At 42.9% G+C, this 144,179-nt stretch overlaps 6 protein-coding genes across 12 annotated transcripts in view; 5 read left to right on the top strand and 1 right to left on the bottom strand.

Annotated features, from left to right (window-relative positions):
* The first annotated feature begins 767 nt into the window (after window positions 1–767).
* LOC109869483 (nuclear receptor subfamily 1 group D member 1) lies at window positions 768–17,150 on the top strand. The gene is made up of 8 exons (XM_020459667.2): window positions 768–1,374; window positions 11,357–11,671; window positions 11,900–11,988; window positions 12,172–12,316; window positions 14,452–15,047; window positions 15,175–15,360; window positions 15,567–15,777; window positions 16,021–17,150. Exons 1-8 carry the CDS (start codon window positions 1,359–1,361, stop codon window positions 16,218–16,220), a joined length of 1,758 nt encoding a protein of 585 aa, XP_020315256.1. The 5' UTR covers window positions 768–1,358; the 3' UTR covers window positions 16,221–17,150.
* Window positions 17,151–24,053: 6,903 nt separating this feature from the next.
* On the top strand, window positions 24,054–29,911 carry LOC109869384 (molybdate-anion transporter). Of its 3 annotated transcripts, XM_031803617.1 has the most exons (4): window positions 24,054–24,616; window positions 25,096–25,345; window positions 27,273–27,667; window positions 27,818–29,911. In XM_031803617.1, exons 3-4 carry the CDS (start codon window positions 27,356–27,358, stop codon window positions 28,949–28,951), a joined length of 1,446 nt encoding a protein of 481 aa, XP_031659477.1. In that variant the 5' UTR covers window positions 24,054–24,616; window positions 25,096–25,345; window positions 27,273–27,355; the 3' UTR covers window positions 28,952–29,911. The 3 variants fall into 3 exon arrangements, with proteins under 3 accessions (XP_031659477.1, XP_020315085.1, XP_020315086.1); XM_020459496.2 differs by lacking the exons at window positions 24,054–24,616; window positions 25,096–25,345 and adding an exon at window positions 26,110–26,300; XM_020459497.2 differs by lacking the exons at window positions 24,054–24,616; window positions 25,096–25,345 and adding an exon at window positions 26,548–26,642.
* A 1,874-nt stretch (window positions 29,912–31,785) lies between these two features.
* Window positions 31,786–39,884, top strand: LOC109869633 (protein lifeguard 2). 4 transcript variants are annotated; one of them, XM_020459898.2, is made up of 12 exons: window positions 31,786–32,115; window positions 33,065–33,185; window positions 33,301–33,410; window positions 33,609–33,673; window positions 34,903–34,956; window positions 35,044–35,094; window positions 35,220–35,259; window positions 35,417–35,454; window positions 35,875–35,962; window positions 36,111–36,206; window positions 36,575–36,628; window positions 36,731–39,884. In XM_020459898.2, exons 1-12 carry the CDS (start codon window positions 32,101–32,103, stop codon window positions 36,881–36,883), a joined length of 885 nt encoding a protein of 294 aa, XP_020315487.1. In that variant the 5' UTR covers window positions 31,786–32,100; the 3' UTR covers window positions 36,884–39,884. The 4 variants fall into 4 exon arrangements, with proteins under 4 accessions (XP_020315487.1, XP_020315490.1, XP_020315489.1 ...); XM_020459901.2 differs by having other exon boundaries at window positions 31,854–32,115; window positions 33,065–33,176; window positions 33,304–33,410; XM_020459900.2 differs by having other exon boundaries at window positions 31,854–32,115; window positions 33,065–33,176.
* Window positions 39,885–40,450: 566 nt separating this feature from the next.
* On the top strand, window positions 40,451–50,013 carry LOC109869001 (sentrin-specific protease 1). Its single transcript, XM_020458807.2, has 17 exons — window positions 40,451–41,034; window positions 41,473–41,528; window positions 42,929–43,155; window positions 43,421–43,505; window positions 43,628–43,823; window positions 44,067–44,205; window positions 44,618–44,736; window positions 44,975–45,255; window positions 45,478–45,541; window positions 45,629–45,667; window positions 45,813–45,897; window positions 46,186–46,320; window positions 46,524–46,655; window positions 46,848–47,051; window positions 47,312–47,476; window positions 47,594–47,689; window positions 49,084–50,013. The coding sequence occupies exons 1-17, from the start codon at window positions 40,895–40,897 to the stop codon at window positions 49,144–49,146; spliced, it is 2,226 nt and encodes a 741-aa protein (XP_020314396.1). The 5' UTR covers window positions 40,451–40,894; the 3' UTR covers window positions 49,147–50,013.
* Window positions 50,014–50,309: 296 nt separating this feature from the next.
* LOC109869000 (RNA-binding motif, single-stranded-interacting protein 2) lies at window positions 50,310–83,545 on the bottom strand. Its single transcript, XM_020458806.2, has 13 exons — window positions 83,434–83,545; window positions 76,319–76,491; window positions 71,011–71,069; window positions 69,957–70,048; window positions 56,969–57,126; window positions 56,477–56,556; window positions 55,882–55,991; window positions 55,420–55,466; window positions 54,925–55,018; window positions 54,458–54,517; window positions 54,106–54,216; window positions 53,623–53,703; window positions 50,310–53,459 (listed from the first exon to the last, which is right to left on the bottom strand). Exons 1-13 carry the CDS (start codon window positions 83,503–83,505, stop codon window positions 53,382–53,384), a joined length of 1,215 nt encoding a protein of 404 aa, XP_020314395.2. The 5' UTR covers window positions 83,506–83,545; the 3' UTR covers window positions 50,310–53,381.
* Window positions 83,546–100,444: 16,899 nt separating this feature from the next.
* LOC109869673 (low-density lipoprotein receptor-related protein 1) overlaps window positions 100,445–144,179 on the top strand; it is a 148,701-nt gene continuing 104,966 nt past the window's right edge. Inside the window, exons 1-2 of one of the 2 annotated variants that reach the window (XM_031803758.1) lie at window positions 100,445–101,155; window positions 132,055–132,177. In XM_031803758.1, coding sequence (XP_031659618.1) covers window positions 100,999–101,155; window positions 132,055–132,177 — 280 coding nt within the window. In that variant the 5' untranslated portion in view covers window positions 100,445–100,998. The remainder of the gene's footprint in view (window positions 101,156–132,054; window positions 132,178–144,179) is intronic. The other variant, XM_031803759.1, reaches the window with a different exon arrangement.

Below are 144,179 nucleotides of genomic sequence, written 5' to 3'. Positions count from 1 at the left end.
GAGGTCAATAAATGTCTAATTTAGTTAACAGCAAAAAATAATTGCTAATTTCCTACGTGAGGCTTATTTGATCAAATAGAAGTTTCATAATGGTTAGGTAGCATTTCGGCAACTTTGAAAAAAACGACATTATATCAGAGCTGTGCCTGTTGGCGCCTATCTGCCCTCTCATTGGCTAGAATGGTCCTACCTAATCTCGCCTCCTCCCGCCTACCTTCCATTTTTGAGGACATGTATTTCCATTGTTAGAGCGGTCCCTCGAGTATCTTGTCAATATAATAGATAATGGTCGCACTCCCCTGCTCAGACATTGCATGCATCAACCAATGGTTGGGTGCCACATAAACGACAGTGTCATCGACTGACCGATTGCTTTAACATATAATATGGTTTGCTGATACTTAAAATACCTATCCAGGCCTTGTAAGATCTGTCATGTGTCAGTAATGCAACGCGCCCAATCTTTGTAACAACTACCATACCAGTCACGGTGAGCCCTGCCCATTGTGCATGTGCCTCATCCTCCCACCTCTCGTTATCGCACGCTCAGTATTATGCATAAAATGTATGTCAGTAGGGCAGCGCTGAGCGCTCGCCCCGGCACATGCAGAGTGCACATGCATCGTGGCTTTAGTAAAAACATAGCAGGTCAGGTTGAATAAGCACATTAAAACTCCCCTCAGCTCTGGGTACCGGCCAATGAGAACACACCCAATAGTAAAAGGAAGGAGGGAGAGAGTGACAGTAGAGTGAATTAACAGGGGACATATAGTGAGATGAGATGCACCCCTTTAACCAAACAGACACAACCGAAGTTGAGAGAGGACACCAGGAGCGAGTCCCATTTATTTCAGTTACCTGAAAACGTTATTGATGTGGGAGTGGTGGATTGGTGTATTATTGGGTGTGTCTAGCCTGGCTAAATTCATTTTCGGAGATGCTGATGGAGCTGTGTATTCTTGGGATTTCAGAAAATCACTTGTTTGTTCTCGGCTTGTGACACTCAAATCCGTTGAACCAAGCAACTCACTAGTCTAGTAGCCTAGAGTTCTTCAGAGCGCAGAACGGATTCAGGTAGCTTCCGAGAAAATCTCTCATGCACACCTGAGACAATTAGACATAACTGTTCTGCATAGCATACAGCTGGACATAACTGTGCTTACAGTATACGACGGAAGTTTCAGTCGTTTGGCAGATCAATACGATTGTCTTCAACCGCGCGCTCGTTCTATGGGTCAGTTATCCACGCATAACTAGTTCTCGACTCCTACCTGTCTCCACTTGAGTATTGATCCTGCAGCTATATATCGAAAAGTCAGCATCATTCACCACAGCAAGCAAAAGACACATCAAGAAACATGGACACTCCAGGTGGTAAGTAATTATGATTGTGATTATATTTGTTGCAATTTTTTTGTAGTTCAATATTGCATTTGGCGTTGGAGTTATACCTGCTTAGTTGAGAATGCTGAAGGTTTTTAAAATTGTTTTTAACATTTTTGTTATTGTGTTGCATTGGTATGGTTTCTCTTTGCAGTCGTGCGTAATTGTGCGCAAATACATTCCCATTATGAGGTTTTGCATTAAGTGTCTCCTCATCAGCATATGTTAGAAAGGCGGTCGAGTTAATACGATTGAAAACAACGTTATTAGGCTAGCAGTGCATGTCCAATTCTATATGTTTATCAAATTGCGAGATGAGAACAATTCATCTTTATAGCAGGACCGTCATGCTTTTTGTGCATTATCCTCCCATGCATGAACCTGGAAAATGAAATCAACCCTGATTTGATATACGTTATGAAAGTTGTAACATCCCAAGAAGTGGGTGTTTTCTTTTAAGCCTGCAAAGGTGCACTCCGAAAATGTTACAAGTTTGACGGTGATGATACGTGACAGTGCTTGAAGTTCACGCAGCTTTGTTGATCCACTTCCTGTTTTTCCTCATAAAAACAAACTCACGTGGAGCGACCTGTCATTGGTTCCAACTCATTCGATGCCTTTTGCAAGCAGTAGGTAGATAATTTTGTTTTCGTGCGTATCTAAATCAAATTAATCTCTATACCAGTGGTTCCCAAACTGTGGGGCGACCCCCTTTTTTTTTATATACACCTCCGTTCAAAAGTTTGGCTTCACTTAGAAATGTCCTTGTTTTTGAAAGAAAAGCAAAAAAAGTGTCCAATCAAATTGATCAGAAATACATTGTAGACATTGTTCATGTTGTAAATGACTGTTGTAGCTGGAAACGGCTGATTTAAAAATAATAATAATTGTTTAATGGAATAGCTACAGAGGCCCATTATCAGCAACCATCCCTCCTTTGTTCTAATGGCACATTGTGTTAGCTAATCCAAGTTTATCATTTTAAAAGACTAATTGATCATTAGAAAACCCTTTTGCAATTATGTTAGCACAGCTGAAAACTGTTGTTCTGATTAAAGAAGCAATAAAACTGGCCTTCTTTAGACTAGTTGAGTATCTGGAGCATCAGCATTTGTGGGTTTGTTTACAGGCTCAAAATGGCTGGAAACAAATAACTTTATTCTGAAAGTCATGTCTATTCTTGTTCTGAGAAATGAAGGCTATTCCATGCAAGAGATTGCCAAGTAACTGACAATCTCATACAACGCTGTGTACTACTCCCTTCACAGAACCACGCAAACTGTCTCTAACCAGAATGGAAAAAGGAGTGGGAGGCCCTGGTGCACAACTAAGCAAGAGGACAAGTACATTAGTGTCTAGTTTGAGAAACAGATGCCTCACAAGTCCTCAACTGGCAACTTCATTAAATAGTACCCGCAAAACACCAGTCTCAACGTCAACAGTGAAGAGGTGACTCCGGCATGCTGTCCTTCTAGGCAGAGTTACAAAGAAAATGCCATAACTCAGTCCAGTGTCTGTGGCCCATCTTAATCTTTTATTTTTATTGGCCAGTCTGAGATATGGCTTTTTCTTTGCAACTCTTTTTAGCCCATAGATTACACTTTTTTTTAAATAGAATTTCTTTATAGAATTGCACAAAAATAAGCTTTAAAACTGCTAAATATTCTTCGCACCACATGACAAAATGTATAGAATTGCAGGAACTAAGCTTTAAACTGGCAAAATGGTCTCCACCAACAAGAGGAGTGTGAACAATTTGTGTCAAGAACAGTGTATGTGCATATAGAAATAGACGTGGCGCGGGTGCACAGGGGGCCATGGGATATTCCCCAATGATGGAAGGGGGGCCTGAGTGAAAAAGTGTGTAAACCCCTGCTCTATACCACCCAGTTGGCATTGAGATAATAAATAGGTAGTAGTGTTGTGATTACTATTGGAGGCGGGAGCAGTGATATTGGTTCATAAGGTAAAGTTTATGGCCATGGGAAGCTCTACAGTTACACATGGAGCATTGGGGGTTGTTTCATTGAGGTTAGCCAAAGTACACCAGGCATCATAATATTTGTTCACCTATTCCACTTCCGGCTGTTGAGTGGTAATTCATTTACTAACTCTGCAGTCACGTTCCAGTACATGGATGGAAACGGCTTTGGGTCAAGGCACCCGTTTCCACAGTCGTTTCCATCACATGGACTGGAACCACTCAACAGCTGGAAGTGGAATAGGTGAACAAATATTGTGATGCACTCTGCAAGTGCATCGACGTGAGGATGAATTGAGAATGCGAGGAGTGCATTCAGTGGGAAGGCTCACGCTCCATGTCAGAACTTGTTCCATGGGTTCCATGTCAGTTATTATCTGTAAAGGGCAATGGGGCGCGTCAGAGCTCTGCATTCTTTACTATCTTAATAATTTATTGCTAAAGAAAATACATTCAATAACGTATTCAGTAACTATTGGCCTTTATATATGTGCCTATATTTGGCTAGGCTAGGGTTAAATTTAGGATTTAGGTTAGCTAAACGGTTAGGTGAAGGGATAGCTAATATGCTAAGTAGTTGCAAAGTAGCTAATTAGCTAAAATGCTAATGTCTGTGATAAGATTCTAACTTCGTTTGCTAGATGTTTGTGTTATGTCTTATGTAACCATACCAAACATAACATACTAAATGGAGTGTTCCTGATTTACATACAGAATAACAAAGTGCTCTGAGACCAGGTTGTGCTATGCGGTGCATGGGTCTCCTTGGAGCGAACTCAGAACATCCTCAGCCAACGCTACATCCTGCTCTATTTATTTTTCCTCTTTAATTATGACAGAGACTATATGCCGCGTGGGGTGCTTAGAAATTCTGACTTCTGATGGGAGCTTCATGCAGCGCGAGTCTTCCCACTGAATGCACTCCTCGCATTCTCAATTCATCCTCACGTTGACGCACTTGCAGTGCCGCGTGCGGCGCGTGATTTTCCCAGGACCTCCTCCCCTGCAGTTCTCTATCTCTCAGCTCTGTCTTCTCTCTCTCGGACACTTCTGTTGTGATGCTGCCTGAGGTGATGGAAGGGGGGGGGGGGGGGGGTTGGTCAGTGGATCAGCCATTTCATGCATTAACCTTATCTGTAGTCACGTTTTCCCACCTCATGCGCGCTTTATTGTATTCTAAGCAAATAAATTAGTCCTGATTCCTATAGCGTATGTCCCTTGCATAAACATCTGTCCCAAACTCATACATTAAATATACATGCAGGCAATCCCATAACATAATATAACTCATTCTATTCACCCCCGTTGAGGCCCTTTGGCCCACTGGGGGCAGGTGAAATTGGACAGGCTGTGAATGCTTCCCTCCTGCTGCAGCAGCATATGTTTCAGCCACAGAGTGCACATCCAAAGACAATTCACCTTTTAACTGAGACCGTGACCTACTTCTCTACTCCTAGCTAGGTTAATGTTATAGACATCGAAACACACTCCTCATGGGTATATGATGTTTACTGTAATGTACAGTATTTACTTAGCTCATCATCCTGTTGCATCCTCGTATTACATAGGATGCATTTGCAACTGTACATTTGGATCCTGGCTTTAATTTTACATCAACAATAATTCACTGACTGTTATAATCTAACATTTATGTGGCGTAAACATCGTATGGAGCCGAATGTGTGCCACCCTCCATGACCGGTCATTGCACAAAACACTAGCAGCCTTACAGCGTTGTGGGTGGCTTCCTGACCCACAGCACAGCAGAGCGCAAACAAGAGGAAGGATAGAATAGGGGGGAGGAAGATGGGCGGAAGGATTGTTGTGCCTGTAAAGTGCTCAATGCTCACATTTCTCTGCCTGCCTGGCTCTACTCACCCACTCAGGCAGATTAGTGGCTGTAGGGGTTACTGACCTCACGATGGGAAGCTGCTCGCCTCACTCTCCAACCTGCTGCCGATTCCACAATTAACACTAGTGTCTGTCTGCACTGACCTCAATTCTAACTGGTTTGCCAGTGAGTGTATGGCTCTTTTGTCTTCTCTGAGTTACATGGGGCATCCTCTGGAGTTTGCTATGGGCTATGTAGTATAATCCTACTGGGTGAACATCAAAGACAATTCACAAATTCCTATGGCCCCCTATATTTTCTCTCCTGTCATGAGGGCCTTACCATGATGTCCTCTGAATTGGAGTTAATTGACAAAAAAGGCCAGGCCCTATACTTGGCAAAGAGCTCTATGTAATGGTATATTATGGGAGCACCGAACAGTATATGGCAGTATAGTCAAGCTTAGCCTTGGAGAGGCCTGTAAAAGCTGATTATTTATTGACTAGGCTACCATTTATGGCATGGTAGTTCAGTCCTAAAGGGCGCTCACAAACGTAAACACAGAAGTAGCTCACATGTGAGTGTTCAAGTGGATATGCAATGTGTTTGGGTGGGTGTGGAGGTTTGGCAAGCCCCGGCTGGGTCTGGAGGCAGTCTGTTTCCAGTCTCAGGTAGTGGCTGGCCAGAACAGGACAGCAGGTCCCTGTCATATGTCTGCTAAGACTTGCTCTAGATCTCTGGCTCTGCAGTGTGTCAATAATAAATCCTGTAGCACGTGCTGGCTGAGGGATTATAAAAACACTCGAGATAAACAAATACCACAGGGAAAAATGGAGAAGTCAATAAGAGGAAAGAAATACAAACCCAGGGCAGATTTACAAATGTAAGACTCCATGACAGGTGCATAGTATTTGGGAATATAAAGTGCCTTCGACAAGTATTCATACCTCTTGACTTTTTTCCACATTTTGTTACATTACAGCCTTATTCTAAAATAGATTTTTTTTAAATTCTCTCAGCAATCTAAACAAAAATACCCCATAATGACAAAGTGAAAACAGGTTTATCAATTTGAGCAAATTTATTACAAATAAAAATCGGATACCTTATTTACATTAGTATTCAGACCATTTGCTATGACACTTGAAATTGAGCTCTCAAGTGCATCCTGTTTCCATTGATCATCCTTGAGATGTTTCTACAACTTGATTGGAGTCCACCTGTGGTAGATTCAATTGATTGGACATGATTTGGAATGGCACACAGCTGTCTATATAAGGTCCCACAGTTGACAGTGCATGTCAGAGCAAAAACCAAGCCTTGAGGTCGAAGGAATTGTCCGCAGAGCTCCGAGACAGGATTGTGTCGAGGCACAGATCTGGGGAAGGGTGCCCAAAAATGTCTGCAGCATTGAAGGTCCCCATGAACACAGTGGCCTCAATCATTGGAAGAAGTTTGGAAGCACCAAGACTCTTCCTAGAGCTCTCCGCCCAGCCAAACAGAGCAATCGAGGGAGAAGGGCCTTGGCCAGGGAGGTGACCAAGAACCCGATGGTCACTCTGACAGAGCTCCAGAGTTCCTCTGTGGAGATGGGAGAACCTTCCAGAAGGACAACCAACTCTGCAGCACTCCACCAATCAGACCTGTATGGTAGAGCCAGACGGAAGCCACTCCTCAGTAAAAGGCACATGACCGGCCGCTTGGAGTTTGCCAAAAGGCACCTAAAAACTCTCAAACCAGGAGAAACAAGATTCTCTGGACTGATGAAACCAAGATTGAACTCTTTGGCCTGAATCCCAAGCATCACGTATTGGTGAAAACCTGGCAACATCTCTACAGTGAAGCATGGTGGTGGCAGCATCATGCTGTGGGGGTGTTTTTTCAGCGGCAAGGAAAGGGAGACTAGTCAGGATAAAGGCAACGATTAAAGGGGCAAAGTACAAAGATCCTTGTTGAAAACCTGCTTCAGAGGGCTCAGAACCTCAGACTGGGGCGAAGGTTCACCTTCCAACAAGACAACGACCCTAAGCACACAGCCAAGACAACTCGGGACACGTCCCTGAATGTCCCAACCAGAGCCCGGACTTGAACCCGATCGATCATATCTGGAGAGACCTGAAAATAGCTGTGCAGTGACACTCCCCATCCAACCTGACAGAGCTTGAGAGGATCTGCAGAGGAATGGGAGAAACTCCCCAAATACAGGTGTGCCAAGCTTGTGTCATCATACACAAGAAGACTCAAGGCTGTAATCACTGCCAAAGGTGCTTCAGCAAGTACTGAGTAAATGGTCTGAATAGTTATGTAAATGTGATATTTCAGTTATGTTTTATAAATTTGCTTTGTCATTATGGGGCCTGTGAGGGTATCGGTCCACCCACTTGGGAGCCACGCCCACCCACTGAGGAGCCAGGCCCAGCCAATCAGAATGAGTTTTTCCCCACAAAAGTGCTTTATTACAGACAGAAAAACTCCTCAGCACCCCCTCAGACGATCCCACAGGTATTTGGTATTTTATTAGAATCCCCATTAGCTGTTGCAAAAGCAGCAGCTACTCTTCCTGGGGTCCACACAAAACATAAAACGGAACATACAGAACATTAATAGACAAGAACAGCTCAAGGACAGAACTACAATTTTTTTTTTAAGTCTACATATCAATGCATACACACAAATTATGTAGATCAAATAGGGGAGAGGCGTTGCTTTATCTGTTTTTTGAAGTAGCCGGATGTGGAGGTCCTGAGCTGGCATGGTTACATGTGGTCTAAGGTTGTGAGGCCAGTTGGATGTACTGACAAATTCTTTAAAATGACATTGGAGGTGGCTTATGGTAGAAAAATGAACATTAAATTCTCTAGCAACAGCTCTGTTGGACATTCTGGCAGTCACCATGCCAATTGCACACTCCCTCAACTTGAGACATCTGTGGCATTGTGTTGTGTGACAGAACTGCACATTTTGGAGTTGCCTTTTATTGTCCCCAGCACAAGGTGCACATGTGTAATGATCATGCTGTTTAATCAGCTTCTTGATATGCCACAACTGTCAGTTGGATGGATTATCTTGGCAAATGAGAAATGCTCACTAACAGGGATGTAAACAAATTTGTGCACAAATGGAACATTTCTGGAATCTTTTATTTCAGCTCATGAAACATGGGTCCAGAACTTTACATGTTAGTTTATATTTTTGTTCAGTGTAGTTTATATTCGAAGTATACATACGATAGGCGAACTATTACCATGACACATTGTGTAGGGCAGTGATAAAAATATAGCAGCCTGTCTCAAACTCAACAAGAAATGTTTTTTATATATTTTTTATTAGGTAGCCCGTTCGAGTGGTTCTCTCTCTATGAGAAAACGGGATTCACTTTCTCCATAGCGTACTGTCGGTGACGAAACGAGTACAGTTCACTACCACAGCATCCCTGGGACTCCCCCAGTATATAACTTTTAATCACGGAACCGGTTTGTGATTGTTGTAAATGTCTACACGATACTGCAAATTTGGTCCAGGCAGTAACCGTGTCAGAAGTCCATGTGAGTCGGCGGTCAGGTATCGTGCTGCTTGCGGACGCTGGGCATGGAGGGAGCGGAAGCACCGCATAGCCCGCACGGTCGTGTCTCGGAGATGCAAAAAGATTTTTAGAGAGGATGCGAAGGCAGACGAACAGAGGATAACTTTAAAAAAAAAATGAAAAACAGAAAAAGAGCAACGTTGATTTATTTACTGTAATTTATATTGACTGCCTATATAAATACTGAAGTTGTTTGCGTGACGCAAAAAAAATGTCTAGCTAGGTTTCCATTCAATTGGCGACAGATTTTCATGTGAATATTCTCAAATCCGCATAAACAGTATGCGCACTTTCCTACCATAAATGTGTTTCCATATAATTTAAATTCCCATGTACTGAATAAAAAATGCTAATTAAATGGGTTTTCATCGCAATTTTACTGATGGTTTTCTCACATTTTTTAAATATTGTTATATAGCACACGTATAGCCTACATCGGGGATCATCAACTAGATTCAGCCAATTTTTTTCTTGAGCGGCTGGGTCGGGGGGCCAGAACATAATAAAAAATACATTTTAGATTGCAAAATGACCGAAAGAAGCCAAAACAGACATAATATTTGACTGAAACAATACTTTCATCCCTTGCTTACATTTGTATACGATCACATACAGTGCAGTCAAAGTATTCACACCCCTTGACTTATTCCACATTGTGTTACAGCCTGAATTAAAAATGGATTAAATGTACGCTTTTCTCATTCATCTACACACAATCATCATGTTGAAGTAGAAACATGTGTTTTTAGACATTTTTGCAAAAATATATAAGTATTTACACCCTGGGGTAATGCTTTGTAAACGCACATTTGGCAGAGATTAGTCTTTCTGGGTAAATGTCTAAGAGCGTTCCACACCTAGATTGTGCAGTATTTGCCCATTATTCTTTTCAAAATTCTTAAAGCTCTGTCAAATTGGTTGTTGAGCAATGATCAATGACCATTTTCAGGTCTTGCCATAGATTTTCAAGCAGATTTAAGTCAACTGTATTGTCAATTCGGCCACTTAGAAACTGCTTTGTCATTTTTTGAAGTATGACTTTAGTGCCTTGATGCAAACATGATGCATGTTTTGGAATATTTGCATTCTGTATAGGCTTCCTTCTTTTCACTCTCTCATTTAGGTTAGTATTGTGGAGTAACTACGCTGTTTTTGGTCCATCCTCAGTTTTTTCCTATCACAGCCATTAAACTCTAACTGTTTTAAAGTCCTCATTGGCCTCATGGTGAAATCCCTGTGCAGTTTCCGTCCTCTCCGGCAACCGAGTTAGGACACCATCTTTGTAGTGACTGGTTGTATTGATACACCATCCAAAGTGTAATTAATAACTTCACCATGCTCAAAGGAAGATTCAATGTCTGCTTTTTTTAAAACTATTTTGACCCATCTACCAATAGATTGTGAGGCATTGGAAAACCTCCCTGGTCTTTGTGGTTGAATCTGTGTTTGAAATTCACTGCTCGACTGAGGAGTACAGAGATGAGGCAGTCATTCAAAAAACATGTTGAACACTATTATCCATTTTAAATTCAGGCTGTAACACTAATTTCTTTGTGTGTTAAAAGTCAAAGGGTTGTGAATACTTTCTACATCTCTTTATTATGCATGGGAAAAGATTTCCAAAACAAAAATCACTTGGAGTGGATTTCCTGGTGTTTTTACAGTCTTATGTACAATGAATAAAAAAATTTAAGCACAATTTTTTTGGGCCCGCGGGTTGCCATTTGGAGAATCTTGGCCTACATGATGAGATTATTGTGGACAAAAGAGCAACATTTTATTTTTATATGACAAATGGTAGCCAAGCATTGATGATTATGTCACCAGAATAAGACCCTTGCTATTTATTGGAAAGGAGCATCAAGCTCATCAGCTTGCACTTTCACCACCCTGTGAAGTACTTCGGAACTTATTTAATCTTTAGCCTCAACCTCTGGTAGCCTAATAAACTTGCATGCTTTCCCAACGAGTCATAGTGGAAGGACCACACAACATGTAATCGTGTGACTCCGAGTTTACTTCCATATTATGGTTATTATATCTAGATTTGCGCATAAATTAATTTCCACCGCTATTTCTCGCGTCATTTATTTTACAGACACAAAAAGATCCCCATGTCAAACAAACAAATCATCTGTTGGCATTTATGAAATTGTACCGACACTTCCTGTTTCCATCACAGCTGTTGTGAAAAACATCACTGCTGTTGTGAAAAACGTTTTTATGACTTTACGCGCATAAAACTGTGGATGGAAACGTGGTTAGTGTGAGTTTGGTTGAGACAGAATCCGCGCTCACTCTGTTACTGTGCTTCCAACCATTTTTGCCACCTTTTCTCTCCCTGGATGCACAATTATACCTATTAGTCCTACAGAGAGCTGTCTTTTGCCACCACCTACCACAAACGGTAGCGGCATAACCTCAACTTTTAAAGGAAGAACCACTGTATGCTTTTGCATGCCTTTAAATGTTGCATTCTGCACCACTTCCTGAACTCTGTGACCTTTTTTTTAATAGAGTAAACTTCTTTTCAGCTATCTGACTAACCCCACTACCTCGGTCTCTGTTTTTCCAACAGGAGGTGTTATTCTGTATGCGCGCTCCTCCGGCAGCCCCAGCCCTGGCAGCCCGTCCAGTGGGTACCAGACCCAGTCCCCCTCCTCCACCCTCTCCCAGCCCTCCTCCCCAGAGGAGATCACCTTCACAGAACTCGGGCCCCTGGGGTCCCTGAAGGGCCAGAGAGGGGGAGGATGCACACCTCCATCATCCTCCAAGCTGGTGTTCCACTTCCCAGAAGTCTACAATGTGGCTACATCAACGTCCACCCACCAGCACTCGTACCAACACCCCATCGCTGGGAAAAGGCCTAGTGGATTCACAGGACCTTTCACCAGTGAGTAGCATTCCTTCCGGACTTCTTTTGTCATCCCTCCTTACTCTTTCTAGCCTAAACCAAAACATCCACCCCTATCTAATACTCATCTCCTCCCACAATCCTTTTCTGTAATGTACACTACACTACGTCTTTTGTTGCTTGTGACATAGGTCGGTAGTCACCTTCACTTATGATCACATTTCTGACTGGCTGTACCTCTGTCTCTATATATATATATCTCTACAGAGACTGGCGGTATGGTGCTCCTGTGTACAGTGTGTGGAGACATTGCATCTGGGTTCCACTACGGAGTACACGCCTGTGAGGGTTGCAAGGTAAGAAGACCATGATGACTAAACGCATACAGTAAGTGCCCCTGAAATGGCTCCCTAGTCGCTATATAGCACACCTCTTTTGACCATTTCAGATGCACTCCTACTGTGTATAATAAGGTGGTGGGTCACATTCACGTTCACCATTTCAAACTAACTGTACATCTGCTTGAATATCCTGTCTAGGGCTTCTTCCGTCGCAGCATTCAGCAAAACATCAACTACAAGATGTGTGTGAAGAACGAGAACTGCCTCATTATGAGAATGAACCGCAACCGTTGCCAACACTGTCGCTTCAAGAAATGCCTCTCCGTGGGCATGTCCAGAGATGGTAAGAGTTAGAGTGAAATCTTACTGAGAGTGCAGGCTCAGACAATCGTTAGAGGCCATAGAATGCGAGTTTCTCAGCACTGCACCAGCCTTATCTTTCAACCTGAGACATTGCACTGACCTACTGTTGAAGGGCACACGTTGGAAAATAACCTATATACACACAGCCTCTTGCACATTCATAAGTTTCAAAGTCAGTCTTTCTTCCTCTTGTTCAGATTCCTCCCCTCTCCATGTTCCTCCCCTCCGTGTTCCCTGAGCTCTCCCTCTATCCCGCTCTTCTCTCCTCTCCGACAGTGATTTATGAGAACGGGAGCCTTGAAGTCCCTGAAGCTCCTGAAGCTATCTGTCATACAGGAAACTGCAGCAAACACAGGAATTATTTTGGGGAATTGGAACAGGGGCAACTTGATTACCTTGTATACTGTTTACCCTTATAACATCTTTAACAATTAATGAGGGAGACGGCAAACAATTAAGCTCGAGATGCAGAACAAAACAGCCCGTCCTTGTCATACAATTAATCAGCCGTATGCAAAGCTAATCTCACCTACTTTACTTTTAGCCTTGATAGCTAAGTATTGATAAATTGCCCCATCATAACGGATTACGAAAATAGTGTGGGATGGTTTCCGTTGACCTAAAAAAGCACAGCAAGCATTTTACCTATAGCATGCTGGTACATGGTGACCTAGTTGGGATAGTTTGCCTGCCTTCAGTGTCTTCTCAGTGTGGCTTCAACCCTCCTGTGTTCTCTCTCGTGCTTAATCCATTGCCTAATCTACAAGAGAACCAAGTGTGATTTCTGCATGCAGTCGACAGTTTGGGCACTCAAAAGGTGGGGTACGAGAAACGAGGCCAGTGAAGATGTTTTGATGGAAGGAAAAACGCTCATATTGACCCTGTTAAAGGCACGATCTCGAAAGTGTCAAGAACCACAACCTAGAAACCTCATTCCTTCGACTGCAGCTGTTGTGAAAACAGAAAAACCTCTCAGTCAACTGCCTGCAGTCCACATGACAGGAGACGTCCTGATTTCTCAGGAGCCTGTGATTGGTGGGTCTTGGGATTACCATATAGACAAGGCAAATATTGAAGTCCCTTTCCCTCCCTGAAACCAGTTCATCTTCTTAAAGACACAGCCAACACTTTCATCCACAACGCAGTGCATTAAAGCCCATTCTCACAACTGTAATGACCAGCTAAAGTCGAGAGACTATCCATGCACGCGTAACAAAGTGGATTGATGCGAATGACTACAGCAGAATTCCATAGATCTTCTGTAACAGAATGTCATTGTTATAGCCCTTTTTTTTTGCATGATCTAGATCCTATGCTCTTTAGGGACAGTGCATTGCACACTGCAGAGAGAGGCCCACGAGATCATGTAATGGTGCCAGAGATGTGTTAACACAGATGTTCACAGTCATACATTTCACTGAAGCAGAACACAAAAAATTCTCCCCCGATGTCATAGCTTAGTGCAGTATCTTGTTTTGATCTCAAACACTTTAAGTTAGTTTGTTTCTATGAATTATAGATCATTTACATCTTGCCTCATGCATTGTGCTGGCTTGGTTGAAGAACTCTCGGCAGCAGGACCGCCATTTGAAGCTTCACTCTTATGTCACACTCCACTTTGTGGTGTTTCACTCACTACGTTCTCTCTGCAAGCTCCTATTTTCAACACTACTCTTCACTCTCACCTTACTTCTCTGCAACCTCTCCTCCCCCCTCTACATCCTCTTTCCTCCCCCTTGCGTGCTAGCCCACCTCTATTTCTCTCCCTCCGTCGCAGTAGCAGTGACATCACGTTCACGATGAGCCACTGCCCTACTTACAAAGTAGAGAGGGAGGGAAGGAGAGGAGAGAGAGAGAGATGGAGGTCTATAAATAGCATTTTCAGCTGATGGATATTGTTGGCGAGGGGGATGGAGAGTACGAGGGATGGGACCCACAAAAGACTGCTTACACGTTCATGCATGAAATACACAAGATGCAATTAATCAATTTTTGTTACGAAGCGGAATGTATGAACATTCTGTTTGTTTCTTTGTAGACTGGACCTTAAGACTTAATATCTATAAGAGAACTATGGCCAGACGTTGACCAGTCCCCTCTGTTTGTCTTCATCAGCTGTGCGTTTTGGCCGTATCCCTAAGAGGGAGAAGCAGAGGCTTCTGGATGAGATGCAAAGCTACATGAACAGCCTGAATGAGTCTGCCACCATGGACATAGAGTCCTCCCCCGTCTCCGAAGCCCCTCCCAGCCCAGCAGGTGTTCCTTCTAAAGAGGCCATCAGAGCCATCTCGCGGGCCTATCAGGACATCTCTTCCAGCAGCCAAGACAGGGCAGCCAAGAGTGAACTCAACATCACCAACTTACCAACAACATCTCTGTTCAAGAGCAACACATCTCAGGAGACCAGCTACACCAATGGCTACTCCCACCTCGGCTCTGACTCCACCCAGGGGTACCAGTCCTGTCCTGCAGGCCTTGCCCCTCACTGCCCAGACACCAATGACAACCACCATACGTTCCCCTCTGTGGACAAAAGTAGCTATAGTTGCCCCGCTACTTTGTCCAATCATGACCACGGAGAGTCTAATGTGGGCACAACTCAACGGGGCAGCTCGGCCAATCACAACAGTTTCTCCATGAAGGAAGAGACCCAAGAGCCGCAAACTCAGACATCCTGTCCGTGGAAATTAGCTGCTGGAACCAAAGTGCTGGTGAGTAAACCAAGAGTCGTTAGAAAGTTGTTATGAAGCTTTACATATGTGACGTTTAAAAAAAAAACACACAAAAAAAAACAGTATAGTATGGATTTGAATCTAACTTTCTCTCTCTATCTCTCAGGCCTGTCCTCTCAATGCGTGTCCTGTATCTGCGGCCAGTCGTTCTGGACAGCAGATATGGGAGTCTTTCTCCCAGTGTTTCACCCCGGCAGTGAGGGAAGTGGTGGAGTTTGCTAAGGGTATCCCTGGCTTCCAGGAGCTCAGCCAGCACGACCAGGTCATGCTGCTCAAATCAGGCACCTTCCAGGTAATAACCTCTTGTTTTTTTTTAAGTAGTCTATTTTTGTCCAGGACTAGGCTTTACCTGTACTCAGGAAACTGGCCCTAAATCCGATTATTTCAGCTGTGAAAATAGAAATACGAAAAGGACAAAACGCCTTAATTCTCTCTCCCAATAAATGTAATCCCGATCCATATCGACTAACCTTCCACTGGGTCTTCTGTCTCGGTCAGGTGTTGATGGTGAGGTTTTGTACAATGTTTAACCCTGAGGAGCGGACGGTGACCTTCCTGAATGGCCAGACGTACCCTCTGTCCACCCTGCGGGCGCTGGGGATGGGGGCGCTGCTCGACGCCATCTTTGACTTCAGTGAGAAGCTGGGAACTCTGAGGCTGGAGCATGATGAGATGGCTCTGTTCATGGCCGTGGTGCTGGTCTCTGCAGGTGAGGGGGGGAAATTGCCATTGAATTCATCACTAAAGCAGTGTCAATATGAACAACATGGCATTAGGAAGTCATAGAAGAGATGTAGATCTTAAATGGTATGATAAGAAAATGTGACCGAGTAAGCATGAAGAGCTTAATATGAGCATAACGATAAACCGACAAAAGTTGTGCAGACATCCATAGATAGATAGCTATTGTGTCTCTCAAACAAGCTCTCACCCTCTCTTCTTGTCTCCTTAGACCTTTCTGGCATCGTTGATATGGGGGCAGTAGAACAGCTCCAGGAGGGGTTAATCCGTGCCCTGCATTCCCTCATCCACTGCCGTCGTCCCGACGAGAGCGCGTCCATCTTCCCCAAGCTGCTCCTGCACTTGCCCGACCTGCGCACCCTCAACAACCTGCACTCCGACAAGCTGCTGGCCTTCCGGATTGACTCATGAACAGCCCTGAACACACACACACATAGCAATTCAGAAACCACCAGTCTCTCAGGGCAAGACTTCCAAGGAGATTGAGGAACACTGACTTGGGCAATCAAACAACAACAAAAATGTTCAAGATGCATGTTTGAAAAAGGACAATAATTAATATATTGATCTCCATCCAGTTTTCATGCACACACACACACACACACACACACACACATACACACACACACACACACACACACACACACACTTGGAGAAAGATAGTATGTTAGAACGTACATCAGTGTTTTAGGCTTACCATTACCCTTTTGGACAGATGTGTATGGCAGTTTACCCGTTGTTTTCCAGTCTTTAAGAGACCAAAAGCCAAAAGTCTAATCCTATTCTCCCGACCATTGCCAAACCACAGTTGAGAGAGAATCAGAGAGGAAGATGTTTGTGGACAATGATAAGTTTAGGGACCATTATTGGTGACTGAATGTGTGGGTGTTTAGTGTTTGTATAAGAGAAAGGGACCCTGTATATAATAATAATAATAATAATAATAATAATACATACAATTTACACTTAAGATCATATGACTGCCATTTCACTTATAAACACATCTGGGGTTTAAATATACAATTAAGACTCAAATATATTCAACAGACAAATTGCATATAGAAATGCAATATTCTGTATATTGGCAAATCAAATTGTTTTTGTCACATTCACATGTTTAGCAGATGTTATTGCAGGTGTAGAGAAATGCTTGTGTTTCTAGCTCCAACAGTGCAGTAATATCTAACAATACACACACAATCTAAAATTAAAATAATGGAATTAAGGAATATATAAATATTAGGATGATCAATGTCAGAGTGGTATAGACTAAATACAGTAGAATAGAATACAGTATATACATATTTAATTTAACCTTTATTTAACTAGGCAAGTCAGTTAAGAACAAATTCTTATTTTCAATGATTGCCTAGGAACAGAGGAGTAACTGCCTGTTCAGGGGCAGAACGACAGATTTTTACCTTGTCAGCTCAGGGATTTGAACTTGCAACCTTTCGGTTACTAGTCCAACACTAACCACTAGGCTACCCTGCCGCCCCATTTGAGATGAGTAAAGCTCAAATATGTACACTACCGTTCAAACGTTTGGGGTCCCATAGAAATGTAAAAAAGAAATGTCCATTACAAATAACATCAAATTGATCAGAAATACAGTGTAGACATTGTTAATGTTGTAAATGACTACTGTAGCTGGAAACAGGCTTATTTTTTAAATGGAATATCTACAGTTGAGGTCCGAAGTTTACATACACTTAGGTTGGAATCACTCCACAAATTTCTTGTTCACAAACTATAGTTGACACAAATAATTTTTCCAACAATTGTTTACAGACAGATTATTTCACTTAATCACAATTCCAGTGTGTCAGAAGTTTACATACACTAAGTTGACTGTGCCTTTTCCAAACAGCTTGGAAAATTCCAGAAAATTATGTAATGGCTTTTGAAGCTTCTGATAGGCTAATTGACGTAATTTGAGTCAATTGGAGGTGTACCTCTGGATGTATTTCAAGGCCTACCTACAAACTCACTGCCTCTTTGCTTGACATCATGGGAAAATCTAAAGAAATCAGCCAAGACCTCAGAAAAAAATGTCCTCTGGTCTGATGAAACAAAAATAGAACTGTTTGGCCATAATGACCATCGTTACATTGGGAGGAAAAAGGGGGATCCTTCAAGCCGAAGAACACCATCCCAACCGGAAGCTCGGGGGTGGCAGCATCATGATGTGGGGGTGCTTTGCTGCAGGATGGACTGGTGCACTTCACAAAATAGTTGGCATCATGAAGGAGGAAAATTGTGTGGATATATTGAAGCAACATCAAGACATCAGTTAAAGTTAAAGCTTGGTCGCAAATGGGTCTTCCAAATGGACAATGACCCCAAGCATACTTCCAAAGTTGTGGCAAAATGGCTTAAGGACAACAAAGTCAAGGTATTGGAGTGGCCATCACAAAGCCCTGACCTCAATCCTATAGAAAATGTGTGGACAGAACTGAAAAAGCATGTGTGAGCAAGGAGTACAACTGTACAAACCTGACTCTGTACACCAGCTCTGTCAGGAGGAATGGGCCAAAATTCACCCAACTTATTGTGGGAAGCTTGTGGACCGCTACCAGAAATGTTTGACCCAAATTAAACAATTTAAAGGCAATGCTACCAAATACGAATTCAGTGTATGTAAAGTTCTGACCCACTGGGAATGTAATGAAAGAATTAAAAGCTGAATTAAATAATTCCCTCTACTATTATTCTGACATTTCACATTCTTAAAATAAAATGGTGATCCTAACTGACCGAAGACAGGGAATTTTTACTAGGATTAAATGTTAGGAATTGTGAAAAACTGAGTTGAAATGTGTTTGGCTAAGGTGTATGTAAACTTCCGACTTCAACTGTACATAGACGTACAGTGGCCCAATATCAGCAACCATCACTCCTGTGTTCCAATGGCACGTTGTGTTCGCTAATCCAAGTTTATCATTTAAAAGGCTAATTGATCATTAGAAAAAACCCTTTTGCAATAATGTTAGCACCGCTGAAAACTGTTGTGCTGATTTTAAAGAAGCAATAAAACTGGCCTTCTTTAGACTAGTTGAGTATCTGGAGCATCAGCATTTGTGGGTTCGATTACAAAATGGCCAGAAACAAATAACTTTCTTCTGAAAGTCATGAGTCTATTCTTGTTCTGAGAAATGAAGGCTATTCCATGCGAGAAATTGCCAAGAAACTGAAGATCTCGTACAGCACGGTGTACTACTCCCTTCACAGAACAGGGCAAACTGGCGCTAACCAGAATGGAAAGAGGAGTGGGAGGCCCCGGTGCACAACTGAGCAAGAGGACAAGTACATTAGAGTGTTTGGTTTGAGAAACAGATGCCTCACAAGTCCTCAACTGGCAGCTTCAATAAATAGTACCCGCAAAACACCAGACTTAACGTCAACAGTGAAGAGGTGACTCCGGGATGCTGGCCTTCTAGGCAGAGTTGTAAAGAAAAAGCCATAACTCAGACTGGCCAATAAAAATAAAAGATTAAGAACACAGACACTGGACAGAGGAAGATTGGAAAAAAGTGTTATAAATAGTTCGGATCACAAAGAACATTCGGGAGACGCAAGACAAATGAAAAGATGCTGGAGGTGTGCTTGACACCATCTGTCAAGTATGGTGGAGGCAATGTGATGATCTGGGGGTGCTTTGGTGACGGTAAAGGGGGAGATATGTACAAGGTAAAATGGATCTTGAAGAAGGAAGGCTATCACTCCATTTTGCAACGCACTGTGGACGGCGCTTAATTGGAGCCAATTTCCTCCTACAACAGGACAATGACCCAAAGCACAGCTCCAAACTTTGCAAGAACTATTTAGGGAAGAAGCAGTCAGCTGGTATTCTGTCTATAATAGAGTGGCCAGCACAGTCACTGGATCTCAACCCTATTGAACTGTTGTGGGAGCAGCTTGACCGTATGGTACGTAAGAAGTGCCCATCAAGCCAATCCAACTTGTGGGAGGGGCTTCAGGACACATGGGGTGAAATCTCTTCAGATTACCTCAACAAATTGACAACTAGAACGTGAAAGGTCTGCAAGGCTGTAATTGCTGCAAATGGAGGATTCTTTGACAAAAGCCAAGTTTGAAGGACACAATTATTTAAATAAAAAATCATTATTTACAACCTTGTCCACGTCTTCTATATTTCCTATTCATTTTGCAACTAATTTCATGTATGTTTTCATGGAAAACAAGGACATTTCTAAGTGATCCCAAACCTTTGAACGGTAGTGTAAACATTTAAAGTGGCCAGCGATTTCAAGTCTATGTACAGTGGGGAGAACAAGTATTTGATAACCTGCAAAATCGGCAGTGTTTCCTACTTACAAAGCATGTAGAGGTCTGTAATTTTTAAAATCATAGGTACACTTCAACTGTGAGAGATGGAATCTAAAACAAAAATCCAGAAAATCACATTGTATGATTTAAGTAATTCATTTGCATTTTATTGCATGACATAAGTATTTGATACATCAGAAATGCAGAACTTAATATTTGGTACAGAAACATTTGTTTACAATTACAGAGCTCATACGTTTCCTGTAGTTCTTGACCAGGTTTGCACACACTGCAGCAAGGATTTTGGCCCACTCCTCCATACAGACCTTCTCCAGATCCTTCAGGTTTCGGGGCTGTCGCTGGGCAATATGGACTTTGAGCTCCCTCCAAAGATTTTATATTGGGTTCAGGTCTGGAGACTGGCTAGGCCACTCCAGGACCTTGAGATGCTTCTTACGGAGCCACTCCTTAGTTGCCCTGGCTGTTTGTTTTGGGTCGTTGTCATGCTGGAAGACCCAGCCACGACCCATCTTCAATGCTCTTACTGAGGGAAGGAGGTTGTTGGCCAAGATCTTGCGATGCATGGCCCCATCCATCCTCCCTTCAGTATGGTGCAGTCGTCCTGTCCCCTTTGCAGAAAAGCATCCCCAAAGAATGATGTTTCCACCTCCATGCTTCACGGTTGGGATGGTGTTCTTGGGGTTGTACTCATCCTTCTTCTTCCTCCAAACACGGCAAGTGGAGTTTAGACCAAAAAGGTCTCAGACCACATGACCTTCTCCCATTCCTCCTCTGGATCATCCAGATGGTCATTGGCAAACTTCAGACGGGCCTGGACATGCGCTGGCTTGAGCAGGGGGACCTTGCGTGCGCTGCAGGATTTTAATCCATGACGGCGTAGTGTGTTACTAATGGTCTTCTTTGAGACTGTGGTCCCAGCTCTCTTCAGGTCATTGACCAGGTCCTGCCGTGTAGTTCTGGGCTGATCCCTCACCTTCCTCATGATCATTGATGCCCCACGAGGTGAGATCTTGCATGGAGTCCGAGACCGTGGGTGATTGACCGTCATCTTGAACTTCTTCCATTTTCTACTAATTGTGCCAATAGTTGTTGCCTTCTCACCAAGCTGCTTGCCTATTGTCCTGTAGCCCATCCCAGCCTTGTGCAGGTCTACAATTTTATCCCTGATGTCCTTACACAGCTCCCTGGTCTTGGCCATTGTGGAGAGGTTTGAGTCTGTTTGATTGAGTGTGTGGACAGGTGTCTTTTATACAGGTAACGAGTTAAAACAGGTGCAGTTAATACAGGTAATGAGTGGAGAACAGGAGGGCTTCTTAAAGAAAAACTAACAGGTCTGTGAGAGATGGAATTCTTACTGATTGGTAGGTGATCAAATACTTATGTCATGCAATAAAATGTAAAATAATTACTTAAAAATCATACAAATGTGATTTTCTGGATTTTTGTTTTAGATTCAGTCTCTCACAGTTGAAGTGTACCTATGATAAAAATGATAGACCTCTACATGCTTTGTAAGTAGGAAAACCTGCAAAATCGGCAGTGTATCAAATACTTGTTCTCCCCACTGTATATGGGGCAGCAGCCTCTAAGGTGCAGGGTTACGTAAAGCGGGTGGAAGCCGCCTAGTGATGGCTTTTTAACAGTCTGATGGCCTTGAGATAGATAAAAGGTTGTGAGGGTTTTAGGTGCCAAACCAAATTTCTTCAGCCTCCTGAGGTTGAAGAGGCACTGTTGCGCTTTCTTCACAACACGGTCTGTGTGGGTATATTAAGTCTACATCAGGAATCACATCAGGTGTAATGGAGACAGAACCAGAACTTTGTCTCCAAGCAGGTTAGGTTTGTTTTGATTCTTTTGTTGTTGTAAATAATATTGTGTTATTCAAATGTCTCTGTATTAATAACAATGTATGGCAGATCTGCTGGGCAAGATCAGAGTGTATAAGATAAGCCTATGGATCAGAGATTATAGGAACATAATGGAGCATCTGTAAAGGGTGGGGTTTGGCAATGAAGAAGTGGGTTATGCACAGGAGGAAATCATGTTGGGGAGGGCTCTGTATTGTATTGGTAAGAGGGACTGTGCCAGTAACACTCACCATGGTGTCAGATCAGAACGGATGAGGTACCAAACCAGCGGAATACCTGCATTCACCAGCACTCCTCACTCCACAACCCACAAAATGCACCTTCTCCCCTATCCCCATCCCCATGGTTTGTCATACAAACTGAAAAAAATATACTTTCAAGGTGGAGGATCTCATTTGATTGCTACAGATCTGATCCACTCACTGCTAGTTGAGATTATGGTTGATTGAGCACATCTTCTACATTTTGTAAATTGGTATTTCTTCCATTATAATAAGATATAAAGATGAAATTATGTACCTATTGAATTCTGCCTCTTGCGTTGCTTCTTTGGTGTTCATTCTGTCCTATGAACAGAATAAAATAAAATAAAAATCAGCATGTAAACATTACAGGAGGTTTGGCAAACAATCCATGAGATACATATTTACTTTTTTATTGTGTAGACAGTTTTAAATGTAAAATCTTTAAACACAAAACAACAACCAACATATTAAACAAAACAACACAAATACAAAACCACATAGGGAGATCTTTCCTGATAAATTCTATGCTATTTCATGTCATAGTATTATTTTTTGTGCCCTTAGTAAGGAAACACAAGAATCATTCCCATATATTTTTGCAGTGTGTATTACTTTTCTCCAGCCTCTTTGCTAAGATGAGTTAATATGATATTGTTTTGATCAGCATACTCATCCACTCCATGAACATTGGCTTACTAGAGCTTTTCCAATGTTTCAGGACCAGCCTTAACACAGACACAATACTTAAACATACTATTTTAACCTCTGTCTGGTTAATCCCTCTTATTTAAGCCTTGTCACTCAACAGTCTTGGTGGAATCCAGCCATGGAATCCAAGGCCATCTCCCATGCACTGTGAGGCTTTTCCCCCATAGGGGGTGCACAACCGGGCATCTCCACAGCGCATGTAGGAGGGTTCCTTTTGCCCCTTCACATCGCCAACACACATCATCCTTTGACAAATCCATCCTATGTATCCTTGGGGGAGTGAAATAAAATTGATGAAAAACTTTTAATTGGATACCTTTTCCCTTAGCTTCTCTGACATTTTGCCCAATATTAGAAATAATGTACAACCGTTCTAAATCCCTTTGCCACACAATTCTCACGTTTTCACAGGTGTCATTACTAACCTTTAACAGCATTTTGTAACACAAAGAGGCTGATTGTACAGAGGTTGGTAGTGAAAATAAATATTCTACAACATTGTTGCCTTTGGACATAATCAGATCAAATTATATTTGTCACATTCGCTGAATACAACAGGTGTAACTTACCGTGAGATGCTTACTTATGAGCCCTTAACCAACAATGCAGTTCAAGAAAGAGTTACGAAAATATTTTATAAATAAACTAAAGTAAAAAACAACAATAACAAGGCTATATACAGGGGGTACCAGTACCGAGTCAATGTGCGGGGGTACAGGCTAGTCAAGGTCATTTGTACATATCCGCTACTGTTCAAAAGTTTGGGGTCACTTAGAAATGTCCTTGTTTTTGAAAGAAAATCAAAAGATTTTGTCCATTAAAATAACATCAAATTGATCAGAAATACAGTGTAGATATTGTTAATGTTGTAAATTACTATTGTAGCTGGAAACGGCAGGTTTTTAATTAAATATCTACATAGACTTACAGAAGCCCAATATCAGCAACCATCACTCCTGTGTTCCAATGGCACGTTGTGTTAGCTAACCCAAGTGTATCATTTAAAAGGCTAATTAATTATTAGAAAACCCTTTTGCAATTATGTTAGCACAGCTGAAAACTGTTGTTCTGATTAAAGAAGCAATAAAACTGGCCTTCTTTAGACTAGTTGAGTATCTGGAGCGTCAGCATTTGTGGGTTCGATTACAGGCTCAAAATGGCCAGAAACAAAGCACTTTCTTTTGAAACTCATCAGTCTATTCTTGTTCTATAGAAATGAAGGCTATTCCATGTGAGAAATTGTTAAGAAACTGAACAGTGCAAATTGGCTCTAACCAGAATAGAAAGAGGAGTGGGAGGCCCCGGTGCACAACTGAGCAGTAGGACCATTACATTAGAGTGTCTAAGAATAATGGAGGCCACTGTGTTTTTGGGGACCTGCAGAAACATTTTGGTACCTTTCCCCAGATCTGTGCCTCTACAATCCTGTCTCTGAGCTCTATGGACAATTCCTTCAACCTCATGGCTTGGTTTTGCTCTGACATGCACTGTCAACTGTGGGACACTAAATAGACAGGTGTGTGCCTTTCCAAATCATGTCAAATCAATTGAATTTACTACAGGTGGGCTCCAATCAAGTTGTAGAAACATCTCAAGGATGATCAATGGAAACAGGATGCACCTGAGATCAATTTCAAGTCTCATGGCAAAAGGTCTTAATACTTGTGTAAATAAGGTATTTATATTTTTTATAAATTTGCTAAAATGTCTAAAAACCTGTTTTTGCTTTGTCATTATTCATATTGTGTGTAGATTGACGAGGAAAATGTGAATTTAATCCATTGTAAAATAAGGCTGTAACGTAACAAAATGTGGAAAAACTCAAGGGGTCTGAATACTTTCCGAAGGCACTGTAAATAAAACTATGCCTTAAAGAATTTCAAACTAGTAATGACAAACGTATTCACAGTAGTACAATGGCCAATATACCACGGCTAAGGGCTGTTCTCAGGCACGATGCTAAGCGGAAACCCCAGAGGTGCCTTATTGGTATTCTAAACTGGTTACCAATATAAGTAGAATAAACATATTTTTGCATCAAACCCGTGGTATATTGTCTGATATAGACACGGCTGAAATGCTGTTTCAGCCAAAGGGTCGGCGAAAGTGTCTCAAAGTGGAATCGTGTTGATTTTTTGCATTTCTTCCGTACAGAGGGCACGTGTGCTCCCCATCACACAACTGGAGACAAGAACTGTGACTTGCTTTCCACTCCGGAGCAGGGCGCCATTGAAAGGAGTGATATATCTGGAGTTGAAGATACCCAGTGTCTGTGACTCCCGCCATTTGGTGCAGCGCAGACCCGGTGGAGAGTGTGGTGAAACAGAGAAGATACTGTCTGTACTACTGGACTTTGATGCAGTCTTTACCAGATAAAGTGAAGTTGGGATGTGTCAGTTATCCTGTAAGAGCTTTTGTCCCAAATCCATTATGGTGTTTTAGGCGTAAAGTTCATGGTCATGTGGCAGCAATGTGTAGGAAGGAGATTCCTAGATGTGAGAAGTGTGCAGGAGGACATGAGACAAAGGAATGTGTAGTATCGGTGGGATAGGTTGTGTGTGTAAACTGTAGGCCTACCCATGGTGCTAGAGATCAGAGGTGTCCGGTGAGAGAAAGGCAGGTTCAGCTAACCAGGATCAGAGTAGTGCAGAAGGTGTTGAGTCAAGTGAAGAGAGTAGTAGAGGAAGATGGGTCCAGGGTGAGGCATCCTAAGAGGATCTGTGAGTAGGCCGAGGATAATAGTGATAGGAATAGCATTTTCGAGGTTGTTTAATGGGCCGTCATGGCCATGGTTGTCAATAGTACCGCAGGAATGGAACGGAAATCACAGAGGATATATGTTGGCCGTGACAGCTGCAGAGAAGCACTTGAGTGTACAAGATTTTACTGCAGAATAGTTCAAATATGTTTGGAACGATAGTGTCCCATCCTCCCAGGCTGCTGGCCTGGAGTAGGATCAGGTAAGGCCAAAGTAGTGGAATAGGGATGAGGGTTTTAATGGGTGCAGAGTTAGTCGGTATGGCAATTCTTTCACAAAATGTAATGAATTCATACTACAGCATTGTGGGCTGATACACAGCCAATATAATAGGTGGCGGCGTGCACCTATAACATTTGTTTGCGGACCGCCATAATACCAAAGAAGAAGTCTGACCGCACCATCAGTATAGAGAAAGGCTGCCGCTCAGTGGTCAAGTTGAAAAGAGAACTGCAGCAAAACCCGGAAGTTGAAGGAGGATGTTGTTGTAGAGCGCGGTTTATCGTACTTCGAAGCTAGCTATCTAGCTAATTCTGTTCTTATTGATTTTAACACGACTTTGAGTATGTAAAGTGGTATGATGCGAGTATCAAACAAGATGGTAAGCAAATCAGTCAGCTTGTTTGTAGCCGATTAGGTGGCGGTCCCATGGCAAAATGGCTAACTATGCTATCTGCCTAGCTCTGGCCCAGTGCAGTTCACTAGTTGCCACAAAGTCAAAAATGGGCTATATCGTAAAAATGCATTTAGTCTTAAGATACGGGTTAGTCATAGGGGTAGCAGTTTGGTTTAGGTTAGGTTCATAATCAGATTTTTAAGAAATTGTAGAAAAAGGCGGGGTTTAGCCATAATTGTGACTGTGGTAACTACTGACGGCCGTTACGCGAGGGTTGAACTTTCAATCAAATCAACTCCCTGAATCTTTTTCATTCATGCCTCCATAGTATGTTTTTCACGCTTTAGTTTAATGATTGGTTTCAACATATTTTTGTTACTCACCAAAGTATAAATGTTGGTGAGGAACTTGTATCTCAATGTCGCCAAAGTAGACTGTTTAGCTGTTGTCCTTGCGCACACCACAGCTAGACTGGCGGTAAACAAATTGTTCAAATGTTTAGGTCGTATTTTAGAAAAACGATTGTTTGCACATACATAGAAAACTTCGTTGTCACTACGAAAATTATACTATAATGGAGGGATAAATAGAAATGCGCACGGCGTTAAAGAAGGCTTTGGCTGCATATAACTAAGCTAAGCTAACGTTACTAACTAACTGCCTAGGCTAGCTGCTTTTAACTTGTGAAATATCTGATTGTCGTCAGCAAACATACCATTTACGTTGGTGGTCAGTGAGGTTGCCACCGTACTGATCTTTGGTTCAGTTTTCAGCCTCGAACATTTTGAACACAGTATAGACTAGGTTACATTCTATGTTACCATGAAGGATGATGACACTAAGCAAACAACTTATCTGTCAAGTGTGGATGCCACGTTGACATGGCCTACCTTATTTGTGTTACCAGATATTCAATATTTCTGTCTTTAAGTAAAGGTTATGTCTCTTTCTCCACAGCCTTTGATTAATCCTCCTAGGGCTACAAGACTGGAGTGAATAGACCTCCCTCATCCCAACAGTCTCACTTGGACAAACTCACCATGTTGGTGACAGCCTACCTGGCCATCGTGGTCCTACTGGCGCTATGTGTCGGTCTGGAGCTCACGGCACGTCGCCTCACCCCGCCTCAACCCACTCACTCTGCTGTGGGCACCAACCCTGCTTTCCGCCGCTTCCAGACCCTGTTCCTAAGAGGCTACCTCCTAGCCCTGTGGGCTGACTGGCTGCAGGGGCCATACCTCTACAAGCTGTACCGTCACTACAGCTTCCTGGAGTCCCAGATAGCCATCCTGTATGTCGTTGGCCTGGCCTCCTGTGTGCTGTTTGCCCCCGTGGCCGGCTGGCTCCCTCAGGTAACAATAACGAAGACCACGAAGTAAATACATGGTTAGACTTAAAAAAATGTGTATCCTCAATAATTGTTTTATGTATGTATTGTTGTATGGCTAAGGCAACTATGTGTTTTAAAAATACATGTATTTTTAAAAAATGCATTAATTCAGGTCCTGGGGCGCAGACAGACCTGCCTGCTCTTCTGCATAGCCTACTCAGCCTGTTGCCTCACCAAGCTATCCCGGGACTACTTTGTCCTTATCGCGGGTCGCATGCTAGGGGGCCTGTCCACCTCTCTGCTCTCCACAGCCTTCGAGGCCTGGTACGTACATCGACATGTGAACGCCCACGACTTCCCTAAAGAATGGATCCCCAGCACCTTCACCAAGGCTGCTAGCTGGAACCACGGGCTGGCAGTGGGGGCTGGGCTGGTGGCTAACATGCTGGCTGAGTGGCTCCACCTGGGGCCTGTGGCTCCCTTCCTCCTGGCTGTGCCCTGCCTGGGGGCCTGTGGCTGGGTGGTGCTGACTGACTGGGGCACGGAGGAGAAGGGAGGCCTGGAGAGGGACAAGACGTCCTTGCTTGGTCCTGCTGCTTCAGTGCCCCTGGCCCGGGCATCAGCACGTGCCCGGTTCTGGCGCAGCTGTCAGGAATGTCTCCGCTGTCTGTTATCAGACAGACGGGTGATGCTGCTAGGAGGTGTCCAAGCTCTGTTTGAGAGTGTACTTTATATATTTGTCTTCCTGTGGACCCCGGTCCTGGACCCCCATGGCCCTCCGCTGGGCATTGTCTTCTCCTGCCTGATGGCAGCCAGTATGGCTGGGTCCCTGCTCTACCGCCTGGCCACATCCACCCGCTACCGCCTCCAGCCTGGTCACCTCCTCTGCTTCTCCATGCTGCTTGCATTTTTCTCCTTCTTCATGCTTATCTTCTCCACTGCCCCGGGCCAGCCCAGACCCCGTGAGTCCCTGCTGGCCTTCCTGCTGCTGGAGCTGGCCAGTGGCCTCTACTTCCCCGCTGTCAGCTTCCTCCAGGGGAGGGTGATCCCGGAGGAGAAGAGGGCCGGGGTGCTGGCCTGGTTCAGGCTGCCTCTGCACCTTCTGGCCTGCCTGGGGCTCCTAGCGCTCCATGGAGAGGTGTCTGGGACTGGAGGGGGTGAGAGTGGTAGTGGAACTAGAAACATGTTTGGGGGCTGTGCTGTTATGATGCTAGCTGCACTCTTGGCTGTGGTTAGTCTCTTTACTCTGGGAAGGAATGATGTGGATCTCAGACTAGAGGGGCCCAAAGGAGAGGGAGAGATATGACATTCAGAGGTCTTTATTGTCCCAACAATGGACAATGACTAGGAATACAGTTACTGCTTTGTTGACAGATGAAGACTCGTTTGGGAAAGTAAAATGAACTTTTGAGGGACTGAAACCTGACATTTAATCAACCTAGGATTTACCAATATTAGACAATGATTTTAAATCATCTGGTGTCGTAAGGTATACATTTTTGGTTACAAGATTTCCTGATATTTGTTTTCATTTTGTTAACTGGGACTAGCAATTGTTTCGCTATATTGTTGGGTATATGAAGAAAAATATGTTCGGAAGTTATTATGCTGCAGTCTGCGTCATCTCCCTTCTTTTGAAGCACACTTGCATACGCACTGACGCACATGCTGGTGTAATAATGTTGTGCCAGTAGGTGGTGCCAGTCTTGCTCCAGGATGTTCTTCATATTCTAGCCTGTACATGCTGTAGTGTTTATCAACTGCGTTGTTCAGGGTGTACCACTCAGCCACGGCAGAACGGGGCTTACATCACTAGCCCAGCTGCTCGCTTCGGCAGAAATATCACCCACTCTCATATCATTTAAAACAAGTACAAATATATCAATTCAGTCTTACTGCTTATGATGAAAGCAACTGTGAAGTCAATCAGTGGGCATGTGTAGCTACACTTGAGTTCTTGACATTGTCAGTGTCCAAAAGGGGGAAAAAAATATTATAAATAGCTTGTGTGGATGAATATCAGGGCCATTCCATTATCAATGCCTGTTTTGGTATACAAACAGTTGCTATTTTGACTTATGGGGCTTGCTAGGTACATTGTAGTAATTAAACACCAATGTTAAGGGTGTTTAGAGTCTGAATGGGTACTTAATGTGTCTTGGAGAGGCGTGTATATTTGCCTTGTTCTTTTTCGCTTTCTATTCTCCAGAACCTTCAGTAAAATAGGACATATTGTAAATATGGAATAAATGTGATTTTTAATACCGTCTTTGTCATTGTGTGATCCTTTTGAATTGCAGTGATAATGTTAAGACAGATTCAGGTTGTGATACTACACATGCACTTGCTGTCCAGTTTATTAGGTAGACCACCCCGTTCTCAAAAATGGATCGCTCCAACAGACAGTGAGATACTTGGCTGTGGCTTGTTATATAAAGGGGTGATGGGTTCGCACTCAAAAAGCTTACTTCGTTATTCTATGTGTTTTATTATTTTCACTGCATCAGGGATAGCGTGCGCAGGCGTTTTGGCTTTACAGCCGCCTTCACTATGTGTGGGTACAATTTTCTTTTAATTTGACTATCAGGAATGTGGCTTTTTTTGGGTCTACCTGTGTACAAATTAGTCACAAAGAAATAGAATTATGAGATTGGGCACGATGGGCAACTCACAAATCAATCGCCCCAGGTGTCCGCTCACCAAAATGCATCATATCAATTCAAGGACATCAGGCAAAGCCATTCATAAATATGTGGGGTCAACTCATAAACGACATGCAAAATTTGATATGGACTGTAATTCTTTGAATAATTTGTAGACAGGTAGACGTGAAAAGCTTCATCCCTGGCAACCCTGATTAGAAGCACTTAGTGCTCATCTGTGGATCTTTACAAATGCTGTTGTGAATTAAAGAAAATTGTACCTCACACACGCTGAAGAAGGCTGTAAAGCCGAAACGTCTGTACGCTATCCCTGATGCAGTGAAAATAATTAAACAGAATAATGAAGTAAGCTTTGTGACAACTTTGAGTGTGAACCCATTTGTTTATCTGAATTCGCAGGTTTTACGCACCAGCCAAGCTTCTGGAAGAGCCCTATGGTTCTCTTTTGATTATAAAAATCTAGAAGACAGGCATTGAGGTATTCAGTTACTGAGGTTGCTGCAGCACCTCCTGATAAATTGAAATGAAAACATTTATAATAACTTTGACATCACCCCAAACATCTCCCGGCATCTCAAAACACAACTTGTTGGTCCTTGTCACGAATGGGCTATTGCGGCAGACTACCACACCGGGCTCCATTCCTATCAGCTAAAAACAAGTAGCGGCTCCAGTGGGCACATGATCACCAAAACTGGGCAACTGAGATGTGGAAAAACATTGCCTGGAACATGACGGCAAATTCAGTTTACTTGAGTTGCCCGGTCAGTCTCCAGACCTCAACCCAATAGAGCATCTTTGGGATGAGATGGAACAGGCTTTTCACGGCATGAATGTACCACCATTCAATCTGCAGCAACTGCGCGATGCCATCGCATCAGCATGGACCAACATCCCTGTGGAAGGTTTCCGACACCCTGTAGAATGCCCTGAATAATTCAGGCTGTTCTGGAGGCAAAGGGGGGTCTGACCCGGTACTAGATGGGTGTACCTAATAAACTGTCTGGTGTATGTAGATAAAATGCAGGCCTCTTCTACAGTGTTACATGAATGTTTTATTAGTAGGAGCTTCCAGTATTTTCGTGAATGTTAGTAGCCTTTCATGAATGAATGCCGAACGCTGCATCAGTGCATTACCTAAACATAGAACATTTTAAACCAGTGATGCATTTTCTGACTTTTTAGTTCATGGAGAAAATATGTGATTTCAAAACGAGAGGGGGAAAAAAGGTTTTATTTCTAGCTTAAGTGCTACAGACATAGAAGTAGAGGGCAAATATGTAACTTTCAGATCATGTATTCCCTTCTACGTCACCTTCTCTCCTTTTTTTTTTCTTTTTTTACTGCAGACCAAATATTCCAGTTCTCTCTGGCCCTATCCTCACATACCGATACAGCATCTGCCCACCCCTTTTTGCTGAGCAGTTTGGTACTGTCCAAGCTTCCCACAGCACTGCTGCTTCACCTGGATGTTGCTAGAATGTTCCTTTTTTGGGGGTGGGGGGTCTGTGAGAATCCTAACTGCGTGGGCTGTTGGATTAAGCCACTGCTGCAGCATCAGAAGGGGTTTAATCTACGAGAAGCAGCAGCAGAGAGAGACATTATTTCCCAGGCTCTATTTTACCCCGTTGTCAGTTCTTTTACTTGACTGTACAAGAACTGCTGGGCATCAAGGACACATACAAGAGAGGATAGAATATCAAAGGAAGGAGGAAAACAGAGCTTGTTTGACTGGAGCAGAGAGATAAATAAAGCCTCATAGTGCCTGCTGCAGACACCAGACACAGCCATTATGACCCAGGGCAAGGTAAGGGCTTTACAGATACATTCTATAGATCTCACTGTATCCTCATTCATTCCCATGCTCATTCTGCAGTAAACCCACAGCAACAAAAAAAAAGAAGGTTCTTGGCTTATATTTTTTCATTTCAGTGCGTGTGGTCCACAATGTTACGTAATCATTGTGGCAGCATGTACGTAGGCTGTACCTGTCGCTCCATCCTCTCACCTGCCTCTGTTGAGGAGCTAATAGTAACGACGCAACGTCTCTTCGGCAGCAGAGAATAGTATTGTCATCAGAGAATGGCAGAGTTAACGAAATGACAGCTATAAAACTTGATTGTATGGAGATGGAGAGAGGGTAATGTTCAGCCTGCGTCACTATCCTTCAGTCCAGAGACACGGATGAACCCCCCCCATTATATATAACCTTAAGTGTTGCTGTTATGCATTGACTCAAAGCTGAGGAAGTTAAAGAAATTGTATTAGTCTACCCGTACTAATGACTGTAAATGAGATCACAACAGATTTCTATTTTTTATGTAGGAAATATGGAGAGAGAGGAGAGGGATATTCATTGGCACATTCATTAGCCATCTGGACAGTGTTGTGTAATGATGACTCATTCACTGATCCTGGATCGTCTACACCCACAGTGTGGAGCTATGCTACAGCAGAGGGTTTGTCTAAGGACCGATCTCAGTCCAAATCGTACAGTCAGCAATCAGAGCATCAGATCAGATTTCAAATTAGTCCTAAATTGTGAATATGAATTCATCGTATTTGCTTTTAAAATGTGGATTTCAAAATATATATATTGTTGTTAAAAAAGGAATTTGGATTTAAAAGTTTCAGCTCAAGTTTCTCAGTTGATTAGTGGCTCATAATTATCCTCTGTTGTTTTATTAAAAAGGTATTTTTTTATTTCCAAACAGCTATTTAGTCCTGATTCGTTATCTTATGTTATGTACCCTCAGCTTACAGTCGCAAACAAGGCTGCTGAAGCAGGAGAGAAGCAGTATGGCACTTCTAGTGGAGAAGCAGGAGGGCCACCGGCCCCTCCCACCTATGAGGAGGCCACTGGCGCAGGTGAGAAAGGTATGTCAGTGTCGCAGAAAGAACCGTCATTTCTTCACTCCCCTCTATTTATAAACAAAAGTGTGAAAAAACAACTGACCATTTACTGTGTGTGTGTTTGTGTTGAACTTGTCAGCAGGCATCAGCGGCAGCCCCTGTTACAGTGGGGCTTATCCTAGTGATGGGGAGATGCTCACAGAATTCAGCTGGAGTGATAAAAACATCCGACGGATCTTTATCCGCAAGGTAGGCTATGACTATAGCTATTAGTACCTTATTACCACCTTATTACATTGCATTACCTATATAAGCCAATTACTACTATAACACTACCCAATTACTACATTATTACTACCGTATGTTAAGGCCATACAGATACTGTATGCTATTTTTAAGCTGTGTTTTTCATTACCTCCTTTTAGTTGTTTTTTTCCCCCCGTTTAGGTTTACGCCATCTTGATGATTCAACTACTTGTCACTCTTTCCATTGTGGCTCTCTTCACATTTTGGTACGTGTTCTATAACCTCTAAATACGGATGCCACTCTCCATCCTTCTATAGTTTTTTACATTTATTTTATTTTATTTCACCTTTGGTATATGGTTATGTATTGGTCACATTGCAATACGAAAATTAATTTTTATTGATTTATTTCACCTTTATTTAACCAGGTAGGCAAGTTGAGAACAAGTTCTCATTTACAATTGCGACCTGGCCAAGATAAAGCAAAGCAGTTCGACACACAACGACACAGTTACACATGGAGTAAAACAAACATACAGTCAATAATACAGTAGAAACAAGACTAAATACGATGTGAGCAAATGAGGTGAGATAAGGGAGGTAAAGGCAAAAAAAGGCCATGGTGGCAAAGTAAATACAATATAGCAAGTAAAACACTGGAATGGTAGATTTGCAATGGAAGAATGTGCAAAGTAGAAATAAAAATAATGGGGTACAAAGGAGCAAAATAAATAAATAAATAAAATACGGTAGGGAAAGAGGTAGTTGTTTGGGCTAAATTATAGGTGGGCTATGTACAGGTGCAGTAATCTGTGAGCTGCTCTGACAGTTGGTGCTTAAAGCTAGTGAGGAAGATAAGTGTTTCCAGTTTCAGAGATTTTTGTAGTTCGTTCCAGTCATTGGCAGCAGAGAACTGGAAGGAGAGGCGGCCAAAGAAAGAATTGGTTTTGGGGGTGACTAGAGAGATATACCTGCTGGAGCGTGTGCTACAGGTGGGAGATGCTATGGTGACCAGCGAGCTGAGATAAGGGGGGACTTTACCTAGCAGGGTCTTGTAGATGACATGGAGACAGTGGGTTTGGCGACGAGTATGAAGCGAGGGCCAGCCAACGAGAGCGTACAGGTCGCAATGGTGGGTAGTATATGGGGCTTTGGTGACAAAACGGATTGCACTGTGATAGACTGCATCCAATTTGTTGAGTAGGGTATTGGAGGCTATTTTGTAAATGACATCGCCAAAGTCGAGGATTGATTGATTTACCTGGTCAGGCAATAGATGGTCATGACAATCGCAGGAAGTCCTACACTTTGATACAGTAATGTTACATCACTGTGCACCCAGACATAAACATGTCACAGGTGCTAGATAGGAAGCAGCAGTTTACCATAACAGGCCTGTTACCATAACAGGCAGGAAAACACACACAGGAACAAGTACTTTGATGAAAATGGGCAAACGTTGCATATTTACAATAATTTTTGGTCCCTTCATCAGTGAACCAGTGAAGAACTACATTCAGTCCAACCCTGGATGGTACTGGGCTTCCTAGTAAGTCACAGCTTTGATCTTGCATACATCATTACTATGTTGATTTCATTCTGAAAGTACTAAAATATGTGTTATTTCTTCACACAGTGCTGTGTTCTTTGTCACATATATTACACTCGTCTGCTGTCCTGGACCAAGGTGAGTTTACAGTGTTAATGTGTGTGGTGAACACAACTTCAGTTATTATGATACTAGAGAATGTATCATTTTAGCGACAGTACTTAACTACAGTACTTATTATGTTTGATTTGTATTTCCTACAGGAGACAGTTTCCATGGAATCTGATCCTGCTCGCCATCTTTGTACGTATCATAGAGTGTTGGAAACAATCCATATCTTTACAACATTTATACACATTGTCCAAAGACTTTGAAGTACTACACATAATTCAGAATCACAGATTCTGTGACCCCTCTTTCTCGGTAATGTCTGTTCACTTTGTAATCTCTCCTGTTGCAGACCCTCTCTCTCTCCTATATGACAGGGATGCTATCCAGGTACGGTCTCCCATAGCTGTGTCTACAGTTTGTTTTGTCTCCGTTGTCCACCATGCTTGCATGCCTGCTTCTTCAGACTTTCAGTATGGCTAGCACGATGGTTAATTGCAGCCAGTTAAACAGCTAACGTGTTACACTAAATTCAGCTAAGGTCTTGGTGAACAGCTAATAAGTAGAATCAGGTGGGTTAAATTAGTTTTGGATTGAAAACACGTATGGGTTGGTAAATCTCCAGGAAGAAGTTTGGTGCAGCCCTGCTTTAACCAGTGTCAGTGACATTTTAGGCTTGCTTAGTTACTGCGTATTCACCAAAATAAGTCATTAATATGTTATTCCTGTATAAAAATAAAATTGTGTAATTTCTTAGTAAATAAATACTTGGCAAATAATTTCTGTACCATATCTTCCCCCCTCTAATAGTTATTACAACACCAAGTCAGTGGTGATGTGTTTGGGTATTACTGCTATGGTCTGTCTTACTGTCACTCTCGTCAGCTTCCAAACTAAGGTCAGTCTGCCTGTGAAAAAGGGAATTCTATAATTTAATAGGATCTCTGTGCTTCTATGATTCACAATTGGTTATAGGTTGTTATTATTCCTCAATGGCCAAGTTACCTTCTCTTGCTGCCCTATCTTCCCTTTTTTTCCCTATTCAGTTTGATGTGACATCATGCCAAGGTGTATTGTTTACCTTCTGCATGGTCATGATGGTGTCTGGACTGGTCCTGGCCATTGCATTGCCCTACGGATATGTAAGTTATAATAATACACTTTATTTGTAGAGCACATTGTCATACATGAAAGCCTGCAAAGTAAAGTGCTATACATAGCAGGAAGTAAAACTAACCTAATCAGAAACTATATAATGAATGAGGTGAATAAGTAAATGCAGATGGAGACTAACATGAGGAATTGGCAGTGTTTAGACAGGCTGCCAATTCTGCCCCCCCCCACTAACTAGTCTTTTGACAAATCAGATCAGATCTTTCTCAGAGCTCATCCGATTGGTCAGAAGACCAATTAGTGAGAAGAAAAAAAACATCAAGCATACAGCTGCGTCAGATCTAATTGAACGTTCACGTTTTTGAGAGATATAATATCAGCTTGTTTTGTGCTCCAGGTGCCCTGGGTGCATGGTGTCTATGGTGCCTTGGGAGCGTTACTTTTTACCATGGTAAGTGTAAAACCTATATAGTCTGTTTTTACTTGACAGTCCACCAATGACAAAGAGAGATGTACAACTACTGTAATACTTCAACTCTTTTCTCCGTTTCAGTTTTTGGCATTTGACACCCAGCTACTGATGGGGAACAAGCGCTACACAATAAGTCCAGAGGAATACGTCTTTGCCACTCTCAACATCTACCTCGACATTATCTACATCTTCTCCTTCTTCCTGTCCCTGTTCGGAACAGAGAGGACAAACTGAATCCACCTCCAGGCCAGCATCTCAGCTTTTCCATCCAAACACGGCCCGTATTCATAGTCTCAGAGTGGTAGTGCTGATCTAGGATCGGCTTTGGCATTTAGATCACGGTGAAAAGTGTCATACACACAGGGGGGGGGATATGATCCTAGGTCGACACTACTCGGAGACACGGTATGAATACAGGCTCTGATCTCACCAGATGTACTGTACACAACCCATTGATCCACCACTTCTTCCCACAGTCTCAGCTTAGTGTGATTTTCCTTCCCCCTCTAGCATGATATGGACCTATACTACTTTATTGTCTGCTTAGCTGTCAATCTCCAGAATGTACAGTACTTTTCACCTATAGGGTCGGCGATCTATAGAATTACATTGCTAACGGTAGATAGGTGTGAAAAACACATGCAAAACACTGAGTCTGTCTAAAAGCTAGAACTGTAGGTGTTTTTGTTTTATGCAGATGTGATGTCCTTACTTTCTCCCGTCTTTTAACAACAGTCATGAATGACACTGCTCTACAGGAGCTTATCACCTCTTATGAAGAGGAACGTAAAAGTATCTGCCCTGAAAGACATGAATATCTTTCAGTGTAGCAACGTAGATATCATTGTGCTTAGTTCATCAGTAGTGCACTAGGCTATATCCAATTCCATCAGTGCATAACACATTGTGGTGACCCTCAGCTTTAGAGTAAAGCGAGAGAGAGTAAAGTAGTTCCTTTTTTTGATCCAAACTTGGGAAATTGTTTTATCACACAATAAATCCAAAAAGGACAAGACACGTATCCATGACAAAATAAATTAAACACATATTAAGACATGTAAATCAATGGCATCTGTGCACAGCAAGTCTGTGGTTTGTTGTTTCTCCTCCAGTCTGTCAACTCTTAGCCTACTGGTTGAAATCTCAAAGGAGCATAAGATCCGGAGCATGCAGGCAATTCAATCCAATTCTGATTTCATTTGAACGTAGGCAAATTGCTTGGCTTTCCTTAGCTGCTTTAGACTAAACATGAGTTAATCTAGTTGCACTAAAACTGGAGATGTAATGCAATCCTGTCAATATGATGAGCCATAGTCCAATGATGTCAGTAGGGGTTTACTCACCACCCTTCTCTTTCTTTGTAACATTCGGTTCTGTATTATTCCCTCCATGTTACAATTTTCCAGTTTTTATTTATTTACAGATAGGGAAATAACAACGGGAGTCATCCCACTGGGCACAGATGTCAATCCAATGTCTATTCCACATTGGTTCAACGTCAATTTGTTGAAATGACGTGGAAACAACGTTGATTCAACCAGTGTGCCCAGTGGAATGTATTTAGAATCTAAATATATGGCTCTGGGACTGGGTTAAACCAATGATTCGATACATATGCTTTGCTAAGCATGTTTTGGGGGCCAATTTTGAAAATCTTTACAATGTGGGGATGTGGAAAATATATGTATTTGCTCCAGTAGTTAGTTATACAGTGCCCTCCATAATTATTGGGACAGTGACACATTGTTGTTGTTTTGGCTCTGTACTGTAGCGCTTAGGATTTTAAATTACACAATGACCATGAGGTTAACATGCAGACCGTCAGCTTGAATTTGTGGGTATTTTCAATCATATCGGGTGAACCATTTAGAAATTACAGCACATTTTGCATATAGTCACCCCATTTTAGGGGACCAAAATTATTGGGACAAATTCCCTTTATATGTGTATTAAAGTAGTCAAGTTTAGTATTTGGTCGCATATTCCTAGCACGCAATGATTAAATCAAGCTTGTGACTCTACACACTTGTTGGATGCATTTGCTGTTTATTTTGGTTGTGTTTCCGATTATTTTGTGCCCAATAGACATTCATGGTAAATAATGTATTGTGTCATTTTAGAATCACTTTTGTTGTAAGTAGGAAAATAATATGTCTCTAAACACTTCTACATTCATGTGGATGCTACCATGATTACGGATAGTCCTGAATGAACCGTGAATAACGATGAGTGAGAAAGTTAGACGCACAAATATCATACCCCCAAGACATGCTAACCTCTCACCATTACAATATCAGGGGAGGTAATCATAGTAGCATCCACATTAATGTAGAAGTGTTTAGAAACATTCTATTCTTATTTACAGTAAAAGTGACTCCGAAATGACACAATACATGATTTGCCATTAATTTCTATTGGGCACAAAATAATCTGAAACACGACCAAAACAAACAGCAAATGCATCCAACAAGTTTGTAGTCAAAAGTTAAATGTAATTGTTGCGTGTTGGGAATATGGAACAAAATACTACACTTTTGACTACTTTAATCAAATCAAATTTTATTGGTCACATACACATGGTTAGCAGATGTTATTAAGCGAAATTCTTGTACATATAAGTGAATTTATCCCAACACGTTGGGTCCACTAAAATGGGGGGGACCATGTACAAAAAGTGCTGTAATTTCTAAACGGTTCACCCGCTATGCATGAAAATGCACTCAAATTAAAGCTGACAGTCTTCACTTCTCACCTCAAAGTCGTTGTATAATTTCAAATCCAAAGTGCTGGAGTACAGAGCAACAACCAAATCACTGCCCCAATAATTACAGAGGGCAACTGTAAATTGATGGCTTAACCTCGTGGCATAATGTTTTTATAGACACTGAAAGAGTTGATATTTTTTTGTAAAAGCAAAGAGTTTTGATTATTGTGACAAGAAAGAGTTAACTTTAAACATGCGTGCAAACTTTCTTGATGTGTACATGGCAAGAAAATAATACTACATTGTATTTGGCCTGAAAAAAGCGTACATATATTTTCTTAATAAAACCCTGAATGGTTCATCTGTGTATGAAATATGTGGCCTTGGAATAGTCTTATCTGAACAAACTGTACTTAATTTGCTGTTGTAAAAAAAATGTTTATCTTGGTTAAGTGCGTTGAGTGTTATTCCATAGTGTGTTTAAATAATTTCTGTTTACAATTCTTGCTGTAAATAAAATAAAAAAATGTACTCACCAATCTTCTAGTTTTTTTTTGTATCTCCGACACTAAATTAGATACGAGCAACGATTATATTGACAAGATAGTCGAGGGACCGCTCTAACAAATGGACAGTTTCCACATTCGACACTCATTTTATCCTCCATAGAAAAATTCCTCACTTTGTGGTCTCATTTTGGCGGACAGATTTCGGATGAAGTAAACCCTCTCGTTCCGCCTCTACTTTTTGATACGAGTTGAACTGACGTTGACTTCGTCAAAGAAGCGCCATAAAAAAAAGCATTCCAACCAGCCAATCGCGTTTCATAATAATTGTATCTATTCAATTTGCTCATCCAATGAAAACGTGTCATGGTAGAACGCCAAGGTCGGCCATGTTGTGTGGTTTCCATTAGTTACCACAGCCACAAAGTAAAACGTGGCTATTTCCTACAAATGTATTTGTAAGACATTTGCTTTTTGGTCCTAATTTAAGTTTAGTGTTATACATATGGTTGGCAGTGTGGTTAAGGTTAGGTTTAAAATCACATTTTAAAAATATACATTTTAGAAATAGGGATGGTTTTTTTTTACTTAGTGGCTGTGGTAACTAGTGACGACCATGTTGTGGTTTTGAATGAGGAAGAAGCGGGAGAGGTTAGAGGTTATCGTTTAATGAGTTATTTTTTATTTGAAGTACTACATTGAGTTACTTTGGACTTCTTTGCTATTTAAGAAATATACATGGCATTGTCGAATGTGATAGTAGTGATTGAAATCCTAGTCGCTACAGCCACATAACCAGGATTGTTAGCTAGCTAGTTTAGCTAACCACAAGCTAGCTAATTTCAAGGGACGGAGAACGGTAACTTGATAGCTAGCTGGTTAGCAGTGTTGTTTAGCTAACTAGCAACGATTTACTTTCCCCGGTCGAATGACGTTGGGTGGCTTTATGTGCTTTTTCCTGCGCTGGCAGGCGGGTTGGAAGCAACCATAGCGATACACATTTTCGCGGGCGGGAGGTTTTAAACTTCTCTAAACATGTTCAATAAATTTTATGAATTAATTGGAACGGGTTTCGCTAATCTCCGCAATGGAGTACCAGCTCCCGACCAACAAGATAATGATACACACGGGGTACAACAAGGTGGTCGGATAAGGACAAAAAGACCCATCGACTGGTAAGTTAAGGTTATTCTAATGTTAGCTAGCTAACTTAGCTGTCATCTATTTGTTGTGTAGTAATCTAACTTGTCTTATTAGTTAGTAAACTAACGTTAGTAATCTAATAAACTAACGTTACCTAGCTAATTTAGCTTAGTGTACCTGCTCGTGGTGGCACTGGATGACCTAACTAGATGCTATGTTTAGCTAATTGTCAACTATGTGTGAGTTGTAGCTAAACTTGCGGACCTGTCTATTTGAGATGGTGGTGAGATTTCGACCAGCCAGTTAGCTACTACTACTAGCTAGCTAACGTTACAGAAGTATGGCACACTGTCTGACACAGTTGGGTTGAGCAACCAAAGTGCGTACTCAGCAAGACCCCCCGCCCGCCCTGTCAGTGATTCTCTGGCACATGTTCATGTTGGATATGGTTTCCCCCCCTGTTTTTATAGTTTGGAGGATGGTGACCAAGATGACCAGGCACTGGCAGTGAAGAGATTTCGGATGGGTAAGCTAACAGTAATCTTGGCTGTGCATTTTTGCAAAAGTATTTGGACACCCTTTCAAATGAGTGGATTAGGCTATTTCAGCCACACCCATTGCTGACAGGTGTATAAAATAGAGCACACTGACATGCACTCTCCATAGACAAACATTTACAGTAGAATGGTCTTACTGAAAAGCTCAGTGACTTTCAGCATGGCACCATCTTTTTTATTTATACCTTTATTTAACTAGGCAAGCCAGTTAAGAACAAATTCATATTTTCAATGACGGCCTAGGAACAGTGGGTTAACTGCCTGTTCAGGGGCAGAACGACAGATTTGTACCATGTCAGCTCGGGGATATGAACTTGCAACCTTTCGGTTAATAGTCCAATGCGCTAACCGCTAGGCTACCCTGCTGCCCCATCTTAGCATGTCACCTTTCCAACAAGTCCGTTTGTCAAATTTCTGCCCTGCTAGAGCTGTCCCGGGAAACTGTAAGTGCCGTTATTGTGAAGTGGAAATGTCTAGGAGCAACAACGGCTTAGCCGTGAAGTGCTAGGCCACACAAGCTCACAGATCGGGAGTGCTGAAGCGCGTGGCGCATAAAAATTGTATGTACTCGGTTGCAACACAAGTTATCAAGTTCCAAACTGCCTCTGGGAGCAATGTCCGCACAAGATCTGTTCGCCGGGAGCTTCATGAAATTGGTTTCCATAGCAGAGCAGCTGTACACAAGCCTAAGATCACCATGCACAATGCCAAGTGTCGCTGGCGTGGTGTAAAGCTTGCCGCTATTGGACTATGGAGCGGTGGAAACACGTTCTCTGGAGTGATGAATCATGCTTCACCATCTGGCATTCCGACGGACGAATCTGGGTTTGGTGGCTGCCAGGAGGGCGCTACCTGTCCCAATGCATAGGGCCAACTGTAAAGTTTGGTGGAGGAGGAATAATGGTCTTGGGTTGTTTTTCATGGTTCGAGTTAGACCCCTTAGTTTCAGTGAAGGGAAATCGTAACACTACAGCATAGACGATTCTGTTCTCACATCTTTGTGGCAACAGTTTGGGATGCCCTTTCCTCGTGCACAAAGCGAACTTGAACTTGACTGGTCTGCACAGAGCCATGACCTCAGCCCCATTGAACACCTTTGGGATGAATTGGAACACCGACTGCGAGCCAGGCCAACTCGCCCAACATTCCCGGTGTCACAAATGCTCTTGTGGTTGGATGGAAGCAAGTCCCTCTAACATCTAGTGGAAAGCCTTCCCAGAAGAGTGGAAGCTGTTATAGCAGTAGAGGGGGGGACCAACTCTATATTAATGCCCATGATTTTGGAATGGGATACTTTTGGTCATGTAGTGTATACAGTCCATGGTTCCCTATCTGAACTGATATGATGTGTTTGTGCATATGACGACAGGGGTCTTCATTGACACAGTGAAGACTGCAGCTGAAGGGGTGAAGAGCCATAGCTCCAACGTGGCATCCTGGGTACGGAATAGTGTGACTCCTACCTTGAGGAACATACTGCCCACTTCCCCAGACCCCCCTCCAGAAGAACACTTTCATGAAGAGCCAGCAAAAGAGCTTCAACCTGAACCCTCAACTTCTGCACCTCGTCCCTCATCTGTCTGGGAAGAGACTGAGGTATTGGATCTCTTTATGATGTTTCAGGGCTCTTAATTCACAAAGTATTAGTGCTAATCTTGGATAAGTTTTTTTAGTTTTAAATCATAATGAATAGGGGGGGGGGCTTGATTATAGATCAGCACTTTTGAGACCGTTTTTGAATATGAGCCCAGATCTAGTAGTAGATTCATACGTATTCATTACTCCACTTTATTACAGGCCAGCGCTCTGTTACATTCATATTGAACAATGATGCCATTTGTTTTTATGGTATTGTTTTCAGGTCCTTGAGGTGAGGTACTCTGATCCCCTGGATGGGATGTGTGTCGCTCCCTTGACAACTCTGGAATGGAGAAACTCTAAATCAGGCAAGACTCTTTTCTAAGAATGTCTATGAAACCATTCCTGCTGCCGGCTGGAAATGTCAGTAATGTTGAAATGGAACAGTTGTTTAATAGACACACTTTCTCTCCTCCTCCGTTCACGGCAGAGTCCTTTAGAATTGAGAAGACGATGATAGGATCGAAGGTTTGCAGACGGCAAGTGTGCATGGCTCTCACGCATCGTGATGCGCCCAAAACGAATGGGCACTCTATCAGTCTGCCTCATTCCTCCAGCAGTACCCCTAAGCCATGTCCCTCTACCCGTCTGGGCAGGAGCCACCTCAGAACACCTGCATCAACAAGGTATGTTCATATTGTCAATAGATCTAGGCCTGCCTTTCTCACTGGGTAAAAAATGCATTCTGCTATTAATCAAGCATTGAAAACCTTGAAAAGGCTTGATTTTTGAACAGGGCCCTTTGCAGGGTTGTTAAAGAGCTTGAATTTCAAAGTGCTTGAAAGTGTTTTATTTCCTGTGCTTGATATGGTTCTATTCACAATAATATGAGTAACATGTTCGGTGCAGTAATTGAATTCTCTCTGTAGCCAGTTGACCTCAGCAGGATGCAGCTCTTTCACCAGCATGTATGAGAAGTCCTTCCCCATCCGCGTTGTGCAGAGTCCTTCACACGGCAGCCCTTCCAACCGCCTCCTCAGAGCCAGGGCTCGCTGCACCGCGCAAGAGGTGAGATACCAGCGACCAGAATATTTATGGCTCCCACTTGCTGAACTTTTGCTATTGGTGCTGTTTTCAAATAACGCTGTTATGTTAGAGTTATTTGAAAACAGCCCAACAGCTAAAAGGATCCAGGCATTCTCCAGGTATATTCAGGACTACGTGATAGAAGCATGGTGTAACTGAACTTCCCTCCGGGGAAAAATACTTATTCTATTGTGTCTATCCGTGTGTGTGTTTGTCTCGACTAACATAAGTCCATATAGATACAGTAGAATAAGTATTTTTTCCCCTGGGGGAAGTTCAGTTACGACCTGCTCATATCACGTAGTCCTGAATATACCTGGAGAATGTTGCCTCTACCTCATATCCAAGCTTTATTTATAATATAGAGTGATGGGTCCTCTCTGTGTTGCTCCAGTCTGTCTGTGAGGAGGAGAAGATTGTGTACAGACAGCTGCTGGCTATGGTCTCAGGTGGCCAGTCCTTGTCGTTCCACAACGGCAGCCCCCTTGGCTTTCCGCGCTCACACAGAGACTTGTGAGTACAACAAGCACACCGCTAATGCTACAGTCCTCTCGCTCTCCTCAAGTCCCCGAGGATGACTGACAGTTCAGTCGTGCTCAAGGACCTGTACTCTCACGTTGATGCAACCACACACGTTTTCATCAGGAAATCTACCCTTTTCTACTTCTCCACGGGGTTTAATTGTCCTACGTCTTGGCCATTTGGTGTGCTGGTGCTCCTTTCTTATAATCTCTCTCGCTCTCTCTCTCAGCACCAGCTTTCTGAGCACCAGCAGGCATCTGCTCCAGTGTTCGTCCCCTACGGGGGCAGGAGATGCCTCCGAGGGCCCCAGTGAACCCCCAAGCCCCCGTCCAGAGTTCAGCCAGGGCTACAGCAACGTCCCCAGCCCAGGGAAGGGCTCCTCCAGTGGGGCAGGGAACCACACCTGGGCCCCCGACTCAGACCTCAGCCCCAGGGGACCAGAGACACTACAGTCTGCCCCCTCTCCAGCTACCCTACAAGACACCTCTTCTCAGGACACACAATCATCAGGTGAAACGTCTTAGCCCGTTTCCACTTCATCAGAGTTGATGTAGTAGTTTATTGACCCCAAGGAGGGACATTGATTTATCGCCACCAGCAGTATACAGCTGTATACAGAGACCGGACATGATATGATAACGCCGCAGTGCCATCTTTAGTTTTATGTGTTGTGTTTCTATAAAAGCCTGTTTTTCTCTCTTGTACTAATTTGGACCATGGCTTGTTCTGCAGCGCATGATGGGGACTCCGTAATCATTGTGAGAGAGCAGAAGGGCAAAAAGCCATGCAGTTCAAGGTATGTGTTTTGAATCGTTTATGTTGGTGTGCGTTATTTACTTTGTGTTTCCCATCTAGCCTGGTTACTCTCTGTCTGTCTCTCCAGTGTGCCATGCTTCCAAGCTGAACTCTGGATCAAGGAATTGTAAGTCCCCTAATTTGTCACCATTCCTTGATAAATTCATACGGCGTATCTTGCTGTGCGCCTGTGCATACTGAATACAATTGAAATCCTCCTCTAGCTCATTCTAGAAGTCCTCAAGTCGGATGTGTGTGTCTGTGTTTTCCAGGACTAGCATGTATGACTCTCGTGCCCGGGAGAGACGGAGGCAGATCGAGGAGCAGGAGGCCCTAGCTGCTCAGCTGCTGAGACAGGTAGTTAGCATCCCCTTCTCTGCCCTCAATGGTATTGATGTCAGCCCTCATGTCTATACCGAGTCCCACATTTACCACCGATGAGGCCAATGGGAAAATATAGGAAGTTTCCCCCTTTATGCTTCGTTCAACCTGTAGGTTATTAACTATATGAAATGAGGATGCTCTTTTACATGGGGAGGACCGCACTGAAATCAGCATTCAACTCAACTTGTCCTGCTAAGCCTGTACTCAATAGAAAATGATTTGGTGGTCTGTCTAACCCTCCTGTCCTGTGGTCTGGTCCAGCGTCTGTCAGATGACAGCCAGCTGGGCAACAGGTCCGTGGAGCTGCATGTCAGAGTCCCTCTGGAGAAGGAGGTTCCTCTGGCTCCTCTCATCGAGGGACCCAAACCCGCCGAGGAGTTCCCTGAGCTCACCGAGGTACCATTCATCGTTTGTTTTTACCTCTGTATGTTGTGCCTATTTCTGCACTTTGCCAGCTCATTACCAATAAAAATGCATTGTGATAATTGTACTAAGTGTGTTTTTAAATAAGTGAAATGGATTTGCTCACTGTGTGCGTCAGGAATGTACATAGCGTGCAGCCTTTAGCTGAGCCGGCATGTTTGCGTGTCTGTGGCCAGGATATGGAGGGGGAGGTGTGCCGGGCGCTGAGGGGAGGCAGCCAGGACGAGATGCTGAGTGAAGGATTCAGACTCACCATCACACGCAAAGACCTCCAGACACTCAGCCACCTCAACTGGCTCAACGACGAGGTGAGAGCACGTCACACGCTGCTTCTGTTTGTATCGTCGTCTCATACCACTGTTTTTGGAGACGGCTGGTAATTTCTTCTCTCTGTGTGTCTGTGCCTACACAGAAAAGAGAATAACTAATACAGAAGGGGTTTATCTGTGGCTCTATGCTGTTTTCTCTGCTTGACCCCCCCCCCGCTTCCTCTTTCCAAGGTGATCAACTTCTACATGAACCTGCTAGTGGAGCGCGGGAAGGATCCCGGCCTGCCGACGGTCCACACCTTCAACACCTTCTTCTTCCCCAAGCTCCGCGGCGCAGGCTACTCTGCCGTACGCCGCTGGACCAAAAAGATGGACATCTTCTCAGTGGACGTCATACTGGTGCCCGTCCACCTCGGGGTGCACTGGTGCCTCTCTGTGAGTTAACATACAATATATTGTACTTTGCTGCTGCCCGTCTACCTGGGGGGGGGGGTAGTACAGTGGCCTGGCCTGGTTATGCATCCACCATAGTTGCTGGGAAAGGACTATGTGAAAATGGAAAAAAAATCGGGGCCACCACAGTACGGTTTAGATTGATTCCCACATTAGAACCACACTAGACAGAATTTGTCGTGTGATGTTTATATTGACTGTTTTTTTAATATTAAAAAAAATATATATAATAATTCTCTCAGGTGGTGGATCTCCGTAAGAAGACTGTCACGTACTTTGATTCAATGGGAGGGAACAACGACGAAGCCTGCAGGATATTGCTGCAATACCTGCAGCAGGAAAGCAAGGACAAGAAGGGCAAAGACCTGGATACGTCAGAATGGACTCTGCAAAGCAAGAAACGCAATGTACGTGTTCCACTATATCTAAGCCGAGACCTCTCTCAACTCAACATGCTTTGACACTTCACTGATAGATTGTTGCCGTCTTTTGAAAAATGGATCTCAAGCCATTTCTCCCAACAGGAGATTCCTCAGCAGATGAACGGAAGTGACTGTGGAATGTTCACCTGCAAATATGCTGAGTACATCACCAAAGACAAGCCAATCACATTTACACAAGTAAGTACTTCAAGCTGCCACTGTGTCTGTTGGGGGGAAAGGCCAGTGTTTAATACCATCTTGAGGTGTTTTGAAAAAGTTTGATTTGATAAAATGTTGAATTTGGCCTTTACTACTGTAGCCCATAACGCAGTGAATAACACATTCATAAATGGCAAAAAGGACAGTCAAAGAAATGTATGCGGTGTCAGTGTCTGTCCTCTGTCCTTTTTTTTGACACACATTTAACGCCTTATTTTTGTAGGCACAAAACTACCTCCATACTTCCGTTCATTTGTTTGGGTTAGCTTCAGACGAGTCCCGTGACACCTGTGGGGGTCATAGAGCAAAACGGAGAACACCATCGTGTTCGTGAGAGTCAACTTTCAATGGATGGTTCATATTCGTTTTGTAGGCCTAACCGTTCGGACGTTAAGGATTTTTTTTTGTGAGAAGACTGATTTTCCGGGATGTTTCATGGTCTGACAAACACCGATGCGATGGATTGAGATGCAGCCCATGCAGATAAAGGGATATCTTTAGATTAAACTGTTGGATTTGGATGGATTTTATTATTATATTACTTGGATTGACATATGGGTGTGTCAATAGACTCTAAAACAGCCCTGTTCTATATTTGGAACACTGGCTGCATTTAGAATGCGCTCCATATGTTGCCCAAGCAATTGAATTGATCAGTATTTCTCCCTGGTTATACGGACAGACTTGCGTTTTGAAATGCAGGGATCAATCATGTAGCGCGAGGTAGAGCGATGCTGGGAAATTTCACCAGAGCAGACTGGCCTAAACCTTTTTTGACCTGGCACTTGTAAGAGACCGCTGTTTATTTGCTCAAATGTGATGCCCGGTCACTATAAGAGATTGGCACATGTTTGGCGACTCTGCTTTTAATGGAAGTGTAATGGTAAGCATGAGCATTCCTGCCCCCCCCCCCCCCCCCCCTCCCATTTCTCGCTGTAGTATGAGAACTACAAAATAACAATGTGCCTGTTGCATTACCCATCCTCTGGCTGTAGTCCAATGTGGAGTAGTACTGAAGCACGACATTGCATAACAGCAGTTTGCTAGCTACATTACTTCAACTGCATTGCTTGACCAATATTTTCAATCTCTAACGTTACCACAATGAAGAACAATGGCAAGTCTGACTTCTATGTTTTTTTTTATGAAGGGAAGGCAAGCTTACGATTTTTTTTGTTTTTACATTTGCAGAAACGTGAAATGCTTTAGCTAGATTCTTTTAAATCTGCTTGTTTGCTCAGGAGTCCCTAAAACACGAATTACAATTCATACAAATGTCAAACGCCCATATATCGGGGGGGTGCATTGGGATTGAGCCTATGAGTAACTAACTCAGTATTTAACTCTGTATTTCCCTTCCCTCCAATTGACAGAAACACATGCCCTACTTCAGGAGACGCATGGTCTGGGAGATATTGAATCGGAAACTATTGTGATGAAATTGGGAAGAGATTTCTGAACAGGTCAAGAGCGAGGAAGTGTCTGAAATGACGACGGTGCCCATGACGCTGTGGCTGTTCCATTGCAGGAGGATACAGTTCTTGCAACCACAACCTCCTGTGTATTAGCAAGCAAAGGTCTCTCTTTCAATTGGGGGGTTGTTCTCATTTTACAAATGATACTCTGAAATGTTCCCGTCAGAGCATCCCGTCTAGTGAAGTTGGGCCAACCAGTGCAACTGCTTGTATTTTTGTCACTGTCGATATTTTTGTAAACTACTCAGAAGTATAGTTCGACGAGAGCTTGGTGATTGTGATGACTGTTAACACCTTTTATTTTTCTAGTCTATGGTCAACACCCCTTACCTGGTTCAATAAACTGGTTAAATGAGAGAACAGAGTTCGAGATGAAGTGACATTCTTTGCTTTGTATCCTTTTAGCTAAATGGAAAATATATGCAACTGACCTCCGAGTATAATTTGTAAAAGGGTGGCCTAGATATGGCAGTGGTGTGTTTCCATACATTGCTATTGTGTGGTACTTGAGGTGACACAAGTATCCTCATTGGTTAATTTGGACCCCATCAACAGATAAGCAGCCGTGATGCTTCCTTGACCAAGAGACCTGTTATTCCAAGACTAAATTGTGTAACCTGAAATGTAAAGTCTATTTTGTTTTAATAAGCAACGCAACAAACAAACAACTTTAGTGCATTTTTCTCTGGATATTTTCAACGTGTGTGTATATACTGACGAGTATACAGTTTCTTGGATAATGTATTTAATATACATTTTGTACCTTTTTATTATATGTTTTGTATCTAGAACAAAGTCTTTTTAGAAATAAATTCCTCAAGTATTGTGTGTGTGCATCTGTTTGGAGAGGTGTACTCTACATGACATACACACTTGGTAATAATAAAAGGCACATGGACAAAGTGTCAAAAAAAAAATGGATTCCTTTTAATTAAAAAAAATGACCTAGTTCAAAAATAACATCAACCCCCCCCCCCCCCCCCCCCCCCCAAAAAAAATGTATTTTGAAAAGCTGTTAGTCTAGAAAGGGGGATTTTTATTTATTTAAAGGCTGTGTTTAAAACACTGCCATAGACCTGCTAGTGTGGCACATCGGGGCAAATGAATGATTGACAAAAGTGAAAAAGATTGGACATGATTGCTTTATAATGGACTTGATAAAGCCAGGGGATAGTAGATGTTAAGGCTGTGAGCCAATGACTATGGAATGTGTTCCTTTTTAACCTGACATGACGTTGGTGACTTATTGCTGGACGGAGCTTCAGCTAATATTTCCTCCCTCTAGTTGGCATTGTACAATGAAAGACAAAGCAGTAGAGCCCACTCCTACGCAACCTTTAAAATCCTAAATTAGCAGCAAGATGTTTCAAGTGGACTTCATGTAAATGATTGTCTGAACTACAGCAAAGGGCATTCCGACATCTCAAACTAATGCTGAATATTTTTGATTTAAACTCACATCTGGAATGATTATGTCCTCAAAATTAAATGAGTGTAACAAACATTAAATTGTGGTTTCCTAAGACTGATACTACGTGGGTGTAAATATTACAAGGAAATAATTCCTGTTTTATCAAACACTTTGCAGACAGTGCATAAATGTTTCCAGATAGCAATTTAGTGTGTAGCACCCTTTTTAAATCCTCTCGATGAAATCTACAAGGCATTTCTGATAATATTCTTCCTACCACAAATTAATTCATGAGACAATTCATAAAGCTTATTACTAGTGTCAACAAACCTTTTCATGTACAGTCACAAATCAAGGAAAAAGAAAGAACTACAGATGTATTCTAAACCAAGCATTGATCACTTAGAAATGTCTACCGGCTGATGTCTTTGGTAACAAACAAAAAAATCAACAACCAATATTTTGGTTGACCAACAATAAGGACTGCGTATCTGGATGGACAAGGTAGTCAAGTATCCCATTTTTAGGAGATGGTGTGAGGCCTTTAGCAAGATAGCTGAGTGATTTTTCTCCAACCTCGTGAGCCATGCTGGACATGGTAACACTTTATTTGGATAGGTCACCTGTCGATGCTCTTTCTACAGATGGTCATAGTATGCTATCACCGATTTTAAGGTTAGGGTTAGTAGATAGCCTGTAGAGCATATACAGAAATTCCCTTTCTATGCAGCGATCTCACTGTCATTTCGATGAACAGCGAGGCGTGTAATCTTACAACTAAACGTTTTGGATGAACTCAAATGAAAGCCACCAATAGCAGAATGCTATGTTTCAAAAGTCACTATTGACAGACAAACAGCCCATTGTCACCTGAAAAAGTTCTGAAATTCATCTATAGCGTAAGTATTGCATTATTGTGGATGTGTGTGTGTGTGTTTTTTTAATTGCATAGATCACTGGCCTTTTTAAGAAACAAAACAGTCTGATTGGATGTTTGACCTGGGATTTAGGCCTGGTTTGTGAACGTTTGACGGAAGAGTGAAGCTATGGAGACAGTACCCGCTGTGACTGTGCGGGGCAGCCTGGAGAACCATAGAAGTTAAGAGTTTAGAAAACGTCTCCGAATCTTGCACACGAACACTCAGCTGACTTTACATTGCTCTTGTTGGGTAGGAGGTATTGTTACTTTTCACACCGCATTCCCTAACCACTGATTTAGTGACTACTCTACCACAGGACACATTTCTGAAATCATTTCTAAGAGGCATTACACTTAGAGCTCGATTCAGTCAGCGAAGCTGAAATAGTTACGGATTGCGCAATAGACATGTAATGGTCATTTCCAATTGAGCCAACATATGCAGCGTTTACCGTGAATGCGGTCACATTGCCTTTAAATTTCAATTGGGATTGAATCGAGCTCATAATTATCTTCGAGTGATGAGTAGTTGAGCACACCTCTTTAAAACGGTGAACGTGCCAAAACTGATGACACAGACTGATGACACAGACTGATTTGAAATCTCTCAAACATTTAGAGCATTTTTCCATGTGATTGAAAATTAAAACAGAGATTGAGAACAAGAAAAATCAAAAAGGACTAATGACAGACATTATTCCAAAATCTTTCAAAAACAAATCTACTGGTCCATAGAAACATGTAACCACTCACTGCACACTACCAAAAAATTAAATGTATCAATCTGAAAAGTATTACATCGAATAAAAAAGATCACAAACTTTCTTTAAATAAAAAAAAAACAGTCACTCGGAATCAAAACAAAACCGAATAAACAAAAACAGAGGCATCTATAAACAGACAGAGAGAAAGTAGCGTTGGATCTCGAATTTACTTGTTTAAACTACGAGCGCAACACTCAATAATGTGAACTCCTAACAACAACTTTGGGTCTGTTTTAAAGGGTAGCAGCTTAACCCACTAAAACCAAATGTAAAGACTTATTTATGTTGTTGGTTGGCATTGGAGAAATATAAGATTAAATTCCCCAAATATAACCAGCAACTAAATGTATTTCATGTCAAATTTAATCATGCATATATATTGGCCAGAATCAGGAAATAATCAATTCAATGTTTGATTGTCTTAAGCTTTATTTCTAAATATATATTTAGATTCTGAGAATTATTGTGAGAATTTCAACTAGGGACCCAAGTGCTAAAAACGGTATCTGAGTTGATAGTACCAGATATGACACCGTCTATGATCTAAGTAACTTAAGCAGTTGGTTCAGCCTTCTCTCGTCAAAAAATTTACCAGTAAAAACACTGTGAAGTGAACAAAAACAACAATGGCATTGTGAAATGAACAAAAAAAATCTTTGATTAGTGACTTTTTGAATCTATACCAAAACAATACAGGTAAAAAGCTTACAAATAACAGATGATGAAATGAAAAACGAAATCAGCATATTTTACACAAAAAAAGTACAGCTGATCGACAACACATGTTGTTGTAACTTTTATGATCCTGATTTCATTCTGACTCCCCAGAATATTTAGGAAAATAATTTGTTAATATGTGCACAAAAAAAAATCCTGTGTGTGGTTTCTCTTTCTTCGACTGTAGAGTTCATGTTCTGTTCGTTTTCACAGTATCCATATCGTCTGTATTCAAGAGTTTACCATAACCTCTGATTTTGAAATATCCTTTTGTCCATAGTGTGACTGTCTGGTGCTTCTGTCCAGAGTCACTATGCGCTGAGCTGTACAGGACCGCAGGTGGCCCAGGAAATATACTCTAGTATATCCCACCTGTCCCTCCTCTTCACTTTCTAAGCTGATAGGAGTAACCTGTGTGTTCTGTGGGAGTCTCCAGGGAAACCTGTTGCTGGATGGCACTTTCCTGTTAACATATTGAAGAAGAATTCATCAATCAATCGACCAATCGTCAGTAAAGAGACCAGTTGTTTCATACCACATTATAGTTTTAAATGTGTAAATGCAACACATTTTCCCCACGGGAACAATAAAGTCAGTAAAGTAAATTGTAGTAGGACGTTTCTTACCTCGACTGAAACAGTGGTCTGAGGCACTTGGGTGTACTGGGGGATGTAGGTCCCTTGCATAGGTGTGTTTGCAGGCATATACTAAAATAGAGAGGAGGAAACTATTAGAACGTAATCATCAGGGGCACAACTTTCACTGGGTACGGGGGGGGGGGACATGTCTATGTGATACAAAATGAGGCAATGTTGTGCTTTAGGACCATGTGGACGCCTCCAAGCGGCCGGGTAGGCTGTTTGGAGTGTTTAAAAAACGGGATAAAAAAATATATAGAGAAAAAATTGATTATGCCCCCCCCCACTTCTTAAACCAAAGTTGCGCCCCTGGTAATCATTCTAGAATTTTATTCACATTCGTCTCTTTTCTGAGTAAAACTGTTTTCATTGAGGGATAGAAAGTGGCGTTATGGATGGCACTGACAACACAATGTCTTTGTCCAAAGTATCTACTGTAGGTCTAGACAGTAGTGTTCCGTTGGGACTGACCGTTCCACTGCTGCCCATAGAGAGGTGGCTGAGCTGCTGTGTGAGAGGCCCCATCATAGGGGTTGGCTGGATGGACATGGTATGGTCCATGCCTGGCGTCAGGACTTGGCCCTACGGACACACACACACACAGAGTTAACATTCACATACACAAACAAAAATGCACGTATGCACATACACACACAATTGTTTGTCACGCAGCTCAAACATCGAGTGCAAACATCACACAGAGCGTCGGTATGTTTATGTCTAACAGGTGTTTCTCTCAGACACACAAAGTGAGAGACAGGCAGATCACACTGATTCACTAATAGGCAGTAACAGACCCACAGTAGCAGTGGGTAAAACTCACTGAGGGCTGCATGAGGTACGACTGATGATGATGATGCATCCAGGACTGTGGACTGTGGATCTGCAGCGGAGAAGAGAGACAGACACACAACATAAGATGTGTTTTCAGCAAATGTTCAGAATGAAGCAATAAGGGCCGAAGGCCTGTGGTATATGGCCAATATACCACGGCTAAGGGCTGTTCTTAAGCTCAACGCGGAGTGCCTGGACACAGCCATTAGCCGTGGCATTATTGGCCATGCACCACAAACCCCCGAAGGGCCTTATTGCTGTTAGAAACTGGTTACCAATGTAATTAGGGTTAGGGTTAGGGTTAGGGTTAGGGTTAAAAACAAGCATTTTGTCATACCCGTGGCATACAGTCGGTGGTCAGCCAATCAGCATTCAGGGCTCGAACCCGCCCAGTTTATAACAATAAATAAATCCTCTGTACACAGTAATATATCCACAGAAATACAACAGACGGACCTGGTAGCTATTAACAGGAGAGTGCATGTAGGGGACGAGGGATGTCTGAGCGATCATTCTGTTAGGGGCCATACTGTAGGGAGAGGAGTAGAACCTGCAGGCACACAGAGAGAGAGAGAGAAGAAGAAGAAACCCATCAGTATCCAACACACACAGTCATCCCTGCTGTACATATGTCCAGGATCATCTCATTGAGGTTTTAACACCTTTGATCAAACCGACAGCGTCGCGGGGCAAAATGGTACGCGGCATCATCTGGCTCTGTGCGCGACAAAAGTTCGACATTCGCCTTCTGCTACCATTTCCGTCAAGCCGCCTACCCCTACAGTTTGACGCGTATGCTGGATTAAATCCAACGTACGGTCACCACACGGCACGCACCGCCACTGTCTCCGCAACGCTGCATGGCAAAGCGCAGCGTTCCGTTGGAACGGTGTACCAAAATGCAATGACTGCCGTCGGTGTGGTGGAGGCGTTGGTGGAGTATTCGCTCACCCGTTCTGTAAGGCTGTGGTGGGGTCATAGGTCAGTGTCATTCCTCCCTGTGGTCAAACACATTCAGATACAATGCAGTAAGCACACATACAGTAATACATGCGTTTGAATGAGAAATATCTAACCAGAAAGAAATTGGGACAAAGAAATCCCGCTTGAGCTTTAAAGTAACTGTCTCACTTTGAAAAGTTCATGTTCTGTTACCTCATACCCAAATTATGTTGTTGATTCATCCGATACTCGTATTTGTGGCCAAAGCATAAATTGGGGAGAGAACTTGTATCTCAAACCGACCATTTAAAAAATGCTTGCTATTTCCTTGTAGAAGATGAAGCAACACAGTTACTTTAATGTCACTGTACTTAAAAACAGTTGAAAGTACCTGAATAGCCTTGGTGAAATGGCAACAAGAAAGACTACAGGGAAGACGGCAGACTGTTTACTGTCTGAATGAGAACTCACCGTTTCCCCATCTGTTGTCCAGGGACGGCCATTCTGCGGGTACTTTCCCTGGCTCTGTCTCTTCTTCTGTCCTCCGTCTGCAAACTTACACAACAGGGGTTCCAAGGGCACTGGGAGGAGAGGAGAAGAAGAGGGTTGAGTGACTGTGGAGCACTGAAGGGGTATAATCTGTGCGTTTATACTGTATATTATACATTATGAACTGGGTGGTTCGAGCCCTGAACGCTGATTGGCTGGCAGCTGTGGTATATCAGACCGTATACCACAGGTATGACAAAACAGTTATTTTTACTGCTCTAATTACGTTGGTAAACAATTTATAATAGCAGTAAGGCTCCTCTGGAGTTTGTGATATATGGCCAATATACCACGGCTAAGGTCTGTGTCCAGGCACTCGGCATCGCGTCGTGCTTAAGAACAGCCCTTAGCCGTGGTATATTGGCCATTATTGCTTAATTAAAATATGACAGTGAACCAAGATACTGTGGAAGATCTAGCCTTTCTGTTGCTCCTGACCCTTTCAACCAAGGCATCATACAGAATAAACTTTGTTCTCAAAAGAAATTGAAAACATGATGAGATAAAGATGACTCACCGGGTACTCCAGGTGGAGTCTTGATATATTTGCCATTGAAATGTTGAATGATAGTCTCACATTTCTCTGTTGACTCCATCCTGCAAATAAAACTTGATTTACAGGATGCTGTACTATCCCCAGTAACCAGCAGAGGGCTCAGCAAACAGGTGAGTTTACCAGGGGCACGTCTAGCAGGACACAATGTTTTGGAACGCTCAGAGAGAAATAGGCTATGTAGAACAAACATGCCTCTCTAACATACAGAATCACATCACCTCTATTCATGGCATTTCTATCTGCAATGTTCAACAACATTTGGCAACTGAATGTGACCCTGGCAAGCTAGCCATGCCTTGACAAAGCCAAGATATATATGATCATAACATTGCATTTGTCAATAAATGTTTAAGTGTGGAGGTATACATGATACAGTACGCAGGAATCTATTTTTGCATCTCCTACATAGCTGTGACCTAAGACTTTATTTTCAGAGGTGTCAAAGTTGGTTACCTGGCAAAGCCCACTCCTCTGCTGGTGCCGTTGGCGTCTCTGAGGATGCGTGTAGAGATGACCTGACTGAAGGGCTTCAGTATATTCTCCAGCTCCTGCTCATCCATGGACACAGGCAGGTTGGAGATGTACAGGTTAGTGGGGTCCTGCTCCTGTTGCTGTAGAGGGAGGGAGGGAGGGAGTGAGGGAGTGAGGGAGGGAGTGGAGGGAGGGAGGGAGGGAGGGAGGGAGGGAGGGAGGGAGGGAGGGAGGGAGGGAGGGAGGGGAGGGAGGGAGGGAGAAAAATACAGGGTTACATTTGCTCGTCCATAGACACAGGCAGGTTGGAGAAGTACAGGTTAGTGGGGTCCTGCTCCCGTTGCTGGATCACAGACAGGGAGAAGAGAGAGAGGGGCCTTTAACAACATACACACTTGCCTTTCTAAGCCTGACGACGTTTTGAGGAGGCTGTGGAGTGGAAAGAAGGGCACTGGAGATGTAGAGGAAAACTATTCTAGGGAGAATGTTCTTGTAATGTTACCTGTAACATTGCCTTAATGTTTGAGTGTCCGGTTTTCCGTAAGGTAGGGGAACATTTTGTATCTATGTTAGCAAAATCCTTCTGGGAATCTTTTTTTAGCATGGTTTGGTGTTAGAGTTAGGAAAACAGTCTCTTAATGTCAAACAGAACATACACAAATCAAATGTTATTTGTCACATGTGCCGAATATAACAGGTGTCGACTTTAGCGTGAAATGAGCCCTTTCCCAACAATGAAGAGTTAAAAATATATATATTTTATATGGAAATAGTAACACAATAAAATAACAATAACAAGACTATATACAAGGAGTAGTGGTACCGAGTCTATGTGCAGGGGTATGGGGTACTTGAGATAATTGAGGTAATGTGTACATGTAGGTAGGGGTAACTAGGCAATCAGGATAGATAATATACAGAGTAGCAGATATATATATACAGTATGTGAAAGGTGTGAAAGTGTGTCTATGTGTGTGTGGCATCAATATGCATGTGTGTGTGTTTGTTTTGTGTGTGTGAGTGTATGTAGCCTATGTGTGTGTTGGAGTGTCATTGTAGTATGTCTGAGTGTGTGAGTACAGTCCAGTGAGTGTGCATAGAGCCGGTGCAAGAGGGCCAGTTCAGATAAACAGGGGGTCAATGCAAATAGTCAGGGTAGCCATTTGATTAACTGTTCAGTAGTCTTATGGCTTGGCGGTAGAACCTGCTCAGGAGCCTTTTGGTCCCAGACTTGGCGCTCCGGTACCACTTGCCGTGTGGTAGCATAGAGGACAGTCTGTGACCAGGGTGGCTGGAGTGGTTAACACTTTTTAGGGCCTTCTTCTGACACCGCCTGGTATAGAGGTCCTAGATGGCAGGTAGATCGGCCCCAGGGATGTACTGGGCTGTACTCATTACCCTCTGTAGCGCCTTATGGTCGGATGCCAAGCAGTCGCCATACCAAGCGGTGATGCAGCAAGTCAAGAAGCTCTCAATGGTGCAGCTGTAGAACTTTTTGAGGATCTTAGGGCCCATGCAAAATCTTTTCAGCTTCCTGGGGGGAAGAGGTGTTGTTGTGCCCTCTTCACGACTGTGTTGGTGTGATTGGACCATGATAGGTCCTTAGTGATGTGAACACCGAGGAACTGGAAGCTCTCAACCCACTCCACTACAGCTCTGTCGATGTGAATGGGGACGTACTCTGCCTTCCATTTCCTGTAGTCCATGATCAGCTCATTTGTCTTTCTGACATTGAGGTAGAGGTTGTTGTCCTGGCACCACACCGCCAGGTCTCTGACCCACTCCCTATAGGCTGTCTCATCATCGTCAGTGATCGGGCTTACCACCGTCGTGTCATCTGGAAACTTAATGATGGTGTTGGAGTCGTGCAAGCCCATACAGTCATTGGTGAACAGGAGGGGACTAAGCACGCACCCCTGAGGGGCCCCCATGTTGAGGGTCAGCATAGCGAATGTGTTGTTGCCTAAACTCACCACCATGGGGCAGCCCGTCAGGAATTCCAGGATCCAGTTGCAGAGGTAGGTGTTCAGTCCCAGGGTCATTAGCTTAGTGATGATATTGGAGGGCACTATGTTGTTGAACGCTGAGCTGTAGTCAATGAACAGCATTCCAGGCCGGAAAGGGCAGTGTGGAGTGCAATAGCGATTGCATCATTTGTGGATCTGTTGGGGCGGTATGTGAATTGTAGTGGGTCCAGGGTGTCCTGGAGGATGGTGTTGATGTGAGCCATGACCAGCCTTTAAAAGCATTTTATGGCTACAGATGTGAGTGCTACGGGGCGATAATCATTTAGAGAGGTTACCTGGGCGTTCTTTGGCACAGGGACTATGGTGGTCTGCCTGAAACGTTACAGACTGGGTCAGGGAGAGGTTGAAAATGTCAGTGTAGACACTTGCCAGCTGGTCAGCGGATGCTCTGAGTACGCTTCCTGATAATCCATCTGGCCTTGCGGCCTTGTGAATGTTGTTTAAAGGTCTTCCTCTCCCGAGCTTTCACTGGCCTCCAGCACACACACACTTACACACACACACACACTGCAGACTTTGGACTGATCAGAATTATAGGTAGGCTAATTAACTTGTGAAGCTTATTATGTGAGCTTCATCAGAAGCACTTAAATTAACTGGTATACGACTACTATTTATTGATTTTATCTCAGACCTTTGTAGCCTACTGGACTCAGAGAGCTACTCTCTCAAGTTGTCTTGTTGGGGCGAGTGACTCTTTGAATTTACAATGGCCGTTATATCTATTTCTTGTGCTCTATGCTATTTGCCTCATGACTCCTGCGTGCTTTGTTGACTATGAACGTGCTTGTTTACCCAACTGTGGGACAGACTATGTTTGTTCCCACACTAGGGACTCTGACTCTCTATTGGTTCGACAGACTCTCGGCCTCCCATCCTATCCTAACCACCTCTCGCCGGCTTTGTATTCATGTTATCTGATGACATTGCTGTACAATATAATCTTGTTGCCATCTGATGCACATTCAAATGTCATCAAAAATGATCACTGCAGAGCTCGCCCCTCTGCCGTGCCCTGATTTTATTACTGCTGATGATATCTGGAAATGTGCATGTACACCCTGGGCCATCTACTGTTGCTATCCCCAATCTGACTTGTGTTCTGATATCTGTTCCACAGATTTCTGCTCTCGTAAAAGTCTGGGTTTTCTGCACGTTAACACTAGAAACTTATTGCCTAAAATGTATCAATTGAAGGTGTGGGTTCACAGCTCCAATCCAGATGTGTTGGTCATTACTGAGACGTGGTTATGAGTGTTTTGAACACTGATGTTAACCTTTCTGGTTATAACCTTTTTTGGCAAGACAGATCTTCCAAAGGGGGTGGAGTAGCAATCTTTACCAAGGAACACCTTCAGTGCTCGGTTGTCTCCACCAAGTCTGTCCCCAAACAACTTGATCTGCTGGTTTTAAGCATTACACTTTCAAATAGCTTCTTGTTGACTGTTGCTGGGTGTCATTGTCCACCATCAACACCGGCCTGTGCTCTACCTTCCCTAAACTCTCCCCTGGCCCCTTACACTATGTCTGAATTTGTCCTAAACTGGAACCTCCTTAAATCATATGACCAAGCCCTAAAACAATGGGACTCCCTAAATCTTTCCCAGATTATTACCAATCCCACAAGGTATGACTCCAAACACCCAGAAAAGCCTACTCTCCTTGATGTTATCCTCACAAATAGTCCTGATAGGTATCAGTGTTTTCTGTAATGACTTTAGTGATCACTGTTTTACAGCCTGTGTTCGTAATGGCTGCTCACTGAAACGACCTGTCCTGATTTGTCATACACGCTTGCTAAAAAACTTCCTTCATGACCTGGCCCCTGTAAAATGGTATAGAATCAGCATGATCCCCCCTGTCAAACACGCTTAGACCTTATTTTTTGACATTTTCAGTGGTATTGTTGACAAAAAAAGAAAATTTGAATTAAATTTGGTTCAGCCCCTGGTTCGACCGTGATCTGACAGAGATACTCCACCTCAAGAATTCCATTTGGAGAAAGGCTCGGCACACACATACTCAGGCTGACTGGCTGTCGTTCAGGAAAATGAGAAATACGTGCACTCAGACTATCTGGAAGGCCTTAGTTAGTTACTTTAAGGAGCAGTTCTCTCTCAGTGGGTCTAACCCCAAGAAGTTCTGGAAAACGGTTAAAGACCTGGAGAATAAACCCTCCTCCTCGCAGCTGCCCATGTCCCTTAATGTTGATGATGTGGTTGTTACTGACAAGAAGCTCTTTAATCACAACTTCATTAAGTCAGGATTCCTGTTTGACTCAACCATGCCTCATTGCCCGTCCAACATTTCCTCATCTTCCACCCCTTCTAATGCGATTAGCCCCGATTCTCTACAAAGTTTCTCCCTGCAGGAAGTCATTGAGTCTGAGACGTTAAAGGAGCGCCTTAGACTTCCAAAAAACATCTGGCTCAATTGGTTTCGCCACTTTGTTTTTTAAGGTTGCAGCCTCTATCATCGCCAAGCCTATCTCTGACCTTTTTAACCTGTCTCTCCTCTCTAGGGAGGTCCCTTTGCTTGGAAGGCAGCCACGTGTGTCCTTTATTTAGAGAGGGAGATCAAGCTGATCTTAACTGTGTTGAAAAACTAGTAAATAATCAACTGACTCACTTTCTTGATGTCTATAGTATTCTCTCTGGTATGCAATCTGGTTTCCGCTCAGGTTATGGATGTGTCACTGCGACCTTAAAGGTCCTAAATGACGTCACAATTGCCCTTGATTCTAAACAATGTTATGCTGAGTATTGGTGTCTCTGAGGGGTCTTTGGCCTGGTTTGCGAACTACCTCTCTCAAATAGTGCAGTATATAAAGTCAGAACATCTGCTGTCTCAGCCACTGCCTGTCACCAAGGGAGTACCCCAAGGCTCGAACATAGGCCCCACGCTCTTCTCAATTTACATCAACAACATAGCTCAGGCAGTAGGAATCTCTCTCATCCATTTATATGCAGATGATACAGTCTTATACTCAGCTGGCCCCTCCCCGGATTTTGTGTTAAATGCTCTACAACAAAGCTTTCTTAGTGTCCAACAAGCTTTCTCTGCCTTTAACCCTGTTCTGAACACCTCCAAAACAAAGGTCATGTGGTTTGGTAAGAATAAAGCCCTCTCCCCACCGGTGTGATTCCTATCTCTGAGGGTTTAGAGCTTGAGGTAGTCACCTCATACAAGTACTTGGGAGTATGGCTAGACGGTACACTGTCCTCTCAGCACACATCAAAGCTGCAGGATAAGGTTAAATCTAGACTTGGTTTCCTCTATCGTAATCACTCCTTTTTCACCCAGCTGACAAACTACCCTGATTCAGATGACCATCCTACCCATGCTAGATTACGGAGATGTAATTTATAGATCGGCAGGTAAAGGTGCTCTTCAGTAGCTAGATGTTCTTTACCATTCGGCCATCAGATTTGCCACCAATGCTCCTTATAGGACACATCACTGCACTCTATACTTCTCTGTAAACTGGTCTCTGTATACCTGTCGCAAGACCCACCACTGGTTGATGCTTATTTATAAAATCCTCTTATGCTTCACTCCCCCCTATCTGAGATACCTACTGCAGCCCCCATCCTCCACATACAACACCATTCTGCCAGTCACATTCTGTTAAAGGTCCCCCAAAGCACACACATCCCTGAGTCGCTCCTCTTTTCAGTTTGCTGCAACTAGCGACTGGAACGAGCTGCAAAAAACACTCAAACTGGACAGTTTTATCTCCATCTCTTCATTCAAAGACTCAATCATGGACACTCTTAATGACAATTGTGGCTGCTTTGCGAGATGTATTGTTGTCTCTAACTTCTTGCCTTTGTGCTGTTGTCTGTGCCCAATAATGTTTGTCCCATGTTTTGGACTGCTACCATGTTGTGCTGCTGCCATGTTGTGTTGCTACCATGCTATGTTGCTGCCACGTTATGATGTTGTCTTAGGTCTCTCTTTATGTAGTATTGCGGTGTCTCTCTTGTCGTGATGTGTGTTTTGTCCTATATATATATTTTTTTATCCTAGCCCCGTCCCTGCAAGAGGCCTTTTGCCTTTTGGTAGGCTGTCATTGTAAATAAGAATTTGTTCTTAACGGACTTGCCTAGTTAAATAAAGATTAAATTAAAACAATTAAAAGACAAATTGGCTATGGAGAGTGTGATCACACAGTAGTCCGGAACAGCTGGTGTTCTCATGCATGGTTCAGTGTTGCTAGCCTCGAAGCAAGCATAGAAGGAATTTAGTTCATCTGGTAGGCTTGCGTCACTGGGCAGCTTGCAGCTGGATTTCCCTTTGTAATCCGTGTTCGAATTATATTTTCCATGTCCTTGTTCAGCCATGACTCTGAGATTCATAGGATATTACAGTTGCTCATCACAGGAACATTCCTATGAAAATGTTAGTTAATGACCTAATGAGACTCTTAAGGACACGTTCTCTCAAGTTGTGGGAACGTTTGTTGTTAGCTGGGAGTCTGGCTGGACTTCTCTCTCTACTCCTCTCTTTGCCTTCCTTTCTCTCTGTCTCACTCCCTCTCTCTCTCCCTGCCTCACTCCCTCACTCGCTCTCTCTGTCTCTCAAGTCCGTCTCTCTCAAGTCTCCCCCTTCAACACTTTATTAGACAGCCAGTCACTGAGAGAGAAGAAGACAGGCCCATTGTGTGAGACTAGCTGTGTTAACAGCACTGAGGGTTCATGCGTCAGTGAAGTAATGTGATATCACAGAATAATTGCAATTCAATGAGCTCTGAGTCTCTACGATAATTGGGTGATCTTTGTGGAGAATTATACACTGTGTGAGGGCAGATTTGGACAGAGACTTTTGGAAATCATTCTGATTCATTCCTATGGTTCCACGCACCATCATATTCCCAATGGGGCTCTGACCAGGGCATGACCAAATATGTCAGTCACATGCATAATCCTGACCTTGAATTCATATGCAGGCATCAGTAAAATTATGCAGCTGTGACAAATACGATCTGAAGCTCAAAGTAGTCCTTCCCAAGTAGGAATGCTTGGATGATGTCATATGCTTTTGATTCATTCGATAGATCTTCCACTTCTACTCAGTAAACTACCTGCCTCCCCAAACAAATTTAATTGAAATAACAGCAAAGTAAGATACTTGTATGATAGCGTATCTGAATTAACCATAACTGTTTTGCATATTCATTAGTGTGCAGATGTGATTAAAAAGCTGTAAAATGCATTTGATATTCATCTCAAGCTCATGAATTATGCATAGTGTAATCACTGCGACCTGCAGTGAAGGTGATTTGTCTCTCCCCGAGGAACACACACAAACACACACACACACACACACACAACTCTCATTGCCACATCAACAACAACCAACACCAAATCGACACTTTGCAAGCACACACACACACACTATTCCAACCATCACAGACACGCACACCCAACACCACTGAGAACCCAGCTATTTTAGAGAACGTTCCCTTCGAGGCAATCTGCAGTTCAAACAATAAGAAAACAGTTTGGTAAACAGCTGAGGGACGGGGCTGGAGAAATATAACCCCTCTCAAATTCATAGACAGAGGTATGGATGCAAGGACTGACCATCCATGATATCCAAAATATTATTTTAATCATGTTTTGAGGCTATGGAGTCTTGGTTTACAATTGCATTGTTTACACAACAATTGTGTAAACAAGCTTATATTATTGGTTGTGATGGGGGTACGACCGTCTCAAAAGGTCATTTTAACTGATGTTTTCATAGAAACGTTCCTGTGATGTGCAAGGAATGTTTCCAAGAGACCATTCCCTTAATGTAACATAGAACATACCCAGAAGCTGTTTCCCATGTTCTCAGAACTTAAGATATTCATGTTCTAGACACGTTTCATGGGAACGTTGCGAGAACGTTTGTGTCCCAAGAAAAATTACACATCACGTCTTGTTACAGGGCCAATCAAGGTCCTGATTGGTGAACCACTGATCCGTTCCCCTCTTAGTCAGTTGAAAAAGTTAGGGATACTCACACACACAGTGCTTTTATTATACACTGAGTGTACAAAACATTAGGAACACCTTCCTAATATAGAGTTGCACCCCCTACTTTTTTTCCCACAGAACAGCCTCAATTCTTCGGGGCGAGGACTCTACAAGGTGTGGAAAGCGTTCCCCAGGGATGCTGGCCCATGTTGAATCCAATGCTTCCCACGGTTGTGTCAAGTTGGCTGCATGTCATTCGGGTGGTGGACCATTCTTGATACACGCAGGAAACTGTTGTGCGAGAACACAAACCACAAATCTTGACACACTCAAACCGGTGCGCCTGGCACCTACTACCATACCCTGTTCAAAGGCACTTAAATATTTTGTCTTGCCCATTCACCCTCTGAATGGCACCCACACCATCCATGTCTCAATTGTCTTAAGGCTTAAAAATCTTTCTTTAACATGTCCCCTCCCCTTCATCTACACTGATTGAAGTGGATTCAACTGGTGACATCACCTGGTTAGTCTATGTTATGGAAAAAGCAGGTGTTCCTAATTGTTTGTTCACTCAGTGTACACATTTTTTTACTTACATTATACTGTGCACGTTCATTTATACAGTAATTATTATTAATCATATCCTCACCTGGGATTTGCACTCACAACCTCCTGGTTCATGGTATGCCGATCTTCCTACTACACGACCATGTCCATGGCAGGTACCACTTAATCTGACAGTCCTCATCAGTGACTTTGATTGACTTATTTCAACAATTTAAGGGTTTTCAGTATAGTTGTCTGATGTTGGTGGGGCATATTAACCTGTTTTAATTGTACTCCTGAATCACTATGACCAATACAAGTTTTTCTTGAATGTACTTTTAACAGAGCTTTCCATATCTCCCTCACTAACTTTAAGCACCAGCTGTCAGAGCAGCTCACAGATCACTGCACCTGTACATAGCCCATCTGTAAATAGCCCATCCAACTACCTCATCCCCATACTGTTATTTATGATTTCTTTTTTTGCTCCTTTGCACCCCAGTATCTCTACTTGCACATTCATATTTTGCACATCTATCACTCCAGTGTTTAATGTATGTTTGTTTATTCCATGTGTAACTCTGTGTTGCTGTTTGTGTCGCACTACTTTGCTTTATCTTGGCCAGGTCGCAGTTGTAAATGAGAACTTGTTCTCAACTGGCCTACCTGGTTAAATAAAGGTGAAATAAATAAATAAATAAATACTTCAAAGTGCATTCACCCTACTGCTTACACCTATAGTTACTGTATAAATGAACATGTAATCATGTATGTCGAAGTCTGAGAAATATGTACGTTGAAAACACTGTGTGTTGAAAGCACTGTGTGTGTGTGTGTGTATCCCTAAACTTGCCAACAGACAGAAAGAGCTATGAATGGATCAGTGGTTCACCAATCAGGGCCTTGATGGGCTTGGTATTGATATTTTATTAGGATCCCCATTAGCTGTTGTGAAACATGACATAATAAAGAGAGCATTAATAGACAAGATCAGCTCAAGATCAGAACTACGTACATTTAAAAACGACATTCATAACCTACATATCACACACAAAATATCTAGGTCAAATCGGGGCGAGGTGTTGTGCCGTGAGGTGTTGCTTTATCTGTTTTTTGAAACCAGGTTTGCTGTTTATTTGAGCAATATGAGATGGAAGGGAGTTCCATGTACTCATGGCTCTAGATAATTCTTTGAGCTTTTTGTCAGTGCTGAGTGTAAGTTGACTATGAAAACAATGTGGAATTTTCAACCCATTAATGTTTCTTTCTAAAAAATAAGAAATGATGTAGTCAGTCTTTCCTCAACTCTTAGCCAAGAGAGACTGGTATTATAGTATTTATGTTAGCCCTCTGATTACAATGAAGAGCAAGACATGCTGCTCTGTTCTGGGCCAGCTGCAGCTTAACCTTCGATAAAAGAGTTGAATTTGTCTTTCTGCACCTAATTTCATTTAAAGTACTCAAATGTTTTTGTTCCATCATTCTTGGCTTCATAATACAGTTTCTTCTTCTTTTAGTTGAGTTTAGTCACATCATTTCTCAGTTTGCAGTAAGTCCGCCAGTCAGATGTACAGCCAGACTTATTAGCCACTTATTAGCCACTCCTCTCATCTCTTTCAATCATACAGCTTTTCAACTCCTCATCAATCCATGGAACCTTAACAGTTGTAACATATAGATTCTTAACAGGTGCATGTTTATCAATAATTGGAAGAAGTAACTTCCTAAATTCATCAAGTGCAGCATCTGGATGCTCCTTAATTATCATAAATATTTTTTACATCATCCACATAAGTCTCAGCAAAATCTTTTGTATGATCTCTTAAACACTATTTTAGGCCCAGATGTTTTAATTGTGGCTTTCCTGGATGTAGCCACTATATTGTGATCACTGCATCCAATGGGAACAGATACAGCTTTAGAACAAAGTTCTACAGTACTAATAAAAATGTGATCGATACATGTGGATGATCTTGTTCCTGTAGTGTTTGTAAACACCCTGGTAGGTTGATTAATAACCTGAACCAGATTACAGGCACTGGTTAGAGGGAGAAACTTCCTCTTGAGTGGACAGCTTGATGAACACCAGTCAATATTCAGGTCCCCAAGAAAGTAGACCTCTCTGTTTACATCACATACACTATCAAGCATTTCACACATTATTTAGATACTGACTGTTAGCACTTGGTGGCCTATAGCAACACCCCAAAATAATAGTCTTTAGACGAGGCAAATGAACCTGCTACCTACCACAGCACTTCAATAACAATTGGCATGAGATCTTCTTTAAGCAATACAGGGATACGGCTCTGAATATATACAGCAACACCTCTCCCATAAGCATTTCTGTCTCTTAGATGTTATATGCTTGTATTGCTACTGCTGTATCATCAAAGGAATTATCTAAGTGAGTCTCAGAAATGGCTAATATATGAATGTTATGTGACGTTAGCAAGTTATTCATGTCATGAACCTTATTTCTAAGGCTACATATATTAATATGGGCTATTTTCAGCCCTGGGTAGATTCTCAGAGTTAGACATAATATGGAAATTAACAAACTACATTCAGCAGGCCATTAATCCGTTGGTGTGTGTTAGTGTGCGTGTGTCCTGCGGGGTTGAAGCTACAAACCCATAGGCTTGGAAACAGTAACAAGGCCTGAAAACTGGAAAAGCAGAATGTTCTTTCAATGTTCTCATAAAACCTGTCTAGAACATTCATGTCTTATATTCTGAGAACATGGCAACCATGTTTTGTGTATGTTTGATGTGATGTTGATGGAATATTCTCCCAACCCCCCCGAAAACTGGACACCAGCTTGATCTTGCAATGTTCTCATGAATGGTCTCTAGAACATTCATATCTTATATTTGGAGAACATGGCATCCCTGTCCTGTATATGTTTGATGGGACCTTGATGGAATATTTTTTCGAACCCTCAGACAACTGGACACATGAATGTTGCAGCAATGTCCCATTCAACGTGTCTAGAACATTAATGTGGTATATTCTGAGAACATTATAACCACATTGTAGATAAGTTATTCTTGACATTAGGGGAATGTTCTCCTAACGTTAACACCAAAATATGCTAAAAAGGTTCTTGGAACGTTTTTGCTAACATATATTCATTTTTCTTCAACTTTTCTTTAACTAGGCAAGCCAGTTAAGAACAAATTCTTATTTACAATGACAGCCTACCCCAGCCCTAACCCGGACGATGCTGGGCCAATTGTGCCCCACCCTATGGGACTCCCGATCATGGCCGGTTGTGATACAGCCCAGAATCAAACTAGGGTCTGTAGTGACGCCTCTAGCACTACAACGCAGTGCCTTAGAACGCTGCGCCACTCAGAAGCAATAGATAAAATGTTCCCCTGACTAACGGAGAACTGGACCACTCAAACGTTAGGGGAACATTATGGGTAACATTACAAAAACGTTCTCTCTCCCTAGAATTGTTAGCTGGGAAGCTGATCTCCATTCGTGCTGGATTACTGACATTCACAAGTGTTCTCACATACTGAATAACCCATATTTCAGTCTGTATATATGTCTGGTGTTCATTGGGAGGTTTACAACCTTGGCTGATACCTACCCAGACACATTTCTGACTCATTGTGAGTCATTCTGGTGAAATGTCATCTGCTCTGTTCTGATCCTGTGTGTGTGTGTGTGTGTGTGTGTGTGTGTGTGTGTGTGTGTGTGTGTGTGTGTGTGTGTGTGTGTGTAGTTGCCAAGTGTAAGTTAAGTGTGTGTCAGAAATGGTGTGGGGCAGAGGTTGGAGCAGTTTGTGCGTGCGTGCGTGGTTGCCAAATGTGTTGTGAGTCATTTCTGGTGAAATTCGCATCTGCCTCGTTCTGATCCTGTGGGCTGTGTGTGTGTTTCTGTGCCATGGACGGACTGTATGTGTGTGTGTAGTTGCCAAGTGTACGTTTAGTGTGTGTCAGAGATGGTGCGGGCCTGAGGTTGAAGCAGTCTGTGTGTGAGTGTTTGCGGATGCCAAATGTGTGGTTTGAGAGTTTGCCGAGAGGCCAGCCGGTGTGACAAGGCTCGTGGCTGGGCATTGGGCCCTGGTACTGGGCTGGGGAGGCTGGGGAGAGAGCTGCTCAGACAGTGACTCAGCCTCCTGCCTCCCTCCACCAGGGAGAACAGGCTAGCCCTTTGTACAGGTTGCTGAGGGAGCAGGAGCTGCCTGCCTGGGACACACTCCCTGAGCACCTCTGTAAGACACACACGCAGGCAAGTGCAGGCACACATACACACACCGATGGGCTTAATTGGTCAACACACTACTCTCTCAAGGGTCACCACACAAAGACAAAAGAACAACCACAACAAGGAGAGCTCTGCTCTCAGAAAGGGGGGAGCGTTATAGAAACAGGGAGAGCTAGAGAGAAAGAGAGAGAGAGAGAGTAGACATCTTACCTTAGCCATCTGAGCCTGGACTCCACCAGTTTTCAGTGCTGTCACTGCTTTCTGTGCCGCGGACGGACTGTCAAAGTCAACAAAGCCATAGCCTGCAGGGACAACGACAGACAAATATACTTTGAGTTGTGACACTGAGAAGTACATACTATGGCAACATGCCTAGGGCAGGGAGTTTTCTGACTAGGACTATGTGACCTGACCAGGAAAAAGGTAAAACTATAGACTGTAACTAGGGACCAGGGTTATGCCTTGCCAGGTAACATGATAATGAAAACCACCTGTCCTTAGGCATGAACATAGAGATAGATACCGTATCTACCTATGGCCATGACACCTCAAATCATGCAGGTCCTGTGCAGGTAAGCATTGAATGGGGCTGAAACAGCAGACAGGTTAAGGATAATATGACAGAACAGAATCTCTCCACTACTGCACTGTGGACAGGTTTAGGATAACGCTACAGAACAGAACCTCTGTGGTGGAGGCAGGTTTAGGATAACGCTACAGAACAGAACCTCTGTGGGGGAGGCAGGTTTAGGATAACGCTACAGAACAGAACCTCTGTGGTGGAGGCAGGTTTAGGATAACGCTACAGAACAAAACCTCTGTGGTGGAGGCAGGTTTAGGATAACGCTACAGAACAGAACCTCTGTGGTGGAGGCAGGTTTAGGATAACGCTACAGAACAGAACCTCTGTGGTGGAGGCAGGTTTAGGATAACGCTACAGAACAGAACCTCTGTGGTGGAGGCAGGTTTAGGATAACGCTACAGAACAGAACCTCTGTGGTGGAGGCAGGTTTAGGATAACGCTACAGAACAGAACCTCTGTGGTGGAGGCAGGTTTAGGAGGATATAGTCTATCCTTCTACTGTGGCCAGATGTGGAGTTCCTGCATGTTCCCATGTTCTGGGTCACATCACGAAAACACCCGTTGAGAAGAAACAGACAGAGGCTCTCTGGGATGTCTGCAAGTCATGTTTGAGCTGATTGTGACATACATCTGCGTGTACTGTAGGTGTGAGTGTGTTTGTGTGGGTGTATCTCTCCTCACCTTTGCATTTGTTGGTGGTCTTGTCCAGGATGGCTTTAGTGGACATAATTTTCCCATACCTGGAAAACACAAAGGTGGATGGATGGTCAGGGTTTCTGGGGACCAAGCAACGCTTCTGCTGCGTACAGACCATCACTAACGTCATATCACATTAGTAAATTTGGCAGGGTGGAGGTATTATAAAGGCATGGGGGGAGGGGGGGTAGAATCGGTGGAGGGATTCCCATGAGGATGCCCACATCCTACTCAATCCAACATCACTCCATCATTGTCTATGAGGCTCACCCTAACCGTGTCATCTCAAGGCGGAGCACACTGAAATGGAGTGTTGGTGTACGGTTGTATTTCCTGAGATTGTAGATAAGCAATACTACATTACACACTGTGTAGTACTAAACATAAATATACCAATACGATCTCTGTTTCCCTGGCAGCCGTACATTTCTATCTTACTCATCTGACTTAATTATCTTCTTTCCAGGAGGAGCATATAGGGGCTGTACATGCTGTCTATTATTGCATATTATAGACCTAGCTTATAATAAATGACCCAATGCATGATTGCTAATTATGTTGTTGTAGTTGGAAATAGTGATCTCCAAGAGTATTGGGACAGTGAAACATTTGTGGTTTTGACTCTGTACTCCAGCACTTTGGATTTAAACTGATAAAATGACATTATTTGCCATTCATTTCTATTGGGCACAAAATAATCTGAAACACAACCAAAACAAACAGAAAATGCATCCAACAAGTTTGTAAAATCACAAGCTTGATGTAATCATTGCGTGCTAGGAATATGGGACACTTTGTACTACTTTAATACGCATAAGTGAATTTGTCCCAATACTTTTGGTACCAAAAAACTAGTATGAAGGGTCAGGAGACAGGCGCAAGAATGCTTTTTTAAAATTGTTATTATACCCAAATTACGGCGTGCTGTGTAAAGGCACGGGGACAAAGACCAAACAAACACCACACAAAACACAGGGTTGAAACCCAAACAAAAGAGTGAGGAGTACCTCGAATAAATAACACAAGCGCACAATGATTAGTAATTATCTGCGCAATCCACAATGGCATGAAAGCCAAAACAACACAGCACAGGTACTCACACAAACCAACGGACATTGTAACAATAATCAACCGGACAATGGTAAACCAAGAACACACTTATACAAGTACTAATCAGTGATAATAGGGGACAGGTGTGCGGGATGAAAGTTCCGGAGGGATCCGTGACAGGGACTGTGTAAAAAAAAAGTGCTGTAATTTCTCAACGGTTCACTCGATATGGAAATACCCTCAAATTAAATCTGACAGTCTACACTTTATTAACCTCATAGTCATTGTAATCATTACAAATCCCCGCCCCCAAAAAAAGAAAAATGTTAGAAACATTTTTTCACTGTCCCAATACTTTTGGAGCTCACTGTATATGTAGAAGTCTTGGCTTTATCATCTTTGTTCGAGGAGGAACATATTGGGCTTGTACATTACCTTCTATTAATTATTTGTACTGTAGACCTAGCTTTACAATCTCCCCTGTTTCTGCACCAACACTGCAGAAGCAGGATATCAGCTCCCTGCATCTCTCTAAGGCATGTGTATGTTCTGTAACCTGATCTCACTCTCCTTGCCTTGGCCGTGCTGTTCTGTGCTGTACAAGCAACACACAGCAACGGCTGGCTGGCTGGGATCCACAGCAACACTTTCTCTCTCACTCTGCTAGCTAACACAACGCCCAGAACAGAGCCTCATCTCTGGGTCCCCCCCCCCCAGCTTTACAGCAGAGCACAGGCACACACGAACCAAAGGAGTAAGGGCTGCCCTTGAACTTTTTGTTTTACTACAGCACATGAACATCACACACTTGTTTAAGGAGATGGGTGTTTTTTGAAAATCCTCTCATGGATTCTCAACCTACTAACAGAGACAGACCGGACAGGTGTCCCCTGCTCTTTCTATACACATGTTCCTCCAACTGGCATCTTCCAAAAACAGGCTACTAAAACCTAACAGGAAATGAAGCTATTCTGCATATATTACACTGGTGACTACAATTCCAAACAACTTTAGAGATTTGAATTAGCTAAAGGACATTCTCCGTCATACAGTCAATATGCTCTAAAGCAAACTTGTCCCATATGACCTCTAATGTAACATTAGTGTTTCATGTTACGTTTGCTGATCTATGCAGGATGCCGTCAAATACATTATGCCGTCAAATACATTATGCCATCAAATACATTATGCCATCAAATACATTATGCCATCAACTACATTATGCCATCAAATACATTATGCCATCAAATACATTATGCCGTCAAATACATTATGCCGTCAAATACATTATGCCGTCAAATACATTATGCCGTCAAATACATTATGCCGTCAAATACATTATGCCATCAAATACATTATGCCGTCAAATACATTATGCCGTCAAATACATTATGCCGTCAAATACATTATGCCGTCAAATACATTATGCCGTCAAATACATTATGCCATCAACTACATTATGCCATCAACTACATTATGCCATCAAATACATTATGCCATCAAATACATTATGCCGTCAAATACATTATGCCATCAAATACATTATGCCATCAAATACATTATGCCATCAACTACATTATGCCGTCAAATACATTATGCCGTCAAATACATTATGCCATCAAATACATTATGCCATCAAATACATTATGCCGTCAACTACATTATGCCGTCAAATACATTATGCCGTCAAATACATTATGCCGTCAAATACATTATGCCATCAAATACATTATGCCATCAAATACATTATGCCATCAAATACATTGTGCCATCAACTACATTATGCCATCAAATACATTATGCCATCAAATACATCATGCCATCAAATACATTATGCCATCAAATACATTATGCCATCAACTACATTATGCCATCAACTACATTATGCCATCAACTACATTATGCCAACAAATACGTTGTGCTTTGGCATAACATATCCACTGTTTTCTAGTAACATTATTTATGGATAGTACTGTTCTGTGTGCAAATCAAAAGCAATCGCTAGAATAGGACAACTGCATGGGGGAAACTGGTTGCTACTAGCTCTCTGTTCTGGGCATTATATTGCATTTGCAGGCCTCCTTAGTTGAACTATGGATATCCCCATAGAATACTGCATGAGGGAAAGATTGCTACAAAGCTCTCTCTCTCTCTCTCCTCCTGGGTACTAGTTGTGTACAGTACAGTATTTGCTGGCCTCCTTAATTGTGCAATGGAGAGATGTCCATCTACTAGTGCATTCAGCTGGGAGGTCTAACCCTGTGGCTATATGGTGTGGAGAGAGGGAGGTTGGAGGGGCAGGAGACTCCGTCATGTGTGAGAGAGCAGAGAGCAGAGAGTACAGTGTCTAGCATTGCACCCATAGTCAGCTAGAGCCAGGCCAGAACCAGCCACCCAAAGAGGGTGCGCTGCTGGGGCTAGGAGGCAGAACAACCTCCCTTCCATAACCCCCAGGCCTGGGTTCAAACGGTATTTGTTTTCCTTCAAATAATTTGAGCGTTTGATTAAGCATGTCAGTTGTGAGCCGGATGAGCAAGGTTGGTATTTATGAAACTCATCCATTGATTTCATTGCACCAGGAAAGCCTAATCAAGCACAGAGTAAGTATTTAAAGGATTTAACATACTATTTGAACCCAGGTGTGATACCCCCATCAGTGCTCAAAGCTCCTCGTCTCACATGGAGCAACTGGCAGTTGTCCTCGGGGTGGTGGACCATTCTTGATACACGCAGGAAACTGTTGAGCGTCAACCAGCAGCGTTGTAGTTCTTGACACAAACCGGTGCGCCTGGCACCTGCTACCATACCCTGTTCAAATGCAAATAAATCTTTTGTCTTGCCCATTCACCCTCTGAATGGCACACATACACAATCCATGTCTCAATTGTCTCAAGGCTTATAAGTCCTTCTTTAACCCGTCTCCTTCCCTTCACCTACACTGACTGAAGTGGATTTAACAAGTGACATTAATAAGGGATCATAGCTTTCACCTGGATTCATCTGGTCAGTCTATGTCATGGAAAGAGCAAGTGTTCCTAATGTTTTGTACACTCAGTGGACAGTAGAGTAGACCTTGCATAGCGCCATCCATTCTTATTGCCTATTTTTAACAAACGCATATTTTCATCTCAACAATGGTATACAAAACTGTACGCCTTGTTTAATGCCCTCCTCTACTCACAAGCAAATGCAGTGATTGTATCTACTCTGTAACAGCAGAACTACACACATACCACCTCACACAGAAAACCTTAACTCCCTACATTCCTCCGCCTAATTCCCCCTCTCCCTCCATCCCCCTCTCTCTCCCGCTGTCTCTCTCCATCCCCCTCTTCATGCCACTGGCCTTGTTTGTATTTCCCTTTCCCCTGGGCTCAGGGTTTCCTGTGGGTTTGGGCAGCCTCGTATGAGCCATATCTTCCAGACAGCTGGAAAATAGCAGGCCTCATTCACTCTGCTTCTCTCCTTCCCCCTCCCTCTTGCCTTCTCTCTCGCTTTCTCTCCATCTGATTCCCTTCCTCTCCCTCTCTTACTTCCCACACTCTCTCTCTCTCTCCTTCATTCACTTTCTCCACATTTAATCTCTCCTTCCCTCTCCCTCCCCCTCCTCTTTCTCCTTCCTTCCCTCAGCATCTATCTTGACGTCTCACTCGTTCTACTGTTTCGTTTCTCCTCAGGCTCCAGTATTCAATGATGGGCAGCCAACTCCTTCATCTTCACCCAACGGGCTTTTTCATTTGGTGTTTCATGGAAGATCGAACAGACACAGACCAAGTGGCTCTGGCATGACAGTTCTGGTTATCACTGCCGTGTGTCTAATGCATATTGGAAATGCTGTAATCATATGATTTAATTGAATGCGGAGATACCAACCACTCAGACCACTGGAAGCTGAGTGAGCCCATTCTCTGGTGATGGCAAGACCATCATACAGAGAGGAAGCGCCAGGGAGAGAGACAAAACGTGCTTAGTAAGCTAGCTGTTGGAAAGTCTGCCCTCAGTTGTGCCTGCCTGAAACCTTCCAGTTGATCTGTCCACAGGCCACTGACTGGTGAGACACTTGTGAAAGGTGCACCCGCTTCTTGCCCTTTTCAGCTCAAGCATTATTTCAGGCCCTGTCTATCCCCATTAACACAATTTCCTCTCTCACTATTCTCTTCCACCACAGTTCGTTCATTTTACACAGAGCCATAGATTCACTGAGACGTGTGGTGGCGGAGTGATTTGTTGATGAGTTACTCACGGCTGACACAGTTTGACCAGGTCCTGGTCTGTGGTTCCCGGGTGGAGGCCGCGGATGTAGAGGTTAGTTTTGCTCAGCTGCTCTGCGCTGAGGCTGCCGTTACTGCTGCTGCTGGTGGTGGTGTGGTTGGGGCTGGGTAGAGCCATCTGGTGGCTGGAAGACACATACGTCGGCTGGAGCGAGGCAGAGACAGGATATGACATCAGAAACAGGATATGATTACATTGGGCAGTCGCTGGCTAGCATGTATGCAAGATTTGATTATGGGTGAGATTAGACATTTGGTGAGGATGTAAGGGAGGTGGTTTGGTAAAAACCAATTGGCATGATGAGTAGGCTAACCTTGCTTGAGACTTTATGCCTATAGGCTTTGGCTAAAATGTGCAGGAAACCAAGATTTGAACCCCAATCTGTCACAGTAAAATGCTACACTCCTCGACAGTCCTGAATAGGCACGTCCATTAGATCACATCTGGGCTGTTATCAGTCAACTCTCCAGGCTGTTCATGATCCACCGATTTATATTTAACTAGAGTGTAACCTAATCTACAAAAATCTATTCAGGAAACAATTAGCAGGATAACCTGTTACAGTGGGTGGTTAAGCAAAGGGCAACATGTCAATATAGTACCCTACAAATCCGGGGCCAGGGCTGCGAAATCAATAGCAATTTGGTTATTTCACTACACTGCCTCCTAGATAGGATTTCAGTGTACTTAACTGCCTCCTAGATAGGATTTCAGTGTACTTAACTGTCTGCTAGATAGGCTTTCAGTGTAAGGCTACTATGTTCTGCTAATGGGGGCAGTAATAACATAAAACATTACCATCATGACCTATAAACACCAGACCATGGATACACTTCTAGACAGAGGACTCCTCACACGAATCACATTTCAGTCGAGTCGGCACTCTGCAGGGCTGCTACAGCCACAACTCAATTTATATCAATACTGAGCTGACACCGCTTTGGAGGGGAAATCAGTTACTATTTTAACCTATAACAGTCCCCCTGTGAATCGATCGGTCGAAAATGAGAGCATATTAGGCACAGGAAAAACTGGAAAGCGCCTAGTGTCTCTAAAGTAGCCCGAATGAGTTTGATTCCAGCCCTCAGTAGTCACCTCCCACTCCGCTCCACTCTGCTCCAGTGCTGACCTAATGGTGTCCAACTAGCTGGCCCATTGTTTCCTGCAAGTGTGATTGGTAACCCGCTCTAATGAAACAGTTCCTCTTCTTCTTCTTTCCCCTCCTCCTCCTCCTCCTCCTCCTCCTCCTCCTCTCTCTCTAACAATTTACATCCTTCCCAAACCACTGCTCTACTGCTATACCATTCTGTCTGTTTTTCCACAGTTCTGCATTCATCATGGCCTTCACAACACCCAGCAGCACGCAGCCATGAACCCCTCCATAGGAGTTTTACCACCCTGTCATTAATCACTGTTGTTACTCTCACAGAGCCCATTCATTCACCATACCCATTCTACACCTCTAATCTGCCTCTTTTCAGCATCAGTAGCAGGGCAGCACATTGTTTGTTTTCCCACAACCGCGACCTCTCCCTATGGCTAGCTCTTGCCTTCACTCCCAGCATACCAGCCTGCATGTAAACCCTATCAGGAGGGATGCACCTGCCTGGGTACTGGGATCTGTATGTGGCTGGTGAATGGATGGAGCTGGGTCTGGGTGTGGCTATAGAATCTGTATGGTACAGAATGGAGCTGTATGAAGCCTGGTGGTAGATATAATCTGTATGCTGGATGGGGCCTAGGTCTAGATGAGGCCTGTCTGGATTTGTGTGTTGGATGGATGATGGGGCTGGATAGATGTGGCCTGGGCCTGGCTAAAGGATTGGTGTGCTGCTTGATAGAGGATGGAGCCTGGCACTGGTGCTAAATAGAGCTGTATGCTGTTGGACGAGACCTGTCTGGATCTATGTGATGGATGGATGAATGGGGATGGATGGATGGGGCCTGGGCCATTGAAGCCTATCTAATTGGGGAGATAATTGGGGAGCTTGCTAGCGGAAGGCGCTAATCCCTCTCATGTGCTCTCCAGTCAGAAGGTACTGTCTCATTAAGGCTGCTCTGCTCTGCTCGTTCTGAGACAAGGAAGATGGCAGAGAACCAGAGAATGAGATGGATCCACACCCACCAGGCTCCCATCTGCCTGCCTGTCTGTCTGTTTGCTGTCTGTCTCTGTCTATCTGCCTGTCTGCCTCCCTGTCTATCTGCGGCCTGCCTGCCTGCCTGTCTGCCTGCGGCCTGCTTGCCTGCTGCCTGCCTGTCTGCCTGCGGCATGCCTGCCTGCCTGTCTGCGGTCTGTCTGTCTGCCTGCCTGCCTGTCTGCGGCCTGCCTGTCTGCGGCCTGCCTGCCTGCCTGTCTGCCTGTCTGCGGCCTGCCTGCCAGCTCCAGGTGTTCTGTTCTACCAAACAGTACAGAAGGGCTCCCATGAAAAAGAGATTGATATCTCAATGGGATTCACCTGGTTGGATAAAGAACAAACAAAACACAGTGAATGATTAATAGCATTGGTATGAATAAATGAAGTTGTGGAATTTCCATGATGTATAGGTGCATACACTAGCTGTAACTAGGTACATCCCAAATATACATAGGGGAAGCTAAGGTGCTGCAATGTGTGCAGTCAGTGTGTGTAGTCCATCTTTCATTTGTTTCTGAACATGCTTATGAATCACAAATCTTGTGTCATTACCATTCGGTAGCTACCGGTAGGTTGGTTTTGCAGCATTGTGTGAACAATGTGTGCTCTTATATGCACTCTTGATCACTGCACTGAGTTTGACCCACACTGGCATCTGATGTAAGTTCTTCCTGTCCTGTTCCCCTACTGTAAACACACAGCCTCCTACATGTTTGTTCACACTGCTCCTTACAGACAGCAGCAGCATTAGAATGTGGAGTTAAATTATTTATTTACATTCCCACGCCATAAACAAATGTTTGTGTTAGTTAGTTACCCTCAGAATTGGGGGTAAGACAGAGGGGGTTTCTTTTCTACGGCCAATTTCACGTTCTCCACATTCCTAAAAGCCTCATTAGTACCGGAACACAGACTAAAGAATGTGTCTCTCAAGACAATGAAGGATTAGAGGAAAACTCCACCCGAGAACAATCTTTTGGTATTTGTTTCATTAGTCCATTGTTGATATAGTCCCAAAATGTTTTGCATGTCAGCAATCAACTTTTGAAGATATGCAACTTTCAAAATACAGAAATATGATGCTGCGTTTTGCCTCACGTGATGCAGAATGCATCATACCGGCTGTATTTCTCTATTTTGAAAGTCATATATCTTTAAAACATTACGCACATTTCTTTTGCTCCCGAGTGGCGCAGCGGTCTAAGGCACTGCATCTCAGTGCTAGAGGCATCACTACCGACCCTGGTTCGATTCCAGGCTGTATCACAACCGGCCATGATTAGGAGTCCCATAGGGCGGCACAATTGGCCCAGTGTCGTCCGTGTTAGGGTTTGGCCGGAGTTGGCCATCATTCTAAATAAGAATTTGTTCGTAACTGACTTGCCTAGTTAAATAAAGGTTCAATTAAATTAATACAATTAAAAAATCAACAATGGACTAATGAGACAAATATCAAAATATTGTTTTTGGGTGGAGTTTTCCTTTAAATATGACCGAGTGAGTACTGGGAAACTCCTAGTCTTGCCCCATACTGTTTGTATGTGCTGTAGGCGACACTTCTACCATTGGCAAGCCAAACATCTTAGGCATCGAACATAGAGAGGAGTTGGCTTATAGCACAAGCAGACTGGATACAACACCAGGCTAGGAAAACCATACTTTTAAAATCACACGGTTTACACTTTATTACCTAAATATACAATGCTCTATATATCATTATAAGCACGTAGAGCCTTTAGAATGTATTGTAATATGGTGATATAGATAATATCCCATCTGAGTGCAGTCTTTCCATTCTTTACACAATAGGACATATTTAAGAGACATTTTAAGTGTGGGTGATAGCTCTGAGCTGTTCTTTCCTCTCTCACTGAACTACAGCACTGTAAGTATTAGCCCTGGAGGTTATTGGATGTATGTTTCCACAATGTACAGTATGTTACTGTACACAGCAAGCGACAGAGTTTTGCTCCCACACCTCAGGCCACAGCTGGAGTCTCAAAAATATGTTCCTCGATTCCTCACATCCACCCTCCTTGCCTCCTTCTCAAATCGTCACAGGGAAGCAAGGAAAGCTTTTTGAGGAGAAGATCCAAGGAGAGAAAAAAAAAACTTGATCTCCCACTGAAATGATCCCAGTTCTAGTTATACTCAGTTCTCCATAAACACATTTTCAAATTCTGTCAACAAAAACACATCACACATTGCATGACACTCCATTTCTGCGAAAATAAATACACGTTTTATGTGTCTAAATAAGCAAAGGCCTACCTGCTTGGCACAAGAGATTTTCAAAGGCACGGTAGAAAAGATCATGTTTCTGATAGTATAAGCTTTCTGTGTTTGCTGCCTGGTACTGTATTCTGCCACAGTGTGCAGAAAAGGTTTTGGGGGGAAAACACAACGATGGCACTCTTCTGGTGCTTCTACTTCAACCTGCAACCTCACCAACTCTTCAACAACATAGAGACGGCAGGTGGGTCTTCATTCTTCCCTCTCTGAGTCGATCCAACTCTACACTCAAAAGTACAAAAAAAAAACTAAACCGTTTTTTTGGTTTGTTTCAGATATGCAGAAAAGACATTGAAGAAAGAGAAAATGAAGACAGAGCAATCTGATGAATAAGACAAACACATTGGGTTTGAGAAAAGTGGCTCACTTTACTCTATACAGAGGAAAGGTCTGGTGGCTCCCTTGTCCACGGGAACTGAACCCCTAACAACCAAAGAAATCAAGGTATGTGAGAGGGAAAAAAGAAGAAAATGGGGGAGGGAAGAGAGGAGGGTAAGGGAGGGGTGCGTAATCGAAAGCAGAAGAAAGAAAGAAAGAAAAAAAATCTTAATCCCTCTCTTTCCTCCACCCTTTTTTCCTGGTATAAAAAAGCAGGGTTTTACCACTTGACCTTGGGTTTACATGTTTTCCCTCAGAGTGACGTTTGAGCTCTCACGATGAGCAAAAAAAAAAAAGGCATGAGTTTGCAAAAGCAGAGTAGCAGACACCCCTTCTATCCTGACACGAGCACATTGTTTGAAGGCAGAGTAGTGCACTGTATAGGGAATAGGGTGCCATTTGGGATGCATGCAGAATTCCAGGAATTCCAGGCCATTAATCTGAGCAATCTGAATTCCTGCAAACCATGACGCAGGGAAAGGAATAACACAGCCCTGGGAGGTGGAAACTAGGGTTATGTTTCAGGAAAGTTGAACACTACCAATGCGTATTTCAGCACCAAGATTCACAATGCAGAATAATAGAATATGCTTTTGACAAAAGAAACATGCATTTTTCCCCCATCCATAATGTGAAAGCATCAGGATCAAAACTAGGATCACAAAATGTTTTATTAAAATGTATAATTTTACAATTAGGCTACATTTGGAAAAAATATATGCTTTATCGTTTCTTAATTTCAATTCCCGTAATATCTCACCCAATCCAACACTCCATATTCAACTTCATCATTATATTTTTCCTGTTTTCTGGATGTTCATCTTAAAATAAAAAAATCTTATCAACTTCCCAAAAATATAATGTATCATTACAAACTGTTAGGTTGTTACAAATATGTTAAATAATAATCAGCATATTGAATTGAACAATTTCAATAGGCTACACTATGTACAGCAGTGCATATTCATATTTCCATATCTATAAATCACTGTTTTATATTGACCAATGTTACCAGCCATCGGACAATATAGGGGTTCACAGCCTGGTCTCATAGACTAGACGTAACATAGTAAATGTGAATCCGGGACATGCAAATTAGTATGATGTATTATGTTTGGTATGGTTACGCACATTGGGGTGGACGGATAGGCGTATAAAGCAAACATCTAGGAACCCAAATGTGAGTACGAATCTCAACACAGACAACTTTAGCGTTTGAGCTAATTAGTAACTTTTCAACTACTTTCAACTACTACTAACTACTACTACTTTCAACTACTACTAACTTTTCAACTACTTTCAACTACTACTAACTACTACTACTTTCAACTACTACTAACTTTTTAGCTACTTTGCAACTACTTAGCATGTTAGCTAACCCTAACCCTAAAAATGTTAGCTAACCCTTACCCTACCCCTAACCTTAACCCTTTAACCTAACTCCTAAATTTAAACCTAACGTCTAACCCCTAGTCTAACTAACATTAGCCAGCTAGCTAATGTTCGCCACCTATCCACCTTGCTAACATATCATACGTTTTGCAAATTCATAACATAACATACAAAATTAGTTATGGACAGTCACAAATTAATACATATCATACGAAACATAATATATCATACTAATTCCAGGTGAATACATTCAGTTTCCTTTCCCTTTACCTTTAATTGGCGTATCTCGAATTTACATAAAGAATATTACGAAATACTCTGAGACCAGGTTGGATTTCAAGGGGTGGTGTAAATCTTTACACTAAATAAACTTATTTGGTTAACTTACGTTACGGTCTACTCAAAGAGAGATCTTACTCTCATCACGATGAAAAATGTATTTGACACATCCAACAATTGGTCGTTCAGTTAACAATTAGACATTGGTATAAACCCGAGAACGAGCGCAAAAATGATCTAGGCTATTCGCCGCGCAAGTTTAATCCGTACATTGACTTTCTCTGTGCCAATGACCAGAGCGAGGAAGAGCACTAACGTTCACCCCGACGCATAGCCTACAATAGATTCATGCATTATACCGGTATTCTATTCTATTATCTATTCCCAATCTTGTTTGGGGGATAGACAAGAGTTACAAGCTATTTTAAATCGACAAAATAGCCTATAGTTATTTTGTAGCATAAATGGTCCACTTTCAAGGACACTGCAGTTTAATAGCCAGGCAACCTAACTGCCAGAAACAATCCAGGAGGAATGAGACCGGCATATTGCCTACATATAACATATATAGCACATTATTCAGATGGAGTAAAATACAGCATCGCTTTACCTTTTTACTGGTTCTGTTAGTGTAGCCGTTGTATGGGTTGAATCCTGTCCTCGGCGGCACAGAGAGCAGCATTTTTTTCAGCAGCAGCACTATGTCTGGAGCGAAGAGCACAGCCAAGGCAGGCAGTCAGCTGACGTCAGACAGGGAAATTCAGTTTAGAATCTGACTGGGGTTGTGATTTGACTAGCGCTCTCCCAGCTCCCAGCCACTGGTATTGTGTAGCCTTCTATGTGACTTTGCGTTATAAAAAAAAAGCGCGCGTTTCTGTGTTCCTCTTTCCATGTAGGCTATTTGGTAAACCTGGAAACCACCAGACAATGAACACGTATGACTTTGGACATGTTACTATTTCCTATGAAAGTCTGGACACACATTTCACTTTTATTGGCATTTTACAAAGGCTTTTTGTAGCTTGTATAGTCTTCAATAACATGATCAATTATTAATACACATCATTAAGCATATCTAACATAGGGACTAATAGACTAATGTTATAATCTTGACCATGGCCCAATATTTTGGTAAAGGTACATGGCATTACACCATCAGTAAAAAAAAGTATGGCAGTGGGTCATGGATGATCTCAAAACCTAGTCATTATCCGGACACTGATGTCCTGGGATGATGTCCTGGGCTCCTATTATCATGTAATGGCACAAGTGTTTTTATAATCAACTGCAAGTTGCTTGGCAACACAGTCCCTCAACCCTCTGCCTTGACTCCTTGTGTATCTACCCTGATTAGCCCTCAAGTGTGCACAACGTGTGTATGCAAAAGCATACTCTCAGCCACATAGTAGTATGAATGTGCACAGAATAGAATAGAGTAAAAAAATAGAATACCTTTATTGTTCCCAGGGGTAACTTTGGTTGTGGCATTCATATTAGATAATAAACACATAACAGCATAACTCATGAATTCACATGACAGATACAACTACTAGTGTTCTTTCTGATAGAGAAATACACCGAACAGTCACAAATGACAGTTTAAACCTAGTTTAAATGCCAGCTTAGGCTAGTCAGCACACAGAAACAAGCTCTCATCTCCTTGATATACAGAATATAAGGCAGGTGGGATTTCACCCAGATGTCATCATAGTGTGATCATTTGTTTCCGTCTTGAGCCAGGACCGTGTGACTAAAGTGACTGAAACCAAAAATTATGAAGTGTTATTATTGGCTGGGTGCAAGTGGCCTGCATTTAAATCAACGTTATCCTTTTGAGAGTATATTGTTTCGTTTTCATGGGGACAGGTAGACTGTAACAGTTGTAAGTAGGCTACAATGTATGTAGCCTGCCGCTATTGTTATTACCACAGACAATATAACAATGATCCATATCTATGGCTATTGCAATAAGTTGTACCATATAATTACGATATAGCCAGTTATATCCCTGGAACCTCCTACTGCATTTTTCAAAATGTATGATTAGTAAGGAGGCAATACAAACAACAAGTCAAAATCATTTATTTAATTTTATATTGAATGTTTTTTATTTTAAGCCATCCTGATTGGGAGGGCCAGTGTTCAATCTGGCAGTGCCTATGCCCGGCTCTGCCATGGCTTCGCCTCTGTTGATGTTCAGTCCTGGCAAGAAGGAGTGTGTTTCCCTCTGCTCAAGGACAGTTTGTAGAGTGACTCAGTCAGTATGTGTCAGAGCCAGCATAAAGCCTTTTTCCAACCTCTCTGAATTTCAAACGGCACTCTATTCCCTTTATAGGACCTATATGGCTCTGGTCAAAAGTAGTGTACTATGTAAAGTAGTGTACTATGTAGTGTACTATGAGAGGCAAGCCTGGGATTTCAGCAGTACTCTCCTCATCACAAGTAACGGGAAAGAAGTAGTCAGGAAAGGAGCCGTGCTGCAGTGACTGAGGTCGTCAAATTCCTCAATTGGTGAAAAGCAGACGAAAACTGATTCCCCAGATATGCTTTTCAGTCTTTGGGAAAAACTCTGTTGTGTTGTGCAATGGTGTACTTTTTACATTCATCCGTCGATATACCATTTTCGCTATGACCAAAACACTGATAATTAAATTCCATTCAGCCTTGTACCGACAGGTTTTTTTTCCCTTTCCTTAAAAAAAAGAAGATTACAGGTAATCTAAGAATTCTGTGAAAGCGGTTGGGGTGAACTTTGAGCCTCAAGGGAGAGGGGGTGTGCCGTCAAGGAGGGGTTGAGGGAGGAAGCGAAGGGAAGGAAGGGGGTGAGTGTAATAGAAAGGAGGTAGGGGGATGCCAGTGTAGGGTGGAGGGAAGGGAAAGGTGAAAGAGTGCAGGGGGGAAGGTAAAGGTGAATGAGTTCTGGGGGAAGGGAGACATGGGAGAGAAGGGCAGAGGGGGAGGGGTGTAGCGGGAGGGGGAAGGGCGGGGTTAGGGGGAAGGGAGAAGTCTACATTCCTGAGGTCAGCTTTGCCAGCTAAGTAATTACCTATCTGTGATAACATGCAGATACTCCCTTTACAAGGCTAGATACCCTGGAAGGTACCAGACACACACAAACACACACCCTTAACTAGGCTATAGCTACAGTACCCGAAAGCATAGGGAAGCAGCTCAGGAGATTACATACACTGAACAAAAATATAAGTGCAACATGTAAAGTGTTGGTTCCATGTTTCATGAGCTGAAATAAAATATCCCAGAAATGTTCAATATGCACAACAAGTAAATTTCTCTCGAATGTCCACAAATTTGTTAATATCCCTGTTAGTGAACATTTCCCCTCTACTAAAATAATCCATCCGCCTGACAGTTGTGGCATATCAAGTGATTAAACAGCATGATCATTACACAGGTGCACCTTGCACTAGGGATAATCAAAGGTCACTCTAAACAATAGAACACTATGAAACATCTGGGAAACCAGGCCTAGTATTCATAACTGACTTTGAAAATACTTTTGATAAAGTACAACTGGAATTTATATATAAATGCCTAGAATATTTCAATTTTGTAAAATCTCTTATACAATGGGTTAAAGTTATGTATGGTAACCCTACGTGTAAAATAGTAAATAATGGCTACTTCTTAGAAAGGAGTAAAACAAGGTTGTCCACTATTGACATATTTCTTTATTATGGCCATATAAATGTTAGCTATTAAAATGAGACCCAACAACAATATAAAGGGGCTTGAAATCTAGCAATTATAAGCAAAGGTGTCATTGGACGCTGTTGATTCCTGCTTTCTTTTAAATCCACAATTCTGAGCACACTATAAACTCATAGAGGATCTAGATACTTTTTCCAATCTCTCTGGATTATAGCCAAATTAAGATTCTATATGATGTATTGGATCACTAAAAAAAGACTACTTTTACATAACTGTAATTTACCAATAAAATGGTCTGACGGTGAAGTGGACATACTCAGTTTTCATATCCCGAAAGAAAGAAAGTTTCTCACTACAATAGATTTTTTTATAGAAAGTTAAGCAAAAATAGATCAAATCTTGCTACCATGGAAAGGAAAATACCTGTCTATTTGTGGAAAAATCAACCTTACCTATTTGCTTATGGTCCTGCCTACACCTAACTAATTGTTTTTTTATTTTATTACATGAGCAAAATATATTCCATTTAATTTGTAATGGCAAGCCAGACAAAATTAAAATGGCCTATTTATATAGTTGATATGAATTCGGTGGGCAGATAGTACAAAAATGAAAGCATTATGACTCTCACTAAAGTCTTAAATCATACAAAATCTGCACTTAAATCTGAACTGGTTCTCTAACAGATTAGTAAGAATGGCTCACCCCGTGTTCAAGAATGGCCTTTAAAAAAATATTGATTCAGATTACAAACTCTCTCTTTTGGTTATTTGTAAATTAAATAACCTCCAAAATATCGCTATTTTCAAAATAAGCCATTGAAAGTTAGTTGCAATTTCAGTTTAATCCACCAGAAAGGACAGAAGAAATATTACAACAAATATTATGCTTAAACACAAATATACTAATTGATTAAAAATATATATTTATTTAAAACAAATACACAACACAAATACACAATGAAACATTGTTCCCCCTGCTGCTATTGGACCAGGTCTCTCTTGAAAAAGAGATATTATCTCAATGAGAAAAACCTGTATAAATAAAGGTAAAAACATTTTTTTAAAATAAAAACAACCAACTAATCGCAGCATTACCTAAAAAATGGAAGAGGCAAGAGGAAGGGGGAGAAAGTAAGGAACTTGTCTGTTGTCCCTGCATTAAAGACCAAAATGGGTTAAAGACAATTGTGATAAATAAAAAAGAATACCAGTGTCATTTAATGACCAAAAAATGGACACCTATGCCATACAGATTGCTAAAGAGTTGGGAAGAGATTTTTGATGTAAAGTGCATTTGGAAAGTGTTGAGGCCCCTTCCTTTTTTCAACATTTTGTTACCTTACAGCCTTATTCTAAAATTGATTCAATTAATGTTGTTTCTCGTCAATCTACACACAACACCCTATATTGACAAAGTGAAAACAGGTTTTTAGAAATGTTTGCAAATGTATAAAAAATTAAAAAACAGAAACACCTTATTTACATAAGTATTCAGACCCTTTGCTATGAGACTTGAAATTGAGCTCAGGTGCATTCTGTTTCCATTGATCATCCTTGAGATGTTTCAAAAACTTGATTGGAGTCCACCTGTGGTAAATATAATTGATTGGACACTGATTGGGCACACACCTGTCTATATAAGGTCCCACAGTTGACAGTGCATGTCAGAGCAAAAACCAAGCCATGCATTCGAAGGAATTGTCCGTAGAGCAGGATTGTGTTGATGCACATATCCGGGGAAGGGTAGCAAAAAAATGTCTGCAGCATTGAAGGTCCCCAAGAACATTGTGTCCTCAATTGTTCTTAAATGGAAGAAGTTTGGAATCACCAAGACTCTTCCTAGAGCTGGCTCCCGGACAAACTGAGCAATCAGGGAGAAGGGCCTTTGTCAGGGAGGTAATCAAGAATCCGATGGTCACTCTGACAGAGCTCCAGAGTTCCTCTGTGGAGATGGGAGAACCTTCCAGAAGGCAACCATCACTGCATCACTCCACCTATCAGGCCTTTATGGTAGAGTGACCAGACGGAAGCCACTCATCAGTAAAAGGCACATGACAGCCCGCTTGGAGTTTGCCAAAAAGGAACCTAAAGGACTCTCAGTCAATGAGGAACAAGATGCTCTGATTTGATGAAACCAAGATTGAACTCTTCTGCCTAAATGCCAAGCGTCACGTCTGGAGGAAACCTGGCACCATCCCCACGGTGAGGCATGGTGGTGGCAGCATCATCATGTGGGGATGTTTTTCAGCGGCAGGGAAAGGGAGACTAGTCAGGATCAAGGGAAAGATTAACAAAGAAAACTACAGAGAGATCCTTGATAAAAACCTGCTCCAGAGCGCTCAGGACCTCAGATTGGGGCGAAGGTTCACCTCCAAACAGGACAATGACCCTAAGCACACAGCCAAGACAACACAGGAGTGGCTTCGGGTCAAGTCTCTGAATGTCCTTGAGTGGCCCAGCCAGAGCCCGGACTTGAACCCAATCAAACATCTCTGGAGAGACCAGAAAATAGCTGTACAGCAACACTCCCCATACAACCTGACAGAGCTTGAAAGGATCTGCAGAGAAGAATGGGAGAAACTCCCCAAATACAGGTGTGCCAAGATTGTAGCGTCATACCCAAGGAGACTCAAGGCTGTAATCGCTTCCAAAGGTGCTTCAAGAAAGTACTGAGTAAAGGGTCTGAATACTTATGTAAATGTGATATTTCAGGTTTTTCTTTTTAATAAATGTACAAAAATGTCTAAAAACCTGTTTTTGCATTGTCATTATGGGGTATTGTGCGTAGATTGATGAGGCGGAAAAATACTATTTAATCCATTTTAGAATAAGGCTGTAACGTAACACAATGAGGAAAAAGTCAAGGGGTCTTGAATACTTTCCGAATGCACTGTATATGGGGGATACAACCATCCCAGTTCTGCAGACCTTTCTGCGAAGACACATAATCATTATATTGTTTTGGTACTGTCCATATGTAGCTTGTTTTTGGTCACAGGTTTCAGAGTGGCTGAAGAATTGCAACATTTACTCGGAGTTAACTCTGAAAGTAGCACTGCTGAGTGATATGAAAAGTCATAATCAACCAATCAAGTATAATTATACTCTTCGCAAAGTTGTTTAAATTTCGTTTACAATCTGTAGAAACTATGAGAATAGAAAGGTTCAGAACTTTTGTGAAACATCACAGCACAGTTGAAATGTATATGGCAAATAGAACTGGATGGTGTTCAGAGATAGATGGGAGGGGTTGAGGGTAGCTGAATGATGGGACTGGATGGTGTTCAGAGATAGATGGGATGGTCTGAGGGTAGCTGAATGATGGGACTGGATGGTGTTCAGAGATAGATGGGAGGGGTTGCCACCCTTTGCATTGATGACAGCTTTGCACACTCTTGGCATTCTCTTAAGCAGCTTCACCTGGAATGCTTTTCCAACAGCCTTGAAGGAGTTCCCTCAAATGCTGAGCACTTGTTGGATGCTTTCCTTCACTCTGTGGTCCAACTCATCCCAAACCATCTCAACTTGGTTGAGGTCGGGGGATTGTGGAGGCCAGGTCGTCTGCACTCCATCACTCTCCTTATTGTTGGGTCATTGTCCTGTTGAAAATAAAATGATAGTCCCACTAAGCCCAAACCAGATAGGATGGCGTATCACTGCAGAATGCTGTGGTAGCCATGCTGGTTAAGTGTTCTAAATAAATAACAGACAGTGTCTCCAGCAAAGCACCCCCACACCATAACACCTCCTCCTCCATGCTTAAAAGGTGGGAAATACACATGCGGAGATCATCCGTTCACCCACACCGCATCTCACAAAGACACGGCAGTTGGAACCAAAAATCTCCAATTTGGACTCCAGACAAAATAACAAATTTCCACTTGTCTAATGTCCATTGCTCGTGTTTCTTGGTCCAAACAAGTCTCTTCTTATTATTAGTGTCCTTTAGTAGTGGTTTCTTTGCAGCTATTCGACCATGAAGGTCTGATTCACACAGTCTCCTCTGAACAGTTGATGTTGAGATGTGTCTGTTACTTGAACTCTGTGAAGCATTTATTTGGGCTGCAATTTCTAAGGCTGGTAACTCTAATGAACTTATCCTCTACAGCAGAGGTAACTCTGGGTCTTCCTTTCATGTGGTGGTCCTCATGAGAGCCAGTTTCATCATCGTGCTTGATGGTTTTTGCGACTACACTTGAAGAAACTTTCAAAGTTCTTGAAATGTTCCGTATTGACTGACCTTCATGTCTTAAAGAAATGATGGACTGTCGTTTCTCTTTGCTTATTTGAGATTTACCAAATAGGGCTATCTTCTGTATACCCCCCTACCTTTTCACAACATAACTGATTGGCTCAAACACATTAAGACAGAAAGAAATTCCACAACTGAACTTTTAAGAAGGCACACCTGTTAATTGAAATACATTCCAGGTGATTACCTCATGAAGCTGGTTGAGAGAATGCCGAGAGTGTGCAAAGCTGTCATCACGTCAAAGGGTGGCAATTTGAAGAATCTCAAATATAAAATATATTTTGATTTGTTTAACACCTTTTTGGTTACTACATGATTCCATATGTGTTATTTCATAGATTTGATGTCTTCACTATTATTATACAATATAGAAAATAGTAAAAAATAAATAAAAACCCTTGAATGAGTTGGTGTTCTAAAACTTTTGACTGGTAGTGTATATATATAAATCAAATTAATAATATATATATATGCACTGTATTTATAAAACATATGTATATGGCGGATTGGAAATGTGCAGACAATTACATTGATAGAAGCCACAATCTATTTGCAATATTAAAGCTGATCCTCCCCCTAGAAAATTATTATAAAAAAATATGTTTGAAAATGTGTGTGTGTGCATGTGTGTACATGAGTGTAACTGTCACGCCCTGATCTGTTTCAACTGTCCTTTTGCTTGTCTCCACCCCCCTCCAGGTGTCACCCATCTTCCCCATTATCCCCTGGGTACTTATACCTGTGTTCTCTGTTTGTCTGTTGCCAGTTCGTCCTGTTTGTCAAGTCAACCAGCATTTTGTCTCAGCTCCTGCTTTTCCCCAATCTCTCTTTTTCTCGCTCTCCTGGTTTTCACCCTTTCCTGTCCTGACTCTGGGCCCGCCTGTTTGACCACTCTGTCTGACCTGACCCTAAGCCTGTGCCTTTGCCACTACTCTGGATCATCGACCCCTGCCTGCCTTGACCTGGCGTTTGCCTGCCCCTGTTACTGTAATAAACATTTTTTACTTCAACACAGTCTGCATTTGGGTCTTACTTGAAACGTGATAGTAACAGCTAGGCTACACGGAGGGGAGTACTTGGTAGTTTGGTTCATCAGGCTGACCCCTAGTCTACGCTTGAAGTTATTTAGGGGACTGATGATGTTTTGGCAATATGAAGATAAGAATGACAAAGAATGGAACCTCTGTATCTGCTAGAGAATTGACTATGTGAGGTTGAGAGGGTGAAGGATTTCGCAGTGTCTTGTGTTGTATGCATGGATTTAGGAATGATCCTGGCAGACTCCATTGAAAGGTTTAGGTAGGCTGTCTGGGAGGTATGTATATTTGAAGATGAAGGTGCATAATTTGAGTATTTTAACGATGTAGATAGAGACAATATAATGAGTTTCTTAAACAGATGAGCTGATGGAGCCAAGTAGTTAGAGGGGGTGTCTCGTCTTGCAAATTTATTTTGTGTGATGAGTAATGCATAGAGATTGGAACCATATGTACGAGCTCAGGTAATATTGCAATAAATGAGATATGGGTCAATTAAGCTGTAGTATAGTGTTAGGAAGCAAGCCCGATGACCCGAACCACTAATCTATCTGATAATACCAATGGACTTCAGACAGAAGTACACACTCACACGGACTGTCACAAGATGGCTTGAGAAGTCATTCTTCTTAAAGACAGGCTTATTGAACAGGCACGCATACCCACTCAGGGGCTGAGTCACTGGCTTGCTGGGGCTCTCTCATGCCGTCCCTGGAGGGGGTGCGTCACCTGAGTGGGTAGATTCACTGTTGTGGTCATCCTGTCTGGGTTGGCGCCCCCCCCCCTTGGGTTGTGCCGTGGCGGAGATCTTTGTGGGCTATACTCAGCCTTGTCTCAGGATGGTAAGTTGGTGGTTGAAGATATCCCTCTAGTGGTGTGGGGGCTGTGCTTTGGCAAAGTGGGTGGGGTTATATCCTTCGTGTTTGGCCCTGTCCGGGGGTGTCCTCGGATGGGGCCACAGTGTCTCCTGACCCCTCCTGTCTCAGCCTCCAGTATTTATGCTGCAGTAGTTTATGTGTCGGGGGGCTGGGGTCAGTTTGTTATATCTGGAGTACTTCTCCTGTCCTATTTGGTGTCCTGTGTGAATCTAAGTGTGCGTTCTCTAATTCTCTCCTTCTCTCTTTCTTTCTCTCTCTCGGAGGACCTGAGCCCTAGGACCATGCCCCAGGACTACCTGACATGATGACTCCTTGCTGTCCCCAGTCCACCTGGCCATGCTGCTGTTCCAGTTTCAACTGACCTGAGCCCTAGGACCATGCCCCAGGACTACCTGACATGATGACTCCTTGCTGTCCCCAGTCCACCTGGCCATGCTGCTGCTCCAGTTTCAACTTCCACCTGACTGTGCTGCTGCTCCAGTTTCAACTGTTCTGCCTTATTATTATTCGACCATGCTGGTCATTTATGAACATTTGAACATCTTGGCCATGTTCTGTTATAATCTCCACCCGGCACAGCCAGAAGAGAACTGGCCACCCCACATAGCCTGGTTCCTCTCTAGGTTTCTTCCTAGGTATTGGCCTTTCTAGGGAGTTTTTCCTAGCCACCGTGCTTCTACACCTGCATTGCTTGCTGTTTGGGGTTTTAGGCTGGGTTTCTGTACAGCACTTTGAGATATCAGCTGATGTACGAAGGGCTATATAAATAAATTTGATTTGATTTGATATAACTGTCTCCAATTCATTCAAGGCCCAGGATTTGTGTTTAGGCAAGCACATGTTCTTGTATGTTTCCTTGCAAACATACTGTAGATGGAAGCACAGCATGTGTGACAGAGAACATCATTTATTTTATGCAACAACAATCCCTCTTATTCCAAGGCTGAGGGCCGATGCAGTTGGGTAATGTTGACACAGCTCCAGTAGTGGGACACTATTCAGCTGCTGGTATAATGTTGTTTTTTTTTTAACACCATTGCAAATGTGTGGACACATCTCAATCGCTGTGTGACACTGACCTCCATCAATCCCATACTGTCAGCATATGGGTCCATGGATTCACATTTCATTTAGATGGCAAGTTAGCTTATCTTATCTTATCTCGAAGACAGGTTTTTCCACCTATGTTGTCTCATCTGTTCAATTGTCCCATATATCAGCAGGTAGACCTACTTCTCTTGTCATTTCACCTGGGCTGGGTTGTGTAGGGGTTGTCGGGGGGTTTTCTGTCTGTAATACGGAAGCAGGTTCTTTCTGTCTGGGAAAATGCCCCTCCTCACCTCCTCCTCCGCTACTTTTCCCTCTTTACTCCCCCAATAGACTCCCTCTCTCCCCCCTCCACTCCTTCCCCCTGGCCTAGTCTCCCTCCCTTCCCCCTCTACTCCTTCTCTTCCCTTCCACCCCTAGACTCTCTCCTCTCATGCCATCCCGTGTCTCCTCTCCTTGGCTGGGTCAGTTAAGCAGGGGGATTGACTGTGCACTGCTGCAGATGTGCAGTCTGGAAAGGGGCCAGATTGCCTTGCCTGGGAGAACATGTGGTCAGGCACTGTTTACCTTGGCACTCTCTCAAACTGTCTCCCACACATGCTGTGTCCATGCCAGCTTCACAATGCCAGCACTGACTTCTAGGGGGATTATCAGGTTGAACTGTGAAAAATGATCATTGTCGGTTATTTGTATTAACAGAACAAATTACAACTAAACAGGATTATAAAAGGAATTCAAGTATATGCAAAAACGAAATATAAAAGGCAGTCAGATATGTTGCTTTGTAGTGAGGTTGATTCACTTCAGCTTCCCAAGCTTGTTTATTCTCAGCTAAGGGCTGAGGTGTGATTGTCTGGACATTCTGCTGGAGTCTAGGGATACCCAGACACTGTTTTTCACAGATTCTCCACATACCTCACATTCTGCCATTCTGTACTTCTGTCTCTTAACAAACATCTATGGCAGGGGTTGGCAACAGGTGGCCCCGGGTATTTTATTTTGGCCCCCCAAATTTTAAAAATACATTTAAAAAATCACCATGAATTCAGCAAAAAAATAGTTTAATTTAGGAGACCAAAGTATTCCCACAAACAAAATAAAAATAGACAAATGTGATCGTGTCTCAATGTAATCAAAGTATGGAATGATTGTCATTTTCAAATACAATCTCTTTTTGGGCTTTGTTGTGGTCAATTTGCAGTGTAAAAATTATTATAATTATGTTCGGGCCACCCAACTATCTGCTCAGACAAAAAAAATCCTGTGGCTGAATCTAGTTTCCTACCAATCAATGCGTTGGAACACTTCTGCACCAAACACACCCTGCAGCCTTTGTCGGTGAGAGTAAGCTCAAACGTCACGAATGAAAGCTGCAGCCGTTACTTCTATAAAATGTTCATCCCACTTTTAAAATGAATATCCATGTTATTAGTATATTATTACAATGATTAAATGGCTATTGTGCTCTTAGATGAAATAACAGAAGTAAACATATTAAAGACCCCTAAATATGTGTTGATAATCATTTGTCATCAATAATAATTGATCCCACATATCTTGATGTTTGATATCCCTTGAAAATCTATACTATAGTGAGCGTTCGTTCCATTTACACCATGTGAAGTGTTCAGCGCCCTCTGTAGGTCTGGAAGGGTTACTAGAGAAGTAGAGTTTCTGCAGTCGACATGATGTTGGTGTTTTCACCCTAAAATCAACTGACCATAAGCTCTCTATCTAAAATCCATCAGAAGGCATATCATCACAATATAATTAACTTTTTTTGTGCCGAGAACTTTTTTGAGATAGTTTGCTGATATTGAAGTTTGATTATGGCAACAAACCAGGTCAACTCCTGTACGCAGAAGTCAAGAGTAGAGGCATGCAAAATATGTGTTTGTGATCTGATGGTCTGCCCCTTGTCTGCCTCACTGGGTTTTACATACAGCACATGTATTCTTAACAGCCCTAGGTATCACTAGTAAGGTAAATATAGTACTGTTATCGTCTCAATATGACAGACTTAGTAAGTCTGGTAAGGGACACAGTGAACTCAGACAGAGATTCCCTCCAAATCCCTCCTCTCCATTTTGTAAAAAGTTGCTTACTTCTTATAGCAGTAGGAGCCTAACCCAGCCTTACATTGTCTCCCTTTCAAATGACTCCCTATTCCCTACATAGTGCACTACCTTTGACAAAACGAGTACACAATATAGGGAATAAGGTGCCATTTGGGACATAGAGATTCTCTCAGAGGGGGGATCTAGACAGGATCTCTGTTTGGATTCTGACTTCCCCTCTCGCTCCAGGCCTTGGAAACCAGGCCAAATCCCTGTATGTTTTCTAAGGCCATGATAATGGATTATGAATGGCCGAACTTTGCTACATCCACATGTCTTGACACACCGTCTACGTGCTTTCGATTAGAATCCACTGCCCGGGACAGTCATACTCACTACACAGTATACTGTGTAGGAAGTTGGAGCAGTTATCAGTTTATTTTCAACTCAGTCACTCAGATTGTTAGAGTATCAGTCTTCAAAGTAGACTGAGAGAGAGCCTGGAAGAGAGAGACTGAAAGCGAGGGATAGAGTTCAGTAATGACTACAGGCCCAGTATGGTGGGCCCCACTAAACTCAGCAATCTTGTTCTGTTATGGCTAGTTATCTTAGCCAGCTTCAGATCTCTTACTCTCTCTCTGAGGGGGACATAGACATTGTCATTGGCTCACTACACCAGATGGAAACCAACTTCCTCTATTGCCTCAAGCCTTGTCTGCTCCCCAACTGGCGTCCTCTTCCCTGTGTAGTGCACTGCTTTTGACCAGGACCCATGGGGAGTTCACTATACCGAGAATGGATTGCCATTTCAAATAAAAGTCGATTGGTCTCATACACAGTTCAGCAAATGTTATAGCGAAATGCTTGCGTTATTAGCTCCTAACAGTGCAGCAAAAATGTCAACCAAGTACACCAACAATAACAATAATAATAAAAACAAGAAAACCACGAATGTCAGAATGAATTCAGTTGACAATCCAAATAACAAATTCAATACAGTTGAAGTGGGAAGTTTACATGCAATTAGGTTGGAGTCATTAAAACTCGTTTTTCAACCACTCCACAAATTTCTTGTTGGCAAGTCGGTTAGGACATCGACTTTGTGCATGACACAAGTCATTTTTCCAACAATTGTTTACAGACAGATTATTTCACTTATAACTCACTGTATCACAATTCCAGTGGGTCTGAAGTTTACATACACTAAGTTGATTGTGCCTTTAAAAAGCTTGGAAAATTCCAGAAAACGATGTCATGGCTTCAGACCTCCACAAGTCTGGTTCATCCTTGGGAACAATTTTCAAACGCCTGAAGGAACCCCGTTCATTTGTACAAACAATAGTACGCAAGTATAAACACCATGTATGACCATGCAGCCGTCAAACCGCTCAGGAAGGAGACGCATTCTGTCTCCTAGAGATGAACGTACTTTGGTTCGAAAAGTGCAAATCAATCCCAGAACAGCAGCAAAGGACCTTGTGAAGATGCTGGAGGAAACAGGTACAACAGTATCTATATCCACAGTAAAACGACTCCTATATTGACATAACCTGAAAGGCCGCTCAGCAAGGAAGAAGCCAGTGCTCCTAAACCGCCATAAAAAAGCCAGACTACGGTTTTCAACTGCACATGTGGACAAAGATCTTTTTGGAGAAATGTCCTCTGGTCTGATGAAACAAAAATAGAAGTGTTTGGCCATAATGACCATCGTTATGTTTGGAGGAAAAATGGGGATGCTTGCAAGCCGAAGAGCACCATCCCAACCGTGAAGCGCGGGGGGTGGCAGCATCATGTTGTGGGGGTGCTTTGCTGCAGGAGGGACTGGTGCACTTCACAAAATGGATAGCCTCATGAGGGAGGAAAATGATGCGGGTATATTGAAGCAACATCTCAAGGCATTAGTCAGGAAGTTAAAGCTTGGTCGCAAATGGTTCTTCCTAATGGAGAATGACCCCAAGCATACTTCCAAAGTTGTGACAAAATGGCTTAAGGACAACAAAGTCAAGGTATTGGAGTGGCCATCACAAAGCCCTGACCTCAATCCTATAGATTATTTGTGGGCAGAACTGAAAAAGCATGTGTATGAGCAAGGAGGCCTACAAACCTGACTCAGTTACACCAGCTCTGTCAGGAGGAATGGGCCAAAATTCAGCCAACTCTTTGTGGGAAAGGTTGTGGAAGGCTACCCGAAATGTTTGGCCTAAGTTAAACAATTTAAAGGCAATGCTACCAAATACTAATTGAGTGTATGTAAACTTCTGACCCACTGGGAATGTGATGAAATAAATAAAAGCTGTAACAAATAATTATTCTGACATTTCACATTCTTAAAATAAAGTGGTGATCCTAACTGACCTAAGAATTTTTACTTCAACTAAATGTCAGGAATTGTGAAAAACTGAGGTTAAATGTATTTGGCTAAGGTGTATGTAAACTTCCGACTTCAACTGTATACGCCAAAATATACACTATATATACAAAAGTATGTGGACACCCTTCAAATGAATGGATTTGGCTATTTCAGTCACACCTGTTGCTGACAGGTGTATAGAATTGAGTTCACAGCCATGCAATCTCCATAGACAAACATTGGCAGTAGAAAGGCCCGTACTGCAGAGCTCAGTGACTTTCACCGTGTCACCGTCATAGGATGCCACCTATCCAACAAGTCAGTCCGTCAAATTTCTGCCCTGGTCAACTGTATGTGCTGTTATTGTGAAGTAGAAACGTCTATGAGCAACAACGGCTGAGCCACAAAGTGGTAGGCCACACAAGCTTACAGAACAGGACCACCGAGTGCTGATGCATGTAAAAATCATCTGTCCTCGGTTGCAAACACTCACTACCGAGTTCCAATCTGCCTCTGGAAGCAACGTCAGCACAAGAACTGTTTGTCGGGAGCTTCATGAAATGGGTGTCCATGGCTGAGCAGCCGCACACAAGCCTCCATAGGTTGTAGAAGCGTTGTTGGGGTTTCTTCCCCATGGTGTCGGTGTGGTGGGACCATTTCAGGTCCTCAGTGAAGGACCTTGAAACGTTTGGTACACATCCTTGGGAACCAGAATACAACTCTGCTGCTTTGGGAAGGAAATGTAGCTATTTTTTTATAAAGCACTGTGAAGTCAGCTGACATTCATAGATGGATGGGAATCCATATATCAGAAATGGTTTGATCATGATGTCAGATTTTATGTCTGAGTCCAGAGTAAATTTTCGAAGAGTACTGTAGTTTTGGTTATGTTTCATTAACTTTGGTGCTTTTGTATGAAGTCAGTGCAAATGTTTGGGTATTAAAGTTATTGTTCAGCACGTTACACTATTGAGATGAACAGATGGTGCTCACTCTAAATGATCTGCTATGTCCTTCATCTACCACCAGAGGGGGTTCTCTCCTGAGAAATGCACTTGGAGTGGGTCCGAGTCAGAAATGTTCTCTTGAGTTGGATGTCATAGAATAGAAAATTCAACGAACTGTTTAGAAAATAGAACATCCTTCCACTCGCCAACCCTTGGCCCGGGATGCATCTCATCTTTCAGTATGGTAACATAGTAGCCTAAGGTTACGATTCTGGAGAGTTCTACCATGCACAATTATCAGAGATTGTGTATAACATAACCTTTAGAGCAGCTGTGTGTCAGTGGTGGGAAAAGAAAAGGACTCAAGGTAAAATGGAAGACCAGCAGCAGAACATTTCTGGGATCTTTTATTTCAGCTCTTGAAACATGGGACCAACACTTTACATGTTGCGCTTATATTTTTGTTCAGTGTATGTACTTTTACTCCATACATTTTCCCTGACACCCAAAAGTACTCGTTACATTTCGAATGCTCAGGCAGGACAGCAATATGGTCTAATACACACACCTATCAATATAACATGTCATCCCTACTGTCGCACAAATTTGTTTTACATCCCTGTTAGTCAGCATTTCACCTTTGCCAAGATAATCCATCCACCTGTCAGGTGTGGTATATCTAGAAGCTGATTAAAAAGCATGATCATTACACAGGTGCACCTTGTGCTGGGGACAATAAAAGGACACTAAAATGTGCAGTTTCGTCACACAACACAATGCAACAGATGTCTCAAATTTGAGGGAGCGTGCAATCGGCATGATGATTGCAGAAATGTCCACCAGACCTGTTGCCGAAGCCAATGCCTACTTCTGTCTGTAATAAAGCCCTTTTATGGGGAAAAACTCATTCTGATTGGCTGGGTCTGGCTCCCCAGGCCCACCCACGGCTGTGCCCCTGCCCAGTCATGTGAAATCCATAGATTAGGGCCTAATGGCTTTATTTCAATTGACTGATTTACTTATAAGAACTGTACCTGCTTTTACATTTTTGTTTCGTATATTTTATTTAGGAATATAGAGTAAAAGTTGCGAAAAATATAAATAGTAAAGTACAAATACCCCCCAAAACTACTTAAGTAGCCTAGTACTTCAAAGTATTTCTACTTAGTTACTTCACACGTTGTCTTAAATTGTATATGTGTTAAAATATTTCTGACCTGTTACTAAAGTAATAGATACATTTGAGAGTGTCCACTTGTTTGCAAGTTGATGCCTATTATTATTTTATGTGTATCAAATGAAAACCGCAGAGCACAACTATTCATGCGCCAACATGGCTGGTGTAGGGTCGCCAGCTTCATGCTTTGAAAAGCGTTGAAATTCGGGAGAAAACCTTTGTTCAGAGGGAGCTTGCTTCGTACTTTTCGCGATTTCCAAATTAATTTAATTGGTGATGTCATCTGGTTCGAGAGGGCTGTGTGTGTTGGTGCTTCAGAGTCACCATCCAGTCAACGTGTTGTAACCACCAGCAACACAGGCAGTGGAGCTCCCAAATAAAAAGGCGCTTTTAGTTTTTGGTTCATGGCATGGGATATTTTCAACAATGCTGCAGTGACGGAGATCTGAGGACCTTGAGAACTAGTTGGACGTTTTCTAAAGGAATGTTGAAGCCACATTGTGTTCACAATAGATTTTAATTAGAAAAATAGTTTGTGGCTTTATATGGATTATGCATGCTGATATGTATATATAAGAAATATACATGACTGTGCATGAGCACAACCCTTAGCTTCAACTAGGCTGTAACAAGCCTCCCCCCCCTGTTTCTGCAGTTTTATCCATACCGCTGACTGTGAAGCTACCTTTGCTATTCGTAGTACGTGGTTGCAGGGCGTAAAGAGAACGGACAATCGCACCGGACCGTTCCGGGGTTCGGATGAGGTGTTTGAATAGATTCTTTGATTTTAGAATTCCATCGACCTTTCTATCCATTATTTTCTACAGAAGTGATGCAAATGTGTTAGCAATGAGGTTGTTCTTCGTGGGATTTCTACTCGGTTTGGAGATCCTGTCTCCTACAGGAGCTATTGATGGTAAGTGACATTCTAGTGTTCTAGCCTTTGGCTTTGTGAAACTGCATGTCCACTTAGCAACATAGGGCCTATACAGTGTAGGCCTATTCACCACACGGTAGGCTAGCCTATTTGCCTTCATAACACCAATAGGCTTCAGACTCGATGTGATCGATATGAGCCATGGGCTTTTCCTTCTAGCTAAGCTAATCAACCTAGGAGGTGCCATGTTTGTGTGACAGCCTAAAGGCGATCTAGCTTACCCACCTTTTGGCAATTGCTCATTTCATAACCACCTGCTGTAGCCTAGCATACATGCTTCTTTTAGGGTGTTGTTGACATGACAAAGACAACTGCTCGTCCACAGATGTTGAGTTTCATATGGCTTCATTTTTTTGGCTTTAATCAGCGGGGATTCAAAGCGGTGCATGGCTACATTGACTTCAGTGTTGTGCTGCCCGCTACTCTGTTTTACTCCCATTCCCAGATGTAGCCCCACAAATGTTTCAGAATTAATATGCCCTTTGTTCATGTTCTGTTGTTGTCATGCTCATGAAGAAGGTGGTCGTTCAATGTTGTAAGGTCATTCAGCAGGTAGAACAAGGCTATGGTATCTCAGCACATCAGTGAAAGGCCTGCTTTCCCCCAGTTCTAGGTAGGCTAGACCGCAACAGCAGCACACTACCTTGATTCGATAAGTAGGCTATACGGACCGGATCAACATGCCTCTGCTTTTCACCGATTTCTCCGCTGTGGAATCCTCCAACATTTGTATCATTTGCAGGTTCTAAACGGTAGCCTTCTTTGTGTGAATCCTTTATGGTTCAGAATCGATGGCTGTTGGTCTGGCTGCAACCTGCTCTCAGAGCATTTCGTATTATTCTCTACATAAATCCGATATACACATTTATTAAGATATGTATTCATTTGTGGATCATCCATTTCGGTGTGATGTTACGCAATTTGTATGGTATGTTATGAATGTGCAATTCATGCATTGTTACAAATTTGTAAAACCTACAATATGTTACAAATTCTCAAAACTTATGTTACGAATTCCAATTTGTTGTGATTAATGTTACCTAGGTGGATAAATCTAACATTAGCTAGTTAAAGTTAGCTAGGTTAAGGTTAGGAGTTAGGTTAACATTAGGGGAAGGGTTAGCTAAGTAGTTGCAGAGTAGCTAAAAAGTAGTAAGTAGTTGAAAAGTTGTCCGTGATGAGATTTGAACACACGACCGTTATACACCCACGATCCACCCCAACCAACCAACTTCCTTTAGTTTTTGCCTAAATATCTTTTCACAATTGAGTTCCAAATAGCTCTAACGTTGCCCCAGCGTGATTTAAAAAAAATAAAAATAATTGAGCCTGTGCACTCAACTGTTCCAATGTAATTGTTGTGCAACAGGACAGTTAACCCAAGTTTTATTTGAGGCCTGTTCCGCCTCCTCATTAATTTACATAGAAGTAGCCCATTTCACTGTAGCAGACAATTTATATTTGAGGCTTTACTGAGTTGGACAAACTTCTCTCTTCAACGAGAGCCCAAGCACTTCCCTAGATCAAGTATGCAGACATTGGCACAGTCTTGTAGAAACCTTTCCACCTGGCACATGTTCTGTCTGGCACTCGCATTGCTTTCATTGTTGTTTCGCCTACAAACAATAACTTTCTTTGAACATGTGTGCATTCCTATCAAAGTAAGTGCCTTTATTTTCTGTTCTTATGACAAAATGAGGTGAACGGATGGTTCACTCATCTTTCTTGTAGATTTCCGGAAGGGAACGATGGTAGGTGACACAATCCCTTTAACATGCTTACTACAAACAGACCAAACTCATCTTGTCTCCTTATCTTTGGTTGACACGAAAAAGCTAGAGTTGGCTAAATATGACCACTTGTGTTATGTCAATATTTCTTCAGTTAGCGCGTGCACTAATGTAGCCCACATTTTTCGGATTTGGATGATTGTGCTATGCTGTCGCTACTTCTGTGAATGTCTGAACATTGCATCTAAAAAAATAAACTGGTCACATTCAGGACGTAACATTGTAAGATCTGTGTTTGTGCAAAATGTTTCTGTGAAAAAAAGTGTGGCCAGCTCAAACGCTGACTGTTGCATCAATCGAAACTGGACGTTCTAAATAAGCGTTCTAATCACACCGGTTTGAGCGTAGAGCTGCAGGGACCACTGTAAAATGAACACACCTGTGTGTTGGTATGTGTCAAAGGCTTAAATTCTATCTTATGTAACCGTACCAAACGTAACATCATACACATTTTAGTGTCCCAGATTTACATTTACTACGTTACGTCTACTCTGAGACCAGGCTGCTGTAAACTAAGGATTTTAGCAGTGACCAGGCTACACCTTAGAAGGTATAGTTCAAACAGAATCACTGTGTTGATATATACGTTTTCATGTTTGTTTTGAGCTGCAAGCAGTAAAAGTGTTTGGTTTTTCAGTTGTGATCTTTATACCTAGGTAGGCTGTTGTCGTGACTTGTCCTGACATGCAGCGAATTTTATGTCTGGGGGGGGGGACTACTTGAATCACAACAGATACTAACATTGATGACAGTCAGGTAGCCTATAGAAAACTGAATTAAATCATGTTGCAATGTATTGCAATCCTAAAATCCTCATGTGCTTCTCAGGGCTGCGTTGGACTCTTCGCTAGTTTGAGAATAATGACTGGCTACAGTGCGTCCTTGCAACAATGATTCTGTCTGTGGCCATGCACTTTCAGAGCTAGAACATTGTAGCCAATGATTTGTAACATCTGGCAATGTCTTGGCAATACAAAGTGTCAAGTAGACCATAATTTGTAGTGTCACTGGCATGGTTAACTTGAATGAAATGGAATGAACCCACTATGCACGGACTGACGCCAATGTCTTTTTTTGGTCCTGTCTGGGCTGGCCATCTTTTTTTTGGTGTGGTATGGACCGGCCTTGATTTCAATGTCCACGGACGCTGATTTTGGGTCTGGACTAGAATAGGGATGTACATGGTTATGAATATCCGAACAGATCTTATTATTCGAACACCGAGTATTGTGTGTGAGTATTCCCTTTTTTTGTGTGTGTGTGTGTAAAACATAGGCCTATTTTTTGACACTGAAATGGCTTTTTCTAAATGTAAATAAAAATATCCATGTGACATTGCTACGTACAAGGATACACCATGACATTTGAAATGATTCATTTAATAAAACAACAAACTTTTCAATGTAGTTTTTATGACATGCGCCCCATAAAAATACCAGAAGCCAACCGGTAGCCTTCACATTTGTACCATGTTGATTGCCAATCAAACCGGCAAAGTGGATCAATGTGGAGTGAGAGTTCACTAATGGGGGGGGGGGGGGAATGATGTAAGAAGTGACAACAGGCAACCAACAGGTAGACTTTTTTTGTTTGTTTTACATCCACATGGTCAAAGGTATGTGGACACCCGTTCAAATGAGTGGATTTGGCCATTTCAGCCACACCCTTTGCTGACGGGTGTATAAAATCGAGCACACGGCCATGCAATCTCCATAGACAAACATTGGCAGTAGAATAAACCATAAACCGCCTCCAATGTATTTTTTGAGAATTAGGCAGTACGTCCAACTGGCTTCACAACCGCAGACCACGTGTATGGTGATGTGTATGCACGAAAAAGAATGAGCATTAAAATGGTCAAAAAATGTTTTGCTAGGACTGTCTGTGTGGTCTGAGTGGGTAGGGTAACACTGAAATCTATCTGTTATTTGCAGAGCCGTTTCAAACTCACTTTATTGGTCAATTAACCAATTTACTGCATGGAGATGTCACCATGGAAAGATTAAACTCCCGCCCATGCAAACCTGTTGATTAGAAGGTCCTGTGTAGATAGTGTTGTCAACCAGCAAATAGAAGGAAATGAAACTGATCAAATTATTTCACACTTCTACAGTGTTACAATGTTGTACAATATAAAATACAGGCAAAACTGAATTTTGACTACACTGGACCTTTTTAAAGAATGAACATTCCAGAAACTTTTCGGCCCAGATCTAACAATAAAGGGGCAATAAGGGGGCTCCTTATTTATTTTATTTTTGACATGTCCTGGGATACGGACCCTTTTTGAGGTTGTTAAAGAACCCCGTGTGAGCGAGCATAGATAGGTCTACTCTCCCGGGCCTTAGCCTCCCACCTCCAAGCTCTGGGAAACATCTGGACAGAGTGAGACCATTAATCCACAGTGTATGTGATGTGACTATGGGGGGAGGAGCTGACTCCTCACTCACACAGAGGATAAAAACAAAACAAACGTTACCAGCAGGAATCAAACCAGCTGAAGTATAGACCCTCCTCCCCATGACGTCTGAGTAACATTTTGTTTCCTTTGTTTCCCAACCTTTCTGACTCAATCACCAGTGATGGGAAACATTGGACAGAGCAGTACAGTACAGAATGGGTAACACTATGTACAGTATGACCAGTGTTGAGAAACAGTGGACCGTAAGGTACAGGAACCTGATCTCGTGCTGTTAGCACAAAGAACCATGTCACAGATGTCCAGATGCAAGACCAGGGTAGGGAAGGGATAAGTGAGTGTGTGTTTGACTGGATGCTGCTATGTTAGAGGCCAGGGAAGAGGAGGGAGGGGATGTGTGTGTGTGTGTGTGTGTGTGTGTGTGTGTGTGTGTGTGTGTGTGTGTGTGTGTGTGTGTGTGAGAGTGATGCTGCTATGCTAGAGGGCAGGGGTCAGCCACTTGAGCTGAAACATGTGGATTCATCAGCATCACCACTGGGCTCCGCTGGCTGTCCCCAGCATGATTTAGGGGTTGAGGGGATTGGACAGGCCAAGTTCAGAGGGCAAAGCCATCCCCTGCTCTGTTCTGTTCCAGGACTGTCCTTTCCTAGCTCGATAGTTTATTTATCCTTAGCTGCACATTTTAAACGGCTGTCTGGATCGTATATCAGCTTTGTTGATCTTTGAGTCAGGATCCTCTAAAAGATGCCAAACCAGGAATGTGGGGTGACCTGGTGATCACATGCATGTGAATGCTGTAAAAGTAGCAAATGCAATACCTTTACAATGCATTAACTAAAATGTAATTAAGGGTTAAGATGGTGTGCAGTGTAATGTTCTCATCAGCAAGGATCTGGATCATTTTACCACCACTCTGCTTAGAAGTGATTTAATTACACAGAGCAACTGACCCTCAAATGACTCGTGTTACAGGAATAGATACACATGATGCCTCTGCCTCCTACAAATACAGGTTCAGGATCATTTTAACCCCACTCGATGAACGACTTGTGACTAAGTGTACAAAACAGTTGAACGACTTGTGACTAAGTGTACAAAACATTGAGAACACCTTCCTGATATTGAATTATACCCCCTTTTGCCCTCAGAACAGCCTCGATTCGTCGGGGCATGGACTCTACAAGGTGTCGAAGGCGTTCCCCAGGGATGCTGGCCCATGTTGACTCAATAATGCTTCCCACAGTTGTCTCAAGTTGGCTGGATGTCCTTGGGGTGGTGGACCATCCTTGATACACAAGGGAAACAGTTGAATGTGAAAAACCCAGCAGCATTGCAGTTCTTGACACACTCAAACCGGTGTGCCTGGCACCTACTATCAAACCCTGTTCAAAGGCACTTAAATCCTTTGTCTTGCCCATTCACCCGCTGAATGGCACACACATAATCCATGTCTCAATTGTTTCAAGGCCCCAATAAAATCCATCTTTGAACGGACTCATTCCCTTCATCTACACTGATTTTGAAGTGGATTTAACAAGGGATATCAATAAGGGATCATAGCTTTCACCTGGATTCACCTAGTCAGTCATGGAAGTGTTTTGTACACTCAGTGTATGTTACTGTAAGAGATACTCTGGAGGCTCCTTTGTAAATTAAACTATACAAAATATATTCACGTCACCCAATTTATTGATTAAAACAGACTGTTTAGCAATGAAGGTCTACAGAAGCCTCAGCAGCACTCTGTAGGGTAGCACCATGGTGTAGGCGGAGGACAGCTGGCTTCCGTTTTCCTCTGGGTACGTTGACGTCAATACAAAACCTAGGAGGCTCATGGTTCTCACCCCCTTCCATAGACTTACACATGAATTATCACAACTTCCCGGAGGATGTCCTCCAACTTATCAGAGCTCTTGCAGCATGAACTGACATGTCCACCCAATCAAAAGATCAGAGAATTAATCTAGTACTGAAATCATAAGCTTCAGCCAGCTAGCACTGCAGTGTATGAAATGTGGTGAGTAATTGACTCAAAGAGGCAATAGTTGAACAGGTTTGAACAAATACATTTCTTCCAAAATGAAGGAGAAGCAAGATATTTTTATTTTATTTTTTACATTCAGTTCCACTTAGCTAGAAAATGCAACTAACTAGTTTAGCCTACTCAAACACCCTGCTCAAACAGAGCGATGCTATGTTAGCTAGCTGGTTATGGCTATCCAACACACTACTGGAACTCTTCCTCGTCAAGGTAGGCTTTTGGTTTAACAAATGTATTGCCACTGGGGCTCACCGGTGTAAGTGCGGAACTGCTTACTTGACCATACACTGCAATGCTACTGCTTCATTCAGTGTTTACTAATGTGTTAGTTCTATTAGCTATGTTGACTATGAAGTTACTTTAGCTAATATGGTGACAACGATGTAGGCTTTGTGTAGCGGTTATATGGTTTGACTTGGTCACATACAGCTGATGTGTTGTCCATTTGAAGTCCACAAGTGAGGGGAAAAGGTGAGAGGAGGGGAGAGCATATGTGAGAAGGAATACGACGTGGCTGCTATGAAAGTGAACTTTGTTTATGCTTGATCAGCGGTGTATTCATTCCGCTGATTCTGTTGATGGAAGCAAACTGAACGAAACCGGGATAAACATACCTGAATTTGTTCAATAGAAACTCTTTTTTTTACAACTGTTGGACTAATGATTATACCCTAGATCGTCTAGATGCAGTCGAGTGTGCAAAGCGGTATTGAATGTGTCACTGTCTGTCACCTCAAATTTTTCTCTCGACCTCGTGCGCCTACGTTGTAAACTAGAATTCATAGGCTAGGTTGTAGCAACCTAATGGTTGTTATAGGGAAAATTTGAGTATCATGTAGCCTAAACCTATCAACATTACATTGAACTGGGTGAATGGAATATGAATGACAGTCATCCAACATGCTCTAATAGAAATAAAGGCCATGCTCATATATATATATTTTTTTATCTTCCTCCCTCATCAAAAACTGCACCGACTGCCACGGCTGTATGTTACCATTAGAGATAATGTGCACATGTTACCTCCTACATATCTAGCCTCCCACAAATCTACCCGTCTTGCTTCCAAGTACATTTCTATGCCCCTATGATACTGAGCAGACTTACATGACCACAACAAAGGTACGGCTGAGCTGAACTGTGGAGATGGGTCAGGAGGTGGAGTGTGAATTCCAGAAGATACTCTGTTTACCTGACCCTTTTAAAGGGACATTTCTACTTAACATCCTATTTTCTCCAGGATCATACTAGTGTCTAGTAAAAACATATAACAACAAAGGGTCCTAAGTAAATGACCCCCTATGATCTTCAGGGGTCATTTTCTTTTGGACATGTGTTTGTGGGTCTGGAGGGGAAGAGAGGGTGAATTCCAGAACCTGGGGCCTGGTTCTAACCCTAATATGCTGACCACATCGGTCGCGGTGCGTGCGCGAGCATTGCAAAATAACTGGGCGTGGCATAACCGTCGGAACACTCAGAGCCTCCACTGGAAACATCTGCCAGGAACATTCTAGAACATCCTGGCCTAACATAGCTGAAGCTTTTAGGTAGTCCGCTATAGCGCACTCTCAGGTGACACACCAAATTCTATCATTTTATTTTTTGTTCTGTAATGAGATTTGTGAAAAAGCCATGTATCTTAGTTATGTAAAAGGAGGTGGGAAATGGAGCAGTGTCTTTTGGAATTAAGATGCAAACAGGTCTCCCATGTTTTCACAAGGCAGCAGTGTAGCCTTTGAATAGACTGTAGTAAATGCGGGGTTATGGTGGTGGGTGTCTACTAATACTTCCTAGCGGGAGACAATGCAGGTTTAACCTAAACCGAAATAACAATGTGGTGATAGTGGGAGCCTTGACAATAACTGTATAAAATCCATTTTTCTTTCCTCCCTCTTCCTGTAAAGCATCGTAGATTTAGCCCGAGCACAGACTGGAGGCTAGAGGCAGGCAGCATCCCAAATGGCACCCTACTCCCTATATATGACCAGGCCCCATAGGGAAATAGGGTGCCATTAGAGACGCATGCACAGATTAGCATGAATGGTTCAGTGTGGTTTTCTCCCTGTACGAAGGCGTGAGGCTCGCTAGATGAAAGAGTGTTTGTTGATGGTGAATAGCAGGGGTGTGTTGTAATTGGTGTTTTCTGCATTTAGCTCCCATAAGAACCTGAAAGGAGCAGATTGGTTTATTGAACATAATGGGGGGGGGGGGGGGGGGGGGGGGGGGGGGGCGTGTGGGTGTTGATGTGGAAGGGAGAACAAGGAAGATGCCTTGGATTTCTCTTTAGGTTATAGAAACGATAGGCCCTTTCACACAGCATTGTTCTTAGCCCTGGGCTGTTCTTAGCCCAAGGCTATGACTGACATTGGGCTAGCTTAGCCTGTGTTCACACAACCAGAGCTACCTGAAACCAAATGTCACGTTTTATGGAGTAGAATATTCAAATTAGGTAACAGTGTAATAACTCTGTGATTGGCTAGCCCCGAAAAATCGGTGCTAACCCACTTTAGAATGTGCAGGTGTAAACACTCGCTTAGTCCCAGGTTTAAAGATCCCTTAATCCAATGCTTATGTCTTTTCCATGCTTTTCACACAAGGGGCTCTATTTGTCGGCTTTTGGCAATTTACCTGTCTTAACATTAGCATGTTTGCGGTGGAAATATGAGGTGTGTCATTTAAAACAATGACCCAAAGGGCTAATTTCAGGCAGCGCTTGGTGGGGATATTTAAGACCAACCAACAACTGGTTTTAGCTGTGACGCACACTGCCCATGGTGCCTGTCTTCTTAGGATTTAGAAACTTAGTTTTTCCCCCCGTTAGTTGACAAAAATCCAAGCATGGCCTCTTCTCTCAATAAAGGCTGTTTTTATTTTTGTCCTGCCCAATGTACAGTAATCAAGTAAAACCGTCGATAAAGTTCGTGAGACGGCTTGGAAAATGAATCTTCATCACCAAAGCTTTATTCAAATATCAAGTTTGAGAGGCGCAAAACAGTGAGTTGAAGTTCCCTTTTTATCTATGTATTGTAGGCAGGCCAACATTATTTTAGGCATGCTTTGGAGGGGCATAAAACCCCCTCCGTGATGGAGGCTACATGTATCCATGCCCATCATGAAGCGAGATGATAACCCCGGTGAACCTCGTATTTAGGTTTTCTTGTAACAATTATGTTTTCCGTTTTCCTATTTTTTTTTAAACCCAAGCCCTCCGTAGACTACCCTTACCATAGGCCTATGATAACGAAGGCTGGTTCAACCACAATGCGTTGTCTTTTTTTTTATGCTGGTGATTTTTGTCATTACGTTTTACATCTATTTATTGTGGTTGCAATTTATTAAAACCAAACTTATTCGAATTATTCCCTGTCCTGATTTAATGGTGAGAATGTCCGTGAGAATGTCCGTGGCACGCATGCAAAGCAACTTCAGGAGAAGTGTGAATGTGATCTATAAGATGGGTTCGATGTGTATATTAAACATATTTGGGCGCAGTGTAACGGTCAGTGAACATTCTCCCTTTCTCTTCATATTGGATCTTTTGTCCAGCTGTTGTGAAAAGTTTTGGATATGCGTAAAACCCTTCATAGTCGGCGTTGTTTTAATATTATATGCCCACAGGAAGCAATTATGGTGGCGGTAAGTGAATTCAGACAGCCTATTTAAAACACGTTTTGATTAGAATTATTCGCTGTGTTTTTAGGCCTTATCAATAATGAATTTTAATCTTGCTCATTGACAACATTTAGCATGACCATGCTCAGCCATAATGCAATTTACTGTAGGCCTAGCCCCTATATCAGGGTGAATGCTACAGTATGCATATTTCCACATTGAAGCCATGCAATTACACAGAACAATGTGGACTACCAACAGGTTCAAGTTAACATATTTAGCAATGATGGGATAGTCTACATGTTTGTTTCTGTAAGCTGTTTAACAAACTATAATGGACTAACACGTGGATGTCGAATTAAGGCATTGGGTTGGGGGGTTGGGTTAAATGCAGAAGACACATTTCAGTTGAATACAATCCGTTTGACAACTGACTAGTTCTTTCCCTTTCCCTAACGTTGGATTTGGATTTGATTATATAAAAACCCGTAAATACACAACCTAAAGCAAACACATATTTAACCATGGAGCACAGTCTGCCTTGCCAGAGGTGCCAAGCCTCGACACACCCGCAACTTGTGTATTTATCAAAACACAGCCCTTTTCACGCCAATGCCAGCAACTGCGCCAATAATTGTGCTTGTGAAAATAGCTAAACTATTTGACACACCCCCGAACCTATAACGCCGGCACTTAGATTGACCATTGCTCTAGGTTTGTTAAAATGGAGCCCAAGGAGTAAACCTAGCTCTTCAAATGTCACAACTGGTTGCAACGTTTGCCTGACATCTGACGCAAACGTGTGAATCCTGGCTTTGTGACTAAAGATTTGTTATTTTTCTATCTCCTGATGGTGAACTTTTCACCCGACGCCTGGGGACGACCAGTGAGGCTCAGCGAGGCAGAACGGCCGTTACACTGAGCACTCTTCCAGTCTTAAAGTCTTGGTTCCACCTCCAGAAACACATTGGCTATTCCAAGGCTGTTCCATGGCTGTGTGTGTTTTGCGCTCGACTGGAGAATCGATTGGGGCCTCCTGTTCAATCTCCTCCACTCTGCTGCCTGCTTTCACACCTGGCCAGGAGGAGAGAGGAGAGCGAGAGAGAGGCAACTGATGTGTGGTGATAAAGATTCCAATTTCATGGACTACTGCCATGTGTCAGACTTGTCTGCTTCTGTTAGTCACAGCTATTGAACTCAGATCCCCATGCGTCCTAAATGGCACCCTCTCCTCTATCTAGTGCACTACTTTTGACCAGATCCCTCTGGTGAATAGTGAATACGGTGCCATTTGGGACACAGCCACAGCCATTGGCTTGATTGGCTATGCATATGGCATACATTAGGATGAGAATGAACCACTCTCCCGGTACTGAGATCTTTGAGGAGGTGGTGGGCCGTATGGACTTCACACAGTTGCTCAGCTTTTTCTTTAGTTATCCTTGACTGGGCGTTTGTTTGACTTGTTTGCTCAGCAAAGGCTACACTGTCCGTGACAACTTGATCACTTTGTCAGCCTTGTGTCACCAAGAAAGTCTTTGACCACTAACCACAAACTGGTTAAATCAATGTTGTTTCAACGCAATTTGTCAATGCATTGTGAAGTGGAAAATACATTGTAAACTGTTGTTTTGAAGGTAAAGTTTCCACCACAGGATTATTAAATCCTGGTAACCAATTTTCAACATAGACAAACCTTGTATAAATGTTGATTTTGTGCCTTTGAAACGACGTCAGATCTTCAACGTAATATATAGGCTGGATAGCACGTCCTACTGGAGAGTTTCTATCTACAGCGATCCCTTCAGTCTCCCACGCCCTGCTTCGCTTTAATATTTGTCACTGACTATTACCAATGTACTATCGTGAGAAGGATTGGTTGATAAATCTCCACTTAATAGATTCACCATTGCTATCGAAGTCATTCCAAAGGGTAGGTTCAACAGAGCAAACAAATCATATACATTATCAATGTTGCTATTTAGCAGTGTTGGAAAAAGTACCCAGTTGTCATACTTGACTAAAAGCAAAGATACTTTTATAGAAAAGGGACAAGTCACCCAGTAAAATACTACTTGAATCTCTCGCTCTCGCTCTCCCTGATCAAAAGTAAATATACTAAAGTTATAAATAATTTCAAATTCTTTATATTAAGCAATCATTTTCTTGTTATTTTAATGTATGGATAGCCAGTGGCAGACTCCAACACTCATACTAAACATACATGCTTTGTTTGTAGATTGTGAGTCAGCCAGATCATAGGCAGTAGGGAATGCCAGGGATATTATCTTGTTAATGTGTGAATTGGACCATTTTCCTGTCCTGCTAAGCATTGTAAATGTGACAAGTACTTCAAGGAAAATGTATGGAGTAAAAAGTATATTCTTTTCTTTAGGAATATAGTGATGTAAAAGTTGTCAAATATAACGATTTAAGGTACAGATACCCATAAAAGCTACTTAAGTTGTACTTATTTTTATTTAAGTACTTCATACCACTGCTATTTATGCCTATTGTATATATAATTTGGGACATCATCAACAGCTATTGTTTAAATTCATCCCAGGATTCAACTAAAAATAGACAGTATATAGAATCTACAAGTTAATAATAAATATGTTGGATTCACGTCTCCATCTCAACCCAAAATAAAAGTTGAATAATAGGATTAAATCAAACTGTATTCAAAGTGCATTTTAAATGGTTGAAATCGCAGTGATAAGTAAGGATGCACGATATATCGGTGAACATATCGGAATCGGACGATAATAGCTAAAAATGCCAACATCGGTATCAGGCGATGTCTAATTTAACGCCGAGGTGCAAAACCATTGTCAAAGCTGACGTGCATACCTATATATCGTTGGTACATGACGTAATGACGCCACGTAAAATGTTGCGCTATATGTGCAACACAGCATTCCTAAACTAGCCCACAATGTCTGCTGTGTGGCTCGAGCAGTCAACAAGTCGAGTAGCAATTTGAAAGAGTAACAACATTTCAGTGAGACAACTCAAAGGCGAAATCCATTAAAGCCATATGATGGATTTCATTGCCCTTGACAATCAACTGTTCTCTGTCGTGGGTGATGTTGGCTTTCGCCGACTGGTCGAGCACCCGGTACACACTACCAAGTGCACTATTTTTCAGATGTTGCCCTCCCGTTGTTACGCAGAAATAGTGTCACTGCTATTAGCTCTACAACATACATACTGTGGTGTGCCGTTTGGGTCTTTGTGTCAAAAAAGATACAGTAGCACTGTCAAAGCTGTACAAAAAGGTCTGCAAATACCGGCCACTAACAATGTGTTTACAATACCGAATTGGTAATAAAGCATCATTTGATTGACTGCAACTTCTGGGGTAGCTAGCTTTAGCTTGGTACCTAGCTAGCACCAATGCAACCAACTTGAAAATAATGACCAGTAGAAACTACAGTCATTTTCATTATTCTTAGCAATGATTTAGGAATCCTTGTGAGTAAGTATTAGATAGGTTGTTCGTAAATTGAAATTACATTTTGGTCCATGAAAATAAATAGCTAGCCAGCTACTTAACCCTGTTGCCCAAAGCTAAAGTTATAAGCAGCCAGCTAGCTTCATCTGGCTAGTCCGGCTCGACCGGACCGGGTTATGTGTTGTGAAGCTCGCCGCAATAAAGATTAGGCACAATAGTGGAATTTGTGGTTTGCCTTAAAAATTAAAGTATGTCATTGACAGTGATGCAAATTAATACATAGTAGAATTTTGCCATACTTTTATTTTGAAGCCTAACCGCAAAGTCACTATTGTGGCTAGCTTCACATAGATGGGTCCGACCACCATTAATCAAATAAGAACTGTCTTATAAATTATTTTAGATGATGACACCTAGCTATTTCCTTAGCTAGCTAACTATAGCTACTGAAACAGATTGTCATTTTGCAATGTTTATGGGGAAGAACATTGTTTGCATCCATGAGCTAGCTAGCTTAAAATGTGTAATAACTACTTAATAATTTAACTTGTTCATACATATTTTTATGTGATGTGCAGTCTTTCAGGTCCTGATTGGTCAAAAAGCTTATTTGACACGTTAAATAGTATATTTTTTGACACGCAAAGACCCAAACGGCGTTCCATAGAAATCCTGGTTGAGAATGAAACAACTGAAGAAATTAACAACGAAACAGCACAGCAAGTAAGTGAAAGAAATAGGTTTTGATTATGTTTTACTGGTAATGGGGACATACATAAATGCCAACAAAATAACTTTTTGGTGTGTGTGTGACCTTTTTTTAAAACTAGGCAAGTCCGTTAAGAACAAATGCTTATTTACAATGGCGGCCTACCCAGGCCAAACCCGGACAGTGCTGGGCCAATTGTGCGCGGCCCTATGGGACTCATGCGGCCGGATGTGATACAGCCTGGATTCGAACCAGGGACTAGTGACGCCTCTTGCAGTGCCTTAGACCGATGCGTGTGTGTGTGTTAACTATTTAACTGTACCAGAATGCTTAAAAGGACTCTAAAATGTTAAATATCTGTTATCGGCATCAGTTTTTTGTCAAGGAAAATATTGGATGTCCATATAGGCCAAAAATGTCAAAAAAATTTGACAGATTGTCCTTTGGAATTGGGTTGTGCTTTTAGATGGTTTGAAAGCATATAATGATAACACATTGGGAATTCAACTTTTGGCTGTCTTTTTGAGTGGGTGAAAATGGGTTGCAAACTCATTGATTAACGTATCTACCAAATATGACCCGATTCGCCACTTTGAAATGACACTGCATTGCAGCTCATTAATGCATTATCTGTAAAGAGAGCTCTCTTCTCCACGATCAACAATCTACTACCTAACGACTCACTCCTCACTGCTTCAGCTGACTTCTGTGCTCAGTATCCGGGACCTCATTTATCTACCATGCGTACATGGAGCTTGTTGGATTTGCGTGTGCAACAGATCATTGGGATTTATCAAACTGTCACACGCAACATATACGCATGTTTTCATTGATAAATCCGAGACATACTGTATTTGTGCGCTCGTGAACGAGCGTTACAACCCCGCGGTTACAACCCCCAACTTTTTATGGTAACAGAAACCCCCCCATTTGTTCTGTAGAGGTTTGGGCAGAATGTTTTAATCTTTTACAGTGCGCATTCTGCAAGATGAATTGTCTATTCAAACAATTTAAAAGTGAATGCGACGGCCCACACTTCCAAAAGACGAATTGTTGTTCAATATTTTGTTCATCATTACATGATTGTTTCTACTGCCTTGTTATAGGCTCTGAGATGAAAGTCTAAAATGTCGTGCTCCTATCGCACAGCAATACTGTAGCCTACCCATACTGTGAAATATTTTAAATAGGCTACTGGTTTATTTACTTTCGAGCATGCTTGGCTATTGAATGAGTAATGGATAAATGGTAGCAATCCTTTCTTCCCTCTCTGCCTTCTCCCCTGTTGCTGCTGCGTTCATCTCTGGTCTACTCACCAAAGCCTTAACCTGCCTACTTGATCCTATGCCCACCACCCTAGTCAAGACCTGTCTTGTGCTTTCTCCCCTCATGGTTGACATTGTCAATGTGTCCCATTTGCGCTGGCACATTTTGGTAAAAAAACTAAAAAACAAGGACTTGACCCAGCTAACCTCAACAACTACCAACCCATGTCCAACCTTACCTTTGTGGCTAAAGTCATTGCGCATGCTGTAGCTTCCCAACTCCACAGCACAGAAACGGCTCTGGTCAAAGTGGTCAATGATCTATTACTAGCAGCTGCCTGGCAATCTCATCCTCCTCATCCTACTGGACTTACCAGTTGCCTTTTGAAACTGTTTGCCATTCCATCCTCAAAAGGATGGAGAGGCCTCTGGGTATCACCGAAACAGCCCTGGCCCGGTTCAGGTCCTACCTGTCGGACAGCCCTGGCCCGGTTCAGGTCCTACCTGTCGGACAGCCCTGGCCCGGTTCAGGTCCTACCTGTCGGACAGCCCTGGCCCGGTTCAGGTCCTACCTGTCGGACAGCCCTGGCCCGGTTCAGGTCCTACCTGTCGGACAGACCTGGCCCGGTTCAGGTCCTACCTGTCGGACAGACCTGGCCCGGTTCAGGTCCTACCTGTCGGACAGACCTGGCCCGGTTCAGGTCCTACCTGTCGGACAGCCCTGGCCCGGTTCAGGTCCTACCTGTCGGACAGCCCTGGCCCGGTTCAGGTCCTACCTGTCGGACAGCCCTGGCCCGGTTCAGGTCCTACCTGTCGGACAGCCCTGGCCCGGTTCAGGTCCTACCTGTCGGACAGACCTGGCCCGGTTCAGGTCCTACCTGTCGGACAGACCTGGCCCGGTTCAGGTCCTACCTGTCGGACAGACCTGGCCCGGTTCAGGTCCTACCTGTCGGACAGACCTGGCCCGGTTCACGTCCTACCTGTCGGACAGACCTGGCCCGGTTCACGTCCTACCTGTCGGACAGCCCTGGCCCGGTTCAGGTCCTACCTGTCGGACAGCCCCTGGCCCGGTTCAGGTCCTACCTGTCGGACAGGCAGCAGTTTGTGACCCTGGGGCACTTCAAATCCACCCGTGCTCCTGTGCGCCAGCGGTCCCCCAAGGTTAGTCCTAGGGGATTCTCCTTTATATTATCTACATCATTAACACGGTCAACAATTCCACTGTTACACTGATGACACACCTGTCCACTCCAACAATCATGAAGGAGCTCCAGCTTTCTGAAGCTCAGAGACCATGTTGGTGGTCGCCAAGATGTCTCCCGAAGAAGGTGGAGCAGTTTGACTTTATCATTGACCTCTGCTCTCTGTCCTGTCTCTCTGAATAATCTGGGGGTCGTCCTCAATTCCACACTTTCCTTTGATACGTACATTAAAACATCACAAAATCTGCCTTTTTCCATCTGTAAGACATCGCCAGACTCCGGCCGTCCCTTACCGACTCAGTTGGTGAAACCCTTCTACGTGCCTTCATTACCTCAAGCCTGAACTATTGCAATGCTCAGCTCCCTCAACAAACTTCAGCATATCCAAAACAGCTCTGAGACTCCTCAACCACACCAAGCCCCGGGAGCACATTACGCCACACTCCTACAACTCCACTGGCTTCCAATCAACTTCAAAATCCTTTTTCCTCACCTACAAATCCCTGTATGGCTTGGCTGACTTCTGTCTCTCTGTCATGCTACACATCTACCCCCCCCCCCCACCCTCAGCCTTCCAGCCTCTGACTCTGCAAATCTGACCCCATCCAAACCTTCAAAAACAATCTTAAATGTCCCCTTTTCAGACTAGGATTCAGCCTATAGTTTGAAACCTTGGTCTAGCTCTCTTTTTCTTCTTCTTTTAATCTACCAATTCCGAATCGTCTTCGTTTTAACTGCCTTGATAACCTTGTTTTTTGTTGTTGTTGTGTGTATTATTGAGCTTGCAATTTTTGGGGTGTTGTTTTATTGTTGTCATATTTATATTCACAATTTTAGTCCTTACTCTGTAAGTGCCCTTGGGTATTTTTGAAAGGCGCAAATAATTGTTTATCGTTCATTCTTGCTAATTATTGAGCCAGGCACACACACACACACACACACACACACACACACACACACACACACACACACACACACACACACCGCTCGGCCTCCACAACTTTGATGTGTTTCTAATGAGTGTTTTGGACTAGCAGAGACTCGGTGAAATCATTAAACCTCATTAAACCTTGAATACAGTGGGAACCCTTTGAACTGAAATAAGTTGTCTTGTTTTCGTCAAACATTTTCATACGACATTTACTATATAGCTTAATTCCTTCCCCGGTCTTTGTTTTCTGTCTTGGTTTCAGAAGTAAAGAGTAAGCCATGCATTGAGTTTTATTTGATTTGATGGCTTTCGTAGAGCTGCAATGAATGAAGGCCTCAGTCAATTTGTGGTCCAGCGTTGATTCATGTTGTGGCTCCCATGTTCAGTTTTTTTTTAACCAGCTGAATCTGTGGAAGGCAGTGTAGTGAGGTGTAGCCTGCTGCACATTCACCGTCAGAGAGCAGAGGCTGCTGGAGAGAGTGAGTTGACAGCAACACGTAATCGCTATAGGCTCCTCTCTATGTCCCCTCCCTCCCCCTCTGTGACAGCGTGCAGCAGCTCATCATGTTACGTCAGAGTTCAGCCCCAGACCCCTTTGTTGTGCTTATGGTACAAAAAGGGAGGGGAGCCAGCTAGGGTACGAGATGACTGCCTGGCCCTCACAGTTCAGCTGTTGTATGCATGTTTAACCACTTAGAAAATGACTTGGGGATTAGAATGGGCTTCAATGACCCATGGATATTGTGTGAGAACAGTAAGCTGGTTAATGCTTAAAGTAAGCTGCAGTCAAACTGCATGGCCAGTTGCTCCTTTAGCACAAAGCTAAATGGCTGTTCCTGTTGGATGGGCACTGCACAGAGCCTCCATTGAATAAGTTGGGACCGAGGTTGGTGTGTGTGTGTGTGTGTGTGTGTGTAATAATAATTTGGCGGGTGCTTATATTTGTCCTATTTCACACGTGTTCAAGTGGGTATTTTTTTTTTGCATAGCCCAACTCTCCTCGGAGGGTTGGGTCTCGGCCATTATCAACGGCAAACCTGGAGCAATTATGGTTAAGTGCCTTGTTCACGGGCACATTGGCAGACTTTTCACCTTGTTGGCGCCGGGATTCGAACTATCGACCTTTCAAACTAGCTAATCCTATGCTCTAACCACTAGGTTACCTGTGTGCTTGAGCTTCTCAATTAAAATGCCTACCTTCCGGTTACTAGTCCAACGCTCTACCCTGCCGCCCCATACCTGGCAGAATGATATCAGGATTATTTGCATAAATTTAGTGGCCATTTGTTTTGCAAACCCTGCAATCACATGAGTGCTACAGTTACAGTTACAGCTGGTGCGCACTTTAATTAAAGGGTATCTACACCCCAAAATCTATTTCTTTTAGATTATTCCCAAACCTCAAAAGTGGTCTCCTAGTGTGTTTTAGGCATTGTTGTGGACTTGGAACATCCCATTTTATTAATTTATTTCTGTTAAAAAAGTGGGATTTTTATGAGAGAAGCCCTGAACCAATTGGGGAAAACCGAAAACCCCGAAAAACAAATGGAGAAAAAACTAAACGTAATCAGTTTAAAAATACAACAGATTTTATAGGGCCCTACCATTGTTCCCTTCCACTCTACATTGTTGCTCCAGACCTGTGTTGTAACACTGCAGCTTTTACACGAACACAGCAATAGTGTTACTACACAGGTATAACAGCAGCTTTATATAAACTGTTAAAGTAACTGTCCCGTGAGAATCTCACTTTATAAAAGATCATATTCTCATACCCAAATAATGTTGACACGTCCTATAATCATATGTGGGCCAAAGCATAAATTGGAGAAAAAACACTTCAAAAACCCCACCTCAAACTTGATTTTCAAATGGGCCGTTTCAGAAATGTTTGCCATTTCCTCAGAGGATGATGTCATGATGTCAGCTGGCCAATCAGCAATCTACCAGTCCACCATTCCAATACAAATAAGCTGCTTTTAACATATTAATTAAAAAAATTTGGGGAAGGATAACAATTTATTTAACTAATATTGTAAATAAATTATAGGTTCAGATTTCATAGAAATCTGGAAACAAACTAGACAGTTTAACAAATATTTTATTTGGCACACATCTATCTATAACATCCCATTGTTTAACTAACTACCTCCTAAAATCTCTTGCGCAATTTTTTTGTGTGCCAAGTCCCACTTTATATTTAATGAACCACAGAAATTCCAGGAATAACAACTAGCTTCTCTGTCCTCTTTCTCTTCATTCTTTCTTATGGTTCTAGTTTGGTTTTAATTGTTACTTTCAAAGCGGGGGATTCTTGCTTTGAAATATTGCTGTTAAACTGAGCAACAGAGAAATGATTTCAAATTGACCTCCAGGGTGTCATTACATATTAGTGGTTGGTTTGCTTTTTCGGTTTTTGGAACTGTGTTGAACTCTGTGGAAGTTCCAAATTCCATATAACAGAAAGCGAGGTGGGTTGGAGAGAATTCATATGTGATGGGGAACAGCCCTGGTTTAACTCTCTTTCCCGCAGAGCCCTCCACCTCTCTGTCACCCCTAATATATATTAATATATATTAGGGGTGACACACACACTACCGTTCACTTAGAAATGGCCTTGTTTTTGAAGGAAAAACACTTTTTCTCCCAATTTTTTTAAATAACATCAAATTGATCAGAAATACAGTGTAGACATTGGTAACCTTGTAAATTACTATTGTAGCTGGAAACGGATGATTTTTAATGGAATATCTGCATAGGCTTACAGAGGCCCATTATCAGCAACCATCACTCCTGTGTTCCAATGGCACATTGTTAGCTAATCCAAGTTAATCATTTAAAAAAAAAAGGATTTTGCAATTGTCTTAGCGCAGCTAAAAACTGTTCTGATGTTTAAAGAAGCAATAAAACTGTCCTTTAGACTAGTTGAGGACCTGGAGCATCAGCATTTGTGGGATCGATTACAGGCTCAGTGGCCAGAAACAAAGACCTTTCTTCTGAAACTCGTCAGTCTATTCTTGTTCTGGCTCTAAACAGGGTTATCTTCTGTGTACCACCCCTACCTTGTCACAACACAACTGTTAAGAAGGCACACCTGTTAATTGAAATGCATTCTAGGCGTCTACCTCAAAGCTGGTTGAGAGAATGCCAAGAGTGTGCAAAGCTGTCATCAAGGCAAAGGGTGGCTATTTGAAGAATCTCAATTGTATGTTGGTTTAACACTTTTCTTAGTTACTACATTATTCCATGTGTTATTTCATAGTTTTGAAGTTTTCACAATTATTCTACAATGTAGAAAATAGTCAAAATAAAGAAAAACCCTTAAATGAGTAGGTGTGTCCAATCTTTTGACTGTGTGTGTGTGTGTATGACTCATACATTTTATTCCATTCATTTCAGATTCCCATTTGGGCTCTTACCTTTTTAACAGCATGTAATATAATCCAATCACTATCGCCAGGCCCGGGGAAACGACCCACTGGGGAATGGGAAGGATAAAAGGCTGCCGTTCCACTTTGGTTTAGTTCAGTGCTAGAACATGTGGAAGTGTTTTTAACATTTTGAGTGTACTCAGTTAGTAAACCTTTTGAGCTGTCTGTTGTGTTCTGTACAGTTAGGGACAGTGCTCGACTTGGACTGAAATAGGTTCCGGTACTCACTTTGGGTGCCGGTACTGTTTTATATTTAGGTGCAGGAGCTCCACAATACTTTTCAGCTAATATTCTATAAGAGGAACAGGAGCACCTCAGGAGCTCAAGCAGTAGAAGATTTGAGGTGCCGGTACTCGGCTCCGGTGAGCTCCTGCCCAAGTCGAGCACTGATTTAGGGGACAATTGCAAGTGTTCTTTGGCATCAATGCACACTCTCCTGAGTTGTGAACCAGGACAAGCTTGAAACCGTAGCTGCTGCCTTAGAGAGATTTTACCAGCAGGATTATGGGTGTCATACAGATACTGCACCCTGGAAGTTCTAAACACCCCCCACTGAGGATACACTTGTCAGCCTCTTAGCAAAACCCTAACTACCTTCATTCTTCCAAATGTCAACCGAATGCCCCTTAGGTCTCTTCCAAGAAAGACTCCATGCTCCTCTTCTTCAAAAGCATGTGTCTCTTCTCTGAGATTTGGGGGGGGGGGGGCTACACATGCGAGAACCCTACACATGAAATCAATTAAAAGGTGCTGGAATGTGCTATGAGGGTCTGGTTTTGATTTGTTGGGATGGAGGGATGGGCGTATTGAGGGAGACATGGCCAGGGATGGCAGTATGAGGGAGGGAGTTAAAGTGGGCCCGTAATTTGGTGTCCCCCAGCTGGGCTTGGTGTCTGGAGGCCTCCGTCGTATGCCTGCCTGCTCTACTCATTAAATAGTCATGACACGGAACAACTCCCACTCTATTGTCCCATACTCTGCTGTGGTCTCTTTCTGGCATTTTATGCTGTCTCCAGTTTGTTTATTTTCTGTCGCTCTGGCACTCTCTCTCGCTTGTTCTCTACCTCTTCTTTATCACCACACACACACACACACACACACACACACACACACACACACACACACACACACACACACACACACACACACACACACACACACACACACACACACACACGCACACACACACACTGTGATCTGAGCAACGACGCTGACTAGTTTCGTCTCATCCTGCCCTCTGCCACCTCATTGACATTCACCAGCAGAGTGTGACGAGAATAACTTTTATCTGTGCTGAAATGGTAATTGCCTCAAATGTGCCTTATGCATATAAATGTATGTAAAATAAATACAGCACTGACAAACCACGATATCAATGAATTGTTAGGCCTCGTTAACATCCTACTCATAAGGCATTTGAGAGTGCTTGCTGATCTAGGATCAGTTTAAAATTTTAGATCATAATAAATATAGTTACAGTGGGGCAAAAAAGTATTTAGTCAGCCACCAATTGTGCAAGTTCTCCCACTTAAAAAGATGAGAGGCCTGTAATTTTCATCATAGGTACACTTCAACTATAACACACAAAATGAGAAAAAAAATCCAGAAAATCACATTGTAGGATTTTTTATGAATTTATTTGCAAATTATGGTGGAAAATAAGTATTTGGTCAATAACAAAAGTTAATCTCAATACTTTGTTATATACCCCTTGTTGGCAATGACAGAGGTCAAACATTTTCAAACATTTTCTGTAATTTTCTGTAACACTGTTAATGGTATTTTGGCCCATTCCTCCATGCAGATCTCCTCTCGAGCAGTGATGTTTTGAGGCTGTTGCTGGGCAACACAGACTTTCAACTCCCTCCAAAGATTTTCTATGGGGTTGAGATCTGGAGACTGGCTAGGCCACTCCAGGACCTTGAAATACTTCTTACAAAGCCACTCCTTCATTGCCCGGGCGGTGTGTTTGGGATCATTGTCATGCTGAAAGACCCAGCCACGTTTAATCTTCAATGCCCTTGCTGATGGAAGGAGTTTTCACTCAAAATCTCACGATACATGGCCCCATTCATTCTTTCTTTTACACGGATCAGTCGTCCTGGTCCCTTTGCAGAAAAACAGCCCCAAAGCATGATGTTTCCACCCCCATGCTTCACAGTAGGTATGGTGTTCTTTGGATGCAACTCAGCATTCTTTGTCCTCCAAACACGACGAGTTGAGTTTTTACCAAAAAGTTATATTTTGGTGTCATATGGTCAGATGAAATTCTCCCAATCTTCTTCTGGATCATCCAAATGCTCTCTAGCAAACTTCAGACGGGCCTGGACATGTACTGGCTTAAGCAGGGGGACACGTCTGGCACTGCAGGATTTGAGTCCCTGGCAGCGTAGTGTGTTACTGATGGTAGGCTTTGTTACTTTGGTCCCAGCTCTCTGCAGGTCATTCAGTAGGTCCCCCCGTGTGGTTCTGGGATTTTTGCTGACTGTTCTTGTGATAATTTTGACCCCACGGGTTGAGATCTTGCGTGGAGCCCCAGATCGAGGGAGATTATCAGTGGTCTTGTATGTCTTCCATTTCCTAATAATTGCTCCCACAGTTGATTTCTTCAAACCAAGCTGCTTACCTATTGCAGATTGTCTTCCCAGCCTGGTGAAGGTCTACAATTTTGTTTCTGGTGTTCTTTGACAGCTCTTTTGTCTTGTCCATAGTGGAGTTTGGAGTGTGAATGTTTGAGGTTGTGGACAGGTGTCTTTTATACTGATAACAAGTTCAAACAGGTGCATTAATACAGGTAACGAGTGGAGGACAGAGGAGCCTCTTAAAGAAGAAGTTACAGGTCTGTGAGAGCCAGAAATCTTGCTTGTTTGTAGGTGACCAAATACTTATTTTCCACCATAATTTGCAAATAAATTCATAAAAAATCCTACAATGTGATTTTCAGGATTTTTTTCCCTCATTTTGTCTGTCATGGTTGAAGTGTACCTATGATGAAAATTACAGGCCTCTCTCATCTTTTTAAGTGGGAGAACTTGCACAATTGGTGGCTGACTAAATACTTTTTTGCCCCACTGTATATGGACATTGGGAACCTGATCCTAGATCACCACTCCTACTCTGAGATGCTTGAATGTGTGAGTGAATACAGGGCAGGGTACTTCCTCCAGACTGGCTAGTAACACGGATACAGACATACAGTAGCTTCCTGTGACCTCCTCAGACAGATGTGTGAAAAGGCTTTCACCTCTCAGGTATTTCTTGAGCAAATATTATGACAAATCTTACAAAGTGGGCCAGACTGACTGAGCGCATTCCTCAGCTTCTAATGGGTATTGAGAGAGGAACTCTGCTTTTATATTTAATGCTGATTTACAATAGAACTCTCTCTCGCTCTCTCTCGCTCTCTCTCTCTCTCTCTCTCTCTCTCTCGTCTCTCTCGTCTCTGTGTAGAAAGCCTCCATATACAGTAGGCCTGTAGAGATATATTGTTATTTTTGTCTGATAACCAACATTGACTTATGGAAGGAATAAGGGTTTATAAGTAGTTTATACTATTAGTTATAGGTTTATTTGAGGTTCATAAATCAGTAGTAAATAAGAAATACGAGTGCAGTAACATCCGCTATGTTTATTAGAGCGTTCACCTGAAATACAATTTTATTGGTCACGTACGCATATGTTGCAGATGTTATTGCGGATGTAGCGAAATGCTGGTGTTCCTAGCTCCAACAGTGCAGTAGTATCTAACAATACACACAAAGTATCTAACAATACACACAAAGTATCTAACAATACACACAAAGTATCTAACAATACACACAAAGTATCTAACAATACACACAAAGTATCTAACAATACACACAAAGTATCTAACAATACACACAAAGTATCTAACAATACACACAAAGTATCTAACAATACATCTCAAAGTAAAATAATGGAATTAAGAAATCTATCATTATTAAGATGAGCAATGTCAGAGTGACATTGACTAAAATACAGTAGAATAAAATACAGTAATATACACGACAGTCAAAGTTTGGGGTCACTTTGAAATGTCCTTGTTTTTGAAAGAAGATTATCTTTTTGTCCGTTTTAAAATAGCATCAATTTGGTCAGAAATACAGTGTAGACATTGTTAACCTTGTAAATGACTATTGTAGCTGGAAACGGATGATTTTTTTATGGAATATCTACATAGGCGTATTGAGGTCCATTATCAGCAACCATCACTCCTGTGTTCCAATGGCACGTTGCATAAGCTAATCCAAGTTTATCATTTTAAAAGGCTAATTGATCATTTTGCAATTATGTTAGTACAGCTGAAAACTGTTGTTCTGATTTAAAGAACTAGTTGAGTATCTGGAGCATCAGCATTTGTGGGTTTGTTTCACCGGCTCAAAATGACCAGAAACTAAGAACTTTCTTCTGAAGATCTTGTACAACGCTGTGTACTACTCCCTTCACAGAACAGCGCAAACTGGCCCTAACCAGAATAGAAAGAGGAGTGGGAGGCCCTGGTGTACAACTGAGCAAGAGGACAAGTACATTAGTGTCTAGTTTGAGAAACAGATGCTTCACAAGTCCTCAACTGGCAGGTTTATTAAATAGTACCCGCAAAACACCAGTGTCAACGTCAACAGTGAAGAGGCGACTCCGGGATGCTGGCCTTCTAGGCAGAGTTGCAAAGAAAAAGCCACATCTCAGATGGCCAATAAAAATAAATGATTAAGATGGGCAAAGAACACCGACACTGGACAGAGGAACTCTGCCTAGAAGGCCAGCATCCCGGAATCGCCTCTTCGCTGTTGACTTTGAGACTGGTGTTTTGTGGGTACTATTTAATGAACCTGCCAGTTGTTTTCTCAAACTAGACACTCTAACATACTTGTCCTCTTGCTCAGTTGTTCACCGGGCCTCCCACTCGTCTTTCTATTCTGATAAGAGCCAGTTTGTGCTGTTCTGTGAGGGGAGTAGTACACAGCGTTGTACGAGATCTTCAGTTTCATGACAATTTCTTGCATGGAATAGCACTAATTTCTCAGAAGACGAGTTTCAGAAGAAAGTTATTTGTTTCTGGCCATTTTGAGCTTGTAATCAAACCCACAAATGCTGACGCTCCAGATACTCAACTAGTCTAAAGAAGGCCAGTTTTATTGCTTCTTTAATCAGAACAACAGTTTTCAGCTGTGCTAACATAATTAAAAAAGGGTTTTCTAATGATCAATTAGCTAATCCAAGTTTATCAATTAAAAGGCTAATGCAACGTGCCATTGGAACACAGGAGTGATGGTTGCTGATAATGGACCTCTGTACGCCTATGTAGATATTCCATAATAATTCTGCCGTTTCCAGCTACAATAGTCATTTACAACATTAACAATGTCTACACTGTCTTTCGGATCAATTTGATGTTCTTTTAATGGACAAAAAAAGTGCTTTTCTTTCAAATTGAAGGACATTTCTAAATGAAGCCAAACTTTTGGGCGGTAGTGTACATATGAAATGAGTACTCGTAATTTGCTGTCAAATTGAATCTGGATCACAAATTAGAGTGATTTATTTGAGTGTAATAAATAGCCCGAGGACTGTTTTGACAGTCATTGACATCAAAACGGTAGAAATACCTTATTGTAGGTGTTTTCATCTATTTCAGTTTAGTATCCTAATATGACCTTGTTACATGTTAAACATAACAACCCCAATCACTGACTCATTCTTAGTGCGACAAGATCCCTTATGATCCTCTTGGTGGTGGTGTCCTGGAGGGCAGGCAGTCTACCTGCTCCCTGTAGGCTGTCCCGTCGTTGTTGGTAATCAGGCCTACTACTGTCGTGTCATCAAGTTCGCTGATGACGGTATTGGAACTGTGTGAGGCCACTCAGTCGTGGGTGTGGAGGGGACCGAGGACGCACCCTTGTGGGATCCTAGTGATGAGAATCAGTGTCGAAGCTTGGCAACATTACCTCCGTCACCTCGGGCGGCTCGTCTGAAAGTCTAGGACCCAGTTCTGTAGGGAAGAGTTCAGTCCCAGGGCCGTGAGCTTAGAGGGCGCTATAGTATTGAAGTCCGAGCTGTAGTCGATGAACAGCATCCTCACACATGCATTCATTTTTGTCCAGGTGGGTGAGGGGAGTGATCAGTGCAATGGTGATTGCGTCGTCCTTGGATTTGTCAGGGCGGTAGGTGAGTTGGGGAGGGAGGAGGTGATGTGGTCTGACTAGCTTCTCGAAGCACTTCATGATGACGGAAGTGAGTGCTATGGGTCGTTAGTCATTCAGTTCAGTTACCTTCTATTTTTTTGGGTACAGGGATGATATTGGGCATATGGAAGCAGGTGGGGATAGCGGCCTGAGCTAGAGAGAGCTTGAAAATGTCAGAACACACAACAGCCAACTGGTCTGCACATGCTCTGAGGGCGCGGCTAGGTATGTCGTCCGGGCCGGCAGCCTTGCGAGGTTTAACACATTTGAATGACTTACACAATTCTGTTGTGGCTGTTTTCCTTTTGGTTGAAATGCTGTGAGGTGAGAAATGATTAATTGATGGATGTTCCCGGAGGTCTAGTCATAACAGCACCAATGGTAATGTAATCCAAGTCACCTTTCAGAGGTGGCAGGAAAAGGAAGTCCATTTAACTGGCAATGCCAGCTGTAGCTTCCGCTGGCATCATGGCCTTTTAAATACCCCCTGTTTACTGTTTGGTCCAGCCAGTCCCAGGAGGGCAAATCAAGGCCATTCATTTATTTATTTCATTCGCCCCCCCTTCTGGAGCTCTAACATATTCAAATGACTACTATCATATCCCAGGTTGATGTTGCACAGTCTGCAGCATTTTGGCCTTGCCTTTGGGGGAAACACAAGGTCGTTAATAAGGAATTAACAATCCCCATCTCTGTCTGAGATATTTCAGTACTGTGCTTTGAAAGGGGACGACTGAGGGGAAAAGCTAGCCAGCAACCTCCAATTACCCCTGGAGGTTCTCCCGTGTGTGTGTGTGTGTGTGTGTGTGTACACACTGGTATGGTGGAGCGTTGATAAAATTAGAATCCGCAATGTTTTATTTCCAGTTTTTATGCCCAGTCATGGAGAACAAGTGGTTGAGCTGCTCCGGGCTCGCTGCTCCAGGCTCGCTGCTCCGGGCTCGCTGCTCCGGGCTCGCTGCTCCGGGCTCGCTGCTCCGGAGAGGCGGGGGAATGAGAGGGAAATGCCCGTACATAGCATCCTACTCAAGGCTTTAATACTTCCTCTGGTCCCTTCTCCTACCTGAATCTATGCTCCAGGTTCGGCTTAGAAAGGCCAGGGGACGAGGAGGAGAATATCCACACACAGCAGCCTGATTTTGGGCTCAGTACCACTCCTCTCCCGGCCTCATTGCTGGACCTGCCCTTTTGTCTGGCTATGTTCAGCTGTTGCGACTGTCTCAAGGACGGGTAGTATCAATGGAAGGGTAGTACTGTTTATCAGTGCAAGGGGAGCTAATGTATTTACAGCATTGCAGAATTGACAAATACAGGAAATGGTCATAAATGACCAATAAAGAGGAAGCTGTAACTACTAATAGCCCTCGGGCCATGGTTCGCCTCTTGTTCCATCTCAGTGGGCCCTCTTTGGGACTAGGTTTGTGCACGTCATCGAAGTTCCTTCAGTCATCGGCTTCTGTCTGTTCTTAATTTAATTATTATTATTATTATTATTATTATTTTTGACTGTGTTTTCTCTCTCCCTCCGGTCTTTATTTTTGCCCCTCCCGTGTGCGGTTGCTAGGGCCTTGTGAAGCTTGTGCACTCGCAGAGTCGTTCTCTCCTATCCATTCATGGTTGTGTTCACATATTGCATTCCTGTCACATTGGGAAATGCCTTCATTTGGAAAACGTCTGTCCTCTCACGTCCTTGAGTGTAAATAGAGAGGCCTGGAAAGAGAGCGGCGACGTGGCTCTGAATGTTAAGTACCGTCACTCTCCTAATCATTTCAAACATCACGGTGCTGTTAGTGTATTAAAGACGACTGTCATTTGATCTGCAGTATACCCTTCAGCTTCTAATTGTATTTACAATAACCTGACACTCATGAGGCACCGCGTTCGAGTCCACACACACACTCACTCACTCCCAGGGCTCTCTCGCCTAAATCCCTTAGCATGACAGTTTAGAGAGAACATGACCACAATGATACACTGCCCCCATACTCTCTTGTGATTGCAGTCACATCACTTTCCCCTTGTGTTCCGCTCCCTTCCCCCAAACACCGCTCTGCCTGCTAAATGATGTGCTGAGGGAGGGAGAGAGGGAACGAAAGATGGAGAAAGAGAGAGAGGGAGGGTGGGAGGGAGAGCGAGCGAGAGGGGCCAGTTCCTGCAGAGAATCACAATGAGATGGTCTGCTATGTCCTGCGATTCTCTCTCTCTCTCTCTCTCTGTGTGTGGGACTCTGATCTGTTTCCACAACACTGCTGCTCTGCTCTCTCTAAAACAAGTACAGTAACAATGAGGTCCCCAGCTGAGGTAGACACACGACCAATACAGTACTCTTCTCTCCTCCTGAATCCTGATTAGAGTTGGGAACCACTGTAACTGTCTGGGAGGGTTGGTTTATTTGTCGAGTTAGTTTTGTGCTTGGTTTTAATCCTACAGCAATGATTCATTTTCATCTAGTCAACACATCGTGATCGTACTCTGCTGACTCACGAGAAGAGTCTTTGCCAACAGTATTCAACTCTGCCTCCCAACAGCACCACCTTCTCCTCCGCCGCCTCCTCTGCCTCCTCCTCTATCTGAATACCAATGTACTGACTGAAAGGCAGGAACCAGATACAATGAGGCAATGCTGCCAGTCGGCCAAACTAGCATATTTGTCATGTAGGACCTGGCTGTCAGCAACAAACCAGGCTGTTCCCCTCATGATCTGTGATGGAATTTTCCAGACTAAAAGGCCTTAGTCCAGGCCCAGGGTGACACACACACCCTGTTGCTGGGTGACCATGCATGGGTCAACACAAGGTCAATAACCCTGCTCTGTATCCAATCCACCACAGGGAGTGGAGCACCTCATTCAGAAAACAGTTTTGCCCACACTCTTCTACAAACTCACTCACTCCCGACACTGGTGCCTTTAAGTTGGTTAGCAGTTTGTTTATTTCCTCTCCCCAGACAGCCCGTTTTCCCTCTGCTTTTGATTAACCTCTGAGGGGGTTTTCAACGTAACCGACCGACCAGAAGCATTTTAATTTCTACCACAGTCTTCACAGTCATCACTGAGCAGTCAGTCATTTTCTCTGACCTCTGAGAAAAATCCCGGTGTGGTATTTCTGAGCAGTACGTGTCAGCAGAGATTGTTGAGGTTGGTTTACCACATGGTAGCACCACACAGGGCCCAATGGCCCTCTAGCTCTGTCTGGCACTGCCCCTCTGCTGACATGGTTAAACTGAAACTCACACCTGGGTTCAAATAGTATTTGCCATCTCTCAAATACTCTAGCTGCCCTGGATTGAGCTTGCCTGGCACTATTAAACCAATGGCATAGTCCCAAAATGTGCAACCCCGCCCAGCGGACACTCCAGGCAAGGCTCCACCAAACGCTGAAAGTATTTGAAATAAAACAAATAGTACTTGAGACCAAGTCTGGTCTGGTAAGACTCAGCCACACTCTGGGAAACCTTGTGAAGCACCACTTTAATGAGGCCAGTTTATGCGAGTCTATATGCTAACGCTGTAACAACCTACCCACAAAAAAAAACACCAAAAGCAACAACAGTCCTGATCCAATGAATGTCTTCACTAGTGGTTCTCCAGCCTACTTTCTGTTCAGTTGAAAATAAAACATTAATACATTCTTTTTTTTTTATATACAGAAATACAGGCACAATAATGCAGTATAGGGGAAAATCGTAGAATTACATATGTCGTTGTATTACTGGATCTCTGGGGGGGGGGTGGGGGGGGGACAATTCTCCAAAAATAACCAAGGACTACTGTGATAAATGTTGGTAATAACGCCTTGTCTGTGTTGTGTATGTTCCAGCTCCGAAGACCTGCAGTCCTAAGCAGTTTGTGTGTAAGGACCAGGTGACATGCATCTCTAAAGGATGGCGCTGCGATGGAGAGAAGGACTGTCCGGACGGATCAGACGAAGCGCCTGATATCTGTAAGTACAGTTAGCCTGCATGTTACGTGATATCTGATACCTGTAAGTACAGTTCTAGTATAGCCCTCTACAGCAGGGTTTCTTCAACTTTTTCAGCCTTCGGACCCAAATGAGAAATCCTGTGTGTTCCTGGGTCCCAAGCTTAGGAAAATATGCAACTATACGTACATATCGGTACATTTCATTGCCCTTATGCCTAAAACAAAAATTCAATAAAAACAAAGAAATACCCATAAATATATTTTAATGTTTATTTTTCCCTGTTAAAAACACTCTTACACACCTGTCTAGGTTGGAACTTTTGCTGTTAAAATACATATATATATTTTTTATTCTGAACTGGAATAAACTGATTGATCATCACACAGATGTAGACCAGAACACACACACACACACACACACACACACACACACACACACACACACACACACACACACACACACACACACACACACACACACACACACACAGTCCTAATGGTGTGTGTTGCTGGTTGAAGTTTTCAACAAGCATGTCTATTCTGGGCTCAGTTTTTGACAGTCCAACACTGATGTCATACTCAGCATTGACACTGTTTCTGTACTTGAGAACCCTGACTCGCATAGGTAGGAGGTGCCAAACTGGATCAGAACATCTTGCTGCTTTCTCAGTCAGGCAGGAGACCACTTCCTGCTGCAGATGAGCAACAAGGAACTGTTTGAGTGTTTGTCCCAAAAAACATCTAGCTTCAATCAGTTTATTCCAGTTCAGAATAAAAATGATTACTTGTAACAGCAACAGTTCCAACCTAGACTTGTTTTCAACAATAATTTCTACAGTAAATTGTACAGTAGGCCTGATCATTGTTCATCTTCCTCTGTACCGTGTCTTAGGGTTGCACTATCAGGAGCTAGTTAGCTTGCTTTGGCTATAACGTTAGCTATTATCTGTGTAACGTTAAAAGGCCAGGGGATTGTTTGAAAGAGAAACTTGCATCTACTACTATGAGAGATAGTACTCCCTTATTTCTGCTTATTATCTCTTGTTATAAAATTACGACAATGCCTTGTTAGTTGACTTGACTTTTCCGATTTCGAAGCAAGCACTGTTTCCTGGAGCATTCTACCCTGTTCTGAAATGACTCCCTGGGTTTACTGTCATGTCCAGTAGTGCCTGGATGTTTGGTCAGGATGTGTCGTTTTATAAACTTTGTTAGTTTTGAGAGACTCAATTACTAAGCACTTCCCCGCACAAAATGCAAAGTTTGTATGAAAGAGACAAAATTTGTCGCTGTATTTGCGTTTCAAGACGACTGAGCTCAGTCAGAACTTGTGGCTGGCAGGCGTCCATTTCATGACAGCGTTGAGGAATAGCAAGTCAGTGGCTTGAACCACAGTGCTGCAGCGTGTGGGTCGCGGTGTGATCTTCCAAGAAAACTGCAGAGAAAATATCCGGTAAACCGCCACGCCCTTGGGGGGGGCATCACCCACTGACCTCTCCCACTCGCGCAGCTGCCCAACTAGAGCAGAGACCGCTGCTGAGCAGAGAGCACTTGGCCAAATCAATTCCAGTAATTTAATGAAATAATGACACATTTCCGTCGCGAGCCGCCATTTAAAAGGGTCATACTTTTAAGAAACGCTGCTCTACAGCCAACAGCAGCGAGCAGGGCAAACCCCCCCAAGTCACTTATGTTTAACAACTTCTTGAAAGGTGGCCCTAAAGCTTCTGTAGGGCCACCTCTCTGTGGAGGTGCCCTCAGGGCTGCTGTAGCCTGTAGGACGTTGCGTTTAGATGTTACGATTGTTCTTAGCACCACTGACCTTCCTTCCCATTCAGCTCATCCACAGATCATCTACAGTATAAACCACGGTGGCCATTTCTTTGCGCTCACGTCACCATTTTAATTAGTGCAAGTAAAGAGGTGAAGCCTCGTTCAGACAGTGTAACATTGGGTCAGGTTCTGCCCTCTCCGTCTGTCTGAAGGACACCAGTGTAGAGACTGCCCTGTCCGACTGCCCAGTCTGGCCCGGCCCGGTTGGGCAGTTATAGTCTAGTGAATTAATGGCTCTCTCTAACGACGTCCGGTTGTTTAGTCTGGCTGTTCAGAGGGATGTCTGCTCGTGTCTAGACTCGGCCTCATCTCATCTGTGTGGTCTCTCTGAGAGGCCGGGCCTCAGGCAAGACCGTCACAGATGACAGCCACCCTCTCCGTCTCTGCACCCAGACACTCACTATGTAATGGGTGTGAGTGTATATGGTATGGAGGAGATTATAATGGTGACTAATTGCGATGCGTCTCTCGTCATAGGGCGACGACTCATCAGACGAGGTGGGGCTCTGTAAAATCTGTTACATTTTTTACCTGATTACGTTTAGTTTTTCCCCAAATTCTGTTTTCTCAGTTTTTTTCCAATATTCCACTTTTCCCCCCGTTTTTTATATTTTTTAAACGTTTTATTTCTTACAAGGAAATTGGATGTTCTAAGTCCACAACAATACTCAAACCACATCAGGTGACCACTTTTGATTTTTGGGTGCATTTACCCTTTAAAGGTGGAATATGCAAAATCGCGCCGCCATTTCCTGGTTGCAAAAATTCGAATTGTTTGCCTAATTTCAGTTTGACAAAACAAGCTCTCATTGTGAAGAGAATCATTGTACCATCGAAACTGCTGTGAAATTAACTGGAAACAAAGAAATAGAATATATCCTACTTCTTAGACTTGCGTTTAATGAAAATGACTGATCTATAACTCACATTTCTATGTACATTTGATCGGGTTGCCCAAAAAGTGACATATTATCACTTTAATGCAGGGTTGCATCAGCCAGAGACTGGTTAGCGATGTTTCTGTAGCGCTCATGTGGTTTTACTAGCGTTCCGTTTCCGATCTGGTCACGGGTGCACCTCAGCCATGCTCAAGATACTAAACGATATCATAAACGCCATTGATAGTAGACAGTAATGTGCAGCCGCATTCATCGCCCTGGCCAAGGCTGTCGACTCTCAATTACTGTATCCTTATCGGCAAACTCAACAGTTGGTTTGTCAAATGACTGCCTCACCTGGTTTGCCAACTACTTCTCAGACAGAGTTCAGTGTAACAAATCGGAATTGTCCGGACCTCGGACCTGGCAGTCTCTATGGGGGTACCACAGGGTTCAATTCTCGGGCCTACTCTTTTCTCTGTATATATCAACGATGTCGCTCTTGCTGCTGGTGATTCCCTGATCCACCTCTACGCAGACGACACCATTCTGTATACTGCTGGCCCTTCTTTGCACACTGTGTTAACTAACCTCCAAACGAGCTTCAGTGCCATACAACACTCCTTCCGTGGCCTCCAACTGCTCTTAAACGCTAGTAAAACCAAATGCATGCTTTTCGACCGCTCGCTTCCCGCACCCGCCCGCACGACTAGCATCACTACTCTGGACGGTTCTGACTTAGAATATCAAATCAAATCAAATGTATTTATATAGCCCTTCGTACATCAGCTGATATCTCAAAGTGCTGTACAGAAACCCAGCCTAAAACCCCAAACAGCAAGCAATGCAGGTGTAGAAGCACGGTGGCTAGGAAAAACTCCATAGAAAGGCCAAAACCTAGGAAGAAACCTAGAGAGGAACCAGGCTATGTGGGGTGGCCAGTCCTCTTCTGGCTGTGCCGGGTGGAGATTATAACAGAACATGGCCAGGATATTCAAATGTTCATAAATGACCAGCATGGTCGAATAATAATAAGGCAGAACAGTTGAAACTGGAGCAGCAGCACAGTCAGGTGGAAGTTGAAACTGGAGCAGCAGCATGGCCAGGTGGACTGGGAACAGCAAGGAGTCATCATATCAGGTAGTCCTGGAGCATGGTCCTAGGGCTCAGGTCAGTTGAAACTGGAACAGCAGCATGGCCAGGTGGACTGGGGACAGCAAGGAGTCATCATGTCAGGTAGTCCTGGGGCATGGTCCTAGGGCTCAGGTCCTCCGAGAGAGAGAAAGAAAGAGAGAAGGAGAGAATTAGAGAACGCACACTTAGATTCACACAGGACACCGAATAGGACAGGAGAAGTACTCCAGATATAACAAACTGACCCCAGCCCCCCAACACATAAACTACTGCAGCATAAATACTGGAGGCTGAGACAGGAGGGGTCAGGAGACACTGTGGCCCCATCCGAGGACACCCCCGGACAGGGCCAAACAGGAAGGATATAACCCCACCCACTTTGCCAAAGCACAGCCCCCACACCTGACTTAGAATATGTGGACAACTACAAATACCTAGGTGTCTGGCTAGACTTTAAACTCTCCTTCCAGACTCATATTTAACATCTCCAATCCAAAATTAAATCTAGAATCAGCTTCTTATTTCGCAACAAAGCCTCCACCACTCACGCCGCTATACATACCCTCGTAAAACTGACCATCCTACCGATCCTCGACTTCGGCGATGTCATTTACAACACACTACTCAACAAATTGGATGCAGTCTATCACATTGCCATCTGTTTTGTCACCAAAGCCTGTTATACCACCCACCACTACGACCTGTATGCTGTAGTCGGCTGGCCCTTGTTTCATATTCATCGCCAGACCCACTGGCTCCAGGTAATATATAAGTCTATGCTAGGTAAAGCTCCGCCTTATCTCAGCTCACTGGTCACGATAACAACACCCACCCGTAGCACGCGGTCCAGCAGGTATATCTCACTGGTCGTCCTTAAAGCCAACACCTCCTTTGGCCGCCTTTCCTTCCAGTTCTCTGCTGCCAATGACTGGAACGAATTTCAAAACTCGCTGAAGCTGGAGACCTATATTTCCCTGACTAACTTTAAACATCAGCTATCTGAGCAGCTAACCGATCGCTGCAGCTGTACATAGCCCAACTGTAAATAGCCCACCCAATCTACCTACCTCATCCCCAAATTGTTTTTATTTACTTTTCTGCTAATTTGCACCCCAGTATTTCTACTTGCACATCATCATCTTTTCATCTATAACTCCAGTGTTAACTTGCTAAACTGTAATTACTTCGCTACTATGGCCTATTTAAATAAAGGTGAAATGATCTTTTTAAACACAAACACACAGAGGGGTATTCCTGTGCCGTTTCAGAACGTTACAGGAAAATATGAATTAGTGATGCATTTTTTGTTCATGTCTTGTTATTATTAAGTAATGCATTTTCTAATAAGTAAAAAATATTTAGTTGATTTGTTACGAAGTTCAATAAATTTTTGAATGTTGTTGAATTCGGTTTTAATGTCTGGATTCTGTGATTCTGTCCGCGTTCTCCCTGCAATGCAGATTTTATTGGGCCCTACAAGTGGCTGACACCCAGAATGATGTAGTTTGTTATTGCTGGAGAAAAACACTTAAGTATTCACAGATGGACCTGTTGGATCCCAAATGTATGAAATGCATAAATAGTGCAATAAATATTTTCTGTTGCCTTAATAGATAAATGAAACATTAATGTTGGTGTTAAAATTGAGAAAGGGAACTTTTATGTTGCTGCATATCATTGTTTCTGAGCTTGAATGTGTCTCCCATCCATGGATAGGTCAACAAGTTCTCTGGCAAATTCTCTTGTAGCCTATCCTAGCCTGGTTCCAGATGTGTTTGTGCTGTCTTGCCAACTCCTGTGGTCATTGGCGTGACAAAGGCCAGTAAAAGTTGGCGAGACCGTACAAGCTAATCTGGATACAAGCTGTATCCTATATCCCTCTCTAGATCGCCAATATCTGTCAGTTCAATGAGTACATGGGACACCCAGACCAACTTAAAAATTTTTTATATACATATGTTGGTTGCCTCATTCTGAGTTAAAATGTGTTGTCTGGAGATCTCTAGAAAGTCACAGTTCAATAGTTCAAAATATTCTCTCCACTTCCTTCCTCTTTCTCTCTCCCATTGGTCAAGGACCAATGGAATACTCCTAAAATAATATGGAATAGTTCCATCTAGTGTTTGAAGTGAAGTGTTTGAAAGGAAACGCATACTAGTTGAACCCAGGTCTGATTTCACCCCCTAAATGGAAAAGGGTGTAAAAGAAAAGCAGCCGGTTTCTCCATTCCTCCAGAGCTAACAGGGTCTTTAATAACATGTAGCCTGACTGACACTCCTCCTAACCCCCGGTTCTCCTCTAGTCTAAACATACACACACACACACACACACACTACCAACTCCCTGTCCTTCTTGTCTTGCCTAGACAGTCTAGTCTCCAACCCCCTTCACTCTCCTCTCCGTCGTCCTTCATGCCAAACGAACACTCTGACTCCTCTTTAATGGACGAATCCACTCGAGAAAGGTCAGCTTGCACATGAAGCTAATGTCACCTCTGACTTTCACTGAGTTATTGGGAAAAAACGTTGAATTAAATCCTATGCCAAAAAATCCTACAATGGCTGGTTTCTCAAGGCACAGTAAATCTGTTTTGATGTAGAGCTTCCGACGGTGACACGTTATTTGGATAGTCCATCTGTAGATCAATAACGTTTCAACTATATACTTAAAAAAAATATATATATTTCACCTTTTATTTAACCAGGTAGGCCAGTTGAGAACAAGTTCTCATTTACAACTGTGACCAGGCCAAGATAAAGCAAAGCAGTGTGACACAAACAACACAGAGTTACACATGGAATAAACAAACGTACAGTCAATAACACAGTCAATAACACAATAGAAAAATCAATGTACAGTGTGTGCAAATGTAGAAAGATTACGGAGGTAAAGGCAATTAATAGGCCGTAGTGGTGAAATAATTACAATTTTAGCATTAACACTGGAGTGATAGATGTGCAGATGATGATGTGCAAGTAGAGATACTGGGGTGCAAAAGAGCAACAAACAAAAAAACAATATGGGGGATGAGGTAGTTGGGTGGGCTATTTACAGATGTGCAGTGATCGATAAGCTGCTCTGACAGATGACGCCACTAACGCCACCCCGGAAATGAACCTTTAACGCTTTCTACTCTTATTTTAAACCCTGAACGTAACCGTACCTTTAGGAAGCGGGTGCTTATCGACAGTGAGTTTGTTGACGATCCATCTGTAGATGCTCTACAGATGGTCATACTATCAGGACTATCCAAATAGAGTGTGACCCTTCCGAGACGTATCACGTTGATTGTCATTTCAAACGCCAGAGCCGAGCCAGATTTGAATTAGAAGCGTTGGCCCTACAGCTCCATTTTGAAATCTGCAGACATCAAGATCACCGGTGTGCCGGAGTTTCCTTTCAGTGCAACAGAGGCTGAAAGAACAGGAGGTTTAATTGACCCGAACTGATCTTGATGGGCTCCCGGTGGCTGAAACGCTGCTCTCCACACAGTCCTCTTCAGTCAGATGAAACACTGCATTGTCTATTATGGGCAAATGACATGAGTGGTATGGACATTTCACTTACATCCAATTGCTTTGTAGCCTAACTGATGATGGGGGGGGGGGGGGGGTGCAGTTCAGTCTTTCAGGAGTTTAATGTATTTTACTATTCATTTCACTCCTCAAGCAGGCATTCAGTATGTGCAATCTTTCAAATCCTATTTGAACCCAGGTCCGAGTACTACAGCAGTGTTCAGGTCAGCCTTGGCCGTTCTCTCCGTCTTCCCTACTTTAAAGCCAACAGCGTGAGAGCCACTCTCCCTAACAGGCTGTAAACAATGAGGCCTCTCTCTCTCTCTCTCTCTCGATAAACACTCCAACACCGTATGGAGATGAGTAACTGAGGGTCTGGCCCAGAGCCCCAAAACAGGACCGAAATTACCACATGTCAACCACATGTCAACCCAGGAGTGACTAGGCTCTGTGGAGGCAGTCAGTGGGATGTCCAGAATCTCAGTACTAGGCTGAAGAGCAGGACAGATATAACCACATATCATCAACTCAGCAGTTCTGTGTAGATTTCTCTCTCTTAGACAGGTTGAATGTTCTCTGTTGACTTCTGTTGTATCCCGTCCTTGCCTTTTCCAGGAAAATAAAAAAAGCAGTAGAGATGCCAGAACGGCAATAGAACAGGACAGATAAAAAACATAAAAAATAATAATTAACCTTTTATTTAACTAGGCAGGTCAGTTGAGAACAAATTCTTATTTACAATGACGGCCTACAGATAACTCAAATCAAATTGTATTTGTCACGCGCGCCCGAATACGACCGGTGTAGAATTTACCGCGAAATGCTTGCTCAGGAGCCCTTCCAACGATGCAGAGTTTAAAAAAAAAATTACACGCAGTAACACAAGGAGTAAAATACACAGTTATTCCTGAGTATCAACCCAGGAATGACTGGTTAGCCTGGTCCCAGATCTGTTTGTGCTCTACTCCCATTGGTGTGGTTGTCAAGCCAAACATGACAATGAGTGGCAGGGATCGGGCATATGATGGCACCAACCTCCTGTCTAGTGATTGTTGCTCTGTGGGGGCAGTGGCTCTAGGGTGTCCATACTGGACTCGCAACGTAAAGGAGATGGGGGTTAACAAACCTAGGTATTTATGTGTGTTTAAGGAGTTCAAGGCGTTTGTTGTTTTGTTCCAAAAGTGAAACGTTTAGTTGCCTACTGAATCCAAAGGTTTAACTCGGGCCTGTTAATAGTTCTCTACGAACACACTCAGACACTCTCTTTACAGAGATCTGTCTTTCTACACCGAGCTTTTAGTTCAAACGTCAGGGGGTGTAAACACAACTCCCTGCTCTTTCCCAATAGTTTCGTTTTGACATGCCTCCCCTGTGACCAAAGTACAATCAAGTGGGTGTGTTGTTGGGAATCAGAGTACTGTAATTACAGCATTATAACCAGTTTCAGTTAATTACTAACTAGCAGATTGTGTCCCAAGGTATTTTCAATTCACACACACACTTCTCTTTCTCAATTTTTCTTATTTCTCGCTCTCTCTCTCCCTTGTCGTGTTGTTGTTCTGTCTTTCTATCCATAGAAGAATTATGGTGTCTGTTCTCTCTCTTGTTTTTTTTCTTTCCCTCTCTCCCTCCCTCTTAGTACCCCCCCCCCCCCCCACAGTTGTTGTTGCTGTTCTATATTTCTATCCATAGATCAGATGCCATCATTCTTCTATCTCCCCCTTCTTTCTCTGTCTCCCCTCCCTGCCTATCTCCTGTCGTCTGGCTGTCGTTCAATCTCCCGCTCTGCCGGATCCCCCTGGTGCTGTACCCAGTGATTGTCCTGTAAATCAGACGCTGTGACTGAGCAGGCGAAGCTGGCAGCCAACGTGGGCCTTGCTTATTTCTTTAAGTAGGTCAATATATCATCAGGAAAATGCCGCTCCACTCACTGTGAAAGAACAGACATAAAGCAACAAGGAACTCCCTGCCCTCTACTTTCTCTCCTCTCTCTCTCTCTCTCTCTCTCTCTCTCTCTCTCTCTCCTGAGCAACACACAGCCAGTAGCCTGGACCCCACATCTGTTTGTTGTCTTGACAACTCCTGTAGTCATTGTCATATAGGAGTTGGCTATACAGCACAAACAGATCTGGGACCAGGCTATATGAATCCAAGCTCTCGTGCTGAACATTAAACCCACTTAACCCGTATGCAACGACCAGTTTACTAAAAACCATCATGAATTTCACATGTTGAGTCATTTAGCAGACGCTCTTATCCAGGGCGACTGACAGTGCGTGCGTTCATTTGAAAATCGCTAGGCGGGACAACCACACATCAGTCGTAGTGGTTGTGTGTTTAACTACAAGCCCTAGCGCGCCGCATTTTCGATAAATACCACCGCTAGTAATCCAAATGATAGTCCTTGCAGCAAAACCCATCGCCATAAATTCACCTGCAGGCCATCTTAATAGCAGGCGGAGGGGGGATTCTTTTTAACGGAAAGCGTGTGGGTTTGTCTGGTGATGATCATTGTGCTTTGATCTACAACCCTGGGAACCCGCCCAGGAACTCAACCTGCAGGAAGACAGCAGTGCTCCACTGCTGTTCTGTCTGTCTCACTCTATCTGTCTGTCTGGGGTTGTAATTGCCATTATTGCACTGTCATTACGCAGCCCCATTTACCTACATTGTAATCATCCTGAGGGGGGTAAAGACACAGACTCAGACAGACATCGGTTCAAATAGTATTTGCTTTCTTTCAAATCATTTTGAGAGTTTTGATTGAGCCTGTCTGTTCGCCAGATGGGCCGTCTTTACACATTTGGGACTATTCTGTTGGTTCCATTGTGCCGGGTAAGCTCAATCAAGCACAGTTATGTTTTGTAGCAAAACAAATACCATCTAAACCCAGATCTGACGCAGACGGAGCTAGTGAGGCAGGAACGAGAGGTTGTAAGCTAACATGGGGCTCTGGCATACAGTAGTGGTGATGGTTGTTGATGCCGGGAGTCACTGTAGAGCGTTCTCGCTTATAGCCTTTTTAGGAGGAGCGGGGGGTCAACGGTCACCTTGATGGTCTAGGGGCCTGGGGGCCGTTTTTAGGGGGGGGGGGCAGAAGGTTGGCGGGTTGCCAGGTACACGGCCCATAGTCAGGACCCCCCCTCTCTCTTTCTCTCTGTCTCTTTTTTTCTCTTTGTCTCTCCCTCTCTTTCTCCCTCCGTCTCGGTCTCTTTCTCTCTTCTCCCCTCCTCCCTCCCAGAGCGTCAATGCTCCCAGACAACCATCAGCCTGTTGCGTGTACAGGCCTGTGTCTGCAGGTGTGACCCTATAAACCCCTCTCTGTGGGCTCCCTCCATGCAGTGCAAATCTGCATGCTTCCTATTGCTTAGAAACACAAGACTTCGCCCCAAGTGTCCTTCAGCTCAGCCAGGGCTCAGGAAGTGGCCCACAGTGACACCAGCCTTCAGGATTGAGCTACAATGAGTCATGTTCCTCGCTGTATTCTTCCTTTTTGTGATTCTAAAGGCTTTTTTGGGGGGGGGGGGGGTCTAAAAAGTTATTTAAACTGATTGTTATTCAGCTAATGTACAGTAAGTGAATCTGTTGTGATGGGGAGATTGTGTGTCTGGAGGCGTACAAAGTTGTCTCCTTGAAGTCTGTAGCAGGTCATTACATAACGGATCTGTCTTACCTCAGGAATCCCCTCTAATGGCACAGTACAGGAACAGGAAGAGCGAAACCAAAGCATCAACCAGGGATCCACGTACTTTATGCACTTCTTAAAACACCCAGGGTTGGTGAAGTGGGGTAGGAAGGTAGGTGGGTGTGTTTTGAGTGCATGTCTATTGTGTTTTGAGAGAAGAAGTGAATCTATTTCAGGTAGGCGAAGTATCAGAAAGCAAACATAAATTCACTGGGTGAAACTACAGTCTGCTCCCCTGTCTCTCTCTCGATGCACCGTCAGCATGTACCCACTCATGCATTTCCCAACATATTTATTTCCGTGCTTTTCGTCCAGTTTCTTTCTGTTGTGTTTATACTGTCGTGTAATGGACTATGAGGTTAGGACATTTTACAGGACCGGATTCTGTTATTTTCTAAAGTAAGCGAATGGGCCGAATGCTTGCAAAAGTATTTTGCCTGAATGAAATCCAACCGACTCCTAATTGAGGACTGAGGCATCTTTTTGTTGTTGTTGTAAGCTCTTTATACATGGAACCAAATGTGCTGTTCAAATGTATTTGTTGGTTTGTTCTGCCGTTGTTCGTGAGGCACATACTGCAGGTATAAACCCTACTGCGGGCTTTTTCTTTTTTTTATCACAATGCAAGTTGCAATGTCATAATGGTGGTTCCAGCTAGTTTTGAGATCTGCAAAGTACCCAGAAGACAAAAACCGTCTGTAAGTCTGTGTGCAATTAGGTGCTTTGTGATGCGATGCCAGAGCCACGTTCATTGTGGTTTGGTTCAGAAATGCAGCAACTGGGACCAGATGTTTGAATGGGTCTCTGTAGTAAGTAAGCACTTTCTCTCTCCTTTAGATGAGTCTCTCTCTCTCTCTCTCGATTCAAACTAAGCCACTTTATGCAACGATTTACTACCCTTCCCCGCAATTCTGTGTTCAACTTTCTCCCTGCCCTTTTCAAATCAAATGTATTTGTATAGCCCTTCGTACATCAG

The sequence above is a fragment of the Oncorhynchus kisutch genome, linkage group LG24 (genome assembly GCF_002021735.2).
Source record: "Oncorhynchus kisutch isolate 150728-3 linkage group LG24, Okis_V2, whole genome shotgun sequence".
Taxonomy (NCBI): domain Eukaryota; kingdom Metazoa; phylum Chordata; class Actinopteri; order Salmoniformes; family Salmonidae; genus Oncorhynchus; species Oncorhynchus kisutch.
This window is presented reverse-complemented; position numbering and strand designations above follow the sequence as displayed.

Bases quoted from the DNA above. Each gene is read 5' to 3' on its own strand.
- LOC109869483 (XM_020459667.2), top strand. The intron at 15,048-15,174 runs GTGAGTAAACCA...TCTATCTCTCAG, and splicing joins CTGCTGGAACCAAAGTGCTG to GCCTGTCCTCTCAATGCGTG. The intron at 15,778-16,020 runs GTGAGGGGGGGA...TTGTCTCCTTAG, and splicing joins CGTGGTGCTGGTCTCTGCAG to ACCTTTCTGGCATCGTTGAT.
- LOC109869384 (XM_031803617.1), top strand. From the start codon at position 27,356: ATGTTGGTGACAGCCTACCTGGCCATCGTGGTCCTACTGGCGCTATGT. The intron at 27,668-27,817 runs GTAACAATAACG...GCATTAATTCAG, and splicing joins TGGCCGGCTGGCTCCCTCAG to GTCCTGGGGCGCAGACAGAC.
- LOC109869633 (XM_020459898.2), top strand. The intron at 33,674-34,902 runs GTACGTGTTCTA...TCCCTTCATCAG, and splicing joins GTGGCTCTCTTCACATTTTG to TGAACCAGTGAAGAACTACA. The intron at 34,957-35,043 runs GTAAGTCACAGC...TTCTTCACACAG, and splicing joins GGATGGTACTGGGCTTCCTA to TGCTGTGTTCTTTGTCACAT.
- LOC109869001 (XM_020458807.2), top strand. From the start codon at position 40,895: ATGTTCAATAAATTTTATGAATTAATTGGAACGGGTTTCGCTAATCTC. The intron at 43,824-44,066 runs GTATGTTCATAT...TTCTCTCTGTAG, and splicing joins AGAACACCTGCATCAACAAG to CCAGTTGACCTCAGCAGGAT. The intron at 47,477-47,593 runs GTACGTGTTCCA...TTCTCCCAACAG, and splicing joins TGCAAAGCAAGAAACGCAAT to GAGATTCCTCAGCAGATGAA.
- LOC109869000 (XM_020458806.2), bottom strand. From the start codon at position 83,505: ATGCTGCTCTCTGTGCCGCCGAGGACAGGATTCAACCCATACAACGGC. The intron at 70,049-71,010 runs GTGAGGAGAGAT...TTGTCCCTGCAG, and splicing joins GACCACCAACAAATGCAAAG to GCTATGGCTTTGTTGACTTT. The intron at 53,460-53,622 runs GTAAGAAACGTC...ATATGTTAACAG, and splicing joins AGACCACTGTTTCAGTCGAG to GAAAGTGCCATCCAGCAACA.